Source organism: Ziziphus jujuba, chromosome 3, assembly GCF_031755915.1.
Source record: "Ziziphus jujuba cultivar Dongzao chromosome 3, ASM3175591v1".
In the NCBI taxonomy this organism is placed as follows: domain Eukaryota; kingdom Viridiplantae; phylum Streptophyta; class Magnoliopsida; order Rosales; family Rhamnaceae; genus Ziziphus; species Ziziphus jujuba.
The window spans coordinates 31,315,783-31,458,627 of NC_083381.1; the positions used below are offsets into that span (position 1 = coordinate 31,315,783).

General features: G+C 32.9%; 14 protein-coding genes and 2 non-coding genes across 23 annotated transcripts; 8 read left to right on the forward strand and 8 right to left on the reverse strand.

Moving 5' to 3' along the window:
* Nucleotides 1–350: 350 nt before the first annotated feature.
* LOC107423602 (homeobox-leucine zipper protein ANTHOCYANINLESS 2) lies at nt 351–7,490 on the reverse strand. 2 transcript variants are annotated; one of them, XM_048477596.2, is made up of 9 exons: nt 6,275–7,490; nt 5,888–6,129; nt 5,655–5,772; nt 4,845–5,555; nt 4,620–4,721; nt 4,223–4,438; nt 2,475–2,649; nt 1,952–2,328; nt 351–1,254 (listed from the first exon to the last, which is right to left on the reverse strand). In XM_048477596.2, the coding sequence occupies exons 1-9, from the start codon at nt 6,500–6,502 to the stop codon at nt 847–849; spliced, it is 2,577 nt and encodes an 858-aa protein (XP_048333553.1). In that variant the 5' UTR covers nt 6,503–7,490; the 3' UTR covers nt 351–846. The 2 variants fall into 2 exon arrangements, with proteins under 2 accessions (XP_048333553.1, XP_048333552.1); XM_048477595.2 differs by having other exon boundaries at nt 1,952–2,331; nt 6,275–7,485.
* Nucleotides 7,491–18,066: 10,576 nt separating this feature from the next.
* On the reverse strand, nt 18,067–20,579 carry LOC107423593 (bidirectional sugar transporter SWEET6b). Its single transcript, XM_048478134.2, has 6 exons — nt 20,357–20,579; nt 20,112–20,148; nt 19,095–19,311; nt 18,821–18,982; nt 18,593–18,712; nt 18,067–18,442 (listed from the first exon to the last, which is right to left on the reverse strand). Exons 1-6 carry the CDS (start codon nt 20,397–20,399, stop codon nt 18,302–18,304), a joined length of 720 nt encoding a protein of 239 aa, XP_048334091.2. The 5' UTR covers nt 20,400–20,579; the 3' UTR covers nt 18,067–18,301.
* A 2,490-nt stretch (nt 20,580–23,069) lies between these two features.
* Nucleotides 23,070–23,498, forward strand: LOC112492268 (disease resistance protein At4g27190-like). The gene has a single exon (XM_025075421.1). The coding sequence runs from the start codon at nt 23,070–23,072 to the stop codon at nt 23,496–23,498; it is 429 nt and encodes a 142-aa protein (XP_024931189.1).
* Nucleotides 23,499–30,292: 6,794 nt separating this feature from the next.
* Nucleotides 30,293–35,807, forward strand: LOC107423538 (shaggy-related protein kinase theta). The gene is made up of 13 exons (XM_016033117.3): nt 30,293–30,835; nt 31,404–31,682; nt 31,832–31,924; nt 32,277–32,336; nt 32,451–32,723; nt 32,813–32,887; nt 33,403–33,459; nt 33,548–33,688; nt 34,170–34,220; nt 34,358–34,453; nt 34,569–34,652; nt 35,088–35,190; nt 35,272–35,807. The coding sequence occupies exons 1-13, from the start codon at nt 30,773–30,775 to the stop codon at nt 35,331–35,333; spliced, it is 1,437 nt and encodes a 478-aa protein (XP_015888603.1). The 5' UTR covers nt 30,293–30,772; the 3' UTR covers nt 35,334–35,807.
* Nucleotides 35,808–36,045: 238 nt separating this feature from the next.
* LOC107423537 (pentatricopeptide repeat-containing protein At2g03880, mitochondrial) lies at nt 36,046–39,913 on the reverse strand. The gene has a single exon (XM_016033116.4). The coding sequence runs from the start codon at nt 39,356–39,358 to the stop codon at nt 36,923–36,925; it is 2,436 nt and encodes an 811-aa protein (XP_015888602.1). The 5' UTR covers nt 39,359–39,913; the 3' UTR covers nt 36,046–36,922.
* A 583-nt stretch (nt 39,914–40,496) lies between these two features.
* LOC107423540 (E3 ubiquitin-protein ligase At1g63170) lies at nt 40,497–44,388 on the forward strand. Of its 2 annotated transcripts, none has more exons than XM_048477904.2 (5): nt 40,497–41,432; nt 41,885–42,004; nt 42,102–42,234; nt 43,558–43,722; nt 43,909–44,388. In XM_048477904.2, the coding sequence occupies exons 1-5, from the start codon at nt 40,912–40,914 to the stop codon at nt 44,080–44,082; spliced, it is 1,113 nt and encodes a 370-aa protein (XP_048333861.1). In that variant the 5' UTR covers nt 40,497–40,911; the 3' UTR covers nt 44,083–44,388. The 2 variants fall into 2 exon arrangements, with proteins under 2 accessions (XP_048333861.1, XP_015888604.1); XM_016033118.4 differs by having other exon boundaries at nt 40,499–41,411.
* A 49-nt stretch (nt 44,389–44,437) lies between these two features.
* On the reverse strand, nt 44,438–44,524 carry LOC112492443 (small nucleolar RNA snoR114). Its single transcript, XR_003056827.1, has one exon. It is a non-coding gene; the product is annotated as a small nucleolar RNA snoR114 (small nucleolar RNA).
* Nucleotides 44,525–44,526: 2 nt separating this feature from the next.
* TRNAG-GCC (transfer RNA glycine (anticodon GCC)) lies at nt 44,527–44,597 on the reverse strand. The gene has a single exon. It is a non-coding gene; the product is annotated as a tRNA-Gly (tRNA).
* A 9,060-nt stretch (nt 44,598–53,657) lies between these two features.
* LOC132803183 (probable LRR receptor-like serine/threonine-protein kinase At3g47570) lies at nt 53,658–64,199 on the forward strand. Its single transcript, XM_060815456.1, has 7 exons — nt 53,658–54,111; nt 54,824–55,164; nt 61,867–61,937; nt 62,917–62,998; nt 63,400–63,481; nt 63,585–63,639; nt 64,127–64,199. The coding sequence occupies exons 1-7, from the start codon at nt 53,658–53,660 to the stop codon at nt 64,197–64,199; spliced, it is 1,158 nt and encodes a 385-aa protein (XP_060671439.1).
* Nucleotides 64,200–66,663: 2,464 nt separating this feature from the next.
* Nucleotides 66,664–67,601, forward strand: LOC112492302 (uncharacterized). The gene is made up of 3 exons (XM_025075536.3): nt 66,664–66,882; nt 67,019–67,141; nt 67,282–67,601. The coding sequence occupies exons 1-3, from the start codon at nt 66,838–66,840 to the stop codon at nt 67,522–67,524; spliced, it is 411 nt and encodes a 136-aa protein (XP_024931304.3). The 5' UTR covers nt 66,664–66,837; the 3' UTR covers nt 67,525–67,601.
* A 24,862-nt stretch (nt 67,602–92,463) lies between these two features.
* LOC107423534 (shikimate O-hydroxycinnamoyltransferase) lies at nt 92,464–94,678 on the forward strand. Of its 3 annotated transcripts, none has more exons than XM_048477044.2 (3): nt 92,464–92,643; nt 93,029–93,459; nt 93,640–94,678. In XM_048477044.2, the coding sequence occupies exons 2-3, from the start codon at nt 93,040–93,042 to the stop codon at nt 94,531–94,533; spliced, it is 1,314 nt and encodes a 437-aa protein (XP_048333001.2). In that variant the 5' UTR covers nt 92,464–92,643; nt 93,029–93,039; the 3' UTR covers nt 94,534–94,678. The 3 variants fall into 3 exon arrangements, with proteins under 3 accessions (XP_048333001.2, XP_048333002.2, XP_048333003.2); XM_048477045.2 differs by having other exon boundaries at nt 93,040–93,459; XM_048477046.2 differs by having other exon boundaries at nt 93,061–93,459.
* Nucleotides 94,679–95,510: 832 nt separating this feature from the next.
* LOC107423521 (large ribosomal subunit protein P1) lies at nt 95,511–96,981 on the forward strand. Its single transcript, XM_048477740.2, has 4 exons — nt 95,511–95,631; nt 95,721–95,841; nt 96,386–96,598; nt 96,718–96,981. The coding sequence occupies exons 2-4, from the start codon at nt 95,767–95,769 to the stop codon at nt 96,769–96,771; spliced, it is 342 nt and encodes a 113-aa protein (XP_048333697.1). The 5' UTR covers nt 95,511–95,631; nt 95,721–95,766; the 3' UTR covers nt 96,772–96,981.
* A 2,860-nt stretch (nt 96,982–99,841) lies between these two features.
* LOC125423480 (BON1-associated protein 2) lies at nt 99,842–100,738 on the reverse strand. Its single transcript, XM_048477825.2, has one exon. It carries the CDS (start codon nt 100,597–100,599, stop codon nt 100,051–100,053), a length of 549 nt encoding a protein of 182 aa, XP_048333782.2. The 5' UTR covers nt 100,600–100,738; the 3' UTR covers nt 99,842–100,050.
* Nucleotides 100,739–109,864: 9,126 nt separating this feature from the next.
* LOC107423533 (cell division protein FtsY homolog, chloroplastic) lies at nt 109,865–115,185 on the forward strand. Of its 4 annotated transcripts, XM_016033107.4 has the most exons (12): nt 109,872–110,224; nt 110,481–110,585; nt 110,817–110,890; nt 111,015–111,073; nt 111,267–111,304; nt 112,198–112,318; nt 112,438–112,506; nt 112,603–112,685; nt 113,383–113,451; nt 113,830–113,892; nt 114,011–114,133; nt 114,848–115,185. In XM_016033107.4, the coding sequence occupies exons 1-11, from the start codon at nt 109,928–109,930 to the stop codon at nt 114,122–114,124; spliced, it is 1,092 nt and encodes a 363-aa protein (XP_015888593.3). In that variant the 5' UTR covers nt 109,872–109,927; the 3' UTR covers nt 114,125–114,133; nt 114,848–115,185. The 4 variants fall into 4 exon arrangements, 3 of the variants coding, with proteins under 3 accessions (XP_015888597.3, XP_060671919.1, XP_015888593.3); XR_003056741.3 differs by lacking the exon at nt 114,848–115,185 and having other exon boundaries at nt 109,865–110,224; nt 113,358–113,451; nt 114,011–114,135; XM_016033111.4 differs by lacking the exon at nt 114,848–115,185 and having other exon boundaries at nt 109,869–110,224; nt 112,214–112,318; nt 112,449–112,506; nt 114,011–114,135.
* Nucleotides 115,186–116,841: 1,656 nt separating this feature from the next.
* On the reverse strand, nt 116,842–119,230 carry LOC107423523 (uncharacterized). The gene is made up of 3 exons (XM_048478098.2): nt 118,897–119,230; nt 118,097–118,243; nt 116,842–117,261 (listed from the first exon to the last, which is right to left on the reverse strand). Exons 1-3 carry the CDS (start codon nt 119,167–119,169, stop codon nt 117,118–117,120), a joined length of 564 nt encoding a protein of 187 aa, XP_048334055.1. The 5' UTR covers nt 119,170–119,230; the 3' UTR covers nt 116,842–117,117.
* Nucleotides 119,231–120,003: 773 nt separating this feature from the next.
* Nucleotides 120,004–124,377, reverse strand: LOC107423541 (digalactosyldiacylglycerol synthase 2, chloroplastic). Its single transcript, XM_016033119.4, has 5 exons — nt 124,120–124,377; nt 122,140–122,511; nt 121,680–121,946; nt 121,025–121,374; nt 120,004–120,786 (listed from the first exon to the last, which is right to left on the reverse strand). The coding sequence occupies exons 2-5, from the start codon at nt 122,419–122,421 to the stop codon at nt 120,261–120,263; spliced, it is 1,425 nt and encodes a 474-aa protein (XP_015888605.3). The 5' UTR covers nt 122,422–122,511; nt 124,120–124,377; the 3' UTR covers nt 120,004–120,260.
* Between the last annotated feature and the right edge of the window lie 18,468 nt (nt 124,378–142,845).

Consider the following 142,845-nt stretch of genomic DNA (forward strand, 5'->3'; position numbering starts at 1 on the left):
ATGTCTACCTCCAACAAAGCATCATCATCATCATCATTGCATCATCTTCAAATCTTCATAACTCAAACATACACACACATACATATACATGGACATGCATGCACAGCTAGCAAAACGCCGTTACTGTCAGAGCCTCTGACGTCTCCTCCCTCGTTGGTGATAATGCACCCCTAAACGTGTCAGAACATGAATGGCTCTGTTCACGAAACCGGAGGCGAAGCCAAAAACTCACTCCCTTGCATTTATTGAATTCTAACGCTATCACCCAACAACTTCTGCATCCCCTCATTTAATGCTCTCTCTCTCTCTCTCCCCATCTATATACCACTCACTCTTCTTCCCTCCCAAAGGGTTTAAACAGTCATTTAATATTTAATCACGAAATTAATAATTCATACAGAAAAATAAATTAATTAACAATTCTAAATTTGAAATTCCACATTTTTTTTCCTTTTTTTCAGTTGAGCCAACTCGGGGGTTGACCAGAGTCAATACCCGAACCACCACCCTTGCATTGTGCTAAGAACCACTTACGAACTCGCCGAGTCAGAGTCAACTCGGGCGAGATAAACTACTCTTATCACCATGCAAGGAGTCTCTTCGCGCGGTTCGTTCTTGACTCAACACCCCCAAACTCCAAACTCAGTCCCATTCATCTCAACTCAACGCAACTCGCCAAACCAAAGTCCTTTTCTTTCCCTTTTACTTTCACACAACCCCACCCAAACTAGTCAATGTTAAAAATTAAAAATTAAATTAAAAAAAAGGGGAACATAAAAAAAAAAAGCTAAAAAAAGAACTGGTCGAGCTTTGTCCACGTGACGCCGCCCACGTGACCCAACATCATCAACTTTCACAGTGAAGAGCGGCTTTGATCTTCTGAACCGTACACGAAATTAGATTGTTGACGGTCTCCACCGACTCCACCGTAAGCTTGGCTGTAGGCAAGCTGTTCACAAGGATCTGGAAAGCAACCGTGAGAAGGGACCCACTCACTCTGTGCGGACCATCACCGCCGTTGCTGCTGGCATTGTTGCCATTCGATGTTGTCGTCGCCATGGGCCCACGCGATCCCGGCCCATCAGGGACGATTGCGAACCCGGAGGGGAGGAGTGCCACGTAAGCAGAGTCCCCACCGTTCATCACGATGTGCATAGCCGGGATGTCCACCGGCGCGTAAACCACAAGCGATCCCGCCGCGTCTATGCAAGTCTCCTGAAGTATCAGCATGCTACTTTGGTTCGCGTTCATTGCCTGCACACACAACCATGAAATGACCAAAATTTATAAATAAATAAAAAAACCCGATAACTTAACCATATTTACAGAAAATGCCACTCCAAAAAGTTTCCATAACGTGTTACACCATAATTCAGGGATTGAGAGTCAAAAGGCTGATAAGACATTTTATATTAATTATTATTTTATTTTTCTGAAATGATGAAGAAAAAGTTGAGTACAGTAAGAAAGCAGGCAAGGAAAGTTGACAAGCGTCCCTATAGTTTGACTTTTTTTATAGTTACCGAAACAAACACTGTCCTATTTACATACACACATGCATGTGGCTTCGATCCAAACATGTCCTTACAGATACGTCCAAATTCCAAACTCGTCCTTTCCAATCCCCACCCTCTTCCTCCCATTATCAGTAATCCGGACCCCCACCACCCCCAAAAAGCCAATGATGCATGGACAAAACCTTCTTCAATCCGATTGACCTCACAACCAGGTGAGTAAGGCAGTGGACTCATCCGTCATTTAGATAAAATCCCATAGCCCCAATTTTTGTCCGTACAAAAATTTCATTCTTTACCCGTGGAAAATAACCCCCCCCCCCCCCCCAAAAAAAAAAAAAAAACCAATGAAAAAAGGTAGTGCCCCATAAATCAAAATTCGGATTTTCACGAAACAGGAGGAAAGAGAAAGAGAGAGAGAGAGAGAGAGAGGGTACGCTAGCCCGCAAGAGGGAGACGCAGTTGCCAGGATCTTGACCCTTCGCGATGTGGGCCATCTCCTGCATGGGCCCACCGTTGGATAGAATGTCCCACTCGCTGCGCAGCCGTTCATCTCGTAAGAAATCGAAGAGCCTCTGAGGGGACACGGGAAGCCAAACCGATGTCGCTGCGCTCAAGACGATACCCGGTGGCTCGCCGGGATCGTCGACGCTCTTCCTCGTCATGACTCGCACGTCCTCGTCAACGTTCCCGGCGTTGAGCTTGGTCCATTTGTGAACCGTGGAGGCGCAGACCCCTGCGCAGAAGTTGTCCGTCATTCTCTGCGCCAGCTTCAGCATGCTTCGCCTCCCACTCGCCGTTATAGCTGCTGCTGCTGCTGTGTTTGCCACCATACACAACAAATTTATTAAAAGATAATTATAATAATAAAGAAAAAAGAAAAAGAAAAAATAATCGGAACCCAGTTTGCGAATTCATATAAAATAATAATATGAAGAAGATTTAAGATGATTTATTTACCGGTATGGTCTCGGGCTGGGACGGTGGAGGACATGAGAATGGCAAGGCACTCGCACTGACGCTGAAGGGTGGCCACCCAACGCTGAGCTCCGAAGCCCATACCGGAGCTCAACAATGGCCGGTAGAGTTGGTGAACCAGGCTCTCGTCGTACTCTGCATGCTCAACCCACGTCACCTGCATTTCCATTGTTATTATTATTATTATTATTATATGTAATCATTTCAGCTCTAAAAAATAAAACAAAAAACAAAAAAATAGACCCCATTTTTACCATCACACTGTGACATTGTCATCGTTATCTCTCTCTCTCTCTCCCTCTGTCTCTCTAAATACATATATATATATATATATATATATATATATATATATATATATTTTTCCCTTCGCTGTACGTTGAAAGAGAAATTTCCTTATATTGCGTGTAACAGCGAAGTACTAAAGATATGTTGGGTCATTTTCCGGTGACGAGAACGAAAAGCAAAAATATAAACACGAAATATAATCACGTAGGTGCTAGAACGACAGGAAAAAATAAATGACAAAGAAAAAAGCATATATTAAAATATATGTATATAAATATATATATATATATATATATTTTTGGTAGAAACATATATATATATATATATATTTATAGTGTGTGGGGTATGGAATGGATCAAAGGTTTTTCCGCAGGATTTAGAGGAAAACAAAGTAATAGGTGGCAGCAGCGAGGGAAGGGTGACATCGAGATGTGAAATAATGGTGGATTAAGTTGAGAATAACAACAAAATAGCCAGTAAGAAGTTTGACTACAAAGTCACCCACCATTTCTTTTCTTTTCGATTGATTAGGGTAAGGAACACATCGTGAGGATGGAACCAGGTCATGCACATTTATATATATATATATATATACACACACATATAACTCAATTTTTTATAATTGATATATTATATTATAATACTATAGGGGGATAACCGAGACAGCATCAAAGATTGGAATAGAAACATCAAAATTATAGTTTATTCAAAACCAAGCGGAAATAGATACATACATATCAACATGGCCATTATGGATACAAAAGTATATATGAAATTAATGCGTTTCCAAGGTACAGAAGTTTGGGTAATAGAGGCTTCTAAACAATTAAATAATTATTAGGTCACATCGATTGCCTCAACATAAATTAAGCTATTGAAACTTGAAATGATTATTATCATAATAAGATATGGGATTTTTTTATTACCAGAACAAGCTCGGAAGGTCAAATGTGATTAGGATTTTGAGAAGCTTCAGATTCTTTGGAAGGAGGATACATAAAATATTAAAAATATATTAATTAATAATTTGGTTCAAAGAAAGAGCGAGTAATCACTGGGCAAAAAACCCAAGGGGTTTTGTTTTGTTTGGGAAAATGCAAAAATACATAACACTATGATTTTGACTCCACTGTGTTGTTGTGGTTTACTTATTACTTTGCTTCCACTTAATAAATGTTTTTCACCACAACTAAGCTTCCCAATGTTGCAGTTACTTGAACAGAAGACTCATTAAAGACCCAAAATAAAGCAAGAAAAACACACCCACTTAGGAAACCACAATAAATGTAAAAGACAATAAGTTACAACTACATTTTTTTTTTTTTTTTAACACTTAAAAGCTGTTTTTGGTTTGCCGTTTTTGAAGAAATAATCAATTCCCAGATAAGCACATATAAATAAAAAATAAAAAATATAATTTATTTTATGTTTTAATTTTTGTTTACCTTGGAGTAGCCATTAGGCATATCTTGAACAACACATCCAGAAGGAAGCCTCCTGCAATGGAGAAAAGAGGGAGGTGCACCAGAAGTTTCCCTGATGGTGTCAATGGACACGTCCACGACAGCCCAAACACCTTCTGCATGCTGTTTGCAGAAGCGCAGGAAATTCACTTCCCGAACCGGCACCAATGGCGATAGCACTTGCAGCTCAGCATGCATCTGACACGCACATTAATTATAAATACCACAAACTAAACTCAAAATAAATATAAAACTCATAAAGTAGTAGCTATATAGTGTGTTTCTTTTTCTATTTCACTATTATTATTATTATATGAATATAATATAAAATATATGAATGCTTTTTTTGGACTGGGGCTTAGATTATGGGTTACTTTACCAGTTGAAGTGCACCATTTCTTGTTCCACCCATTCCACTGGATATCACATCAGTCGTTGAGGTTCTAGCTATCACACAAGGAAACATCTCAGCCCAACGATGCTGTTTGCGCAAAATGAAAAATAACGGAAAAAAAAAATCAAACACAAAATAATAATAATTAAAAAAAAAGGTGAGTTTCCCCAAAAAAGGGCAAAAAAAAAAGTGGGTTTTCTTTTAAGTTACCGAGTCCATCAAGGTTTCAACGAGAGCCAAGCTGTTGATGATGACCACACCAGTTTCCCGAGAAGTCTCGGAGACAAAACCATTGGGTTTCAATCCAATGCAAGGACTGAAAGTCCTTAGGTATTCTTCACGGTTCAAAATTTCTCTTCCTCCTTCTAAGCTTCTCATCCAAAGCGGCTCATCTGTCTGTGCCATCTTCACCAACTCATCCATGGCTGCCAAAGCCAGCTCTAGGAACATAGATCTCTCCATCGACCTATCCAAAACCGAAGCCGCCTGTCTCGTCGTCGTAGGAGGCTGTTGCAGCGGTGGCACCACCGTTAAAGAACCGGAAATCCCTCCCCCACTTCCGTAATCGGGACCCAAAGGCATTGTGGTAGCTACCGTGCTTAAATTGCCGAACCCGTTAGTTCCGACCCCGAGTTCTAAAGTTGAGCTTGGCAAGGGAGGTGCAATTGAGGTCGCTAAGGACGAAATGGGCCGGCCCAGAAACTTCCCGGCGAGCGCGCAGACTCGTTCCAACTCGTCTTTTAAACGCGCATTCTCGATTCTGAGATGCTGCTCTTCCAGTGAAATCTCGCCGATGATGGCGGGTCCTCCGCAGTTGGAGCAAATTGGGTTTCTCATGGCGTCTCTGATCGACATGTTTTCCGCTCGTAGCTTATCGTTTTCTTGCCTCAGCAGCGAGTTCTCGTGCCTTTCCAGTTGGGTCTGGTCCCCCGATATAAAATAAAATAAAAACCATATTATTATTATTATTTTTTTTTAAAAAAGAAAAAAGAAAAAAAAAGAGTGAAGAGAAGTGAATACCTTCATCTGGGTTCGGCGATTTTGGAACCAGAATTTGACTTGCCGAGTCTCTAAGCAAAGCCGTCTGCTAAGCTCCAATCTCTGTTTCTCATCGGGATGAGGGCATTCCTTGAAGAGACTAATTGGAGGGGGAAAAAAAATCAAAGAAAATCAAAGATGAGAGGAAAATGAAAAACATATTTTTTTGTGTAAGTTGAGCGGGGAAAAAGTAATAGAGAATCATTAGAGCATACGCTTCGAGTTCTTGGATTTGCTGAGGGGTGTGTCGGTGGTAGCGTTTTTTACGGGGAGGGTTGTCGGCGGCGTCCTGATCGTCGCCCGAACCACCATCCATGTTGTCGCTTCCAGATCTGCTCTCGTGCTCTTCCTCTCTGCTTCTCCTCCCTACGTTCGTCTCGAAATTCTCACCCATTCTTGTCACTTGATGATGGTGGTGGTGATGATCCCCTTGTCCATCTATATTTGTATTTGTTTGCTGCCCAAAATAAAAAATAAAAAAATAAAAAACCCACATCACAAATACATCAATATATATATATATAGATATATATATAGATATGAATGAAAATGATTAAAAAGAGAAAAAGAAAATACTAGAGGTGGGGAAGAGGGAAGCGTACAAGGGCGAGAGAGAGTCCGGGAGAGTTGAACATGGATTTGGTGAGAGATTGAGTGACAAGACGAGGCTGAGCGAGTGCGGTGGTAGAGGGCATATTGTGGTTGTTGTTGTTGTTGATGGTGTTGGAGTTGGGACTATTAGTACTGGTAGTAGTATAGGATATATCAGCCACTATTCTGGCACCGCCACCACCGCCGGTACTATTCTCTAGAAAACCCCCAAAACTCATCAAATGAAACCAACCCCTTCCCCTTTCTTTTTTTTTTTTCCTTTTCCTTTGAGATTTTTCCGTCTACCTAGCAGTAATCTTTTCTTTGCCTTGTCTAGCACACTTTTTTCTTTTTTATTTTTGGCTTGCTTGCTCTCTCTCTCTCTCTCTCTCTCTCTCTGCGACTTCAAAACTCTTTACAAAAATTTACAGCCACCACTTTTTCCAAAATGAGAAACAAAAAATATGCTTGATTTCACTGATTTTTCGCTTCACTCACTCACTCCCCGAGAAGCCATAGGTTTGGGATTTCTATATCCCACCGCATAATTTGCTCACAACCCAAAAACATGAAACTTCAAATAGATGTCCCCAAAAACAAAAAAACCGAAGTGGGTCTCTCGGAAACTACCTTGAAAAATCAGTATTTGAAGAGGGAAAGAAAATAAAAAAGTCAAAAAAAATAAAAATAAAAATAAAAACCCAAAAGAGGAAAAAATGAGTAGGAGAGTATAAGATGGGAGACAAATGGTTTAAAACCAAAATGTCTCTCCAACTCTCTCTCTCTCTGTGTGAAAGATGAAAAACTTGAGGGATTCTGTTTGTTTGGAGAGAAAGAAAGAGAGAGAAGGCAAGCAAACCCGAACCCTTTTTCTTTTTTTAATATCCAGCTTATCTCTTCGTTCTCTATCCTTCTCCTTCTATCTCTTCTTCCTAATCAATTTTCTCTCTCTAAGGTCTATAAAACCAGCTCAAGTTAGGTGCTTAAATCAATGATTGAGGGAAGTTTGGAAAAAAAAAAACAAATGGGAAAAAAGAAGAAGGCAAAACCCTAGTTTTGGGAGAGTGTTTATCTCGTTCTCTGCATGCTTGACTACACACTAACAAGCTTGAAAGAGGTTTTTGTAAGTCCCTTAAAAGCCAAAAAAGATAAAGAAAGAAAAAAGAAAAAAGCTTTTCCAAGATTTGCACAGAGAGGGAAAAGAAAAAAAAAAAAAAAAAAAAAAAAAAAAAGAAGATAGAGAAAATAAAAAAGAAAAACAAGTGAAGATAAATTAAACGCTGTTATGTGGACTCTTCAAAGCCTTACAAATGCATAGCTCCAAAAAAGGGCCATGGTTGACTCTCTCGCTCTTTCTCTCTCTCTTTTTTTTTCTTTTTTTTTTTCCTCTGAAAGTCTGTGAAGAAAGAGGATGAGGACAGTGAAAAAAATGTAATAAGCTTTTAACTTCTTCTTCAGGAAGACACTGTAAAAGTAAAAAAGAAGACAGAAGTTTACTTTCACAGAGAAAAAGCTCAGATCTATGGCTCTCTCTCTCTCTCTCTCTTAGTACGGGTACGGCCTTTTGGGATTGGAAATAACAATTTTTTAGAAAGTGTTCCTTTTTCTTTTCGTTTTCTATGGAATATAAATTTCAAAAACTCTTATCCTTCTTTTTTCTTTTTTCTTTTTTTTTTTTCTTTTTTTTACTTATTACCATTACGAGGTTGTAAAAAAACCACTTTTTTTTTATTTTTAATGAAATGAATTGCGTTTTTATAATTTTGTACTTTTATATTTTTATTTCTGGTTCTAGAAAAGTTTACAATGAGTTCAAGTTAATTTCTCAGTTTAAAATTAATTGATTGAATAATTGTGTTAATCTTTTATTGTAAACAATTTGTTTTTTCTAATCAAATTTATAGGAACCTTTTTTTTTTTTTTGGTGCATATTTGGTGCTGATTTTGACCATGTTTTATGATTTTCATTTGCTATCTTTGAGGTTCTTTTTTTTCTTTTTTAAAAAGCTATTAGCTCCATAAATTCAATATCTTAAATACATTTAAGAATTAATTTCATATCCATATGTACGTTTAATTGTTCATAAGATATTTAAAAATATATTTAAATTTTAAATTTTCACTAATTAATTATCGAGACTGTATCTCTTTTTTTTGAAACTGAGTAATTCCATTGTATGTGGTTAAATAAATTCTACATCGTACTTTTATAAGCCTAGATAGATACATTATATTAATGTAAAATAATAAACTTGTTGGATTGCTAAGAAATAAATAAATAAACTTATATATATATGGCTCTTTTTTTCACATTTTTGGTGATTAATGGCATTATTACATTATTGCATATAAATTTGATGTGTTCGATGATCCAATTATTTACTTTTGGGAGGAAACTATATATTCCCTCGATTGAATTAAAGTATATTTAATAATGTGGTTTATAATAGGAAGCATTTAGTAGGAGAATTAAGAGGCTTCATGTAGATTAATTGTTGAAACACAATTAATTAATAGCATGAGAATATTTTGACATCTTATATTAATATTTTATTTCAGTAAACAAAATTTGTGTAAGGCTGATGAAGATAATCCAATTTGGTTCAGCCATATAAATGGTATCATAACTTTACGAAAAAGGATTTTATTAATATTATAAGGAATAATTTATTTTTATTATCTACCAATTAAGAATGAAATTTATTTATGGAAATTAAGAATATGATGTTCTTGGTTGCTTTAATAATTTGATGAGATACATTTTCATTTAAAATATTGACTAATATACTTAATTTTACCAAGAATGTTCACCATTCAAGTCTCTTCATGTTTTATAAATTAAAAAGAAAAAAAAAAGTCTCTTCATGTTAAATCATTATAAAAAAAAAAAAAAAAAGGGTCACTTTAGGCAATTGAGTGTTAATTCTTTTTCGTTAGTCGTTACTTGTAATGTTGCATATTTATATGGTAAGTGGAAACGGACCTATAATAGATAATTGTAAAATAGTAACAATATGAATATCAAAATATTTATTAAATAATATATATTAAAATTTGATTAATTGATATATTTATATAATTTAAATATAAAAATAATTTATAATAAAATAAATAAATTATTTAAATATTACCATATTATTTATCAATATAAATATTTAAAAAATAATCTAAAGTGGATAAAAAAAACCTTTTTAACTATTGCTTCGTAAACACGGAACAAAGGATAGAGGAAATTATTGCCAATATATTATTATAAATAATCAAAAAAATTATTACTTCATTAACTTCCTTAAAAAAACAAAAGAGAAAACTTCAAAAAAATTTGTAAATTATTTAATATACACATATGTATGTATGCGCGCGTGTGTGTTCGTTCAGCATGTTAATCAATGTAAAGACAAAAAAAAAAAAAAAAAAAAAAAAAAAAAGAAGAAGAAGAAGAAGAAGAAGAAGAAGAAGAAGAAGAAGAAAGTGTGTGTGTGTTTATTCATTCAGCATGTTGATCGCTGCGAAGATAACAACCAAAAAAACAAAAAAAGATCAGTGTCAATTTTTTTTAGCAAAAAACTACAATTTCAGTGTCAAAACTTACCCAATATTGTAAAATACACTTCGTTCAAAAAATGAAATTGTAAAACACACTATGTACTTTCATTTATTTATTTTTTATACCAAAAGATTTTTGTTTTTTGAATGACATAAGTCTCACTCATAAACTTATTTTTACTAAACTACTGCTATGTTATCATATGAATCTTATCTTGCTATAATTTTCTTTTCACTAACTGCTATCCCATTCATACTCTAATAAATGTTTCAATTCAATTATGTGAATTTTTATTTAAATTAAATAAACTAAAGCAATAAAAAAAAAATGTAACTCTGAGACAAAATGATAATAGCAGATAAATATTGTGCATTAGACAAACAATCACTCAGCCTCTAACAGATAAATAATCTGCCATATAAACAATAACATATGTTAATAGATTTTTCACTGGAACTTTTATTATTAATTTTTAAATCATTTAAAAATTGAAATTTATAAATGTATTTAAAATTTTTACGAATTTAGTTTAATAATAAATTTTAAAAAAGCAAAGTAAATATTATTAGAATTTATATAAACTTTAAATGTATTTTAAATATTAATATTTAGAAAGATTTAAAAACTAATAAAGGAAATGTTAATGGTTTTCGACCTTCATGTAAGGATTTATGTATGAACACTTACCCTATTTTTAAAAACACACGTGTATATATATATATATATATATATGAATCAAGTTGAACCATACAAATTTTATGACTATTGGTTAAAATTAAGCAACTACAACTCAAAAAACAAACAAAAAAAAATTATTTCTTAGTGTCGGCATATGGAAAATTTTGCCAACTCTCATGCATGTCTTTACCTCTTAATTGGGGGATTAAATGCCACCAAACCTTAATTGTTCATTGTAGGGTGGAAATACCTACCTTTCTACCACTTTTATTTGTGCATTTAACACAAGGCAGCTGCTACCTTTTTTTAGTTTTTTTCATTTTCTACTTGCAACATTTCGCTGCCACGTTTCACAAGTCTTATTTATTTTTCCTTTGTTGTGCTGTATTAATTAATATTCTTCATTTACAATTTACAAAGCATTGATAATCTTGCAAGAACAACTTAAACAGTTATAGTAATCCATATAGATTATATATGTACATAATTAATTTTAACACACACTTATTCATTTATATGTGGTTTAATTCATTTATTAGGAATGGTATTAAAACCTCATAATTTATGCAATTTTAATTAACTCCCAAAATTATTGGAGATTAAGGCTATGTTATAAGAAACATAAGTTTTGAGGAGAAGACTCGTTTAATTTTTACTTTATATGATTTTTTAATGCAGTAAATTATGATGGTGGATGTATATACATCTAAGGTAATTAATTATAATGTGTGGTATATATTAGCTGTACAATAAATTAATGAAATGTCTTTAGTAAAAATTAAAAAAAACAAAAATTGTGAGCTTTGATCCTCCTTAAATATCCAGTTGTAAAGGGTGTAAAACTCATTAAAAAAGAAGAAGTTAATGTTATTATTTAAGAGATACATGCAGCCGGTTGTTGCCTTTTATCTCTCACAAAGTATCTATTTAATTTTTCTGGTACACATCATTGGATTCATCATCATCACCATCATCATCATCATCATCATCATCATCATCATTATTATTATTATTATTATTTGGATGAAGTTGAAAACTTTCACCGGGAACATCGATTAAAAGATATCTATAAGTATATGTATCTCTTATCTGTGCATACAAATTACCCAGACATGGAGATTCTTGCCCCAGTAGTAAATGACTCTATTCCTTACATGAGTTAAGACTTTATTGGCTTAGGGAGTTTTTTTGTTTCTTTTTTTGGTAAATATTAGCTTAGAGAGTATTAAAGTGAGAATTAAATATGTATAGGCTTCTTGCTTTATGCAAGTTTTTGATTCTCTTTGGGCTAATTAGAAAAATATGCATTCTCGGGAATGACTTAGTCTAGACCCAAAATGACCATAGATCAAAGCTGAATTAATATTGAAACGTCACATTTTTTTTTTTACTGTTTTTATTAAAATCAGCTCGTAATTATGTATGAAATTAACCATATGTAGTTTTTTTTTTTTTTTTTAAAATGGCCACTTATTGGTTCTTCAATCTTCATTTTCAATCAATCTGAGATAATATTTGTTTTGATATGGTAAAGATATGGCAACAATATCTTCAATGTTTATATAGATTATTACCATGTGATAAAGAAATTAATATTTTTTAAATTTAATTGATATAAATGTAAGTTTATTTTAAAATTATTCTTAAATAGTAATATAGAGAATACTGTTTATAATTATTAATTAATTATATATATTTTATCAAATTTTTTTTTTTGGAATTTACAATATCTAAAGAGTTCCAAATGTAGATATTCACTTTGACAATATTCAGGCCACATTAGCTTGTCATCGGAGAGTAATTTTATTAAAATACTGTCCACATTACTTGTATAACATGTTGATTTTTGTAATTCTTATCTCCAAATAATGAATGTGGATTTTTCATATGTGACATAGAAATTTGACACCATTTAAATTTAAATTGCATAAATGCCTATTCAATTATAAAATTATTTTTTAATGATAATGTGTACAAAAGTTATTCATGACTATTAATTAATTAAGTATTTTTTTTAAATAATTAACTTTTTAAGGAAAATTTTATTTTTTAAGAAATTTTAAAATGTTTCACAAACCTTTTAGAATAAAATGTTATCTCCATAGTATCTATTTTTTTCTTGTCATATGAGCTTAATAGAATGTTTAAATAAATTTACTATACATTTTTTTTTAAGTGACCATCCATTTTTCTGATGTGGTAAAGAAAATCTAGAAATAAAAAAAGTCATTAGAAATGCTTGATGAGTATCTTTAATGGTTAGTAAGGATTACTCTATATATAACATAAAAATTGATAAAAACATATTCAATGATTCTGTCTATTATTAGATTTTTTTGCCACAACGGAAAAATAGATAGTCACTTAATAAAACTTATCCAATTGATTTGTTTAAATATTTTGTTAAGTTGATATGATAAGAAAGAAATATATACTATCATGGTAACTCTATACTTCTAAAATATTTGTTAGACATTCTAATCTAAAAAATAATTTTTTTAAAAAAAAATCAATTATTTAAGAAAATAAATTAATGAAACATGTAATTAATTAATAATCATAAATAGTTTTTATATACGTTAGTATTGAGAAACAATTTTAAAATTGATTATGCATTTATATATTCTAAATTTAAATAGTATCAAATTATATGCCACATATAAAGCATTCCACATTCGCCATTAAATATGTTCTAAGAGTATCTTCAATAGCTATGTAATTTGTTATATTTTTGTTGTCACATCAAAAATATAAAAAGAGATTAAAAAAGAGAAACATTCTAATGGCCCTATCTACAACCTCTATCAAGTTGATATATCAAAAAATAAAATAAGTACTGTTAAAGAAATTATTTATTTTAGACAATTTGTTAGATAGTGTGAGTTATCAAGACATTACTCATTAAAATATTTTTAAAAAGAAAAAATTAGATAAATAAATCATCATTATTTATTATTATTTTTTAAGAAAAAATATATAGAGGTGTCATTAATTAATTAAGATTTAGACTAAACTATTGAAGAATGATTTATGGGTTGAATGTCTATCAAATATATATTTATGCCACCTAAATTAAAAGCTTTTTCAACCTGTATGTTATATAGGAGGCAATCTACAAAACCATTATAGATACTTTAAAAATATTACGCAAAATATAGCCTATATGGCAAATTACGTCATTTAAATAATACCATATTATTTAAATGTTTTTTTTTTTAATAAAACCTAAAAAATAAAGCAACCCCCTGTCATATGTGCATGAAATCCACTGAAAATTACTATTAAATTTTAATTGAAGTTTATATATATATAAAAGATATTCATATTTTATAAAATTAGAATATTAATATCAGGCAACATAATGCTTCAAAAATATCTTAGATAATATATTTCTTGATATATATCTTGGTTTTATTAAAATCATTATATTTTGATGTAAAAATTACTATATATTGGTAATAAATTATAATGTTTCTTGAAAATTCCTTATACTTTATTTTAATTTTCATCAATTTTTCTGATATTACTTGTACATGCTCCTAATTTTTTCCAGTAGAATGACTAGATTTAAAATTATTATTTTAATACATTTTACCTGCGTGGTAGCATTTGAATAAAGAATTGAACAAATTTGGCAAACCAGCAGCCTAATAACAATAAACCTTTAATCAATTAGTGCTCGCTTTAAAACTACTTGCTCATGATAAAAGTACGAACCATTTTTAAATGCCTGTATTGTTATTATTATTTTTTTAAATGCTTGTAAAATTTAGGAGCCTTAGGGATGTAAATGATTGCGTTGAGTTACTTGAGCATGGGTATTAATAAAGTTATCGAATTCGATTCTAATTATTATGGGTAATAATTGGATTGACTTTTGAAGTCCACGAAAAAAAATTTCAAAAATCGAAGATTCAAGTGACAAATTTATATGTTAAAAATTTGAACTTAATTCATATAAATTGTATTGCGACGATCATCAAATGGTAAAGTTATGTTTCTTGCTTGATCATTTTGAGTTGGAATATTCTATTTATATATAAACTCAATTGGACTTTGAAAAAAAAAAATATTGAACATTTATACATTCACCATCAAATTAACACTCAACTAATTTTTAAACTTAAATTTAATATATCCAAAATTTCAATCAACTCCAATGTTATATAAAATCTGAGAAACACTCTATGAGTCTTTATACGGATGTGTTGGTAAGAGGGAAAACAAATGAAGACAGCCAGGTGGGGAGGGTGGTGAGAGAAATCTCTGCTGGAAAATTTATATATATATATATATATATATATATATGTATATATTATATCTATTACATATATATTTTATTGGGTAATAATATCTATTGCGTATAGAATATAGATGTTTCGTATCTATATAGATACATTGCCTAGCTGTTGTACCGAACGCATAATATTTTTGTTTTCAAAAAGCCCACATGATGTGTTTGGTGACGGGCAAAACAAAGCATATATACAGCAATTTGTGTCCTTTCTTTGTTTACCGCTATGACTGTGCTTATTCCTTATTTTCTTTTTTCTTTTTTTCCTTTTTTTTTTAAATTTAATACATTTTAGTACTTCTAGTTTGATTTAATTTTGGATTACGCTTTCAAAAATTTATTCTTTCAAACAAGGCTCTCAAATTTTGAATTTGCATTAATTGAAGATAACTGACATGACAACAAAATTATGTTTTTCACATGAGGGTTTCAATTAAAATTGAAGACTTTTTTTTTGGGTGAGAGGTTTAAACTATCATATTTATGGAAGGAACAAGATTTAAGAAATTGAGAATACTAATTGAAAAATTGAAGATATTAAAATGAAATGTATTTAAATTAGTCACCTATAATTGATTGTAAATATCAGTTTGGTTATGAGTAATAATTGGAGGAAATTCAATCTTAAAACCTTTTTATTTGAGAAAATAACAATTTTGCCCACATAGGAATCATTTTTATTTTTATTTTTTATTTTTTGTGCTATTCTTATAATTCATCCATCATACCTCAAAAAGTGACCTTCTTTTTTGGGTAGGGTAGGGTTGAAAATACCTTAAAAATACTTTGGAATTTGCAATAACATTTTATTTCAAAATTCTAGCTTAAAAGCCAAATTTGTGAGTTGTGACCACCCTACTTTCCATCACTGTAACTTGAAAAGTACTGCTAGTGTGTGATTAGGGCATTAAACTAGGGAACAAAAGGACCAGAATATACCACATGGGGGCAGATTTTTAGTTAAAGAAATTAACTACACCGTGGACAATTAATGTCCATGATTTATATCAAAGAACTACATGCGCCATAGACTTTATTGCCCACTGATAACTTTCTAAAAAATTCTTCCTTTCCTTGACAATAATTTTATTTTCTCTATTTTGTTGTCTGTGTAAAAATAATAAAACTAACTAGATTAAGCATAGTATATTTGTTATGTACCATAAAAGCACTACAATGTTCTATGAAAACTTTAATGTGTATGTAATGGTAAATAATTAAATTCATCTTTCAAATAAACCTAGAAGTTGCGAGAATATGTTAGAAAAATTAACTCAAACTCATTTAAAAAAGAAAAAAAAGAAAAAAGAAAAGATGGTTGAATTTGAGGAAAAAGAAAGAGTCCAAAGAGAGACTGAATTAAAGTGAGTGGGTGAAAGTAATGTTACCATCCATAGACCCACACCCCCACATGCCCTTTCACACTCTATCATTCACTTCTAGTCTCAACATCACCCCATTTCTTTTCTTTTTTTTTTTTTTTTTTTTTTTACCCAACAATATGATTTTCAAAATGACCCAATTTTGTTTTTATTTTTTTTATTTTTTTTTATTTTCGTATTTTTATTTTTATTTTTGATACATAGTCATAAGCTCGAACATAAAAACTCATAATCAGAGGCCTAGACATCTTTGCACCAGATATAAGAAGTCGAAGAATTCGACACCAAAACCTTTTATTGGAGAGAACATTGACTTAGCCACTTTCACGTTCCCTGAAAAAAACTCCCGTGAAATGCCTTGGCTTTGAAGACTTTGGTCAATGAAGAAAGAAAGAGAGATTTATTATTACTTGCAGATCAAACTTCATGGTTAGAGTTTTGGGGTAACTGAGGAGGGCCCACAAAGCAGGTTTTGGTGTTGTTTTTGCATTAATGAACCAATTCCCACCCCATTGGCGTTTACATTTTAAAGCCTTTCGTTGTTAGCTGCGTCTCTATCAGACCATTCAGCTTTGAGAAAAAAGAAATAAGCCTTTACAATACTTCCAATATTCCCATGCACTACATTTTTTCTTTTAATAACAAACACCTGCAAAACTCGTTCGTTTTCCACTTCTAACACCCGCAAATTTCAAACTTTTTGACTCAAAAACCATGACGAGTGGTTTGCCTGAGTTTGTACAACAATGTCGACAATGAGAACGTACTGGTTTTTTCCTTAATGTCAAACTATACATTGTATAGGTTCGTTGATTTAGTCATCTCGTTATTTGTCTCTTTATATGGTTCATTGCTATTTTCACAACATGCCTATTGATTAGGCAATTATAAGTCTTCCAGGTACATAACCATTCCATTATACATATGAAAATAAAATAGTAACGAGATAGATAAAGAAACATGAAATTATACTTTTTTATATGAGATTTATGTGAAAAATTCACATGAAGATAAAATTGTTTTCTTAGCGCATTTGGCCAACACGCCTAATTAGCCAGCAAATATGTGTCAACTTTTCTTTTCTTCTTTTTTTTTTTTTTTGTTGGTGGTGTGGATTTTTGGAGGTTCGGCAAATTTAGAAATTTTTGTCAGAAATTAGGTGTTGAAGAAGGTTGGGTCCAATTCCAATTTCAGAAATCCAGCAAATTCTGAAAAAAGGTAAACCATAAAATTGGTATTGTTGGTCACGAACACACCGATTCCCATAACGTCCATCTTATGGAAATTAGAAATTGGCCCAGCTCAGTCTGAGTTACCACCACTTTGACTTCTCCAAACGAATTCAGCTATGGAGCTGTGGACCATGCATGTCTCGTTTTCACATCAATTTCGTATTCAACTTCATCATCAATTTCATATTCAACCAATCAACCCCATCTGATTGGTAGACCAGAAAGCAGCCCAGGACCCCAATTGACACTTGCTTGTACGCCCTCCCATGTTAAACTTGCGAATTGTATGGCTCATCGTGTGTCTATATATTTTTTATTATATTAATATGGTTAATAATTAGCACTAAATTAAAAATTAATTATAATAAAGGTGTATTTCATTAAAAAGAAATGTAAATACAAAGTTCATTACACAATTAAAAGGGATACTTCGTTCATGGATCAATACTCTCTTAGATAAAATTGGACAATCAATATCCCACTTCTTTTCTTGGGTGAACATCAATATCCCATTATTTCCTTATATTATAAAAAAATAAAATAAAATAAGGCCAACTTTCCAAAGAAAAAATCATCTCAAATGCTTTTTAATTTGTGGACCGCAATATCCTCATACAAAAAGGCATAAAATTGGCAATCTAAAGATAATCATCAAGACCAAAGGACAGCATGAAAAGAAATAAAAAGAAAATTCTTGAAAGAAACGAATTTGAAGTGATCAACATTGAATTTGCCAGAATCTTCACAACTAACTATACAAGGAAGTTCCATCACTTGAAAATCTAAACAAATCCCAACTTAAAACACATTGCAAAATCTAGTAGTTTAACCCTAGAAACTGAATAAAATTTGTAGAAAATGGAAGCCTGATAGTACCACAGAAAAGTGTAATATAAGTGTAATATTCAGGCTCTATTTGAGCTAGAGAGCTGTACTTCATTTGGCTTTGAGAAACTGTCATCATCATCTTTAGGAGTTGTTCTATAGAACCATGCGTACAGTATCAGTTGAACTAAACCAGAAATTGCACCCAGACCATTACTTATCTGCAAGGAATATATAAAAAAGGAATACAAATTATATGTACACATCTCAAGAATTAATCATGTATGTGGTATAATTATAAAGAAAGCAGGCAAAATTAAAGACCCAAGAAAGGGAAAAATTGACGTTGATTGCAATATGTGTATACGTACCAGGATGTAGGCATCAAACTCGATAAGGGCATAGATCACCCAGATGCAACCATTAAGGAAGTTAGCCAATGAAAGGTAAAATGGCATGTATTTGACACTCTTGGTTCTGATAACTTTTGCCTGTTAAAAAACCAAAAAAAACCCATGAAAGAAAAAGAGACAAAATTAATTTAATTTCATTTGATTTGGAAAATATTTGTTTGGAAGAAAATAGTTGGAAAGACTTACCATGACAGTAAGTGGGGAAGCATACATCATGATGTTGAAGATATCACATAAAATGCCAACCATCATGGACCTTTTTTTAGTGCCATGGAGTGTCAAGAGAGTTATCAGAATAATGCCAGCATAGAAAACAATTTCAATGCCGAGCCAAAGGACCACCTTTTTCTGAAAAACACAATAAAAAATGGTATAAATAGGAAGAAAATATATAAAATGTTGGAAATATGAACAACAGGGTTAATTGAAAAAGAGCAAATTAATTTAAGTTTGCACATACCCTGCCTTTGTTGGTTGCATAGATGAAGAAAATGGTTAAGTAAGTGAGCTCCAGTACTAGCCCAATGCTATTAATGGTGATTACAAGAATACTATTAGGATGAACAAAAGGCGTGCCATAGAATATCCAGAACAAACAGTTGAGTACTGTTGCAATATAAGGATCTGGTTTGAACTCCTCCACTGCCTTGTTCTTAATGATTCTGTAAAATGTTGGACTGGAAAAACCCAATTTCCAAAATTATCAAATAAAGTGTCCCAATTTAAAATAACAATACAGAATAATAAAATCAACCAAGTATATATAAACTGTAGCAGCAGAGAGAAACAGATGTTTTCTATTTTGAGAAGTCAGTCAAGAATCTCCATCCATGTTTTTAATGGAAATATGGAAAATTACAAACACTGGATATTACATAGCAAAACTTTCCAATTGCATGCAGATTATTATTATTATTATTATTATTTTTTTTTTATGAAAAAAATTGTACAAGCTGTTGAATGAACAAGCACATCCAGCACCAACAATTTAATGAACATCAATTTATGAAAAATAATAAATTGATATATTTTCCTATTTTGACAAGTCAATTAAGAATCTCCAATTCTCCATGTATGTTTTTAATGGAAACATGGAAAATTACAAACACTAGACATTATATATATATATATATATATATATATATAGCAAAAATTTCCATTTGCATGTACACATGATGTTCTTGGTCGAAGATTTATACAAGATGATGAATGAACAAGCGCACATCAGCACCTAGAATTTAATGAACATCAATTTATCAAAAATAATAGAATATATCATGATTTTTTGATGAGTGTCCAAATTTAGGGATAGTCTCCGTTTCGATGCAAATAAGAACAGATCGAATATCCAGTCATTGAATTTTCGCGAATAACAGGTAAAATTAAACCTCAAATAAATGGTCCAAATGCAGAGTATTATAGTAATGAATAACAAAGAGATCAGAAAGATCAGAGAGAGAGAGAGAGAGAGAGTTACACTGGGGAGATAAAGAGTCCAAAGGATATTACGTTCCCTGCACACATAAATTAACCAAAAAAAAAACACAATCAAACAAAAAAATAAAAAGAATATATTACGTCGAAGTACGTATTTCCATGATCGATGATCGAAATCTCTATTAAATCAACAGCAATTATATATATATATATATATATATATATGCATGATGGAGGAGAGTGTGAGAAGCAATTAATTATATGGATTTGGAATTGAAATTGTACCGATGATTCCAACTATATTGCGAGCAGCTTGAGCGGTCAACATCTTTATAAATTTCTTCAAGAAATCAGAGAAGTAGAAGAGAAAATAAAACTAATAATAAAAAAAAGAATGTTGCAGAGAATTAATGAAGGAAAGGAATTTGGGAGATTGACTGGTGATGATTTTTGGATTATATGTAAGAGAGTGAGATTGAGAGTACGTAGTAGTTAGTGGTAGTAGCAGTACTGATAAGAGTTTGAGTAGGAGAAGGAGTCCATTTGATATTTTAATTTATCCTAATAAAATATGAAAATTAAAAATTTAAACAAATTGGATAAATTTTTTTTTTTTTTTTGGGGGATATTATAAATCTGTGTGATCTATTCCAACGGATTTGCATCATGGACTTGACGTTGAATTGTCATATTGCATGCACGCTTTTCGCCCCTCCGACCGTTCAGTTGGTTACCATTTTTATTTATTTATTTATTATTATTATTATTAATAACAAACAAATCTTCTCTCTCTCGCATGCAAACTAACATTCATTTCTTATCCACATTATATATTTTCATTTTTTTTTATATTCATTATCCATTTTTTAAAATCATAATCACAATAATGGATTGTATAGCTACATATTACCATTATGATATATATATATATATATATATATATATATATATTGAGTGATCTAGCTAATTAAAAAAGACATGTATATATAATGTACAATAATACATACACAACAAATAATATTATTGTAATGGGGTTTGTGTTTCCATGGAATGATGCATTCACATAACTGATTATCAGCCAAATAATACGTAATACCCAGAATTATTAATTATTTTTATTTCGATATACATATGTATGTATATATGTGTATGATCATAAGCGAGTTTCATCAGATCTTCATGTGAAATGTATAAAATATATATATTTGTATACAATAATTTTCTAAGTTTGAAATACAACAAATCAAATATTAATATTTGTTTTAATAAATAAAATTTGCAAAAAATATCAGCCTGCATGTAAACGGCGCCGTTTTCTATTTCCAAAAGGGAAGTTATTTATTTATTTATTTTTTTCCTTACAATTTTTTCATGGTTAGTTTTAAAATTCAATCAATCAAATATTAACTCATGGTTTAATAAATGAAAAAATTGCAACAAAATCAGCGGGTAGATAAACGTTGCGTTTCCAATTTTCAAAAAGGAAGTTTTTATTTATTTATTTATTTATTTTTTTAATGGGCTTGGTTCACAAAAACGCGCGCCTGCATATTTTTTCAGTCACGGGCAGAGATGGAAATAACGAAGACAAAACTTGCATTTGTTATTTTCAATCAGAGTTAATGTCTTAAAAAATTATAGCTCAATCATGCTTCATCTTCACGATGATTTGGAGAACAGAGAATTAATTAAGTTTGTTTGCATTATCAACAGCAAAATTCAAAGACCAAGTAGAGAAGTTGGATTGGAATTATGAAATATATTTTGTGTTATAATATGATCTTGCTGAGCTCTAAAAATTGTTGCTTCTGAAATTATTATGTATACATTAATGGCATTTTGCAATCAAATTTCCATTTTGTCTTTTCTTTAATATTCTTCGACTTTACCGTCGTTTTTCTTATACTATTTCATCATTTTGTCTGCATTACTCTTTTCTTTTCGTTATCAACGAAAGAGAAGCAGTTTTTTCTCTGCATTTTGGCTTAGAACACCTTGAAGTTTTGCTTTGTTGCTATAGTAACAGTTTCTTTGCTGTTTTCTCAGACCAAACAAAGCAAAAAAGTTCAGAAAGAAAGGTAGCCTTTGCGTGACTTTGCTGGAATCCTAGTAGATTTCCTGGTTTTTCTATAATCCCTTTGCTTTTTTTATTTTTATTTTATTATTATTATTATTATTTTGCAGTAATTTTTCTTTTGTTTTTGTGTCATAACTGTGATTTGACTTCATATTACTTCCATTTATATATCTGTTTTGATAGATTTTTATTAACTTCTATTTGATGTTTTATGATTCTCATATAGATAAACAAGCAAGAAAGAAAGTAATAAAAGTAGCAGAAATGTTGGGTAAGCATGGAGTTTGTAGTTACAATTGGTGCTTCGGTTGTCACAAAAATTGGAGATTGAACGGTTTCAAACCTCAACCATCGGTTGGCTTACCTGTTTTGTTACAAAACAAGTATAGCAAATCTGAGAGATCAAACTCAGCATTTGAGGAATGCAAAAGAGAGGCCGATCCATTCCATTGATCATGCTAAAAGAAGAGGTGAAAAAATCGAAGGCGATGTTCAAAACTGGTTGAAATGAGTAGATGTCATCTGAATGATCAAGTTCAAGCTAATATGGGGAGCTGCAATATATCGTTTAGGCAGGAAAGCAGAGAAGATGGTGAAAGATGTTGTTCAAATCAAAGATGCAGCCAGGTTTGATAACATTTCTTACCTCCCTATTCTACAGACTATTTTTTATGCCAAGGGTTTATGACTTTGAGACAAGAAATTCAATTTTTGAGGGAATTATGGAGGCTCTAGCTGATGATGATAATTTTAGCATGATTGGATTGTATGGAATAGCTGGTGTGTGAAAGACCACACTGGTTAAAGATATTGCTAGATTAGCCTTGGAAAAGAAGTTATTCAATGATGCAATTGTGATTTGTTGTATCCCAAACTCCAAACTATGAAAAAATCCAACAAGAAATTGCAGACAAACTAACTATGCTATTCCATGAGACTCGTGTGAAGGCAAGAGCAGACCGGCTGAAATATCGATTGAGGAAGGAAGAGAAATTTCTCGTAGTACTAGACGACGTTTGGAAGAAGCTAGACCTTGTAGATGTTGGAATAGCTTTTGAAGATGATCAAAAGGGATGCATGATACTCAGCACGTCTAGATTTCAAGATGTGTTAGGTAATCATATGAGTTTGCAGAAGAATTTCCCAGTTGAACTTCTATCAAAAGACGAAGCATGGGACTGGTTTAGTAAGATAGTGGAAGATGATTCAACCATGAACTCTGAAACCCAATTGTTGGCAAATCAAATTGCTGAAGAATGTGGTTGCCTACCAACTGCCATTCTAACAGTTGAACGTGCATTGAAAAATAAAAGCTTGTCATCTTGGAAGGATGCCTTGAGACAACTCTAGAGGTCTTACCCAATAAATATAGAAGGAATGAGTGAGAAAGTATACACCAGTATAAAGCTGAGTTATGATTTCTTAGAAAGTGAAGAAGCAAAGTCACTTCCTTTTGATTTGTGGTCGACATGAAGAAGAGCCAAACATTGGAATCGAGAACTTGTTGCGTTATGCTTGTTTCAAGATCGATACAAAATGGATGAGGCTAGAGATAGGCGGCAAACTGTGGTTGATAAGCTATAGGCTCATTGTTTGCTGATGGATGGCGATTATCTTCACACAGTTAAAATGCATGACACAATCCTAGATGTTGCCATATCAATTGCATCCAACAATAATCATATGTATAATATCAGAAATAGTGATGACTTGAAAGAGCTCATGAACTAGAACAAACTCAAAGATTCAACTGCAATTCATTGGTCTGTGATGATGTGATCATCCGCCTTAAAGGTTAGAGTCCACCCAGCTTCAATTTGTTCGAATGAGGAAAGTTCGATACACACAAATCCCAGCTTTTTGAGGAAGCCAAAGTGGTCAAGGTTGTAGATTTGTCATCTTCTTATATAGTGGTATTACCTTCATTTCTGTGCTTCCTTCAAAACCTTCAAGCACAATGTTTACGTGATTGTTGGTTTAGGGATATAGCTTTGATAGCAGAGTTAAAAAGCTTAGAAATTCTTGACATTTCAGGATCCAATATTGAGGAGCTGCCAGAACAAATAGGACAACTAACTCACCTAAAATTGTTAGATTTGACCAGTTGTTCTCGTCTTAAAGCGATTCCACATAATGTCATTTCAAGCTTGGCTCACTTAGAAGAATTGTACCTGAAAAAGAGCTTTTCAAATTGGGAGATTGAAGATAACTACGGTGAAAGAAAACATGTTACCCAGAGGTTTATTCCATGAAAAAAATATAAAGATTTGAAATACTGGGGGAACTTGAGTGGCTGGAATGATCGTGAAACTTCAAGAATGCTAAAACTGATTGATTTCACCAAAAGCAGTCTATTAGAAGATTATGGCCTCGAAAGGTTGCTGACAAGATCCAAAGAGTTATATCTATTTAAATTTGAAGGTGTGGAAACTTTGTTCATGAACTAGATTTACATGGTTTTCCTCAGTTGAATCATCTCATATTGAAAGATTGTACTGAAATTCGACTCATAGTAAACTCAGCTGGGAAAGTTCAACCCTGTTGTGCCTTTCCAAGTTTGGAGTCACCAAGTCTTCAATATTTGATGAAACTATAAACAATATGCCTTGGAAAACTCAGTGTGGAGTCCTTTAGAAATCTAAGAGTCTTAGAAGTCAGCTACTGTTATCATCTGGGTTATCTTTTCTCTGTCTCCATTGCCAGAAGCCTTTTGTAACTTAAAGATATTCAATTAAGTGTCTGCCCGTCGATGGAAGAGATAGTTGGCTGTGGATTGGAAGATGTTGATGCTCTGAATGTTAGTCTCAACTTGGAGTTCCCTCAATTATTTATGTTCCTTGAAGCTAACATTTCTACGAAATATGAAACAATTTTGCCCGTCTTTGAAGTATGAGGACCTACTGGTTCCACATTCTTGCCTGTTCAATGAAAAGGTACGATCTATCTAAAGTTGCTTCCATTGTCTTTAGTTGAAGAAAATGAGTTTTAATCTCACATGAATAAACTAGCAACTGTGATTTTATGAATGTTATATGGCTTTTTCCAATTGATCGAAAAGGTAAAACTTTGACTAACAAGAATTATTTGTGTGTGCAGATTATTTCTCTTCCCAAATTGGAGACTTTGGAACTCTCTCTATATAATACAGAAAATATATGTGATAAACAGCTTTACAGAATCTAGTTGTTTTCAAAATTTGGTGACATTACTTGTAGATGACTGTGCAATATTAAAAAATATATTTTCATCTTATATGGCTGTGACTCCTGTGAAACTCAAAAGGCTTGATATAGTAAACTGCAGGATGATGGAAAAGGTAATAAGAATGGATGAAATGGTGGATAAGATGTCGTTTCCTCAACTAAATTATATGAAGTTACAGAATCTTCAAAACCTCACAAAATTTTGTAATGCAGTTGCACTTGAGTTTCCATTATTAATTGAACTTTTCATTTCGCTTTGTCCGAAACTTGATACTTTTATTTCCAAGACAGAAGATCAAAACCATTGCACCACGCTATCTTGTATTTCATTTCTACATTTGTGTTTCCTCGATTAACTGATCTGCACCTCCTAAACGTGCCCAATCTTGTAAGTTTCTACCCAGAATCACATACCTCAGAATGGCCTTTGCTAAAATTGTTAGTGGTGTGTGATTGTACAGAAGTTAAAGTTTTTGCTTTGGAATGCCTGGCCTGCCATGACAATTGATTCCAACAGTACCTGCCTTTTATAGAGAAGGTAATGCTAGTTGGAATTTTTTTCTGCACTACTAGCTATCATCAATTTCTTTCTCTTTTTAATATTTTTCTTTTAATAAATTTTTCTTTAGCTTATATGCTACAGATGAAATAGCTGTTTCCATTCTCTTACAACTTTTGTCTTTGAGTTTCATTTTCACATACAAATCTTTTGCCTCGAAGCGATGTTGATAAGTTTGTTTGTTTCTACCCCATCCCCACTCCAAAAATAGGTTATTGATCAGTTAATTAAAGTTATGCATAGTTGATCCACTCTCTAATAGTTTAAGCTTTTAAGCATAGTGGTAATTCAGCATGTTCATCATTAGCTTGTCTAACCTTTTAAATACTTGTACAACTCTTTGTTATCCAGGCTACATTTCCTACATTGCAGAAGTTGTCTTTGGCAAGGATTGTTTCATTAGATAAGATATGGGATGGTCAATATGAAGGTTTGGTGGGAGAGGAAGAACATAGAGGAATACTACTTTCACATATAAGAGAATTGAAACTATCTGACCTGCCTAATCTCATGAATTTGTGGGAGGAGAGCACTCATCCATGTACAGCCTATAAGAATTTGGACATTCTAGAAGTACTGAGATGTGTTAGTCTACCAAACTTAGTGCCATCCTTAGTGTCGTTTCGGAATTTGGTTAATCTGAGAGTGTCGATGGAATGGTATATTTATCAACTTCCTCAACAACTAGAAATATGACAAACCTGAAAAGAATGAGCATAACTGAATGTGAGAGGACGGCTAAAATAATACCAAATGATGAGGAAGGTGAAATTGTTTTCGAACAATTGAAATTTTTGGAACTTGATCAATTACCTAGTCTCACAAGTTTCTATTCTGGGAACTACATGATGAAGTTTCCAAATTTGGAAGAGGTAGTTCTAAGACAGTGTCCTGAGATGAGAACTTTCTCTTCTGGTTCCATAAACACCAAAATGCTACATAAGCTGCTGATAGATATGGAAGATGAAAATTTAATGAATCAGTTCAGAATCAGAATATGAATATGCAGAATGGTCTTCTCATCATGTGGACAATATTACTGCAATTGAAGACATTAATTCCGTCATGTTACAGCATTGGGATTGTAATCAGAATGATGTGGCTTTGCAACAACCGTTTGCAGAAAAGGTATAAACACAATCTGCATTAATTCTTCACCAACTTTCTATCTTCTCACTTTTCTTAATTCTCTATTATGTTTGTAATAAAATATGAATTTGAAGGAATTGTGTAATATAATTATGTAACTTTTGACAAAACACAGAGGTGGCACAATTTTGACTGTATCTTTCACATGGTTTGTGAAGTCCCAACCTAATTATTATATAACTTGTGACAGGATGATGAACAGATATACGAAGAACATTCTGAAGGAAATTTTGAAGAAGTTGAGGATTTTATGAGCGCAGGGTAAGAGTTCCTTTCATATTCAAGTTTGAATCTAATCTGTCTTATTTGTTAATTTTACTCATAGTTATGCTATTGCTTCGTTAAAGCATGTTGCTTATCATTGTTGAAACTACTACTATAATTACACTCCCACCAGACTGTAACTGTCCACATTCATGCTTTACAATCATTGTTGAAACTACCTCTACCATATATTATTTTTTTACCAAACTTTTACTATAAAATTTAATAGTCATAGTTTGGCGATTTTCTAACAACTTAAGCTTTCAGAATTGGTAAGCAATGATTTAACATAGTATCACAGTCTATTCTAACATTAAGATCTTGTGTTGAATCTTGGATACGTGTGTTAAGTAATTGTTTTGTACGTGTTAAAACTCAAATTTTGTTGAGTACTATTGTATAAATTGATATTCATAGTTGGTTGTGATAATTTAAGTTTTGGGTGCAATAATATTTTAACAATTATGTACAAAGATTAATAACGCAGATATTTTTGGTGTATTTTAGAACTTAACTGTAAAGTAAAGCTAGAGTTAGGTTCATCTTCCATTTTTAATGTATGAATCATTTATTTGATTAGTGGTCCTAACCCACATAAACAGCCATATATTTGCTGCTAGATTTTAGTTTGGTATCATTTGGGTAAAAGGGTTTTTGTAATACTTTAAGATTGTATTTTTAAAGATGTATAGATTTTTTTTTTTTTTTTTGGGGATAAAATAAAGATGTATAACTGTAACTAAAATCAAACCTAAATAATTTCAGATCCATGTAAAATTATTAATCTGCCATAATATATACTAGAAAAAAAAAAAAAACTCAGGTAATTTGAACTGATTTTCTCTCTTTCTTTTACATAACTAGTATTGAAAGCCTTCTACACATAGACGATTAGATAACAAAAAAAAAGAAAAAAAGAAAAAAGGATAGAATAGAATTCTAAATAAAGTAAGGCTTTTTACATCTCAGGAGGTTAAACAAGGATGTTTACCAAAGAGGGTGAAAAACAACCAACAAATGGAAGCTTAAAATGTTTTTAATACCTTATTTGAAAAAGTTGTATTAATTGAGTCTTCTACGTATAAAATTCATGTATTTAAAATGTTATTATATATATATATATTTTATTTATTTATTTAATTTTTATGAAATTAAAATGTAATATGTTATGGCTTGGTAATGGGTCATCCGAAATTTTAAGAGATTGTGAAGTAAGTTCTGAAGCAGTTGATGGTACTGATTCTACTGAACATTATTTTAGTATTACTAAATCTGAAGAATAATCCAAGTATTTGAAGATCACGAAGTAAAACTATCTCTTTAAATGCATTTATTTTTGCTATATAATGTGTTCTTCTAAAGTAGGTTTTTTTTTTTTTTGTTTTTTTTTTCCAAAACTGAATCAACAATGAGAACGATTTAAACTATATATACTGAACAAATATACTGAACATTGAATATAATGACTTTCGTAAAAAAGTACTATTACAATCACAGAATTATTTATCAAATTTTCCTTCTTTTGCTGTTAAAAGAAGGTTGTAGGCCTTTTGTAATCTTTCTATTATAAGTCAGTGTTAGCCCCAAAAAAAAAAAAAAAAAAGGAAAAAAGAAGAAGACAATATAGCAAGGTGTTATTGGCTGATACTGAATCCTATAAATCTATGCATTTTTTTTTTAAAAATATTTTGCCACGTCATTTGTGGTGTTAAAAAAATTTAATAAATGAATGATTTTATTATATTCGAGTAAGCAAATGTATTATATAATTGAAAGATGGATATGGATCTGCAGATATTTTAATTACTTTTCACCAAAAAAAAAATAAAATATATATATATATATATAGTTTAATTATTTTATGAAATTGTTGATTGCAATCTCTTTTGCTATCATGTAGCACCGATAAAAAGAAAAAAAAAGAAAAGAAAAAAGAAAAAAAGAAAAGAGTGAATGATGAATGATCATGAATTGCTGTTTTTTATGTTTTCATTACAATTTCATTTGATTTTTGTTGAATTGTTAGTAGCTACTTAAAATAGGAAGGAATATAAAAAAAAAATGCAAATTTCCTTTAGGAAAAAAAAATAAAATCAAAATGAATCAAATTAGCAAATATTCTGATATTCACTTTCAAACTCTAAATTGGATAGTTTTCTTCTCTCTTAATTTAATATATGAGATAACAGAAAAGATTTTCTAACAAAAAGTGACCCTTACTAAATTCAATATTCATCTTTATGTTTTTTTTATTATTTTTGTTATTTTTTAAATATCAATTTTTGTTTTTTTATTATTTATTTTTGTTATTTTTTAAATTCAGTATTATTTGTTTTTAAATATCGATTTATTTCATTAATGGGATTTTACTAGCATTTATTATTATTATTATTATTTTTCGATATTTAAGAGATATAATAAAGAAAGAAAGACCGATTCATACGGTCCTTCAAGAAAAAATAAAATTCCAAAACCCCAAATAACGTAACCGTGAAACCAAACCGTCCACAAACGTTGACCAGTCAAACGGTTTTCGATTCTTCTCCGAATATACCGTCCGCATCATCCATTTGCCCATTCCTTGTCCGAAATATGCAAATTCCTTCCCCAGTAAAAACCTACACCGACCAGGCTATTTTCGTAACTCCAACCCTCTCCCCATCATTATCCCAGACACGTTAATCACCCACCGTTAGATCAGTCCCCCCATCATGACCCATCAACGGCTACAGTTCTCCGTTTGACCAGCAGTACAAAAAGAGGAAGCTGGTAATGGAATGATTGGGACTTTTTTTTGTTGTTTCTTTTTTTATTTTATTTTTTTAAATCTCATGTTTGACCGTAGAAACTTCAAAAAAGCGAAACAAATTAAAAAAATAAAATAAAATAAATTTTTCAAAAAATTAACCCCCAAAAAAAAAAAAAGAAGAGCCACCTGGAATGCTTTTTTTGGCTAATAGCGCAAGAGAGAGAGAGAGAGAGAATTCTAGAGAGAGAAAGTTGGTAAGAGAGAGAAAGTGGAAAATCTAAAAGAGACGGAGAGCTGAGAGAGAGAGAGTGGGAGAGCCAATTTTTTTTAGTTCGTTTATTGTTTTTTTTTTTAATTTTTTTTTTCTTTAGGAGCCCTTCTTTTCTTTCTTCTTCTTCTTCTTCATTTTCAATTTTTCTGTTCATTTTTTCTTTGGGTTTTTTGGGGGGGCTCAGAGGGAGAGAGGGAGAGAGAGAGAGAGAGAGAGAGAGGGAGAGAAGACAGATAACAATAGAGGAGAGAGAAAGCTTGGATTTCTCTCTCTTCTTCTACATTTTTTTTTTTTTTGATTCGTTGAAGGAGGTTTTTTAATTTTTTTAGGGGTTTGCGGATTTATAAATATTTTTGTTTTGAAAGATTTGAAGATAATTAGGGTTTGGGGTGGGTGTGGAACGGAAACTTAAAAAAAAAAAAAAGGAAAATGAATATGATGCGTCGTCTTAAGAGCATTGCCTCGGGTCGGACATCAATTTCATCAGACCCTGTAAGTTCAATTATTTTGTTTAAAATTATTCATTTGTTTACTTCTTTTTTTAGTTGTGGTGTTTTAATTTTAAGCTTAATTTTTTGTTGGTTTTATGGGGAAAAACTTGAATGCTGTGAGTTTATGAAATTGTTTTGGTTTCTGGAATATTTGAGATTTGATAAGCTGACTTCATGGAAGACATAAGAAGGCATGGTTGAAAATATTGTGTGTAAAAATTTAAACTTTTTTTTTTTTCCTAAGTTATTTCCAATCTATTTCTAGTTAATTTTTTTCTTTTCTCTATCTAGCTGTGTTTTTTTGTTCATTTGACGGATTTGAAGGACCATTTGATTATTTATTAAATTTAGTATGCATTACTTGTGGATTCATTCTGGGGTTCTGGGGGAATTGTTTCTTCTTTGTATACGATTTGCAAATCAGATTATTACACTATTGATCGGCCTTTAAAGTGCATTTGGGATTTAAGTTGGCTTTTCTTAATGCATTGATTAAATGGTTTTTGTGGGCTAAGATGAACTCCTCAGTGTCTTAATCTTATTGCCAAATTCAATTCATTTTGTTTAAGGGAATGGATTCTAGCACAAAGAGAGCAAAGGTTGACCTCGAAACCGAGCAGGTTGTCAATGCAGAGTCAAATAGCATTGAGAGAAATGCCATCCATGTAGATCAGAATGTGGCTTCTACATCATCCGAAACTGTTGCAAGCACGTCTGCTGTAACTTCAATGGCTATTGCAGAGACAAAAGGGGAGTCTAAAGCAGATAAATCTGGCTATGATCAGCTTCCCAAAGAAATGCATGAAATGAAAATTAGAGATGAGAAAACCAACAACAATGATGAAAAGGTAAATGGTTATTGGTGTTCATTTTTCTCATGTAAGCTATTTTTTCACATTATCTCATACTATATGGATGTAAAAACTTCTACTAGAAAAAGAGTGAGAGTGAATATGAAAGCCAACCTTATAAGTAGTGGTCATTTTGTCTTGTGCAGGATGTTGAAGCCACTGTTATAACTGGTAGCGGAACGGAAACAGGTCAGATAATTGCAACAACAGTAGGTGGTCGAAATGGACAACCAAAACAGGTTACTTGATTTCTTTGATCTGATATTATTGCATCTTATGAAGTGCACTTATTGAATGTTTTGTCTGCACGGTTTTTTGTTCTCTGAAAACTTCCTTATTGCAATTTATTTGTCAGTCTGCAATCAATATGAGCAATTAATTTCTTTTGTGTTTTACTGGTATGATTCTTCATGGCATAATTTTTTCTCCACCCTATTTATATTTTTGGTAGACAATGCTATGAAGGTGTTGCCTTGAATGGTTTTATGATACTCAGCTTTTCTTTGGATGTGTAGATAGTCTAGATTACATGAAAAACTTGATTTGGGTGGTTCCACAATGTTTTAATAATATTTCCTTCTTGAGTTACAGACAGTCTCATACATGGCAGAGCGTGTGGTTGGCACTGGCTCTTTTGGTGTTGTCTTTCAGGTACTTGGAATCAATTTTTGCGCTTTTACTATCAACGTTTTAATTTGTTCTCCTCATTAATTTATGGATTTTGATATTGATTTTGTTTCATTCTTATGATAATATATGCTATAGGCAAAGTGTCTGGAAACAGGTGAATCAGTTGCAATTAAGAAGGTGCTGCAGGATAAGAGATACAAGAATAGGGAACTCCAGATTATGCGCTTGCTTGACCATCCTAATGTTGTTCAACTTAAGCATTGTTTCTTTTCAACTACTGACAAGGATGAGCTTTACCTTAACCTTGTCCTTGAATATGTATCTGAAACTGTCTACCGAGTTTCGAAGCATTATATTAGGCTGAACCAACATGTGCCTATTATATATGTGCGACTTTATGCATACCAGGTAGTCTATTTGTCTCATTGTTTGTTGCTTGTGAGATAATAAATGGTGTATATTTTTGGTTATAACTTGTACTGTTCTTTCTTTTGTAGATCTGTCGTGCATTAAATTACTTGCATCATGTTGTTGGTGTGTGTCACCGTGACATTAAGCCCCAGAATTTGCTGGTAAGTATTCCTTTACTTCTCATCCGCTCTATAGGAGCATGAGGAGTTATATCTTAACTAGAACTCAGTGTGCACATGACACTTGTTTTGATAGTTATAATCATTAAATAAACTATAGATTGTTTTTTCTTTTAATATCTTTTACTTTTGGATTCATGTTATTTTATAATAATTACATGATAATTTCCACAGGAAGAAAGTAAGTGTTTGAAAATAACTATCACCACCTCTTGAGTTTAAAGAAACGATATCGCTGCACCTTGACAATTTTAAATGATTATAAATATGCAAATGTGTATTATATCAATGCCGTATTTATGCATTGCTCTATCTATTGCTTGTACACAAATTACTGAAAACCAAGTAATTATAAGATTCCATTAATTTAAATTTGGTGATAAAAATAATACATTTCGTGGCATTGAATTAATTTGTTACTTGCTTCAATGTAAAATCATATGTTTTGGTGTATTGTCTGGATACGTAAAACATTGATGCCGTGATGCATGCTGCAGGTTAATCCTCACACTCATCAGCTAAAGATATGTGATTTTGGGAGTGCAAAGATGTTGGTATGTCCTTTTCCATACAAATTGGAAGCTTTTTATTTATTTATTTATTGTTTTTTGTGTGGAAACTTATGATATATGACCTTTTCAGGTACCAGGTGAACCCAATATATCTTATATTTGCTCACGGTATTATAGGGCTCCAGAACTTATATTTGGGGCTACGGAGTACACTTCTGCAATTGATATGTGGTCTGTTGGTTGTGTCTTGGCTGAGCTTCTTCTTGGGCAGGTGAGTGTATATGTGCTTCAGACTTCTAGCGAATTTTGGTTAGAGTTTTGTGGAAAGGTTGTGAAAAGAACTGCTTTTCCCTCAACAAGAATTGACAGTTTGGTTTATGCGATAGTTGTACAATAACATATTTCCTATTCTGTGAAGCATTGAAAGCGGATTGACAATGCCCTAATGTCATATTTTTCTGCATATAGATGTTTGGTATTGCATTCCTCAAATCAGGGAGTGTACCATGCCTCCCTGTAGCTTTACAACTTTTAGATTTATGGAATTTGTTTTGCATCATTGAGAGTATGTCATAAGCGTTTATGCTGAGTGTATGTGTGATATGTTAATTTAACATCTGCTTCTTTCGGAGCTCCCTCTCTTTAAGAATTATTAATAAAGAATGTCAGTTCATTCTCAATAAAGTATTCCATTTGATTGTTCTCTTTAAATATAGAATGGCTAGTTCTGATACCTGCTCTGTTCATTGCAGCCGTTGTTTCCGGGGGAGAGTGGTGTTGATCAGCTTGTAGAAATCATCAAGGTATAGTATCGAATTATCATTTATTTCCTTATTAGTATCGAATTATCATTTATTTCCTTATTTATTGCTGGTTTGTCCTTTTGCATTATCTCAGTGGTTTTTCTGTCTTTTTCTGCCCTCTACTTTCTGTATATTAGATTCTTGGTACGCCAACCAGAGAAGAAATTAAGTGCATGAATCCAAACTACACTGAATTTAAGTTTCCTCAGATCAAAGCTCACCCATGGCACAAGGTCTGTTAAGTGCTTCAACCTGTCATTATTTATCAGGTTTTTATTTTTTGGTGATGCTTTGTATATACTTTTTTTTTTTTTGGGTAAAATTTTTTATGTATCTTGTGATCTTCAGATATTTCACAAGCGAATGCCCCCTGAAGCAGTGGATCTTGTATCAAGGCTTCTTCAGTATTCACCAAACCTTCGCTGCACTGCTGTAAGAAATCTTAATTTGCTCTAGATAATATCTCGTGAACCTTGTTGAATGGGTATTCTTATTTATCATACTTCAATCAAATACTGGTTGCTTTAACTTGCAATTTCTGTGACTCCATCTAATGATGATGCTCGGAATTGTCAACCTTTTTATGATCCTTGAAGGAACATTTGTAAATTTTTGCCAAATTGTTGCTGCTTTCGCAGTCATTTGCTGTATAAGTGTCCTACATAAACAACATGGGTTGTCTGCATGATGCTTCTTGAATGGATAATGTGTATCATTGTAATATTTCTGCTTATATGGATGGTTTCTAATATCAAAAATAAATTTTATCCCTGCTTGTCAATGTTATATTATATTTTTGGTTCTGAGATTTCACATGGAGCAATGACTTTGAAAGTCTAGTATCCTAATTAAAGTCCTGGTTTTCAGTTGGAAGCATGTGCACACCCTTTCTTCAATGATCTAAGAGACCCAAATGCATCCTTGCCGAATGGACGGGCATTACCTCCTTTGTTTAATTTCACAGCTCAAGGTGATTACTATATCTTAAAATTCTTAGTGTTCTTTTCCTTGATTATTTCTTTCACTGTTGCTAATGTGAATTACTCTTCAGAACTGGCTGGTGCCTCTACTGAGTTGCGTCATCGTCTTATTCCCGAGCATGCTAGGAATTAAACGGTGAACATGATAAGTTGGTCATCTCGAAGCAGTGTAAATGTGCTTTTTTGGTTGCTTAGTCCCTCACGCAAACCATGCTGCCCTGCTCAAATAGCCCAGCATCCACCATCTTTGGACCTCCACAGATTGGTCGTGACTGACTAGGGCTTTGGAAAGTCTACTTTCTGGCAGGATATATGTTAACAACAACTTGTATGATGGATCTGCAGGTGGGTAGAAGAGATCTGCTTGGCGGTAAGGTCAACATTTTTATGTATTTACAATGTGGCAGTGTTGTTTTGGCCCGACTGTAAAAGATGAGTTGCTATAGATGTCTTGTCATAGAGTCTTACGGGCATCTTTTCTGTTGTGGAGACAAACGTCATGTGATCATTTTAGATTCCATTAGGTCGTTCTCAGTGTTAATACGGTTCTTTCTCACTTGTGCTTTTACAAAGAAATTCAAATTTCAAGAAAATTTCATTTTCACAATTTTTATTGTCAACTGCAAACATTATAAGTGGTATATGTTATATGAGCACTGAGACGATGGAGAAGAGAACAGCAGATTTAATCTGCACAAGGAAAAAATGAAAGAAAGAAAGACGGCACATATTTTGGCTGCTAAGCATTGTTTGTTAAGTGGCATAACTAAGCAGCTCTAAATTTCTGAATTACAATATGAACGAGGAAGTAAACAAAGGGAAAAGAAGAATGAGGAGAAAAACAATAAACAAAAGAATTTACTTTCTCTGCAAAGGAAAAAAAAAAAAAATGTTGTAAACATCATAACTTTTAATCCTCCATCAGGACTACCGCAGAGAAATTCAGTAGTTCTTGATAGCTGTTCTTTGCTCACAGTAGCTATATACTACAACCTATTTACCAGAAAAATTGCCATATGCTATAACCTGCAATACTCCATGCACTGAAGAAGGGACAATGGAGAATTTTGTCATCCAAATCAGAAGTTCAAAACCCCAAAAACTATGCCAAAAACAAGTCGGAAAATCTAGAAGCTATGCCAGATGCAACATGGAACATGGTAAGTTTGGATCACATCTTTGGGACTTTTGTGCATAGAAGAGGTTTGCCTTGTCAGTGCCTCCGTTCAACCGAGTACCAGCAGTGAAGGAAAAAAAAAAAAAAAAAAAACACTCCTGGTTAGCACCTTTGGCAGCCTAGACCACATGATTTTCACATAATAGTTTGGTAAATGCTGAAAGCAAGATCTCCAAACCATATGCACAAGAACCTCTTTAGCATAAACCATAATGATGGGAGCAGCGTTTGATTTTCAGTTTTCCTGTTACCAATCCGATTCACCTTCTTGACACACCTCACTTTCGGGCTAGAGGAATAATTCATCAAACATGCTAAGGTGCTCATACCATGGTAACAAAATGGAGGTCTGATCGTGGGCTGGTCCCTGGTTGATAAATGATATGGTTGGTAGGCTCCCAAGGCTAGCACACTTACTAATCATTGTCTCAGTGTGAATATATATTGTGAAGTGCGGAGTTCCCAGGGCTGTAATATAATCCGAATCTGGCTAGCCATTTGACACTTGATAGGAGATAAGGTAAAACGGATGACCTCTCAAACTTCTACCAATAGTCCCCACAAGAACAGTTTCCTTTCTCAAAATGATGAAAACAATTAGAATCCCTCAATATGATGTGCAGAAGAAAAACCCGTGATATGTATTTCATAGCACTATGGCAATCCCCACAGACTCTGAGATTCTTATAAATCCTGATTGGAACCCCAGGTGACACAGTGAGAAGCCCAAATGCAATTGCCAACTTCTCACTGTGATAAGCTAGACCAAGCTCCTTACCCTCTTGATCCATGTCATGAAGTGCAAAATTCATGTCTGGCACATACCCAGCTTCCTTGATTGATATCATGATCTCATCAAGCTTCGAATATATCTCAGATGCTCTTGGATGACCTCTTTCTTCAGACATAAACATATGCACTTGACCATTCATCTCAATCCAACTGCATCCAGGCTCCTTGCTGATCCCCATTGATTTCATCAATCTTCGAATTCTTGCAGCATCTTCCCATCTACCAGCTTTAGAATATATGTTAGATAACATAACATAAGGTACAGAGTTTGAAGGTTCCAATTCAAGAAGGTTCTTTGCTGCTTTCTCTCCGAGCTCTATATTCCCATGTTTTCTACATGCAGCCAGCAGTGCCTTCCAAACAGTAGTATCTGGTTCCATGACCATTTGATTTAATAGTTCCTCAGCCTCATTAAGTTTTCCTGAGCGCCCCAAGAGGTCAATCATACAAGCATAGTGCTCAGCACTTGGTGTTATTCCATAAACCTTATTCATTGATTCAAAAAAGTATTGGCCCTTTTCCACAAGACCAGCATGGCTGCAAGCAAATAACAGACCAATGAACGTAATAAAGTCTGGGTTCGTACCAGTAGCAATCATTTGATTATAAAATTGTAATGAGTCCTTTCCTTTACCATTCTGTGCATAACCAACTATTAGAGCTGTCCAGGTAATTACATCCCGAACATGCATTGAATTAAAAACTCTGTTAGCATCTTCTATACATCCACATTTTGCATACATTGTTACAAAAGAGTTATCTACTGATAAGTGCGATTGAAGCCCTGATTTAATGAAGTTTGCATGAATCTGTTTCCCAAATTCTAAAATTGTCAATTCTGCACAGGCACTCACAATACTGGAAATTACAAATTGGTCTAGGTAGATCCCTGCTAATCTCATGTCACGAAATAATTTAATCGCATTTTCATGGGAGCCATTGTGTGCATATCCTGTGACTAGGGAGGTCCATGAGATCACATCCTTGTCTGGAATACGATTAAATACTTGGAAAGCACAATCTAAATTTCCATGTTTAGCATACATGTCAACAAGAGCATTACCCACGAGTTTATAAGCCTCAAATCCAGTCTTAATGATCATACCGTGAACAGAATTCGCTGCCTTTATTTCCTTCATGGCAGCAAAGGAGTTTAGAACAGATGGGTATGTAAAATGATCAATCTTCATGTCTCTTGCATGCATTTTTTCAAACAAGGATAAAGCATCTTCTAAAAATCCCTGCCTCACACACCCAACGATCATGGAGTTCCAAGAAACTACATCATCAACGTCCATATTATTTAATGCCTTCTTTGCGCTATCCAAATCTCCACATTTTATATACATATCAACCAATGCACTTTGAACAAAAACATTAGCCCCAAATCCACTCTTAACAATGCAGCCATGCACCTGAGCCCCAAAATCAAGTGATAAGACTGCCGCACAAGCTGTCAATATGCTAGGGAATGTAAATTGATTAGACTCGATGCCTTCAGCTTGCATGTCTCGAAAGCAACTGATTGCTGCATATCCATCACCATTTTGAGAGTAGCCAGTAATCATGGCAGTCCACATCACATGACTTTTTTTACCCGGTAACATATTGAAGAGATATTCAGCTTCCAAGATGCGCCTGCACTTTGCATACATGTCAACAAGACCAGTGACAACAAAAACATCAGAGTCAAATTTCGTCTTCAAGGTATATCCATGAATCTGTTCACCTCTTTGAAGCAAACCCATTGTTGAGCACAACCTTAGGACACTCCCTAAAGTGTACTGGCTGGGCATTTTTCCCTCAAGCTGCATTCTCCAAAACAATTCAAAAGCTTCAACTTCACATCCATTTCGACAATATCCGGATATCAAGGATGACCAAGTAATCGAACTTCTAATTGGGCTCTCATCAAAAAGTTTTCTAGCTTCATCTAACCTTCCCGAATTGGCAAAAGCAGCTATCATAGTATTCCACGTAAACTCATCCCTATCAAGCATTTTGTTGAACACCTTGCGCGCTTCATCAATTCGACCAGATTTATTCAACTCATTAAGTAGTCGGTTGGATTCAAACTTTGAACAAGTGGAACCTGCAATGCTGTGGGAGAAATCGGTCAATTCCAGGGGCTTGAATTCATGACTAGAATTATGAACAAAATTCAAAATTCTTGAATTTAGTTTGAACATTTTTAGGCGGATAATAGCTTATCTGATCAGGTGCAAGGGTCCTGAAATCAAGCTGTGAAGCAATCCCTGTAGATAACTCCTATCTTCTAGGCGCAATTAGACATCTATATTCCTTATATCTGTAATAATACAAAGCCGCTTAGCTATTGCGCCTCTCTTTCTCTCTCTCTCTCTCTCTCTCTCTCTCTCTTTCTCTCTATACACACACACACACACACACACAATATACTGTAGTGGTGCAAATATTATGATTGAATATATAATAGTTGATAAAAACATGTTTTTTTATTCTTTATTAATCTAAACTAACATAACCCACTTCTCTTCTCTACGATATTCTCAGACTCCCTTTGATGGAGTTCTTCGGCTCCTATACCTAGGAAGAGACGAGGAACATTTTCTTCTACTCCAGGAGCACCGAGCATTGAGTACTTCATCCTCTAATGCAATGCCATGTGGACAACCTGACCATGCACAAATTTATAGAAACAGATTTCTCGAATCTCTCATCCACCTCTTTTGTATCTCAAAATTGAATATGTTGATATTTACGAAGGAAAATGAAAAAAAAAATTTTGAATATACACAAGTTATCTATTTTTTATTTAAGAAAAATATATTTTTTTCTTTTTTCTGTCTCTCTCTCTCTTTGATTGGTGAATTAATTTATCCTGACTTTTTGGCCATAAATAAAATAAAATCTATCTCAAAATCATATAGAGGATCCAAGTTTTCTAGACATACATTTTAAGAGATGAAAATAATTAATACTCTAATTTTTTTATGGACATGAATTAATTCTATGCTGTAATAAGTTGATTTTGTTGTTGTTGTTGTTATTATTATTATTTGTTTTTTTGGGCAAATAGCTAACTTTCTAATTAAACCATTAATTTTAAAATATATACAAAAAGCATATAATATATGAATATATATTTTAAAAAAAACAATATTCATATAATTAAAAATTATAATTTAATACTCTGCTAATACAGTCTATTGATGTGAAAATTTTTTTACTAAAAAAAAAAAAAAAGGTCTATTGAGTGATAACTTTGTCATAATTTTTATAAAAAATAAGTAATTTTTTTTTATGTTTATTTTGATATTGCAAAAATAAATAAATAAGAAAGAATCAGCAGTTTCCATGCATGATCGTCAGCGCGTAATCCCAACAAACCGAATGCTTTGTTGAGAGTGAAAACTTCTCCGATTAAACTACCAAACTTTTTCCCAATTTCGTCTGCATAATCTCTCTCAAAGCCCCCTTTTCATCCTTCGTTTTCCTCTTTGCAGAAAAAAAAAAAAAAAGAAGAAGAAGAAAAACTCAAAACTTTTACCGTTTGAAGCAAAAGAAGGAGAAGAAGGGAAAACATTTCAGCTTTGATTTCGACTTTTCTTATTGATTTGCTTCACTTTGAGCCTGAAAACAAAAAACCCAGATTATCTTTTAGCTAAATTTTTTATTTTACTCATCCAATTCTGGGTCTTTCTTTTTCCAATCGAAAATTCTCAAAAATCCCAAATTTTTTCCCTTCCGAGTTTAGAAAGCCATGGACTCCTCGCCGCTTCTCGGCGATTCACCCAGCCGCCGGATTATCCGGCGTACGTCGCCTCCTCTTCGCCGGGCGGCTCGGCTCCTCCGCCGAGCAAGTGGCCGCCAAATGATGCTGCGACAGCCGTCGGTTCAGGTGAGAGAGAACGCGGCTGAAGAGCTCGAGGAGCGGCAGAGGGACTGGGCGTACTCGAAGCCGATAGTGGTACTGGACGTCGTGTGGAACTTGGCCTTGGTGGTCGTTGGGTTTGTGGTTCTGGGTCTGAGCATGGAGGAAAAACCTTCGGTCCCATTGAGGCTTTGGGTATGTGGTTATGCTGTGCAATGCGTTGTTCATATTGGCTGCGTGGTTGCCGAGTATTTACGGAGATGTGATGTGGATACGGAGGTGGTGGAGAGTAATGGGGATTGGGAATGTGGGATGGATTCCAATTCCGGTTCCGAGAGTGATGGAGATGATTATGCAACTGATTGTAATGAGATCGATACTGATTCCAGGTCGAACTTTTTTGCTATGAGGTTTCACGTTTTTGTTTTAATTCTCAAAAATTTCATACTTTATTTCATGTTTTGATCATTCAAGTGGTAGTATCAGAGTATACATGAATTTATATGATATATATATATACACATAGGGCAATGCTATGGTGCGGTCCGTCCACATGCGGACCGCTTCGTCTTTGTCTTTGATGCGGGTCTGCATGCGGACGGACCGCACCATAGACACGCCCTATATACATATATATCTATATATATATTTGGACAAATTAGTATTCAGCCAATTATCCATTTAGTATGAACTGGATACATAGGAAATCCAAGTTTTCCTTTTTAGTGAGATTTGAAGTTCCTTAGATTGTTTAACTTCCATGGTTGAATCACAAGACTTATCGTTATATATGGCTGAAGAATTTGTAGCGAGTTTGATTATGCTTCAACTTGGTTTTTAATTGATGGTTTTTGTTTTTCAGTGTTGCAAAGCATCTGGAGTCAGCAAATAGCATGTTCTCCTTTATTTGGTGGGTTGTTGGATTCTATTGGGTGACTGCTGATGGCCAAAATTTGACCAGTGATTCACCTCAGTTATACTGGTTTGTTGGAATAAGTTTGCCTTTTAAAGTGGTCTCTTCTAAGTATGTTTTTTTGTAGACTTTTATTATTACTTACAATAAATATCTTTTTTTGCAGGCTTTCTATTACATTTCTAGCTATTGATGTGGTTGTTGTCTTGTTATGCATTATTGCTGCTTGTGTTGTGGGTATTGCCGTTTGCTGCTGTCTGCCATGCATAATTGCAATCTTATATGTGATAACAGATCAGGTAGATAACCATGGATATCTTTTCAACTTTTGCTGATTGCATGAGAAAAAACTTAGATGTTTTTGCTGTAATAGCTAAAGTTGATATTTTTGCCGTTCTTATGTTTAAATGATTGTGCAATATTGTATTTTAACGAGGATGTGAGCTTCTAGTGTGTCATGTGTGTTAAGCTTGTGTTATGCAAACTGTGAATGATCATCAAGCTACTTACTGCAATGTTACATGTGCAACTTACATGTTCTTTTGTATCTTGAATCTTTGCACATTTTATCATGCCTTGTTTTATGACTACTATGTTCTATTTGAATCTCTTCCTAACTTGCTTTTTTCCTTTGGTGATACTCATGAAGGATTCTTGAAACTTTTTCTTTGGAAAACTTGACCAAACATACCTTCGCATTTTTTGAATGACTTTTGGTGAACATCAGTTTGGGACCCTTCATTGAGCTATTGTCACATAAGTGGACTATTTGATTTCTTCCCTTTTGCAAGATGGATATGTAGGACGAGCTTTAACTTTGTCTAAATTTGAGCATTTAAGCATTAGGTAAACATATCTTGCTTTGTATTCTCATTATTTAAAAGCTGGTAATAGAGTCAATTCTAGGTTAATTTCCCAAATGGAATCCTCTTAAGACACTTTTTGGATAAATAAGTTATTCTTAGAACCTTTTCTTTGGAAGACATGACCAACTATACCTTTGAATTTTTTTGAAATGACTTATGGTGAAGTTTGGAAGCCTTCATTGAGCTATTTTTTCACATTATTGGACTATTTTTATTTTTTCCTTGATGCAAGATGAATTTGAAGGAAGGGCTTTAACTTTTTAATTGTTAAGTAAACATATCTTGCTTTAGTATTCTCATTATTTAAAAGCTGGTAATAAAGTCAATTGTAGCTTAATTTCCTAAATGGAATCCTCTAAGACACTTTTTGGATAAACCGGTTATTCTTTAATAAATGGTTGCCACAGTGTAAGTTCTAATGTGCATTAAGATTAAAACCAATAATGAAATAAATATTTACAGGGACAGTTATAGAGGACACTGCTGTTAACATCTTGAAGCATTTGATCTCGTTCCATCTATCCTTTTTTGAAGTTTACACTTGAGTTCTATGTCTTACAGTTAGTTCAAATACCTTTTTTTTGCATGATACAGTTGCTTTATGGATTTAGGTTCCTTGTTTAGAGAGAGAAAAAATAAATAAATAAATAAATAACAAATTTTGTTGAATAAAATTTTCTTATATTGCACTAGTAAGCTAAAAGTTCCTTCTGTTCTTACTATTCTATGCTATTGTATGGCTTACTTGACTTTCAGGTGGGTGCAACAGAGGAAGAGATCGATAGATTGCCGAAGTTCAAATTCCAGACCACAGGTGATATTCAGAAAGTTAATGGTGATATTCAAGAATCTTGTGGTGGAATAATGACTGAATGTGACACTGATTCGCCCATTGAACATGCTCTTTCCAAGGAGCATGCTGTAAGTTTTTCGCATTGACAGATGTTTTCATATGATCATATCTACACTTTTGGTAGAACCGTATCATATTGGACTCTAATTTTTTGATTAGAAGCTAGTGTTGATTTAATTTTGATTTGGCAAATCCAATTTCAATCTGACAAAGAATATTGGACTTAGACCTGAATATTTTGTAATTAATTATAGGAATGTTGCATCTGCCTCTCTGCCTATGAAAACGGAATGGAATTGAGAGAACTTCCTTGCCTGCACCATTTCCATCGTGCCTGCATTGACAAATGGTTACGCATCAATGCTATCTGCCCACTGTGCAAGTTCAACATATTGAAGCCTAACAATCAAAATGTTAGTGAAGTATAGAAGAAAAGGATCCAAAGTTTTCTCATTTCTACTTGTGTTCATGGAAATCATTGGCCCTGTCTCGGTGTATTATAAATTTGCATGATCCTTCTTGCTGTGAGAAATCAAGCAATTTCTCTGGAGGGAGGCTGTCCAAAAGAAAAAAAAGAAATAGTTAGATAGTTTATTATATATGTGCGTGATATAATTCAAACATTGTTTTTCTTTTTCGTATTTTGATGCTAAAAGTTGTAGTTGGTATAGTCACTTGTCATGTTTTTCAAACTGATTGTCTTGCTGGAATAGAAAATGGCGGCTCTCATTTCATTGCTTGTTTAAAAAAAATAAAAAATAAATAAAGAAAAATAAAAATGGAAGGCTCAGATGCACCGTTTTTCATTCTTTGTATCAGACATGAGCAATGGACCCCTCCATCGCAAAGGTGCAGTAATCCTCACAGCCATTTGCACCAGCCGGGAATCGAACCCGGGTCTGTACCGTGGCAGGGTACTATTCTACCACTAGACCACTGGTGCGTGTTGAGTTTTGTGTTCTTGTAATAACTATAAGACAATTTTTAATATCTCTTTTATTTCATTTTTTTAATTATTTTTTTTTTTTATAAAGTAGAATTGTCGAGGAATTGACATGGTTTGGGAATATATACATCCCTCTAAAGGGAGGATTTAGCGTGGGAAAAATCTAGGTTTTACCTTAATTAACCTTATTATTTTACCTGACATTTAATATTTATCATGTTTGTATGGTTATATAGACTCAAGCTTTTAAAAATTTGAATTACTGTATTCATGAATTTACTCATTTCTTGTTTTTATCAAAACTTATATTTACTATAAATGATATATAATTAATATAACATTAAATGATACACATTTAAGGCTAAAAAACTGTTTTGTTATTTTCTTAATGTTTAATGTTAAAAGAAAAAAAAAAGTCTTTTTTTTTTTTTGTAATAAACTATTTTTTTATTTGGAAAATCTCATAATAAGATATATAATATATACATATATATTTTTTTTAACAAAACTAAAATATATAGTTTTCTTTTTTAATATATATATATATATATATGTAGCTTTTTATTTTTGATAAATATATAGTTATTATGTAGTTACTTATGCATTATCAGTAGCAGATTTTAGGTGTTATAATTTTTGAGAATTTTATATTAACTTTTAAATTGATCCCACTACTTCAAACCCCTAGCTTCGCCTGTGAATCCAGCTATATTGTTTGTCAATACCCAAACCAAACTACATGTAAGATATAGAATATAATCTTTGTATATCCAAGCTAGCAAAATTATATATATATATATATAAACTGTTTATATGATGAGGCTTTTACGAGGAACTTATGAAAAGGGATATGTCATATTAGCTGTCCAATAAAAGAAAAAACTAATCAACTTTTAAAAAATTGAATCAATTGTTAATAAAAATCTGGAAATTTGAGTGTTCAAGAAATGGTTAAAAGTTGTTTTGATATCCAAAATTTGGAAGGTTCTAGGGAAATATTTAGGTTTGCCAACTTTTATTGGCATGAATATAATATTAAACATTTCAGAATTTTGAAATATCATATTTGATATAAATTAATAGGTTGGAAGGAAAAGCTTTTATCTAAGTTGGGTAAAGAAATTTTAATTAAAGTTGTTGCTCAGACTATCCCAAATATTTAGATTACTGAATAGATTAATAAATTAGTGGAATGGTCTAATGGCTGCTGATTCCGTGTCCTCACAAGTATTAAATTTTTAAATGTATAGTAATGTGACAATGGTAGGTATGATTTGAATTTAAATTTTTAAGATTTTGAGCGTTGATATTATATTAAATTATTATTAATTCTAAAAGTTAAAGCTATTATGAAATGGATCCAATAATATATATCAAACTTATTTTTAATACATCCTCTCATATGTAAACCAATTAAAATGGAGAATAAATTAGATTTTACATGTGCCAAACAATATAAACAACAATTTAACCAACTCAAAAAATAACAGCCACTATACACGTTACAAATTAGATTCCGAAAATGACTTATAAATGAAAGGAATGCTACATATAGCTTGATATAATGGAAAGAGGATTTGTTGGAAGAGTTGGAAAGTCTTTGTCAACCAAAAACTCTAAGTGGAATGGGGTTTAGGTCTTTGGAGGAATTTAATCGTGCATTACTTTCTAAACAATATTGGTGATTACTTTAAAATCCAACTAGCCTTCCTGCTCCTGTGCTAAAATCAAAATATTCCAAATTATTCTTTGATGGAGGCAGGTTTTGGTCCTAAACCTTCCAATTTATGTTATAGTTTGAGATACGGTTGTGATATTTTGGAGAATGGTTGTATTTGGAGAGTGGATGATGGTTCAAAGATTAAATCTATGATGATAATTGGTTACCTGGGTATAATTCTATGAGAGTATTATCTCCTAGAGGTTTGGATGTTGGTTAAGGGTGTCTAATTTGATTACTATTCTCTGGAGGCTGGAATATGGACGAATTCCAAGCAAAAAAAAAAATAAAATAAAAAACACCAAAAAATTTTCCAACCGAAAATTGAGGGGTTAATTAAGGTAGATATATAGGAGTAAGTAGTAAGATTATTTCCAAGCAAGAAGAACGATTAGAAAACGGATTATTATCATTAGGGATCTTTAAACTATATTACGTTTTACAAACTGATCCTATTTATGTATTTTTTTGTGTGCAAATTTAATCAATCTTCAAACTCGTTAAAATATAGCACCTTTAGACTTCAGCTTTATTTTTTGTTTGAAAAGCACTGTGAAGCTCATATGCAGGGCATGTGATTAACAATTCCTAGGGTAAACAACTCTTTTCATGATGCCCTCTTGCTGTTCTTTTTGTTTTTTCCTGGAAGAATTTGCTTCAAAGGGCACGTCGTTTGACCTCTATTCTCCACCCAACCGGGTCAATCGGGCGTTTTTGTGGCTTTCGTTTCGTCTTGAAATGAGAAACAAATCCCACATGGCGATTTTGCCATATCTCAACCAAAAAGCAACGTCCAATTCAGCTTTTTTTTCGTGCTTTTGAGCAAAAATAAAGGTTTTCTGACAAAATCAAAAGCTCAAAATTGTTCCATTCTATCAAAAAATCATTTTACAACAAAGCACAGTTCATAATTTTGTCCAAAATCAAGTTTTAAAAAATTTCAGTCGTAATATTGCATCCCCACAAAGTTACCGAGCATATTTGTTCATTTCTAAACCAATCCATCTGCATAAAATAATCGGATTTTGGTAAAAATAAAAAAATTAAAGGAGAAAGTTTTGCCAGGTCCACAATACAAAGCATGACTGGCAACTAATTTTATTTTAAAAAATTAATATTTCACCAATCTATTAAAGGTTTGCTGTAGTGTGGTTATCATGTGAATTACACCCATGTTTGGTGTGGGATGAAATTAAACATTGATGTAAGTGAAGTGTATGATGCTTCTAGTTCTAATCCTTCCCGTTGTAATCCTTCAACCTATGTTTGCAAGGATGGCATATACTATTCACAAGCTGCATGCTAGTCAATGGCGGAGGCTTTGGCTGCAACGAAGAGGCTGCCATCAGTTTGGAGGAAGCTGCGATGCCTTCCCAGGAGTGTGATGGCGATTCCAACAACACTGGAGGTTAGGATTGAAAAAATTCTTATGAATTGGAGGGATCTGAAGAAGAAGAAATTTTTTTTTTTTTTTTTTTGGCTAATTAAGAAGATGCTCTGGTTAGGACCAAAGAAGAAGAAAATTTATTTAGATTTATTTACTTCTTTTTTTTTTGGTGAAAAAGAAAAAGATTTATATTACCTTAAAAAAAAAAAAAATTCTTTGCACGTTATGTAATTGGTGAAGAGAGGCAATGTGAAAAGACCACAAATATCCTTTAGAGTGTCCTCGGGTGCAATAAGCATGCATTTAACCGACCAAATCTGATGGAAATGAAGTGAAGGCTGAACGGTGATGACTAAAGTTAGGAATGTCAATGGCACGAGACGGGATCGATTTTTAAAATTCCGTTCCCGTCTCTATGGGAAATTTTCTATCTCATCCCCGTGGTTTTTTCCGTTTCTTTATAGGCGGGTTGGGGATGGGTATTCCCCAATCGGAGATGGGACGGGATGGTTTTCCCTTTTTTTTTTTATCAATTTTATATTTTTTTTGAAAAATTTATATAATTTTTTATTATGAATAAAATGTAAATAAAGTGAGTAAAATACAACAAAAAATATAATAAAATACATTAATGTCGTTGGCCAAAGTTGAGGGCTTAGTGTTGAAGCTTGTAAAAAAAAAAAAAAATGATGTTTTACATAAATGAAACTAGAAAAAAAATTAAAATAAATAAATAAATAAATATATATATACCGGGCCGGGTTAAGGGTGGGGTGTTTATTCCTCGTCTCCGGCCCATTTTCGGTTCGGATTTTAAATCTTTGCCTCTAGCTCGTCCCGTAACCATTATTTTTCAGGACAAAACCTTTTCATTAGGAGCGATGCACCGCGGGGATCTAGTCGTGCGGGACAAATTGCCATTCTTGACTAAAGTGGAATTTGGGGATTAATTTGTGGAGAAAAAAAAAAAATTAAAGTGCAATATAATTTAGGGATCTGCAGTGATAATAATAATTTTTTTTCCCTCTAAAGTTGGAAAGTGTAGAATTTGATAATTGTATGTAATTTACTTACTTCAAATGTTTATTTATATAAGTTAAAATTTGTTAGATATTTATAAATTTAAAAAATAAATAATATTTGAATTAAACAAACTATATAAACTTTAAGTAGGAAAAAAAGAAGAAAAAATCATCTATCAGAGGTCACTTAAAACACATAAAGGTGTTACTATTTAAAGTTGCCCTCAAAGTCTTCGATTTGCAAGCACAAACTCTCATAAATTGCTCCGAGAAAAGGTTTCCGCGAATGCAATAATTTCGTCAGGTATGCTACGGTACAATAGCATATCTTAGAAAAGTTTATTAACAATGTTTTTTAAATATGATCAAGTCTATGAAATTACTATGTTAATATTTCTAATTATATAGCTTTAGCCCAACAGTCTAAATGTAATGAATTTTTTATACATGAAAGCCAGCTATCTCCAACTTTCCAACACAGGAAATGTAAAATTCAAAAAGCATTTTCCGAGTTTCTTCCACCACTACTTGCTAATTGGTTCGAAGTCTAAGAGACAGAAAAAAAAGAGAAAAAAAAAAATGGTATCTTTGCTCTCTTCTAATCATCTTCCACAAACAGGTACTTTTAATATTCCAATATGCATCATCATCTGTACAAAATATGTTTATTACCAAATTCAGTTGCCTTTCTGTTAGAGTTTATGACCCGAATTCTTGTTGACCCGATCCGAAAAGCTCGCGGTGCGACTCATTTGGTGAAACAAAATTTTGGAGAAAAATTTGAGGCTCTGTGGTGGAAGCGAAGGTCTCGGGCCGATAGGCCCGAGATCGTAGCCCACCATTGAGCCCGACGGGGGTGCGGGGGCAGCGCCCTCGCGGTATGGACCTGTTCAATTTTAGGGTTTCTTCTGTACTATATATATATCTGTATTTTTGTTCGGCCGTTATTGGGGTTTTTTAGGGTATCTCGAAATTTGGCTCACCTTGTACAAATCTTTCGATATTGGATTTGCTTCTCCCTGCCCGTGGTTTTTCCCTTCAAGGGTTTCCACGTTAATTGTGTGTTTGTTCTTCGATTTCTTTGTTTCTGTTGCCATTTGTTTTTCTCCCAATTCCGTAACACTTTCAAATCTTCCCAATTATCTGCAGCAACTCTGAAAAACCCCAAATTCAAAAACTTGAAAAGGTTCTCTCAAAAATACATATCAAAGAAAACTAAATCTTTGTTAAATAGATTATAATACCAAGTAGAATAAAATTATATATATACATATTTATATTGTATATATTTGCATGGAGCTATGGGATTTGAATTCCAAACCTCTATTGGAAAAGTTTTAACTTCATCATGAACGCTGTATTTGCTTTTTTCACTTATATTTAAAAAGACATAAATACATAAATACTTATTAAAAGTAATAAATGTTGATATAAAACTATAAGATGAAATGTTTGTTTTTTTGAAAATATATCCGAACAAAAAAAAAATCTTAACAATAAATTTGAAATTGAAAGACATAATTATCCTCAACAAATAATCCTCAATCAGGTATGCTTGAATAAACATACTTACCTTATTAAGGGCTAGAAATCATTGCATTTAAAAAGGTTTAAATAGTAAATTAACCTAAATCCCTTTCTCCTCCCCAATCTCAGGGAAATGTATGAAATTTTCCTGGAACACCTAAGAAGACATTATCCCTCATATCATTTTTATCTTGGATCTGTTGGTATTGTATTGAACAATGTTATGATTAACATTTTTTATTCTTTATTTTCTCTAATTTACTATAGGTTTTTTTTTTGTTTTTGTTTTTTGGGATAAATATTTACTATAGTTGTGATGAAATTTGTTTAATATTTGTAATATATGTTACATATAAAAATAAAAATATGATACTACAAGTTTAGAGATTTAATAAATCATGTATATTTTAGTTATTAAATACGGTAACATCAATTAAACATTGTTATTTACCAAAACTTAAATTCTAATTTTAAACTATTATTTACGAATTTACCAAACACTAAACCCATTATTTTTACGGCTAGTTGTTTCTGCAATACAGTTAAAGTTGATTTTCTTAAAAGCTACAACAATACCGAACTAAGCCTTAGATATTTAAATCTAGCTACCGAATATGAAAAAAAATAAAAATAAAATAAAGATGAATGATTTACGATATAATGAACTAATTTTTCAAAACAATTATATCACTTTATCATAAAATAATTCCGAATCCGAAGATCAAGAGTCAATTCAAGTCATCTCTGGATCTTTGCTTAATAATTGGGCTACGATCTATAACTAGTAATATTAAATCCAGCAAAAAGAATTAAAAAAATCACCGAAAGCTTTTTGCTTTTTCTAAAATTGGGTGACTTAGACTCTGCTTGCCTGGTAAATGATCCCAAAGAAAAAGTGAAATGATTTTTATTTTTTATTTTTTAATGCATAGTTGTTTAGAAAGTGTGTTATGTTATTGGGGTTTACCTTCAAGTTATAGTCATGATTGTGATTATAGTAATAATAATAGTAATGACTATGAGTCCACGAAACCGGTTATAAATTTCTGATAGCCTAGTCCTGGTTTCTTCAAAACTACTTCCAGCTGAGTTAACTGATATAAATCCTCAGAGAGTAGAAACAAATCAAGAATGGAGATCTCTGTTCTTATTCTACTTCTTAAACTCCTAATGATGCATATTTTCATATTCCAATATGCATTATCATCATCATCATTTTCTTCTTCTTCTTCTAAAGCAAACAACAACACAGATATGTTCGCACTATTGGCCATAAAATCCAAAATTCAGTTGCCTTCAAATAGACCAATACTTAGTAGCTGGAATCCCAGCAACACCAGTTTCTGCAATTGGGTTGGCGTCTCTTGCAGTCTGCGCCACCAACGTGTGAGTGCCTTGAATATGTCATATATGAATATCCATGGTACCATCTCACCTCTATTGGAAACTTGTCCTTCCTGCGCACTTTAAACCTTGGTAGCAACAGCTTTCAAGGTCCGATACCTGAAACGATCGGAAAGCTGCGTCGTTTGAGAACGTTGAACTTGAGAGATAATCAACTTGAAGGGAGCATCCCATCAACCATTAATGGACAAAGCTTAACCGGTTTGGAGCAACTTATTCTGCAGTACAACAACTTGGTAGGTACCATTCCTTCCTCTGTCTTCAATATCTCAACTTTAAAAGCTATTTATCTCTCATACAATGGCATTTCTCGAGGTATTCCAAATGATATCTGCCGTATGCTTCCAAAACTAGAAATACTTGTTCTTTCGTTCAATCCACTTGGTGGTCATATTCCAACAAGCTTGTGCCTTTGTAGAAATCTGAAGGCGCTGGGGCTCATTGAAAATGGATTGACAGGAAGCATACCCACACACCTCGGTTGCTTTTCTGAAATTAACTTGAAACAAACCAGTTGACTAGCACAATTCCTATTTCTTTGGGTAATCTTTCCAAATTGGAATTTCTCAGTCTCTTAGAAAACAATCTATCTGGAAATATTCCACCGCTCACCGACTCTCGCTTTCCTAAGCTTAGAGAAATCTATTTTTCTTCCAATCGATTCAACGGTAGAATTCCAGATTTTATCTTTAATGCTTCACTGCTCACAATCTTGGAATTATCTAATAATTCCTTAAGTGGACCTATGCCCATGACGTTAGGCAACCTTCGGTATCTAAATGTTCTCAATCTGGATGACAATCAACTGACCAACAATCCAATCCAAAGAGAGCTTTACTTCCTCACTTCTTTGACACAGTGCCGCCAGCCGAGACTTTTGTATCTAATGAGTAATCCTTTGAATGGATCACTCCCAGAATCTATTGGAAATCTCTCCAATTCTCTTGAGAAAATCAGTCTAGACGAAACTCAACTTCAAGGTAGACTTCCATATCAAATTGGTAACTTGAGTGGCTTATTAGAGCTTCATTTAGAATTCAACGACCTGAGTGGAGCAATTCCTTCTAATATAGGAAATTTACGAAAGTTACAGCAGTTGTATCTCCATGACAACAAAATAAAGGGAAATCTTCCACATGAGGTGTGTCGACTAACATCTCTAGGTAATTTGGACTTAGGTCGAAATAAGCTATTTGGTACCATTTCCTTCATGTATTGGGAATCTTACCGGAATTACCCAAATCTCTTTATCTTCTAAAGCATTTACCTCGATACCACACACCATGTGGAGCCTTAATAATGTTTGGTCTATAAATTTCTCGGTTAACTCGCTCACTGGCTATCTTCCTCCTGAGATTGGAAAGTTGGTGAACCTGCAAATGTTGGATGTATCCTATAATCAATTATCGGGAAGTATTCCACAATTGTTGTCCAATCTGAAGATGTTACAGCAATTGAACCTTTCAAACAATGCATTCAAAGGCAACATTTCTGCGAGTATTGGTGACTTAGCAAGCCTTGAATCATTAGATCTCTCATCCAACAGATTATCTGGCATCATACCTAAGTCTTTGGAGAAGCTTCATTATCTCACCTACTTAAATCTATCTTTTAATATGTTAAATGGCCCAGTTCCTGTCAATGGAGCTTTTGCAAACTTCACTCTCCAATCTTTCATTGGAAACCATGATTTGTGTGGCAACTCAAAACTCAATCTCCTACCTTGCCCAAACAGAACTCCTTCAAAATCAAGAAAGGCAATGTTTTGGCTCAAATTTATTATTTCTCCAATTGCTGTTGTGATACTTGTGGCATTATTGCTAATTCTGTATATCAAAAGGGAAAACAGCAAGAATCAGCCATCTTCTGAGAATGATTTATCAATAAATTTGGGCCACAGATACATTTCATACTATGAGCTTCTTAAAGCAATTGATAATCTAAGCGAAGCAAACTTGCTAGGAAGTTGAAGCTTTGGTTCTGTGTACAAATGAACCATGTCAGATGGAGAGATTGTTGCTGTCAAAGTCTTCGATTTGGAAGTTGAGGGAGCAATAACATCTTTTGACAGAGAATGTCAAGTGCTGAGGAATGTGAGGCACAACAACCTTGTGAAGATCATAAGTTCATGTTCCAACCTTGATTTCAGAGCTTTGATTCTCCAATACATGCCGAATGGTAGCCTTGAAAAGTGGTTGTACAATCAAGGGCAAAACTCTTTGGATATTCTTAAACTCATGGATATAATGATTGATGTGGCATCAGGAATGGAGTATCTTCACCATGGATATTCAGAACCCATTGTTCATTGTGACTTGAGGCCGAGCAATGTCCTTTTGGATGAAGACATGGTTGCACGTGTTGGTGACTTTGGCATCGCAAAATTTTTGGCAAAATACAAATGTATGACTCGAACGACAACTCTTGGCACGACGGGTTACATTGCACCTGGTAAGTTCTATTTATTCTATTTTGATTTCCTCTAAAACTTTATTTGACATATATTTTCTTTTTCTTAATGGATATTAATATTTCAAAAATATAGATGTAAAAAAGATATTAGGCTTTATTTATTTATTTATTAGTTCTCAAACATATGATTTCCTATTGGAAATGTCTAGGCTACTCTATAATTCACCATATAATGTTCATTTATAGAGCATTTTCAATGGGAATGTTGATTGTGAAATTAAAAATGCAACATCAGAAATATAAATAGTACTTTAAAGAAACTATTCTCCATTGGTAATATCAATAATAAATATCAAGTTGATGTGGTTTAGATATTGTTAAGGTGAATGTTTATTTCAAAAAGCTCAATTATACATTATAAATTTCTTAAAAGGCAAAATTTTATACAAAAAATTAATTTTAAATAATAATATAATAAAATATATAATTAATTAATAATAATAAATAACTTTTATATACATTATCATTGGAGAGCAATTTTAAAATTGACTATGCACTTATGTCACTTAAATTTAAACAATATTAATTTTTATATAACATATAGAGTAATAACATTCACCATTTGAGATGGTTTTATTGCTATTAGTGATCCATGTGAATTCAACTCCGTTTACAATTGATGTGGTGTAAAATTTGTACATTATCAAAATTCTCTTTCGTTTAAAATTCTAATGCTTGCCCAAACTAAAAGAGTTAGGACTGCAAGGACGGATATCAACAAAGGTTGATGTTTACAGCTATGGTATTATGTTGATGGAAACATTTACAAAAAGGAATCCAAGAAATGAAATGTTTGTTGGAGGACTGAGCTTGAGGCAATGGGTCATTTCCTCTTATCCCCATCGAGTAATGGAGATTATGGATACTGGTATTTGGACTGGACATGAAGAAGCTACTAGGGCAACAATGGATTCTCTAACTCGTTGGTCATCTATCATGGAATTAGCATTGCAGTGTTCAAATGATATCCCAGAAGAGAGGCTTAATATGACTGTTATTGTGGTTAAACTTAAAAAGATGAAACATAATATGGTGCAACATCTAAGTAGGTTTAATAGACATTAGCAATATGATGACGGAAAATATTATTGAGTTTTTTTAAACTCAAAAATATATTCTAATAAAACAAATTTATCAAGAAAATAAAAGGAAAAGAGAGAGAGAGAGAGAGAGAGAGAGAGAGAGAGAGAGAGTTGATTGTATCTTATGAAGTTTGCTTGTAAGCTATGTAGCATTTTAAAGATTGGCATTGGGTGCCCCTATATTCATGTAATTTTAGGAATTAGCTTTGACGAAGTACTTCCTATTTAATCAGTGATGCACTCTACAATTTGACAAAATAGGCTAATGTTTGAAGCTGGCAGTATCATATCTATATTGCAAAGGATTAATTGCACAATTTTATGGTGTTGATTCTCATAATCTACCTACAAAATATTAAAAATGAAAAACAAAAAAATGATTGAAAATGTAATCATTTAACTGGTTTTTGTAGAGAATTACTTCTTAATAATCAATTAATTCCATATAAATTAAAAAGATCTAGTAAATAATTTATGTTATAATATTGAAAGAATTATTTTACCTTATCATAAAATAATTCCAGCTTCCTTGATAAAGTCAAGTCAAGTCGTCTCTCATTACCTAACAATTGGATTAATGTATATATGTAAGATAGGAAGTAGTAGGACTAATTCCAAGCAAAATGATTAAAAAAAAAAAGCACTGAAAGTTTTTCCTTTTTTAAAGTTGAGTGGTGTACTGTCTGGTAATTCAACGATCCCAAAAAACGTGTAAATGGTATTTTTGAATGGTACTTAATTTTTTTGCTAATAGTACTAGAAATTCTATCCCAAAAAACGTGTAAATGGTATTTTTGACTGGTACTTAATTTTTTTTGCTAATAGTACTAGAAATTCTATACATATCGGATTGTCCTTGAACGTTTGTTGGGGTTTATGCTCAAGTCATGACAATATGCATAATATTATAATCATGATTGTGATTGCAGCAGCAATAGTAGTAGTACTAACAATGATGATAATAATAATAATAATAATCAAAAAAGATTTTTTACATGGAGAAGAGAATAAGACATCACAATTAGGTTGACACCCCTCTAAACCCATCAATTGGAAAGCAAGAAATAAAATAAATAAAACGAAACAAAGGTACATAAAATATTTAGGTCGAAGGACCAGACCACAAGGTGCAACAGAAAATAAAAAACAAATAAAATGTCCAACATGGATAACCACCGGCCTCATTAAAAACTTATTGAGCAAAAACAACACAGTGGGGAATATCTCAATAAGGAAAAAGAGTACCCGGTAAATACAATGAAACCATTAAAAAAAGAAAAAGAAAAAAAGAAAAATGTATTAATGAAATCTATAATGTTCAAAACCATGTACATTGCTTGTGTATAAAGCCTTGCAAAAGCTTGGTAAGTCAAACCACCAATGAATATCAAAAACCGCAACAACATACTTTGAAGAGAATCCACTACATCCTTAGCTTCCCGAAAAATGTGAGTAACTTTAAACTGAATGGTAGCAATGTAGGAAAGACAATTCCTCCATCTAGCCTTCAAATGCCAAGGAATATCTGAAGAACGAGAAGACAACAACCAAACAACATAACTAGAATCGCATTCCAACCATAAACGATCCCAACGAAATTGCAAAGCATACTCAATTGCAAAAATGACGCCATAAATCTCACTTTGATAGGCATAACAAGAACCAAGAGGAGCAAAGCTGCCTTTAATAAAACCTCTGCTTGTAGGAAGGAAAAAAAAAAAAAAAAAAAAAAAAAAAAAAAAGCCCTTCACAACCCCCCTGAACCCGAACAACCCTGCGCTGCACCATCTGTATTGACCTTCAGCCGCCCTGACTGAGGAAGGGACCAAATCAGAAGCAAAATTTTAGGAGCCTTGGGACCTAAACCCTTAACCCCTAAATTATTTAAAATCAACAAATCACCAATAAAATTGAGCACGGTACCCTGTCGCACAAAACTAGATTCCCGGATAGCAGCCCAAATAAAAGCCAAAGGTATAGAGACATTACCAAGCTGCTTTTAATTAACCCTGTATGGTTTTAATTATTGAGATTTAAAAATTAGCTAATAATATAATCTGAATTTAGTGATATACTAACATTTCTATTTAGGAAAAATAAACCTAATAGGGACTTCACCATAAAATATATTTTTAAATCTCAATTCTTGACTATTTAATACTAATACAATCAAGTTAATTTAAAATTAATCAGCTTATATATATAATATATAGTTTAGATATGTTGAGAATATAGTTCTCACATCATATTGGACACTTAGTGACATGGTATGTACTAAAAATTGCTTCTTATTGAATTAGAATTTTAATAATAAATCATTAATTAACATATCACCGTGATTAGCACTTGAATATCAATATAATTTCACCTTATATTGGAAACATATTTCCAACAAATCATTACTCTATTTAAACAACTATTTCACTTGATTATAAAGTAATTTCAAATTTCATTTTACCTTGTTACATAGTAGTTGGACTAAGGCATATAAAAGTAACTAGTGAGAATTTTTGAGCAACAAATTAACCTAAAAAATTAGTAAGTTGACGCATTACCAAAAGACGTCTGAGATATAAAAATATGTTTATTGTATAAAGTTGCTCTCAAAGTCTTCGATTTGCAAGCATAAAAATCTAAAAATGAGCTGTCCAAAAGTGTATTGACATTATTTATTATTATTATTATTATTATACTACCAAATCTACCAAATTAAACATGTCTGAATATGTTAATAATATTTTATATATAGTTTAGCGTTATAGTCCAAACCCAATGACTTCTAGCTTTCTAGCTTTCTCGGCATTGGACATATAAAATACGTAGTAGCATTGTCCGTGTTTCTTCCAACATTGCTTGCTAATTGATTATAATGTCGGAAAAAAGAACAAAAGAAAAACAAATGAGAATATTTGGCTATGTTTTTTATTTTCAGTTTTTAAAATATTATTTTTAAAATAAAAAAATAAAAAATTATTTTTATTTGTTTCAATAAAAAAAAAAAAAAGTGTGTTTGATCAATTAATTTTAAAATAGTTTTTTATTTTACAAAATAAAAAACTGTTTTCAAAACAAAAATAAATCTATTTTACCATCAATTTTGTTTTTTTCCACAACCATCATTTTTTTGGGCCAGGTTAATTTACATATTCAAGTCATGACTATATGATAATTAAATCATAATGGTAATCATGTGATGATAACGAACACGATTCCAGTACTTTGGTAATTATAAGTTTCCTAATTCCTATAGCATCGTCCTAGTTTCATCAACACTGCTAGCAGTTGATTGATAAAAAATTCTCATAAAATAGAAACTATTTCACCTTAATTTATCATAAAATAATCCAAAAAATATTCCATGGTCAGAAGTCATCGACCCGTTTCTTAACTTAACATACAAGAGTAGGTAGCAAATAGATTAAATTCCAAGCAACAACAAAAAAATTAAAAAAAAAAAAAAAACACACACACAAAGATTTTCAAGCAAAAAGGGGTCTAATTAAGGTACATATGTAGGAGTAAGCTGTAAGATTAATTCCAAACAAAAAGAATGATTAAAAAATGCCGAAAGTATATTCTTTTTCCAAAGTTGAGCGGTGTAGAGTTTGATAATTGTAAGTAATTTATTTATATCAGATGTTTATTAATAATAGTTAGAATTTATTAGACATCTATAAATTTGAAAAAAATTAAATTATAGTAACATCAAATTGAAAACCATTCTAAACTTTGTCAATAATTTTTTTTTTTTTTTATGTAGCCAAATTTATAGTTAATTAAGATGTCTAACAAATTCTAGTTAATATTACCATTTGAATTAATTAGCAAACTAAGTAAAATTGAAGTAAAAAAAAAAAAAAAGGTTATCAGAGGTCAGTTAAAACACCAAATGATGTTATTATTTAAAGCTTTCTGTCAAAGTTTTCGATTTGCAAGCACAAAGTCTCATAAATTGCGCTGAAAAATGGTTTCTGCGAATGCAATAATTTCGTAAGGCATGATACAGTACAGTAGCATATGTTGGAAAGTCTATTAACAATGTTTTTTAAATAAGATAAAGTCTATCAAATTACACGTGTACGAATATATTAATATTCCAGGAGTTCCCTGCATTTGGCATCTGAAGGCTTGTTCAATGATATTTTGTAGTTGTCCAAAACTGTAGTAGCTGTATTTTGAATTGGGCCCCTAGATTAACTAATAAGATGGCCCATAGAATCTGCAAATGGGCGGCTTCCCAGTTTCTGTTTGGTGCGGTGATCCAAGTTGGTTGCTGTCCTCTTGCATTAATTGTATGATTCAGTAGTGTGTATCTAAGAAACCTTCCGAATCTAGACTCTTTTGGTATGATAATTTTTTTGGTTTCAATGAATCCAATTTCAAACAAAAAAAAAAATATTAACATATTTCTAAATACGATCAAATCTTTTTTTTTTTTCCTTTTCTCCCTATATTCATAGTTAATTAAAATATCTAGCAAATCCTCATTAACATTAACATTTAAATTAAGCAAACTAAAAAAGTTTAAGTAGAAAAATGGAAGAAAAAAAAAAGTCACTTAGAATGACTAAAGGTGTTATTATTTAAAGCTTCTGTCAAAGTCTTCGATTTGCAAGCACAAAGTTTCATAAAATATTACAATATGCATCATCACATATACAAAATATTTTTATCACAAATGAACATATATATATATATATATATTAGCACTGCTGGCCTTCAAATCCCAAATTATTTGCAGCATCTCTGAAAGACCCCAAATTCAGAAAGTTGACAAAGTTCTTTCAAAAAAACAAATAAAAGCAAGCTCAATCTTTGTTAAATAGATTATAACACCTCGTAGAATAAAATTTTATATACGTATATAAATATACTTAAAATTGTATAAATTTGCATTGGATCTATGGCATTTGAATTTCAAACCTCTGTTTAGGGGTGGCAATTTGGATCATGACACGGTTACACGATTAGAAAATAATACATAATAAATGGGTATAGATTTATCATAAATGGGTTCGGGTCATAATTGGATTAACTTGTTTAGTATGGTTATTAATTGCGTCATTTTCGGGTTGACTCGTTTAATTCGAAATTGATCCGTTATGATCCATTTATTAAACGTGTTAGTTTTAACCCGACACGATTATATACCTATTATAACCCATTTAAATTTAAGTTTAAATTATAATTTTACCCATAATATATTATTTAATAAATAAAAAATATTATAAATTAAAAAACTTTATAAAAGTAATTTTTTTTATAAAAGCACATGTATTGAGATTTATGTGTTGTGGATTAGAATTTGCAAATATAATTTGAGGGTATATTACTATGAAATTTAAATATTGTATCTTAAACTTTTAATGCTAAAATTATTTTTATATTGTTTTTTTAATTATTATTTTTAAATCATTTTCAAATAGGGAGCTTTATTTTCAAGTTAGTAAAATAGATATATTAATAAACAAGTTAATTTTTAATACATATGTTAATGTTTAATAAATAGGTTGATTTTTAGTTTAATAGGTCAATATTCAAGTTAATAGATTAATAGGTCAATACGACTTGTTAAAGTAATCATGTTAAACAGATCGTGTTGAATTGATTTATTTATAAACATATTAGATTAGTATTTTAGACACCTGACATGATTAATAAATAGATCGGATTAAGATTGAGCATTTTTTATACGATTATTAAACGGATCGACAAGAACATAACACGTAGATACGAATTGCCACCTCTACCTCTATCAAAGAAAATAATGACTTTGTCATCAAATTGTGCCCATTGAAACTAGTTTTATTTTATGATTTCTATATACACATGCCTACTTTCAATTGAAATCAAAGAAAGAACCTTATTAAAACCTTAATATAAATTTAATGCCTAATGAAAAACCCATATAAATCTAGTGAGCACCGAATACCAGTTAAACATTTTTACTTGACAACTTGTGATTAAGGATTAACATTACTTAAAATTGATAAATTTATGATTAATCTTACCAACTAAACCTTTGGTCTTTTTTTTTTTTTTTTCTGAAAACAAAAATACGTCTCATGAAGAAAAAAGTAAAAAAATGATAGAGGTCACTCTTCCATTTATATATATATATATATATATTTTTTGGGGATAAACTAGGAAGGAGGGATTTTATTACCAATGGTCAATGCCAACCAAACAATCCCAAGAGGACATATAATGAAGGTTTGTATCATATTTTAAGTGCCTATTTTTTTTGTTTGGTTCTCATCATGTACCTACCGAATGTTCAAAAAAAAAAAAAAAAAAAAATTAAATAAATAAATAAAACAAAATAAAATAATAAAAATAAAAAGAAGAATAATAATGATTTACGATTTTTTTTTTTTTAATCTAGTAAACTGATTTTTGTAGAAAATCGGTTCTTGATAATCTATTAATTCGGTTTATAAACTTACAGGGACCTATCAATAATTTATACCAATTAAAGTACTTGGTATAATATGGACACGATTATTTCAATTTATCATAAGTTAACTCAAAATTATATGTTACAAGTCAAGTCGTTTCTTTACTTAACAATTGGGGTAAGGTTCGCAAGACTTAAAAATGTAACTTTCTTAATCAGTTCTGGTGAATTTCTTGCAGAAACGTTTGCGTGTAGAAGGTGAAGAGATGTGTTTATGGTACTCGGGGCATGGCTATTTCGTCCCTTGACGTGGGTAAGATAGTCAGGTAATTTCAGGACCATTTTGAAATTCAGGATTCCATAGTCTTGTACTATCTTTGTACACCGTGCATGGGTCATTTATGGGCTTGAGACTACATTAATCTTGTCCTGTTTTAGTCCTGCCTACCAAAGAGGGTTTAGGATTTTAGCCTCGTGTGCACCTGGGCCATCACTGCTGTGTCATGAGGCCTAGAACAATGGAGACACAGCAAGGCAAGGACTACAGTGAGACAACCCAATTTTTAAAAAAAATTATTAGGTATTATATAAATAAATAAATAAAACTAAAACAATAATTTACCAATTACAGTAAGCTATGCATGACAAGTTGAAAAATAAATAAATAAATAATGAGTGAATGAAAAAGAAAGCTGAAGACGCAACGCCATTGATAATTTTGGAACTTAATGAGTGTGCGTTTTTTTTTGTTTGAGAAATAATTTAATAAGCATAAATAAGGTTTAAAACTTATTCATAATCTTTTAAATTTTCTATTTAAAATAAAATAAGTTTTCCTTCAAAAATAATGGAGTTTGGTTTTTCATGGTTAGAGTGCTAGGTGCATGATAACAAGCTTGATATTGAGGAGTGGTTTAGTATGCAGTGTCTATAAATTTGGGGAGATTGGAATCGATAATCAACCATGTGTTTTGATTGTTGTTGTTGTTGTTGTTTTTTTTTTTTTTTTTTTTTTTTTTTTTTTTTTTTTTAAGTCTTGATCTCCTACTGACTGGTAAATACAGAAATTTTCTAGCGGCTAAAAAACACTTTCATTCTAAAATGAATGTCAGCCATTTGATATTTGATCAAATAGTTGGTGTGAGTTAGTTATACTTACTGGTGATCAGGAGATTAAGACTTCTACTACCCAAAAACGAAAACAAGAAAAAGAAAGACTCTATCATGCTGATTCTGTTGCATTATTATCATTACAATATGTAAATACTCAGTCTTACTTGCATTGTTATCCTTTACACCTTATAGGGCTGCGTTGATGAAAAAGTCAAATGGGGCATATTTTCCAGAGGAGTTAATCTCATTTTTGTTTCTGTTTACGTTCAATTATGTAAGTACTGTGAATAAAAAATAATCAGCTTAAGAATTAGTGATAAGCTTTAATGATGTCGGACTATATATTCTTTTCATGTGTTATCTTGATAAATATTACTTCTATGAATTAGGATTTTTTTTTTTTTTTTTTTGATGAATCATTAGGAAAAGTTATTTAACTTATTTTTTGGTCTATGACATTGGTATTACATGTCAAAGCCATTTATATGTGGGTTGTCATACAGAACAGCAAGTAACAAAATGTCCAGATGTTGCAATTACTGAATCATTCTGTTTGGTGGTGGTCAGACCATTTAAGCTTAATATAGAAGAATCATTCTGGGTGCTTATTATATATTGGTTGTCCATCCCTATCTGTTTTTCTATAAAATTAATTTCTTTATACACCGTGTGCAGGTGGTTGGAATTCCCAATTACACATGTCCTGAATTGCTTGCAGGTATTCCGTATGGATTTAAATCTGATTTTTGGTCTCTAGGTATGTCCTTTTGAGGATGTCTGTGATATATGTGTTACTTTTTCTTTCGGACAAGATGTATGTGTTACTTTGTCTAGAGCTGAAGTGGTTCCTTGCTGATCAGGATGCTGCATGTATGAGCTGGCTGCTCATCGTCCTGCTTTTAAAGATCTCTTACGGTTCTTTTATTTAGCAACTAGTTCGTTTTTAAGAAACTTACTAAGAATGGTTTACTGGTCCAGAAATATTGTTAGCTACATGATATGCCCAAACAGGTCAACAACTTATAATAATTGTTTCTTGTCAAGCTATTGTAGTTAACAGGAAGACTAATTTTCTGAAACAATCACTAAAACAATCCTTTGACTAATAAATGAATGAATTCTGGAGATTTTCGCAACTTTCTGGCACATATGATCCTTTTGCCATCTGGATTGAGGGTATTTCTAGGAACAATTATGATTAGCCTTCTACACTTGCAGTTCATGTTATGTATACACCAGTAATGATTCAACAATACTATATCGATCACTATTTGGATTTTGTTTTATATTTGGGTAACTATTTGTGTTTTGTCCTGAATAAATAAAAACACATGGAATTAACATGTATGGAAAGCTGCTAAATTTTGATTCCAACAATATAAGCATATGTCCCTGGTTCTAGAAATTTGTCTTTGGCAATAGAGGCCACCAAGTTTTTCATTGACATAGAGCATGCATGTTCTGCTAACGTTTGAAAAGTTGCGAATAGAGTTTATAATGGATATGTAGTTAATATCTGAAATGACACGGCATTTACTGATTCTAGTGTGATAATGGAAATATATTTGTTTGCAAGGAAGTATAAGATTGGGACAATGGGAAAATACACCTTTATGTAAAGATAGTTATTCAAACAGTAGCAGGTGCGACTGCCATCATTCCCCTCTGCCAAGTCCACTGCCGATCAATACCTTTACCACTGTCAAGGAGTTGTGGAGGTTAGTTTCGATCTCCCTTTCTCTCTGTATTTCTTTGTTTATTTGGTTGCTGAGAAAATTAAGGAAAGAAAGGGAAAGATCTAGTTATCTTTTTTCCCTTTTTATTTGAAATTACTGTTTAATTTGATTATTATTTGATTTTCTTTTCCATTCCTCTTGCATTGAGAAAGATTGAGAAAAGGGATAGAAAAATAACATCAAATATATGGAAGTTGAACTCGGAGTATTGTTCAAGAAAACAATAACTTGTACTACTAAAGTATTAATTAATTATATAGTTGATTAATTTGAAAGTGCTATAATACTGTGATGCAATAATAATGCCTAACATTTTAACCTCATCATTTCTAAATCACTGTATTATATAAAGGATAAATTATGACTATCTCTTATTTGTTTGTACTCTGGTTATTTTCTAATTACCCAGTGCTGCATTCAGAATTCAATTATTGGATACTGAGACTGCTAAAAAAAAAAAAAAGAAAAAGAAAAATGGATGTTGAGATGGCAAAAACTGGAGGGTCGGAAAAAGAAAAGAAGTGGGGAAGATAAAGACGAATAAGGTAACAACAAATATAAAAACTCAAGAAACCATATACATAAAAATAAATGAATAATAAAAACTATGTAGAGGGTCGGTTAATGCATAATATGTTAAACTAAATTAATATTTAGTAATATTCACCCAATAGTTTAGTATTAATTAAACAAAGTTAATATTTGTTGGATCAGTTAAGAAGAAGAGAAATTGGACTTCCCATTTCATAATAATATACTAATGCTGCAGATATACAATAATGTATATTTTATTACCAAAAAATAATAATAATGTATATCTGAGCGGTACACTTAGTTATGTCCTTATTCTATAGTAAAGAATATTAACAACAATGAGGAATCCCACTTGGATAATACTAGGTTAGAAGAGTATTTATTTAAATATATGTTTATAAATCAAGGCAAACCTAGTCTATGAAAAGGCTGAAAAGAAGAAATTTACTGTAAAAAAACATTTAGTCGTAAGTATTTTTAATCTATCCAATAGAATTTATTTATAAATTTTATTAAATTGTTTAAAATACAATTATATTTTATGGAGAGTGTTTAATCGCAAAATATTCAAACATTAACAATATTTATTAAATTAAAAATTTAAAGAAAAATATGATTAAGGTTGGCATCTTAAAAGGATATTTAAATCTCTTTGTCAAATAAAATTATATTTAAAATAATTAAATAATGCGTATGTATAAATTATATTACATATGAATGACTTAAAGTTATATGTTTATATTTAAAAAAAAAAAAAATCTTTAAAGATCATATCTATATTGTTAGGTTGATATGTACTCAGCAACTTAATATTGTTTAGCCACAAGGCCCACAACTTAATATTATTTACCCAAAGTCTAATGAACTACTTAATATATATTGTTTAATACAAATTGTTTGAGGCTGAGTATAACCAACAACTTAATATTGTTTAACTGGAATCTAACAAATATTTGATGAAAAGGATATAAAAATTAGCGTAAAAGGGGTGGGAGTAAAAAAAGAAAAAAAGAAAAAGAAAAAGTCATGTGGCAAAGAATAAATACCAAAAAAAAAAAAAAGAAAAAAAAAAGTCCAGATAAACTCAAGCAATAAGTAGAGCATATAGCAAGGAAATTGCATCAACATATCACTTAAATTTATTTTAAAAAAATATCGTCATTCAAAAAAAAAAAAAAAAAAAGGCATATCAGTTAAATAAAAATATAAGAATCGCCATTAAATTTTTAGAAAAAATGAACAAGGAAAAAGAAACCACTTCTAGTTGGTTGGTAGCAATGGATACTAAACTAAAAACAAACTTGATTAAAAAACAATAAAATAATATATTGAGTAAAATAATCAGAATATGATAAAAATATTTACTTAATATATCTATAATATATATATATATATATATATATATATATATATATTTAATCCAAGTACACTTGAAAATATATCTGTAAAAAAAAATATATATATATATATATATTAGTACTTAAATATATCTATAAAGAAAGGACTTTTTATTTCTTTTTGTATATATCAGGTTCAACTTTCCTTTTTTCATATATTAGGTTTGACTCTGTTTGACTCTCATTTCCTAAACTGGAGTTTCCAAAAAACGATATATATATTACTTAGCCCAGAAGCATAATGTGTCTATATATATATATATATATATATATATATGTATGTTTACCAAATTTTATTTACTACTGTTTCCTTCTAAAAAATTTTTTATTTCCTTCTTACAACTATTACCTTCTAAAACACTTTTTATTTCCTTTTAAACTGCGGCACAAGAGAGAGTCGTGAAGCAAGGGAGTGTTTCTGTTGTGTTGGTATTGGAATCCAAGTGATGATGTTGAGCCAGAGTCCATACGACCTTGTCTATGGATCAGAGGTATTTATTTTGTGATTGTTTTCCAATGTTTGTTTTCTATCATTAATTGATCTTTTTCTTCAGGAATATCGAACTTACCCAAATTATTGTTTTTTTTTTTTTTTTTTTTTTTTTTTTTTTTGAAATTATTGATTAGGGCTTTACTGCATATTCTGATCCAACTTGTACCATACATGGTACCATTCGACCATCAACCCCCGCTGATGAAGAACAGGTTAAAAAAGCTGTGGATTTCGCACTTGAACAGTATAGCAAAAGGGTGCGTATGTAATCCCTCTGCAATTTGTCTTTCTTTTAACATTGAATATTGGGTTTTTTTTTTTTTTTTTTTTCAGCAAGTAACGACAAGTTGCTTTTTTTTATTTTTATTTTTATTTTTTGTTTTTTATGATCATGTAGGAGGGTGCGGACATTGTATCGCTTAAGAGAATTGTGAAGGTTAATTTGGAATTCCATGGAAGAACTATCGTAGTGTACTATATCACACTGGATTTGGAAACCAATTTCAGTGGAGGAGATGATGAACAAGAATCAGAACCTGCAGCTTTTTATTATGAAGCTAAGGTCTATAGATACATTCCTGATGATCTGTTTGCTCTGGATATTTTCAGACCTGCATTCTACTACCATCCACCCTATTAATTACTCTTTTTGTATTAACCATTTTTAACTACTCTTTATTATGAACTAATAAGAAGTTTTTTACCCTCTATTTCCCACACTACATTTTTTTTTTTTTTTTTTTTTTAGATATGAGTTTCTAGTTTTAGAAATTTTATATTTCTATCCTTAATGACATAATATTATTTGACAAATTTACCGTTAATTAAATGGTTTCTTGAGTAAAATTTCAAATAAGATTAAATTTGACAAAAACCTCCCTCTTTATTTTACTCTGTAAAAATACTCTTATAAACATTTTTCATCACCGAATTAGATAAGGGTTTAACTTTGGCATCTTCTCAGTATTTTAGATGTTTGTGATCATATTTATTCTCTGTTCGAAAACCAACAGTGATCATTTTTATTAATAATTGAAAATTGTAAATTTTGAGAAAGGTAAACCATACACTTGTAAATGGGAAGAATATACTCTGAAAAAAACCTTTTTTTTCCCAGTTACATTACGCACTTAATTATAATCTAATGCCTAAATTTTGAACAATGAGCTGTTTTTTTAGAATGCTTGAAGTGGACTCGATCATAACTAGATTGAATTAGCATTCTATAAAATTTCAAAAAAAAAGGGGATTTAGCCCATTGCAAGTTCTTTTTATTATTATTATTATTTTTTATTTTGATTTTGATTTTTTTTTTTTGGAGTTTTCCTTTTTCTTTTTGGTTTATCTATTATAAGTTGTTTAAATTATAAAGAAGTGAAGTTCACTATCCTATCTTTCTTTCAGAAAAAATTTCTTGTTTTACGTCCATATATAAAAAATAATAATAATAATAATAATAAAAGAGAATTTTTTAAGCCTGTGTTTTGCAATGAAAATGAGCAACAATTATGTTGACAGATTCCATGACCAATTACATATAGTTTTTTTTTTTTTTTTTTTTTTGGGTCATAGACGAATTAAGTAGTTGATCCATATTAACGTGATATCATATTGATGCAATAATTTATAACTTTTTAACCTTGAATTTTTTTAATCGCTATAAAATATTAAGAATAAATTAATGATCTATATATCTCGCAATATCCAAAATAAAAAAAAAAAATTTTTTGGCATATCTCTGATTGTCTGTACCTATTTTCTAATCACCCAGAGCGGCATTTCTTATTCAATTGGATATTAGGATGGCTAATACAAAACAAATCCAAAAAATAATAGACACTCAGATGACACAAATTGGAGGATTGAGGATTGGCACAGGAAGGGAACAAGATAAAAACTGCGAGCATCATCAATAATAAATATAGATTGCCGTTTATATAATATAAAAATTGATATTATTTAAAATTATCTATCACTAATATACAATTAATTTTAAAATTGTTCTCGTATTGTAATGTGTATAAAAATTATATATGCTATTAATTAATTAAATTGTTTAATTTTTTTTTCAACGATTTAACTTTCTAAGAAAAATTTTATTTTTTAGAAAAATTTTAAAATATGTAATACAACCTTCAAAACTAAAAGACCATCTAGGCATTGTTATTATTATTATTATTTTTACTATGTCAACTTGACATGAAGGTATTTAGACATATTCATTGAAGAGAATTTTTTTTTTTTAATAGTTATTTATTTTTTTGACGTAGTAAAAAAAATCTAATAATAAATAAAGTCATTTGATATGTTTTACGGAAGCAACAAATTGAAAAATGATAACACTATATTTGGTAAATGTAACTATCATATATATATATATATATATATATATATAGAGTAAAAATAAATATATGTTTTTGAAAATGATATTTGAATAATATTTGAATTCTGAATGCAGCATTGAGTTATTAGAAAATAGCCATGGTACAAACAAATTAGAGATATGTCATAATTTATCCATAATTTATTCTTAATGTAATATAGTGATTTAGAAATGGCGAGGTTAAATGTTTTGCATTATTGCATCGCAGTATTATAGCACTTCAAATTGATCAACTCTATAATTAGTTGACATTTCAGTGATAAAACAAGTAAGTTATTGTTTTCTCACCGACTTCAACTTCAATATATTTTATTCTATTTTATTTTGATCCTTTTTTCTCAATCTCTCTCAACGCAAGAGAAATGGAAAAGAAAATCAAATAATAATCAAATTAAGCAGGAATTTCAAATAAAAAGGGAAAAGATAACTAGATCTTTCCTTTTCTTTCCTCCATTTTCTCAGCAATCAAATAAACAAAGAATTACAGAAAGAAAAAAAAATCGAAGAAAAGGAGATCGAAACTAACCTCCAGAACTGTTGTGGTTCTCTGACCACTTGAGAGAAGAAATATGAGAAGAAAAATAAAAAGAATTATATTACTCTTTTAGAAATAGAATACAAAAATAAAAACTTCTCTCATGGAGGATTCTCACGTGGAATCTCTCTCTACACTCTCAAATTCTCTCTGGAATTGCTCACTCTTCTCTCAAGCTCTCTCTGGAACTTAAACACTCTCTCTCTCGGAGTTTTCTCTCAATATTCCTCACTTGGGATAATATTGAGCTTGCTCACTTGGCTTAGCTTGCATACAACGGGATGGAGCCTATTTATAGGCTTACAAGGTCGGTTGCATGGCCACAATCTTCAACAGCCTCTACAGAGCCCACAATTGTTGAACAATCCATTTTCGGTGCAGCAATGGCCATTGTCAAAAATGGTGGCTGTCGGTGCAGTGGTGTCAAAAATGATGGCTGTGCAGTCTTCACACTGTCGGTGCAGTGGTGGTGCGGCTGGACTTCACAATTCTCCCCCTCCAGCCGCATTTAAACTGATGGTCATCTGCCATCTATTCCAGCTATGTCTCTGCATAGCTTCAGCTTCTCTTGAGCAACAACTTTTGTTAGCATATCTGCTGGATTCTCTTTTGTGTGGATCTTCATCAGTTTCAGCAACTGTTGATCTATTACTTCGCGTATCCAATGATAGCGGATGTCAATGTGCTTTGTACTGGAATGATACATTGAGTTTTTGCTCAAATCCATGGCACTTTGGTTATCACAATGTATCTTGTAGTCTTCTTGCTTGATGCCCAATTCTGTGAGAAAACGCTTTAACCACAACATTTCCTTACCCGCTTCCGCTGCGGCAATGTACTCTGCTTCAGTAGTGGATAAAGCAACACACTTCTGCAATCTTGACTGCCATGACACAGCTCCCCCTGCAAAAGTGTAGAGATAACCTGATGTAGACTTTCTATTATCAGGGTTTCTGGCCATATCTGCATCTGTATAGCCTTCTAAGATTGGATCACCTCCCCCGTAGCACAAGCACAGCTTCGATGTACCTTTAAGATACCTGAGAATCCATTTGACTGCTTCCCAGTGTTTCTTTCCAGGATTTGAAAGAAATCTGCTCACAACACCTACTGCATGAGCAATGTCTGGTCTGGTACACACCATTGCATACATCAGACTTCCTACCGCTGAAGAATATGGTACTGAAGCCATCTCCTCTATCTCTTCTTTGGATGAGGGGCACAATCTCTTACTCAACTTGAAATGATTTGCAAGTGGAATGCTGACCGGTTTGGCTTTATCCATGTTGAATCTCTTTATCACCCGTTCAACATACTTCTCTTGAGATAGCCATAACCTTCTATTTTTCCTGTCTCGGATTATTTGCATTCCCAAAATTTGTTGAGCTGGTTCTAAGTCTTTCATATCAAAGGACTTGGATAATTCTTTCTTCAGCTGACTAATCTTCATTGCATCTTGTCCAACGATCAACATGTCATCCACATATAGCAAAAGTGCAATGAAGTTTCCACCTGAAAATTTTTGAATATAAACACACTGGTCTGCTGCAGTCCTTTTATAGCCTTGACTCACCATAAGCGAGTCAAACTTCTTGTACCATTGTTTTGGTGCTTGCTTGAGGCCATACAAGCTCTTCTTTAGCTTGCATACGAGGTTTTTTTTCCCTGAAACCTCAAATCCTTCTGGCTGCTCCATGTAGATTTCTTCATGTAAATCACCGTGAAGAAATGCTGTCTTCACATCCATCTGTTCAAGCTCTAGGTTTAGACTTGCTACTAAACCAAAAATGACTCGAATTGAAGTCATTTTTACCACTGGTGAAAAAATCTCATCAAAGTCAATTCTTTTCTTCTGAAGAAATCCTTTGACCACCAATCGGGCTTTGTGTTTCACCACCTTTCCGCTGCCATCTTTCTTGAGCTTGAACACCCATTTATTCTTTAGTGCCTTCTTTCCTGTTGGAAGCTCAACCAACTCATAAGTATGATTTTTCTACAAGGATTCCATCTCATCTTGCATTGCTTGCAGCCACTTTTCCTTCTCTTGATGAGAAACAGCTTCCTGGAAACTCTCTGGCTCCCCCTCTTCAGTAAGCAGAATATACTCAGATTCTAGAAATCTCTTTGATGGAATTCGGCCTCGCTCAGATCTCCGAACTTGTAAACCACTGGTTTCAGGAGGTGTACCATCATCTGACCGCTGTGATGGCCCTGCAGCTGCTTGAGAGGATTGAGTCTCCCCCTGCTCAATATCCAATTCTTCCTCTTGGTCTGCTTCTGGTATATCTTCATGCACCTCATTATCTTCTGTGGCTATTTGTGCTGGTGCTGGATTAGGACAAAAATTCTCGGCACTAGAACTACAATTAGAAGACATTCTGGGCTTTTCAATGTTTTCCATTTTCTGGTTTTCATGGAATACTACATCCCTGCTTCTAATAACCTTCTTTGTTTTCGGGTCCCATAACCTGTATCCGAATTCTTCATCTCCATATCCTATAAAGATGCATGGAGTAGATCTTGCATCGAGCTTCTGTCTAAGTTCCTTGGATACATGTACATAAGCTAAACAACCAAACACTCTTAATGAGAGTAGGAGGGAATCTTACCCGACCACATTTTCTCCAGAATTTCAAAATTCAACGGTACTGACGGTGATCTGTTGATTAAATAGCAGGCGGCACGAACAGCTTTTCCCGAGGATGGCTTTGGCAGCTTAGCCATACTGATCATACTTCTGACCTTTTTCATAATGGTTCGGTTCATTCTTTCGGCTATTCCATTATGTTATGGGGTGCGAAGGACCATCTTCTCATGTCGAATGCCGTGTCTTCTGCAATAGGCATCGAACTCCTTGGAAGTATACTCCCCTCCATTATCTGAGCGGAGACATTTCAGCTTCTTTCCTGTTTCACGCTCTACCATGGTATGAAACAGTTTGAAGTAATCCAATACCTGATCCTTTGTTTTCAAGAAATATACCCACACCTTCCGAGAAGCATCATCAATGAAGGTCAGGAAATACTTGTTGCCACATAATGATTCCACCTCCATGGGACCACAAACATCAGAGTGCACCAGACTAAGCAACTTTGATCTTCTCAATGCACAAGAACTGAAGGAGTCTCTGCTCTCTCAACAACTTTCTGCAGTTCTTCTTCATGTGACCCTCCAGGGTACAATGATAGCACTTATATGATGATTTTATACCGTCTGTAGATCTGCCTCTGCTCTTGCTCCTGCCTCTCCCCCTATCTCGACTACCTCTTTGCTGTCTTCCTCTCTCTGTGACGAGGGCATGTGACTGATCCATGCCAATGTCCTTTCTCCTGGCCTCTTCATTAAATAGGGCACCCTTAACCATAGACATAGTAAGTTTGCCATTCGGGGCCGAATTGCTGAGAGAGACTACCAATGTCTCCCAACTGTCTGGAAGAGAGCTTAGAAGTAGGAGGGCTTGTTCCCCTAGTTGATAATCCACAGCAGATAGTTGATTTACCAAACTCTGAAACTCACTGGTATGCTCGGCTACAGAAGTTCCATTCTGTAATTTTAAATTTACCAATCGCTTAAGCAACAGGGCTTTATTCCGAGCAGTCTTGGCCTGGTACATGTCCTCCAATTTTGTCCAGAGGGCATATGCATCCGTTTCCTTCGCTACATGATGGAAGACACTGTGATCGATCCATTGCCTGATTTGACCGATCGTTTTCTTGTTTAATTTCTTCCATTCTGCTACTTTGCTGGGATCGGGGTTTTCTCCTTTAGCTTCTATAGGATCAAACAGATCCTTACAATTGAGGAGATCTTCCATCCAAGGTCTCCAAAGTGTATAATTTGTGGCAGTGAGCTTAACCATAGCTCCCGAAGATGATTCTTCCATTGACATTATGGCTTGACCAAAAATGGAGCTGAATTTGGCAAAACGGAGTTAACCGTTGCGTCCGGAACGGCCGAAAATGGTGAACTTGACTCTTCCGGGGTCAAAATATAATTACCAGAAATTTTAGGGCAAAACTGTAATTTCATAACATTTCTGGGTCAACCTGCAAATATAGAAACTTCATGGGTCAATCTGTAATTTCCAATAGTTCAGGGGCTGTTCCGTAATTTCAGAAAATATTGATGCCGTGGCAGATTGTGCTGACGTGTCAACACGTGGCATATGACGTGGCTGACGACGTGTCGGCTGGCGTGGCAGATGACGTGGCAGGGTGCGCTGACGTGTCTGCCGACGTGGTCGTCTTCAACCTCCAGACTGCGCGTGCGGCGCGTGAGGCGCGTGACTTGTTGCAGAAAACTTCAGGCGGCGCGTGCGGGCGCGTGAGACGGTGTCTTTCTCTCCGGAAAACTTGTGTGTTCTCGTCTCGTCGACTACTTTCACCTGGTATTGTCAAATTAATTATTTGAGCAACTTTTTGAAACACCAACCTGAAGAACAGTGGCTCTGTTTCTTCAAATTTTGAACCCAAGCTCTCGACCTGGATCTCTGATACCACTTGTTGTGGTTCTCTGACCACTTGAGAGAAGAAATATGAGAAGAAAAATAAAAAGAATTCTATTACTCTTTTAGAAATAGAATACAAAAATAAAAACTTTTCTCATGGAGGATTCTCACGTGGAACCTTTCTCTACACTCTCAAATTCTCTCCAGCCGTACCACCACTGCACCGACAGTGTGAAGACTGCACAGCCATCATTTTTGACACCACTGCACCGACAACCACCATTTTTGACAATGACCATTGCTGCACCGAAAATGGATTGTTCAACAATTGTGGGCTCTGCAGAGGCTGTTGAAGATTGTGGCCATGCAACCGACCTTGTAAGCCTATAAATAGGCTCCATCCCGTTGTATGCAAGTTAAGCCAAGTGAGCAAGCTCAATATTATCCCAAGTGAGGAATATTGAGAGAAAACTCCGAGAGAGAGAGTGTTTAAGTTCCAGAGAGAGCTTGAGAGAAGAGTGAGCAATTCCAGAGAGAATTTGAGAGTGCAGGGAGAGATTCCACGTGAGAATCCAAGAGAGAAGTTTTTGTATTTTTGTATTCTATTTCCAAGAGAGTAATAGAATTCTTTTATTTTTCTTCTCATATTTCTTCTCTAAAGTGGTCAGAGAACCACAACAAGTGGTATCAGAGCTCCAGGTCGAGAGCTTGGGTTCAAAATTTGAAGAAACAGAGCCACTGTTCTTCAGGTTGGTGTTTCGAAAAGTTGTTCAAATAATTAATTTGACAATACCAGGTGAAAGTAGTCGACGAGACGAGAACACACAAGTTTTTGGAGAGAAAGACACTGTCTCACGCGCCCGCACGCGCCGCCTGAAGTTTTCTGCAACAAGTCACGCGCCGTCCGGAGGTTGAAGACGACCACGTCAGCAGACACGTCAGCGCACCCTGCCACGTCATCTGCCACGCCAGCCGACACGTCATCTGCCACGTGTTGACACATCAGCACAATCTGCCACGTCATCAGAAGTTTCTGAAATTACGGAACAGCCTTTAAACTATTTAAAATTACAGATTGACCCCTGTAGTTTCTGTATTTGCAGGTTGACCCAGAAATTTTGTGAAATTACAATTTTGCCCTAAAATTTCTGATAATTATATTTTGACCCCAGAAGAGTCAAGTCCACCATTTTCGGCCGCTCCGGACGCAACGGTTAACTCCGTTTTGCCAAATTCAGCTTCATTTTTGGTTAAGCCATAATGTTAATGGAAGAATCATCTTCGAGAGCTATGGTTAAGCTCACTGCCACAAATTATACACTTTGAAGACCTCGGATGGAAGATCTCCTCAATTGTAAAGATCTGTTTGATCCTATAGAAGCTAAAGGAGAAAACCCCGATCCCAGCAAAGTAGCAGAATGGAAGAAATTAAACAAGAAAACGATCAGTCAAATCAGGCAATGGATCGATCACAGTATCTTCCATCATGTAGCGAAGGAAACGGATGCATATGACCTCTGGAAAAAATTGGAGGACATGTACCAGGCCAAGACTGCTCGGAACAAAGCCCTGTTGCTTAAGCGATTGGTAAATTTAAAATTACAGAGTGGAACTTCTGTAGCCGAGCATACCAGTGAGTTCCAGAGCTTGGTAAATCAACTATCTGCTGTGGATTATCAACTAGGAGATGAGGATCAGCCCTCCTACTTCTAAGCTCTCTTCCAGACAGTTGGGAGACATTGGTAGTCTCTCTCAGCAATTCGGCCCTGAATGGCAAACTTACTATGTCTATGGTTAAGGATGCCCTATTTAATGAAGAGGCAGGAGAAAGGACATTGGCATGGATCATTCACATGCCCTAGTCACAGAGAGAGGAAGACAGCAAAGAGGTGGTTAAGATAGGGGGAGAGGCAGGAGCAAGAGCAGAGGCAGATCTATAGACGGCAGAAAATCATCATATAAGTGCTATCATTGTGCCCTGGAGGGTCACATGAAGAAGAACTGCAGAAAGTTGTTGAGAGAGCAGAGACTCCAAGGTAATCAGCCGAAGAAGGATGGAGAGACACTAGCCACTGTTACAGGAGAAGTGACGCTCTGCTCCACCGAAGAAGAGACATGCCTTCATATATCAACCCAAGATGTTGAGTGGGTAGTCGATACTGCAACATCCTACCATGTCACTCCACACAGAGATTTCTTTAAAACGTACAAAGCAGGAGACTTTGGTACGGTAAAGATGGGAAATTCCAGTTTTGCAAAGATTATGGGAACTGGTGATATTCAGGTAAAAACGAATGTTGGTTGTACAATCACTTTGAAGGATGTCCGTCATGTTCCAGATCTTCGGCTTAATCTACTTTCGGGAGCAGCCTTAGACAAGCAAGGCTATAACAACTACTTCAGCAAAGGCACATGGAAAATGACGAAAGGTGCCATAGTTGTCGCCCGAGGACATATTTGTGGAACGTTGTACAAGACTCATGTGAAGATATATGCAGATAGCCTCAATATTGCAGAAGGAGAGGCATCTCAAAATCTATGGCACCAGAGACTCGGTCACATGAGTGAAAAAGGATTGTCCACTTTGGTAAGGAAGAAGCTTATCACTGTTTGCAAGGATGCTGCGCTAGATCTTTATAGTCACTGCTTATTTGGTAAGCAACATAGAGTCTCCTTCAGTTCCTCTGCATCGAGAAGATCAGAGTTGCTTAGTCTGGTGCACTCTGATGTTTGTGGTCCCATGGAGGTGGAATCATTAGGTGGCAACAAGTATTTTCTGACCTTCATTGATGATGCTTCTCGGAAGGTGGGGGTATATTTCTTGAAAACAAAGGACCAGGTATTGGATTACTTCAAACTGTTTCATACCATGGTAGAGCGTGAAACAGGAAAGAAGCTGAAATGTCTCCGCTCAGATAATGGAGGCGAATATACTTCCAAGGAGTTCGATGCCTACTGCAGAAGACACGGCATTCGACATGAGAAGACGGTCCCTCGCACCCCACAACATAATGGAATAGCCGAAACAATGAACCGAACCATTATGGAAAAGGTCAGAAGTATGATCAGTATGGCTAAGCTGCCAAAGCCATTCTGGGGAGAAGCTGTTCATGCCGCCTGCTATTTAATCAGCAGATCACCGTCAGTACCGTTGAATTTTGAAATTCCGAAAAAAATGTGGTCAAATAAGATTCCCTCCTACTCTCATTTAAGAGTGTTTGGTTGTTTAGCTTATGTACATGTATCCAAGGAGCTCAGACAGAAGCTCGATGTAAGATCTACTCCATGCATCTTTATAGGATATGGAGATGAAGAATTCGGATACAGGTTATGGGACCCGAAAACAAAGAAGGTTATTAGAAGCAGGGATGTAGTATTCCATGAAAACCAGAAAATGGAATACATTGAAAAGCCCAGAATGTCTCCTAATTGTAGTTCTAGTGCCGAGAATTTTTGTCCTAATCCAGCACCAGCACAAATAGCCACAGAGGATAATGAGGTGCATGAAGATATACCAGAAGCAGACCAGGAGGAAGAAGGGGATATTAAGTAGGGGGAGACTCAATCCTCTCAAGCAGCTGCAGGGCCATCACAGCGGTCAGATGATGGTACATCTCCTGAAACCAGTGGTTTACAAGTTCGGAGATCTGAGCGAGACCAAATTCCATCAAAAAGATTTTCAGAATCTGAGTATATTCTGCTTACTGAAGAAGGAGAGCCAGAGAGTTTCTAGGAAGCTGTTTCTAATCAAGAGAAGGAAAAGTGGCTACAAGTAATGCAAGATGAGATGGAATCCTTGCAGAAAAATCATACTTATGAGTTGGTTGAGCTTCCAACAGGAAAGAAGGAACTAAAGAATAAATGGGTGTTCAAGCTCAAGAAAGATGGCAACGGAAAGGTGGTGAAACACAAAGCCCGATTGGTGGTCAAAAGATTTCTTCAGAAGAAAGGAATTGACTTTGATGAGATTTTTTCACCAGTGGTAAAAATGACTTCAATTCGAGTCATTTTTGGTTTAGTAGCAAGTCTAAACCTAGAGCTTAAACAGATGGATGTGAAGACAGCATTTCTTCACGGTGATTTACATGAAGAAATCTACATGGAACAGCCAGAAGGATTTGAGGTTTCAGGGAAAGAAAACCTCGTATGCAAGCTAAAGAAGAGCTTGTATGGCCTCAAGTAAGAACCAAGACAATGGTACAAGAAGTTTGACTCGCTTATGGTGAGTCAAGGCTATAAAAGGACTGCAGCAGACCAGTGTGTTTATATTCAAAAATTTTCAGGTGGAAACTTCATTGCACTTTTATTATATGTGGACGACATGTTGATCGTTGGACAAGATGCAATGAAGATTAGTCAGCTGAAGAAAGAATTATCTAAATCCTTTGATATGAAAGACTTAGGACCAGCTCAACAAATTTTGGGAATGCAAATAATCCGAGACAGGAAGAATAGAAGGTTATGGCTATCTCAAGAGAAGTATGTTGAACGGATGATAAAGAGATTCAACATGGATAAAGTCAAACCGATCAGCATTCCACTTGCAAATCATTTCAAGTTGAGTAAGAGATTGTGCCCCTCATCCAAAGAAGAGATAGAGGAGATGGCTTCAGTACCATATTCTTCAGCGGTAGGAAGTCTGATGTATGCAATGGGGTGTACCAGACCAGACATTGCTCATGCAGTAGGTGTTGTGAGCAGATTTCTTTCAAATCCTGGAAAGAAACACTAGAAAGCAGTCAAATGGATTCTCAGGTATCTTAAAGGTACATCGAAGCTGTGCTTGTGCTACGGGGGAGGTGATCCAATCTTAGAAGGCTATACAGATGCAGATATGGCCGGAGACCATGATAATAGAAAGTCTATATCAGGTTATCTCTACACTTTTGCGGGGGGAACTGTGTCATGGCAGTCAAGATTGCAGAAGTGTGTTGCTTTATCCACTACTGAAGCAGAGTACATTGCCGCAGCGGAAGCGGGTAAGAAAATGTTGTGGTTAAAGCGTTTTCTCACAGAATTGGGCATCAAGTAAGAAGACTACAAGATACATTGTGATAACCAAAGTGTCATGGATTTGAGCAAAAACTCAATGTATCATTCCCGTACAAAGCACATTGACATCCGCTATCATTGGATACGCGAAGTAATAGATCAACAGTTGCTGAAACTGATGAAGATCCACACAAAAGAGAATCCAGCAGATATGCTAACAAAAGTTGTTGCTCAAGAGAAGCTGAAGCTATGCAGAGACATAGCTGGAATAGCTGGCAGATGACCATCAGTTTAAATGCGGCTGGAGGGGGAGAATTGTGAAGTCCAGCCGCACCACCACTACACCGACAGTGTGAAGACTGCACAGCCATAAGTTTTGACACCACTGCACCGACAGCCACCATTTTTGACAATGACCATTGCTGCACCGAAAATGGATTGTTCAACAATTGTGGGCTCTGCAAAGGCTGTTGAAGATTGTGGTCATGCAACCGACCTTGTAAGCCTATAAATAGGCTCCATCCCGTTGTATGCAAGCTAAGCCAAGTGAGCAAGCTCAATATTATCCCAAGTGAGGAATATTAAGAGAAAACTCCGAGAGAGAGAGTGTTTAAGTTCCAGAGAGAGCTTGAGAGAAGAGTGAGCAATTCCAGAGAGAATTTGAGAGTGTAGGGGGAGATTCCACGTGAGAATCCAAGAGAGAAGTTTTTGTATTTTTGTATTCTATTTCCAAGAGAGTAATAGAATTCTTTTATTTTTCTTCTTATATTTCTTCTCTAAAGTGGTCAGAGAACCTTCAACTTGACATGAAGGTATTTAGACATATTCATTGAAGAGAAATTTTTTTTTTTAAATAGTTATTTATTTTTTTGACGTAGTAAAAAAAATCTAATAATAAATAAAGTCATTTGATATGTTTTACGGAAGCAACAAATTGAAAAATGATAACACTATATTTGGTAAATGTAACTATCATATATATATATATATATATATATAGAGTAAAAATAAATATATGTTTTTGAAAATGATATTTGAATAATATTTGAATTCTGAATGCAGCATTGAGTTATTAGAAAATAGCCATGGTACAAACAAATTAGAGATATGTCATAATTTATCCATAATTTATTCTTAATGTAATATAGTGATTTAGAAATGGCGAGGTTAAATGTTTTGCATTATTGCATCGCAGTATTATAGCACTTCAAATTGATCAACTCTATAATTAGTTGACATTTCAGTGATAAAACAAGTAAGTTATTGTTTTCTCACCGACTTCAACTTCAATATATTTTATTCTATTTTATTTTGATCCTTTTTTCTCAATCTCTCTCAACGCAAAAGAAATGGAAAAGAAAATCAAATAATAACTAAATTAAGCAGGAATTTCAAATAAAAAGGGAAAAGATAACTAGATCTTTCCTTTTCTTTCCTCCATTTTCTCAGCAATCAAATAAACAAAGAATTACAGAAAGAAAAATAAATCGAAGAAAAGGAGATCGAAACTAACCTCCAGAACTTGACGGTGGTAAACGAATTGATCAGCGCATGGAGGTATCCAAGCAGCTTGCCAGGACTAGGCAGAGGGGAATGATGGCATTGGCACTTGCTAGTGTTTGAATAACTATCTTTACATAAAGGTGTATCTTCCCATCGTCCCAATCATATACTTCCCTGCAAACAAATATATTTCCATTATAACACTAGAATCAGTAAAAGCCGTGTAATTTCAAATATTTACTACATATCCATTATAAACTCCATTTGCAACTTTTCAAACTTGAGCAGAACATGCACGCATGCTCTATGTCAATGAACAACTTGGTGGCCTACATTGCCAAAGACAAATTTCTAGAACCAGGGACATATTCTTATATATTGGAAACAAAATTTTAGCAGCTTTCCATACATGTTAATTCCATGTGTTTTTATTTATTCAGGACAAAACACAAATAGTTACCCAAAGTATAAAACAAAATCCAAATAGTGATCGATTTAGTATTGTTGTATCATTACTGGTGTATATATAACATGAACTGCAAGTGTAGAAGGCTAATCATAATTGTTCCTAGAAATACCCTCAATCCAGATGGCAAAAGGATCATATGTGCCAGAAAGTTGCAAAAATCTCCAGAATTCATTCATTATTAGTCAAAGGATTGTTTTAGTGATTGTTTCAGAAAATTAATTTTCCTGTTGACTACAATAACGTAACAAAAAACAATTATAATAAGTTGTTGACCTGTTTGGGCATACCATGTAGCGAACAATATTTCTGGACCCAGTAAACCATTCTTAGTAAGTTTCTTAAAAACGAATTAGTTGCTAAATAAAAGAACCGTAAGAGATCTTTAAAAGCAGGACGATGAGCAGCATCTCATACATACAGCATCCTGATCAGCAAGGAACCACTTTAGCTCTAGACAAAGTAACACATACATCTTGTCCGAAAGAAAAAGTAACACATATATCACAGACATCCTCAAAAGGACATACCTAGAGACCAAAAATCAGATTTAAATCCATACAGAATACCTGCAAGCAATTCAGGATACGTGTAATTGGGAATTCCAACCACCTGCACACGGTGTATAAATAAATTAATTTTATAGAAAAACAGATAGGGATGGACAACCATATATAATAAGCACCTAGAATGATTCTTCTATATTAAGCTTAAATGGTCTGACCACCACCAAACAGAATGATTCAGTAATGGCAACATCTAGACATTTTGCTACTTGCTGTTCTGTATGACAACCCACATATAAATGGCTTTGACATGTAATACCAATGTCATAGACCAAAAAATAAGTTAAATAACTTTTCCTAATGATTCATCAAAAAAAAGAAAATCCTAATTCATAGAAGTAATGTTTATCAAGATAATACATGAAAAGAACATACAGTCCGACATGATTAAAGCTTCTCACTAATTCTTAAGCTGATTATTGTTTATTCACAGTACATACATAATTGAATGTAAACAGAAACAAAAATGAGATTACCTCCTCTGGAAAATATGCCCCATTTGACTTTTTCATCAACGCAGCCCTATAAAGTGTAAAGGATAACAATGCAAGTAAGACTGAGTATTCACATATTGTAATGATAATAATGCAACAGAATCAGCATGATGAAGTCTTTCTTTTTCTTGTTTTCATTTTTGGGTAGTAGAAGTCTTAATATCCTGATCACCAGTAAGTATAACTAAGTAACTAACTCACACCAACCATTTGATCAAATATCAAATGGCTGGCATTCATTTTAGAATGAAAGTTTTTAGCTGTGGGTAAATTCTGCATTTATCAGTCAGTAGGAGATAGAGATTCAAAAAATAAATAAATAAATAAATAAATAAACAACAACGACAATCAAAACACATGGTTGATTATTGATTCCAATCTCCCCAAATTTATACACACTGCATACTAAACCACTCCTCAATATTAAGGTTGTCACAACGTCACCTAGCACTCTGACCATGAAAAACCAAACTCCATTAAACATACAGGGACAAACAGAATATTTCATCAAAGCACAAATAAACGCATAAATGAAATTCATAACCAGGAAAAAAAAAAAAAATTCCAACTAACAATGACATGAGGAATACATATGGGAAAAGAAAGAAATAGTAGAATATATTGAGATGGTAAGTAATTACTTCCAGTTTGGACCTCAGCAACCATTTCATTTCCATTTACAGTTAAAATCCCCCATTTCTGAGGAACCAAACAGAGGGTAATTTTTCTTTTACAGTAAAGAATCCCCATTTTCTCAAGACGTTGAGACTTGGGGTTTGTTTTATTTTTTCTTCGCCGAGGTCTCTCCCTTCGACTCCGACGACCCCGATTCCCCTCTCCACAACCCAAGTCCGATATATCCTCCTTTACCTCCGTCGTTCCAAGTACTTCGCCGCCCTATTATCCGACCGGTGGCTCTCGATTTCTTCCCCCATGGCCCAAGAGTTGCTGTTCGAGGATTGCGAGAGGGAATTATGAATCTCATACACCTTTTGCCGTGGGAAGCGTGAACCTAAACAAGATTTGGATGACGACTATGGAAACAATGTCGTCCAATCCAATATCTATGTCGTCCATTTTACTTTGATAATTTATTTAGTGTCGTATAATACTGTCCTAATAATTATAATTAACCTGTAAGGGACATTCAATCAAGCAAATTTTTAGCATGGATTAATTTATTATTATTATTTTTTTAATGGATTATCTAATTTTAATCAAGTATACTCCAATCGAGCGTTTTAAACAAACTCAATTGTTTTAAAATTTAAGTATTGAATTCTAAATTAGTTTATGCACTTTGGGTAAAATTAAAAATAAAAAAAAAATAAAAATTGGAGTGTATGGTACTCCACCAATGAGTATGTGGTATTTCTATATATTTGTGAAAGGAAAATATGGGGGTATTCAGACAATACCATAGATCTCCTTCTATACTTTACATTAATTTTGGAGTTGGCCAAACTAATTATTGGAACAGATATCTTCCTTTCTTGAAATTTACGATTGATTTTCAGTAATTGGAAGCAATGATGACGGTTTTGGCATGGGGATTAAACAGTTGAAAACATAAGAAAATAAAAAGAACTCTTAAGTAGCGGCCGAGATCGTAGTCAAGATGGCAACAGCCTTTCTAGCTAACCCATCCCTGTCTATATTCGAGCATGACTGTGGACAGAAGCAACCAAAAACAAAGTCCAACCAAAATATCCCTTTTTTTTTTTTTTTTTTTTTTGGGTGAATAAGTAAGATATCCCTTTGTTCCTGAAAAAAAAAAAAAAAAAAAAAAAAAAAAAAAAAAGGAGGAGGAAAATATCGCTTGTATTCTGCGAAAAAAAATGTTTTAGGGAGAGTACTTTTATCAAGTAAAAAGGAGTAGTAGCTCATGAACCTAGTGCTATACGTTAAAATTCTTTAATTACTACATATACATAGGAGCTAAAAACCTACATTTTTAACGATCAAATTAATAATTAATTAACAAAAGAAATTTAAAAAAAAAAAAAAAGGAAAATCAACTTTGCTACTCAAAAGTCAAATACAAATTAATCTGGCACAAAAAGTGTGATTATATATATATATAATATTCTTATAAGTTGATAAGACAAACCAAAATTTTGTAAACAAACGCAACATCAATGGGTGACTACCATGCAAATGACAAAGCCCAAATATCTATTTCTTCATTAATTTCTTTTTTTTTTTTTGGGGGGGAGTAAATTAAATTTGCTATTCTCGTTTCATCCCTACGGACACATCTTTGACTCCAATAATGCCTTCAATAATTTCAACGCCTACAATATTTATACATACAAATAACAACATATATACTAATTTCAACATATACTTTTAGACCTTTAATAAACAAATCAAAATATAAAAGAATTATTCTAACCTCATCCATGCCAATTGAAACCGTCTTCTCCTCAAGATCACCAATCACCATAACATTGAAGGAATAAAGCATAGTAATGCTAGAACTTGTAGACATTCACTTCACTTTCAAATCGGACCCATATAAGTCACCACACTTTTCACATACCCTCCTTGATTACCAGAAGATGAACCCCCTTGTAGTGCGCCAGGGGCAGCAACATAGGTCATCTCATCAACCGTATAATTACCTGGCAACTTGGAGGATGGAGTTTGTCTTACTTCAAAAACTGTTCATTCTAAAGCTAATGAATTAAGGAATGAGTTCAAATTAGAGAACCTACCATGGCATTGCTTGAGAGGATGTTGACTACGGTGGCAGTGGGCAACTAGAAAATTGTGAAGAGAAAATCAACAAGCCCAGATGACATATGCAAATTTAGTTTTTATCATGGAATTTACTTCTTTAATCATACTAATGAAATCATCTACTCTATCAAATTATTTATTAAGTGCACAAATATCATTATTTGGTTGATTTATATTTAATTATATTAATATATTTAAAAATTGATTTATCCATATCTAAGTTATATTAAAATGTTGAACAATTACATAATGGTATATATATATTTGATAAACGAATTTAGTTCCTCTAAGATTGCTCTCCTTAATTCTAATATTAGATTCTTAGCTTAAAAAAATGTTAAATTCTTAGTTTTAAAATAAATATTAATTTGATCAATGCTAATCTTCATTGATGAAACACTACTACATTTACATACTTTATAAATAAATAAATAAAAACAGAAGAAGGAAAGAGAAGTCTTTACACGGTATTTAAACACACATAAGTCTAAATATGCCAAAAGCTGTCTGAAAAAGATACTACAGCTTAATTTGCAGCTTCTTTTTTTTCTCTTCCTTTTTATTTTCGATTTGAAGTCACTAAATTTGTTGCCCTTTTAATTTTATTAACTAACTTACCCTTAGCTATATATCCTGCGCATAAATCTGCAGTCAAATTCCAAAATTATGGAGCCATCCCAAATTAACAATTACGGAGATATGTTTAGCAGCAATCAAATAGCATGTTTTGTTGACGACACCAATGTGTATCGTGGAAACTTGAAGAAAATCTCACTACAACACCGTTAAATGGTGCCATCTTTATACTTAATCCGACTACAGGGAAGCTCTTCCTTAAGGTCATCCACAAAAAAACGAGTGGGAAGGACAGAAACGTCTTGGTCAGTTGGCAAAGCTGAAAAAAGCTCAAAAAGTTGCTGCTCTTGTGTGGTCTCTGTCTGTCGAGCAACAGCCTAAGCAAATCGTTGCCACTCGTAAAGTAATGCTTAATCATTTGGAGGTTCTCTTGCTTGATTTCCCCAACACTGTTATAAAAGCCGCAAGTGATGATCAGCTGCATCTTCCATTCCAGGCTTTCTTGAGAATTGAGAAATTTGGTGATCTTATTTTAAACGCTACAGCGTCAAAGGCTGATACGGAGGACCCACATGATGATGATGAGATGTTTCTCAATTTCAACATTTATGATGAGTGGTTGAAGAATATTTCATCATATGCTGCATTCTCTAGACTCATTCTCATATTGCAAGCACTTCACGTGAACCGTGAGAAGGCTATGATGTTACTGAGGCCAGCTGACATTTCAACTGTTACCGAACCACACAACTTTTGGCCCTCTCTAACCAGTCATCAATGGGTCGAGCTTGAGCTTGCTCCAAGGAAAAATCTCATATTCTCTGACTCTGGCTCTGGCTCTGTCAACAACAACAACAAGATGCTTTTTAAGCTCCAGTTACACAACAAACCCAACAAGTAGCAGAGACTTCTTAGAATTTCTTCTTTAAATGGGTCATCTGTGGCACTGGCGATGAGCCACAGCGCGGATTATGTTGGAGATCTTAGAAATTGTGTGGTTTTCTTCTTTTTTTTCTATTTTATTTTAATTTATTTTTTGTTTTTATTTTGTTCGGAGGAAATGTTTGTAGTTCCACTTTTTTCGGGGGAATTTTTTTTTTCATATTTCTTAATAAATTCAATATATAGACTACATTATAATTTAATTAGCTGTCCAAAAAAAAATTTACTTTATCATATTACATTTTAAATTAAAATATTAAAATAATTAGCATTAATTGGTATGTCAATACCATCATGGCGACAAACAAATAGCAAAACTGATGAGGATTGGAATAGAGATTTTCAAAGTGTAGTGAAAAGAGATTGAAATGCGAATCATTCCGAAGCATTTTCAAATTAACAGGCCTAAATGCCGCTTCTTTCAGAAAGTGAACGATTACTGAACATACTTATTAAAAAGTCAGTCTTAAATTACTCCTATTTCATATGAAAAGCTTCAATTGAATAATAGTCTTGAAAACAACAAATTTAAAAAAGTTTAAATGGTTATTCATACTCTTTTTTAATCATATTTGCATTGCATATGTTTTGCTTTTATATATTGTTAAATTAATAATGTAGTGTAGTGATTATATATTTGCATATATTTATAGGTAAGGTACATTATGTCCTATCTATGTCTACTTTTTTATTGAGAGGCAAGGCAATATCAAGTTTTGAATCTTATTCAGGGAAAGATAGTTTTATTGTGGTGATATTAAAAATCTTTCGGGCATGTATACATTGTTTCCTTGTGAATGATATTAAAAATCTGTCAGGCATGTATAGTGATTTAATTGTGTTTTTGCTTTTAGGGAGTCACATAATATGGCTCATATTTTGGCTCAACATGCTGTAAAGTTGGACTCTTTTGGCTCCTGGCTAAAAGTTGGTCCCCCATGTGCACTTTTTCTTGGAACAAGCAATTGAGGATGATTTTTGTTTTTCTGTTGGTTTTTAATAAAATTAGTTTCTTTTGCCAAAAAAAAAAAAATATATATATATATATATGTGTGTGTGTGATGTGTGTACTTTTTTTCCCTTAAAAAAAAAAAAGGGGTATGCGTTTTCTTTTTTTTAAAAAAAAAAATTGTGTTATTACGTTTTCGATTAATATTTACTTATTTATTTGGTATCATCGGTGATTCGCTAGAAAAAAATATATATAATAATAATAATAATAATAATAATAGAAGTCTTCTATAATTTTGAATCCTGGCCAGGTAAACCAATTTCGGTATACACAACATCTCTACAGGGTCTCGTTCATTACTATTATTAATGTGTCATCTCACGGAGCTTATTTGGACACTCAGATGGAAGTATGTCAAAAAAAAAAAAAAAAAAAAAAAAAAAAGGAGGCAATAAATCATTCGTAATCATTAATCAACCATTATACATACACGCACTCTTTGTAGTCATTTGGAAAAATGTAGTGCATGAATGAAATTAAGCCACCTTTAATTTTAATTTCCTAAGAGTTTTTAATAAATTTTTATTGGTTTAACTGGTTTTGTTTTGAGGGTGCCAAAGTAAATGAACTACCTTTCTCATTTTGTTCCAAATGCAGCTAGCTAATTTGTACTTTATTTTAAAATAAAGCTAGTTTTTCATTTTTTTTATTTTTTAAAAAACTGCTCTATATCTTATGAACTTTTCAATGACCATCTCAAGGCCCTATTTAGGTAATAATTTTTATTTATTTATTTAGTCTGGCTATGTATCATATTTAAATAGTGTTGGAAAATATTGGCATTAGAAACCAAATTAATGATTGTAATGATTATTTTAATAGTTTGTTAATTGGTTTTTAATTTGAAAATTATAAGATTTGAATGAATTTATAATGACCAATTAAATGTTGACATTTGTAATGATCTATGAAATTGCGAAAATTTAATGGCAACAAAAATCATATAAAATAACATATTAAATCCCCAGCTATAATTGAGACCTATAAATAGCCGAGCCCCTTTATTGTAAAAGTGAGAAAAAAAGCATAGTAAAAAAAGAGCAGCAGAAGAAATTCTGTAGTTTTCTTCTTATATCACTTAAATATTTTTACAGATGTCTAAGAGTTTTCATTGTGGTGGAGTTCAAATAATTTTAAGTTTTTCGAAAAGAGCTCAGAGATGTAATAATTGAAATTCCTGTTAGTCCATTATATTCCGATGAGGGACGAATATGTATTAAAGATAATGTGTGGAACAAATGTTTCTGATCCAAAGTTTAAATCCTATATCCTAATCTCATTATACCGGGTTTTTTTTTATTTATATTTATGTTTATTTTTGTTTTGTTCAGATTATTGTTGTAAAAGGTATTAGATTTTTGTATTTTATTTTTTACAAGCATATTGTAAATATAGCTTGATATTTGAAATTTATTTATGCTCCTGTCTTTGCTTTTTGTTTATGCCGTTGTCTTTGTTTTAAAGGAATTTAAATTACCTTTATGCCTTTATTTAAGTCAAATTAATTTTAGAATTCTTTTTATTCATATATACTTTTACAACTTAATTTGAAAACTTAAAAGGTTTTTCTAATACTTTCAATTAATTTTTATTTAAATTATGTGATAAGTTTTCCAGTTTGTATTAAAAATATGATACTTTTAATTGCATAAGCTTTCTAAGTGAATTATATATTTGACAAATATATCTAATTGCATATATTTGAAAAATTATAATATATTTACTTGAAAATATTTGATAAATTATAATACATTTTAATGCATTGAGTAAAATATATTTGATAAATTATAATTTGGTTAAAAAAACTTATCTTATTAAAATCACCATATAGTTTTTTTTTCAAACTATATAATTATCACTTAGTTTAAATAAAATTAATTAAAATTTAGATTAAAAAAACTTTGAAATTTTCAAATTAATTATTGTAAAAAAATTGAAAATAATTTAACTTAAATAAAAGTATAATGATAATTTAAACTTTTTCAAAAAATATAGATGATATTATTAGAAATCCGATGAATTTTTTTGTATTTATTTAAAATGTCATGGAGTGCAAATGAAATATTTCCATACTTTTAATATAAAAATATTATATAAATATTTTTAAAAAATACTTTATATTGAATTTTGTTTGGCAAAACCCATCGATGCCAATGTGATAGTGTAATAACTAGTTATTTTTGCTATTACTATTTTCCTGGGGGATAAGTGAGGTAATTATTTCTTTTTTTCTTTTTTTCTTTTTTTTCCTATTTACAGGCAATAATATACATACATATATATTTTTGACAGGCAATAAGATAAAAAAAGATATATATAGCGACATGGGTCATTGAGCTTTTTTATGATCGAAAATATCATGAATAATTGTAAATAAACATAATGATAAAAGACATCAAACAAACACCAATAAAATTAAGTTCTAAAATTAAAAAAATAAAACGATAGTTCTAACATAAATCCGATCAAATAAAAATCCAAGACATATATAAATATATATATACACAGAATCCAAATAAATTATAATAAATTATAATCACAAAGCAATAAGAAAACCAGGGCATTCCCCAAGATTAACAGAAATGAGATAATGAACGTACTGAAGAAGTTGGAGTTGTATGTCTGCGGGTATTTGAGAAGATGAAGGTGAAAAAATAAGAAATAAAAACAAAACTAGGTACAGAGCGAAAGAATTGTGATCAAAAGCTTTAAGAATTTGGATCTATTTGAAGGAGGAAAGGCTGTAAAATACGAGATGAGATGGAGAAGGAACGGTGAAAAATAAGACGTTTATGTACGAAAGATGAAAATCTCTTTGTCATTACGAATGTATATAAAATCTTTCTAAATGATATCAATCCAAATCTATAGAGAAAGAAAGACATATGCCTCCCCCATGTTCTGCCAATTTGAAAGAGTACAAATTTTTAAAAACTGAAACATCCCTCAAAAATATCTAGCTGAACTTTATCTTCCAAGACGACCCTCATAAGTCATCCACTCTTTCATTATTATGGGTATTTTTCTTACATATCTTCGTCTTCCTCCATCTTCTCTTTCTTTATCCTCAACCTACTTTGAAAATAATTTAACTTAAGAGTATAATGGTAATTTAAACTTTTTAAAAGAGTATGGATGATATTATTAAAAATCTATAGATGTGTTTGTCTTTGTCTAAAATCTAATGAGGTGTAAATGAAATATTCCCATACTTTTAATACTTTAACCTAAGCTAATTGGATTCTTATGCAATAATTCTTATACCCTTAAACTGTCAATTCAAACGGGATCAAGTTTATGGCAAGAGCTACTGTTGAATTATTAAAAAAATTAGGGTTAAGTTTGATAGTGGCCAAATCGCTCCAGTTAATATTAACCCTTAATATTAATTCCACATTGATTGAAGATGGCCAAGTTATAAATTGAAATTATTAATCTTACGTTAGAAGTACGTGGAATTACTTAGCCATATTTTCTTATATAAATTGAACCTCTATTGGCTTTGAGGATCTACACACACCTATCTATATAACTATAACATAATAAACTATTTAGTTTATTTTTATTTTAAAATCTATTATAGCTAGTCAAATGTTCTTAAATTATTTAATTTATTTTTATTTTAGAATTTACTGTAGTTAGTCAAGTGTTTTTAATTGAAAATTTATTTTTAAAGTCATTTGATATTAAAGACAAACGTGATTTGTTAATTATTATGTTCTCCATGATTAACAATTGCTTGGGCAATTTTGATTTATTTGGCACACTTTTTTTTTTTTCTTTAAATCATTATAGATTCAAAATGACTCATCAACATATTAAAAAGATAACAAAAACAATTTGTGTATGAGTACGTGCTTTTTTTTTTTTTTTTTTTTTAATTCACCCAGATTAAAGGTCACCATTTCATGTTTATGTCAGATAAGTATCTTTAATTTTCTTATCCATCTCTTTATGAAATGTTTGAAAAGGGTTAATTCTTAACAGGTTCTACATGTTGATCTTCTGCGCCTCGCCATATGTTTTTGTAATATGTTCTTAGGTGCATTTTTTACTCTTTGATAGTTGAAAGCAAGTATTTCTTGATACTCTGATATGTTAGTACTATGTGTTTGAAGTTATATTTGAACAAAAGGACAAATCCCATCGAATTTCACTTAAAACTCTCATCATTCTCAGCACCAAACCCATGTGATATCCTTAACAATTTTATTAATTAGCATCATGAAATTCATAAAAAAAAAAAAAAAATCTTGAAATTCTTTTATTATCAATCTTACATCACACACGGATTCTTTTCCCAAAAAAAAAAAAAAAAGGTTTAATGTTAAGCAACGTAAATTCTAATATTAATCATATGGTAACAAAATTCATTCATAACACAATTCCCCCTTTTTTTTTTTTTTTTTGGTACATAAAAATAACCAACAAAGCCAATGAAATAGTATAAAAAAAGTCAACAACATAAAATGCAATAAAAGGAGAAGAAAGAAAGCCATATTTTTCTCAAAGGTGCAATGGATGAATGTAAAGCCACATTTTCTTAAAGGCGCAATGATGAATGTGACCGAAAGTGAAAGGCAAGGTGGAATGATAAAAAAATAATAATAATAAATGAAAAATGATTTAGGAGAGTGGAAGATGAAAGGACAAAGTAGAGAGACCAATAAAAACTAATAACAACAAATCTCATGATTACAAAATTTGGAATATATCATGATAAAATCTAAGCAAATCTTTCATGTAACTTTTTAAATACATAAATAGCCTTCAAAATTAAAAAGGTATTTTTTAAAAAAAACATAAATACTCTTGAAAAACGCTTGTACTGAGTTGTTTTTCCCGAAATTGTCCTTAGAGCTATTTGGTATTTTATTCTAGATAATAGTAGATATGGACCCAAAAATAAAAAACACATGATTTCACTTTATCCATTCGACTGACACCCACAAACCACATAAATCAAACTAGAAAAGTAAGAAGCCCTGTGTCCCTTCCAAACCCATTCGTCTGTTCACACGCAGACCACAGGGCATCATAAACAGTTAACAGCGGCTTCACCCACAGATCACGGTAACCTATTCTTCTTCCTGATTCTCAGGTAATTAATGCTAAATTTCTTCTACTATTCTTCTTTCACAAATCTCTTGGATTTTAGAAAGTAACTCTTTGCATGAAATCAATTTTCATGCATTAATTAATGCATGGTGTAATTTTAATAGTACAGTTTGTTTGTATTGAAACAAATGGAGGCTAGAGAGAGAGAGAGAGAGAGAGAGAGAGAGAGAGAGAGAGAGAGAAATTAAGTAGCTATCAAGCAAGAAATCATAATCTACTAGATTGACAATTGAGATTAAAAATTAAGAGAAATAAAAGCAAATTTCTGCGCTATATATATTTCAAATTAAGTTTATGACTTATGAAATTAATGTCATGTATCATTGTTGTTGTTTTTTTAGTAATAGTATCATTATTGTTGTTGTTAGATATTTTATAGATGATGATCAATGTGAAGCAGACAACCATGGTGAAGCCGGCGGGGGAGACGCCTCGGCGAGCACTATGGCTTTCTAACATCGATGTGGTAGTTCCTAGCACGCACACCGTTAGTGTCTACTTCTACAGACCTACCTTAACAACCGGGTCATCAAAAAACTTCTTCGACCCGAACATACTCAAGCAAGCACTTAGCAAGGTCCTCGTGCCCTTCTATCCCATCGCTGGCAGACTGTCACGTGACCACAACGGTCGAATTGAGATCGATTGTAATGCTGAGGGTGTCCTTTTCGTCGAGGCCGAAACCATCTCCGTCATCGATGATCTTGGCGACTTCGAACCAACGCCTGAGCTTCGGAAGCTCATCCCCTCAGTTGATTACTCTAGTGGGATTCATTCATATCCTCTTTTACTTTTACAGGTATACATATAATCTTATAAGCAGTTTTGAGGTGGGCGAGTTCGCCCATTGAATGGTGGGTTACACATGCTCCTCAGTACTTGGTGAAATGTCTGTTGTCCATTTTATATACAAAACAATAATGTATATTTGGGTTTTACACTTTTTTTTTTTTTTTTTTTTTTATGTATGTACAAGCAGGTTACGTACTTTAAATGTGGAGGTGTTTCACTTGGTGTAGGAATGCAACATCACGTAGCAGATGGATTCTCTGGACTGCGCTTTATAAACATTTGGTCCGATATAGCTCGCACAGGTCTTGATGTTGCATTAATTCCAGTACCTTTTATAGAAAGGACACCATTTCGTGCCCGAGAAAAACCCAAACCTTCTTTCCAACATATCAAATTCCAACAACCTCCTCTAAAAATTGATGATCAAAACACTTGTACAACGGCCTCCATTTTCAAACTGAGTCCAAATTACATTAATAGACTCAAAGCCAAGTTTAAGGAAGAATACGACAGCCATAATAAAATCCGCTACACAATGTTTGAGATGTTAACTGGTCATGTTTGGAAATGTGCCTGCAAGGCTCGTGCACTTGCTGATGACCAAAAGACCATATTATATATTCCAGTGGATGTGAGATCTAGAATGCAACCAAATCTCCCACCTTCTTACTTTGGCAATGGGATTTTTGGTACCTCACCAATTGCTTATGCTGGCCATATTCTATCCAATCCGACGTGGTACGCTGCCACATTGGTTCACTATGCTATAGAACGGATTGACGATGATTATGTAAGATCAGCCATTGATTTTCTTGAGCTTCAGCCTGATATTCCTGCCATTGCTCCTGGACGAAATGCTTTCAGGTCTCCTAATCTTGTTGTTGTGAGTTGGGTTCGATTGCCTATCTATGATGCTGATTTTGGATGGGGCCGACCCATTTACATGGGCCCTGGAGGGATTGGGAATGATGGTCATGCGTACATTTTGCCAAGTCCAACTAATGATGGAAGCTTAATGTTGGCGATTGCCTTGCGATCTCAAGTCATGGAAGCGTTTGAGAAGTTGTTTTACGAAATATGAGGGTGATGATGAAACTAAACTTGGATTTGTTTAGTGGGGTCAGTAAAGAAGCTTTTGCTCTAGTTAGTGTGTGAAGTTTGTAAATTATATGTTTCTACTTTTGTTATCAAAATTATAATAATAGTAAATAATAATATTAAAAGTATCCAGTCAGACCGGAAGTGTCAATTTCCAGTCGCCATATGTTTTTTTCTTAGCAATTTCTATTAGTGTAATGAATGCCTATGCAAGATCGAGGAGCTAATAAATAAATAAACTAATGTGGTGCAAATTTATTTTTTCCCTTGCATTTTATTCCCCTTCTATATTTTATTATTCTCACTTTTTTTTTTTTTTCCTTAAGCAATTATAGCAGTAATTGAAGACAATAAGATGTCGAATATTGTAAGATTTATATTACCAGGGTCATTAATGAAGATGATTGAATCCCCCTTGGCTAAAAGGTGTGACTTTATAATAATAATTGGGGATTTTGGTATCAATGTCTCCTTCAATATTGAATTAGCACAAAAACGTAAAGGTTGTAAATGATGCAACTTTAGTCCAAAATCTTAACATTATGATTTTTTTCACTATAAGGTGAAATCATATAACAGTAGACCATAAATTTTTATTTTTGTTATTAAAATTATAAATAAATATCTATAACAAAGAGAAAATGGCAATGAAACACCAATAATTATGAATAATTTTGTACATACTCTAATTCTTTTTCCTTTTTTTTTTTTTATAGAGTACATAAAAAAAAAAAATTGAGATATTTTACATACAAAAGTGTAAATTTACAAATCTAACAGATTTGTCCCTTTGTGTTAACATAGTTGGGATGATTACACCTGGTGCTAAATACCCCTCCCCAAATTATAAAAAATTTAATATAATTATTTATTAATTTAATATCGAAGAATTAATTTTATTCTAATTTATATTTTGAGCAAAGTCTTACAGGGCTAACTAGCCCATCTTTTAAGAAAGTGGGCCTCCAACAAGCAGACCCATTTTCTGTCAGCCCGAGTTTAAAAACCCTAAAGTCAGAAAACCCTAAAGGCAAGTTTGATTTGGCAATTTTGGCATCGGTGCGGCACGGAGATCTCTCTGGTACTTTTCTCTCTCTGTTGCTCTCCATTATAATGTAATATTTATTAATCTGTTTTTTCTTATAAAGCTTTTTGGTTTCTATGAATTAGGGTTTTTGGTGGTTTGTGGATTTGTGATCTGGTAGAAGTGAGAACAATGTCAGTGTCTGTTGGAGAGTTTGCCTGCAGCTATGCTGTTATGATCCTCCAAGACGATGGCATTCCCATTACCGTATCCTTTCGTTAATATTTATACCTTCTATTTTGCGTTGCATTGTTTGTTTCTACCTTCTGGATTTGAAGAACTGGAATTAGTTTCAGTCCAATAGATGTGTATATTGCTGTTCTTATTTTGTAAAAAATAAAAATAAAAAAATAAAAAAGAAATCATTGTTTAATTTTGTAATTATGATTGTTTCGAAGTTACATTGAGGTTCAAGCATTCGCATTAACATTGAATTTGCCTTTTTTTTCTTCTTTTTTTTTTTTTTTTTTGGGGTGGTTAGCTGTAGTTAATCTTTCGTTTGGAAGATGGGTTGCGTTTTTTTTTTTTTTTTTTTTTTTTTTTCCCAATAAACTTTTTTTTATCATGGGAAGTTAATTAGATTTTGAGTCTTTTGCTTTCAGATTACTTGCTCTGTTTCTATCTTTCACTCTCATTGATTTTTTTCCTTAGAGGTGGGTCTGTAATTGTTAGTTTTGATCCCTAAAATGGGATTCAACATTGTTTTTTATGCATTTAGAAAGATGGTTCCCCCCTTAATTCTTTTCAATAGGCGGAGAAAATTGCAGCCCTTGTGAAAGCCGCCAATATACAAGTGGAATCGTACTGGCCGAGCTTGTTTGCTAAGCTTGCAGAGAAGCGTAACATTGAGGATCTTATATTGAATGCCGGAGCCGGTGGCGGTGGTGCTCCTGTTGCTGCTGCTGCACCAGCAGCTGGTGGTGGTGGCGGCGGTGCTGCTGCTCCTCCACCTGAGGAGAAGAAGGTAATTAAGGAATTTTACAATCTAGAGCAAACATGTTTCTGCAGGCTGCAATACTTTTTAAGGATTTGAAAATCTAATTGACATGTTCTTTTTTTTTTTTGGTTTTGGGTATTTTACAGGAAGAGCCAAAGGAGGAAAGTGACGATGATATGGGATTCTCTTTGTTTGATTAGGAGCTCCTTTCAGTATGATGTTATCCTTTGTGTTTCTAATATTTCTCGAGAGTTGTTACCTTTATTGATGTATTAGGCTTTTATCTTTTATTGATTAGAATTGTATGCACTCGTTTCTGACAAATTCTTCGCAGATCATCTGCTTTTGAAGATTTTGTAATTGAGCATTTTGATACATACAAAGTTTCGAGACCAGTTTTGCTTCCTTCACTCTTGAATTTTGAAACGTGGTTTGATTTCGTTGTTCTTGTTGATATGAGTAATGGTTATTTGAATGCTGCACCACCCTGCATACATTTTGATTTTGTCATACTTGTTTAGGACCAATAGCATATTGTTTTAGGTATGCGATGTCTGAAGCTTTTGTTTTTTTTTATTTTTATTTTTTTGTTTTTGTTTTTGTTATTATTATTCTTTTTAATCTTTTTATATGTTTTTTTTTTCCTTGTTTTAATAAAATATGAAGAAATAAATAGTTTCTTAGTTGAATTTTTACCTGATTGTTATTTTTGAATGATGGTTAGTGGCCCCCAATTTTTTGAGATACCAAGTTCTAAAACAGAAGTGCTTGAATTGAAATGCCTGTTAAACACCAGTCTCCACTTAGCCAGTTTGTAGTAGCTTAGCTGCTTCATTGCAATTGCTAATGAAATTGAGTGTATAGCTGATCAGACAAGTTTCTTTCCATCAATCTGCACAAAGATGTTACAATTTTTTCTTCTCTTTGTTATGCGATTCCTTTCAAAGCAATGCATTGCACTCAAAAATTCATTTGAATTTTTGTTCCAACATTGATCCGTAAACCAAGGAGGAAGAGTAACGTAAAAACTACCTTTCAACATACCTTCCAAGTTACGTTCTACCTCATTTTCCTTTTCTTTAGTTCTTAAATTTTGATTTCAAAAACATCCGAGAAAGAAACAATTATGTTTTTAAGATCAAATCCAAACTGTCTAATGGATTAAGAAAAGGATTGTAACTTCCATTTATTCTAAACATGGAGGGAAAAAAAAATTTCCAAAAGAATATATAAGGGGAGGAGAAATCATGTTCATGAAGTCCTGCTTATGATTCAAAAGATATTTCGTCTGCCTCGGTTAAAGTCTTTCAATCTTTTCTTCACCATGTCCATCGACTTTTTACGAGCAGTTTCGTTTATTCCTGTTGTAGAAGGCTTCGAAAGAGGCCATAAAGGGGAGTCCTTGAATTTGTCGCAGCCACCAACCACCTTCTTGCAATCTACAGTGCGAGCTATGTTATTTCTGCCTTATCATAGCCAGGGTTCATGAATTTTTCTCAGGCTGACTAATCTATGGAAGGTTCCTCTAAAACTTCATTCCCTATACGCTTCGCTCAACCTGGTAGTGTGAAACCTCTCGTCTGCAAAAGACTCTTTTAACATATTTGAACTTTGAACCTCTTGACATTGTCGCTAAGAACAGCCACCACTATAGAGTTCGACCCTGCTTCCAACCTTGTACAATGCATCCAAAGGCAGAGTTCGCTGTGATTCTATATAAATTTGTGTTCTTGTTTTGATTGGTTTATCCAAATAACACAATAAGTTGCCATAAATACATGAAGAATATGCTCTTGTAGGTCATCTCTTGTGGGAATAAATTTTCATTTTAATTAATTAATTTATTTTTCTAAATTTGATGAGTCTATTGCCCTTTTGCAATAGTCCAAATGATAATCATCATTTGTGATAACCAGATTGGAATTAATTAGGGAGGGCTTAGTCATATTTGTTGTATGTATGTGAGTTCTCTCTCCTATATTAGAGTTTTTTTTAATATCTTGTTTAGGAAGTGTTGAAAAGAAAAAAATTTCAAAATTTAATTTGTCTGGAAATTAGTTTTGAGAATTAATTTTTTTTTTTTTTGGTTACATTTGATTAAAAAAAAAATAAGAAGGTTAGGACTTGTAAATAATTAAATTTAATATGTATAATAAATTCAAAGTAAGTCTAAATTTTTAAAATGATATTTATATGAGTGATAACAATTTTCTCATATATTTTCCTACATAGATGGAAATTTAATTTCATGACACACACTTTTCTACTACAAAACAAACTTTCCAAACAGAAAAAAATCATCTTTTTTTTTTTTTTTTCCATGTAAATTAAATTCACACAAAAATTAGGATAATGTAGCCTAAGAGAATTTCTCATCTATCTTGCGATAGCAAGATAGCAAAATAAATGACAATGACCATTTGTGATGATGACTACTGGAAGTAATTAGGAAGGTGCTTCATCAAATTTATCATATGTATACATGAGTTATCTCTCCTATATCAAAGATTCCTTGGGAACTTATTATTACATGAAAAATATGCTTTCGTAAGTCATCTCTTATAGGAATAACTTTTCGTTTTAATTAATTAATTTATTTTTCTAAATGTGGCGAGTCTATAACCCTTGTGATAGTCCAAATCACAATAGCCCAAATGATAATGACCATTTGTGATGGCCCAATTGGAATTAATCAGAGAGGGGTTTAGTCAAATTTATTGTCTGTTTGCATGAGTCATCTCTCATATGTATATGTGCGTCATCTCTCTTATATCAGACAGAGAATTTTCATTTATCTTCGCTCTACTCATTTTCTTATCATTTTTAAGATATATTATATTATATATTTTTAAGATATATTACAGTATCCGATTGTAATAAAGAAAATTTTAAAAGTATGCAGTATAATATATCTTCATTTTTATCATCTTTCTTTCATATTATATTTATTAAAATTATAAAAGAAAATACAGTTGCCAAATAAATTTTTGTATTTAAATATATTATTACTAAGAAGTGTCTCATACTAAATTTCTGAATCCGGTTGTGATAAAGAAGTATTACCCAATGCAAAGAATTGTAATTAAAGGAATAATAATCTTTTATAATGCGAAATATAACTAAAGATAAATTCATGTTGATCATATATGCCCATTAATTCCTTCACTAATTCTCTATAAATTCATGTTGATTATATATGCCCATTAATTCCTTCACCAATTCTCTATGTTAGTGCACAAAAATAAAAATAAAGACAAATACGAAAAAACATTTCAAAGAAATCTTATCATCACTCTTTAAATTAATCAATCTTTTTTGTTTTATATTTACAAAGTTTTCCAATATCATCAATCACGTATAAATTGTATGATAACAACAAATAAAAAAGAAAAAAAAATCATTTTTGATCTCTTTCTTTGTTTGTATTTTTGGGTTTTTGTGGTTTTCCATTCTCTTTACATATCCATTTATAGACCCTTTCAAAAATGTCGAGAAGGATAAGCACACCAAACTGGAACCCCAGTCACAAACCCACCACCAAAACCAGTCTCTCCAACCGGAACTCCGATCGTCTCTGATGCAGCCGCAGCCACCGAACAAGACGAAGAACAACCATATTCTCCACCACCATGCACCTTCATTCTCACGGAAATGTTGATTATCCCATTCTTCTCACCTCTGCGATCCCTCAACCTATAGCTCAGGAAATGCAAGTAACTCTCCGGCACGTAACCACCGACGAAATCCGATACGGGAACCATCGCAGTCCCGACAACTTTGCTCCCGGACGAAGTCTTGCAGTGAACCTCCAATGTCAAAGCTCTTGCATGAGCCGGCAAGTCAAGTACGAGCTTCTCCTTCCATATCGGGAAGCTACTGCCTTCTTTATCGGTTTCGGTGCTCCGGAAGTCTCCGTTTTCTGTTCGGACAACAACGAAGGAGTTTTTCTTGATGGGTTTTCTGTCCATGCGTAGGTCTTCGCCGGACAACACCGTGACTTCGATTGTTCGAGATGTGGAAGCCGCCATAGGTTTGAAGAAAACAAATTAAGCTTTGTATATTGATCGAGAATATACTTGTTGAGAAAAGAAAATGATGCGTGTTGTTTGGTATCAGGGAAAATGTTCAAGGTTTGGAGAGAAAATTGGGTGGCCGGAGCGTTTATAACAAGGTTGTTTTGAGGAAGTTTGAAAGAAGGAAGAAAGAAAGAGAGACGTCATTTCTGCTTGTGTAATAACTTTGATTCAAATTGTTGACCAAACACGGTATAAAATTAATAATAATAATAATAAAAATAAAAATAAAATAAAAGAGGAAAAGTAGAGAAATCACGTGGAACTTGACCTTTAGTATTGAGATTTTAATTGGAGTACTCGGCCTCGGTGACAGTTGTTGAGAGCGACAGGAATTAAGTGTATTCTGTGGCAAGAACGTGGAAACTCAATCGTGGGTTTTGAATTTTTCAATTTTTACATCTGGAATTGGAAATTGCCAACTTTTAAGTCTTTTAGAATTGCGGTCTTCTTAAATTAATTCCAGTTTTGTGATTAGAAATTTCTTATCGGAAACGTTCGAAATTTAGTTTCTAATTTCCCTGAAAACTTCCACCACTAATTTAATGTGTTTTATTTGTTTATATACTATAAAATATTACTACTTGAAATTAATTTTATGTCTGAACAGTTGATCTATTTCTCTAATTTATGTTAGGAGACATATACCTATATTAATACAGGTACAGGTTGTTGGATATTTAGAAATAAAAAAATTAACAGGATAAGTTACAGCCTTACTACTTGTTCTTCTTTTTTTTTTTTTTTTTGGGGGTTTAAAACTTGGAATATTGAACCAAAAAGCATGGCCACAAAAGGCTTTAAAAGGTACACTCTCCTACATCACATCTTCAATATAGTCTTAATACTTGTTATGTCAAGTCTTCCAATGATCAAGAATTTTCTAGGATATTGAATCTGTATTTTTGCAGCAAATATGACAATATATCTCTCTCAAAGAAGACCTACATTTCGATAGAAAAAAAAAAAAAAATATATATATATATATATATATATGAACTGTATCTATTGACTTGACTTAATATTCAGGTGAATACTTTAGTTAACTGTAATTAAAAACTATTTTTTTCTTCATTTTAACCAAAATAAAATTTTAATTTTTGATCGTCTATATATATATATATATCATATTATATATATATATATAGTCATTCTATTATCAGGACCGTTTGCATATGAACTAGAAAAAAACCGATGCTATTTTAAAAAAAAAATCTTAAAAAATGTCGATTTTTCTCTTACACATACAAGAAAAACCAACACTTTTCAAGATTTTTTTTTAAAAAAAAATAGCATAAGGTTTGTCCTTAGTCAGCATGCATCCTGATTATAAAATCGTCCTATATATATACATCATACTTTAAAATTCTATGAAGAGGCTAAGGCTAAAAGCCCGAAATTCTATATTAGGTTGTAATAAAAAACTCTTTTTTTTTTTTTTTGGTTCTTAAAACAAAATAGAGCAAAGTTGTGATAAATAAATAATTTTACTAAATAAATTTTTTTAAAAATTATTGGATTTGCTAATGTATAAAATAATAATAATATTATTATTATATTTTAAAATTTGCTAATGTATAAAATAATAATATTTTAAAAAAATATATTTTAAAATTTATTAAATATATAAATTAATAATTAATTAAACTTGTAAAAATAAATTATATATATAAACATTTATCATACATAATAAGAAAATTTTACTTCATAATTTTTATTTATTTTCAAAACATGCATTTAAAATTTTTTTACTTTTTCCAATATGCACAAGAAAAGGAAATAAGATTTAAATAAGAATTGTTCATTTAATTTTTTATTTATTAATTAAATGGTAATCAATTCTGTGATTGTAGATTTGATCAAACATTTTCTTTATTAATCTATATTATATAGTTAGTAAAACTATTTCTATAAATTTTTTAAAATAAATAAATATTCACTTACTAATAAATTAATAAATTATTTTGATAAATCAATAACTCTTATAAATGAATAATTTTGGGTAATTCCATATATATTTATTTATAAAGATTTTACTCTCTTTTTTTCACCATATATATATATATATATATGAAACTCTAAAATTCTATGAAGAGGCTAGAAATCCCAAAATTTTGGCTCTAAGATTTTTTTCCAAACCAATCATAAATTGACGCCTTGATATGTGATTAGAATCTGAAAATTTGTAATTTATCAAAACTCTAGAGCAAAATCAGTCTTCCATTACATGATGTTTGGGTAATAATAAAGTTAGTAGTAATTTAAAATTTTCTGAAAAAGTAAAATTTCTTTTGTTTGGATGATTTTTGAAAGGATAAAATTAAAAAGGCCAATAGAAAATAAATCTTATAATATGGAAAACTAACATGAAAAATTGATCCTCTCAAATAGATGTTATTATGAAATTCTCTAGAAAAATTAGTGATATTTATTTTTTTAAATACAATTTTACTTTTAATTTAAATGAACAAATTTATTTAATTGTTTGTAACTTTTATATTATATTATTATTAATCAAATATTTATTAAAAAAAATTACAAAAAAAATTTTTCTTGAAAAATTAAATTATAAAAAATTGATTCTCGAAAATCAATTTCCTTCTACTAAATAGTACGCTATCGAGAAGAAAAACTCTAAAATAAAACTTAAGTTGATCTGAAATTGTGAAATACATTTGTTGGTTTTTTTTTTTTTTTTTTGGTTATTGTTTTCTTTATGAAAATTATAAATTTCCCAACGATATGCACATGGTGGGTACTTTGTCATCTTCCACTAAATTAACCATTATAGATATCCGGTCTACTTTACACATTGAAAATTGAATATTACATGTCCAATAGTTTTCCACTTTGTTTCGTCTCTACCTTTTTCACATTCCTTTTTGGGATTTCATTTTTCCAAACCAAACAGGTTTTGTTCATCCCCTGTGAGCAAACTGCAAATAGAGCATAGTTTTCCAGTTTGGCGGCTGCGAATCCATGCGGGCATTCTACTAATTTATTGCTTATCCTTTCTGGTGGTTAATCAAATCCGGACTAATTTTATTTCTACCACGACCAGTCCACCGTTTATAAAATAATTATTTTAAATTTTATATAATTAATTTACATCTAACAGTTACACAGCCTTAGAAAAAAGTAATAAATAAATAATGAAGACGGTAATTTTTTAATTTTTTCGAAGTCTACATAATTGTTAAATGTAAATATTATTTAATAAACTTATTAAAAAAATTATTTAATAAAATTAACAAATTTTTATTGTTGAGAAAACGTAATTCACATGAGGATAAGCTTTTGTTTTTTTTTTTTCTTTAAATATATAAAATAGTAAATAATAATAGTGAGATTGACATTTTAGAGTATTATTAAAAAGGTGGAATTGTGTGAGACATGTTTGTAGCCGTGAGATGAGGTTGACTTCTCTCTAGGCCCAAGCGTGGACCAAACGTGGTTCGGAAAAAGTTTTGACCAAGATTCCCTCATGCTTAGGTATAAAAATGATAGTTTATCACTATTGCGGAATATCATTAATTATTAACTAGTTTTTTAAGTTGGATTTTAATTTTTTAAAAGTTAAAAACTAATTCAAATATAATTAATTATTAATTGACATATAAATAAGGGTTTTATTGATGGAATTTATAGTGGTGACAAATAATGACACTGTTTGTCACGGTCTTTTTCCATTTTGTCAATTTTTTATTTTTTGTGTTTTGAACAAATGTCAATGCTTTTATTACCAGAAATTACAAAGAAATTATGAAACATACTTGAGCTTTTTCGCATACAAAATGTTTTTGATAAATGATTTTGGTCTTTAAATTTATCAAATTTAATCATATAAATTTGATCTTTCTAGAATCCTTCAAATTCTTATATTTATATACAAATATTATTTATTTTAAGTAAAAAAAATCATAAATAACATTTATTTTTCTCAAAATTAAAAAAAAATAAAAATTTCAAAATTTCAAAATACTGAAATATCTATCAAAGTATCGAAAATTATCAAATATAGATAAAATCTCATAAAATAATTATATTTTATAAGAAATGACACAAATGTATAAAAAAATAAAAAAAATAATTTATTGAAATTTTAGGATTAATTTATTTAATTATCAATTAAACTATAAAATTAAAAAAAATATTGAATATATACTATATTTTTTGATTTAATAATAAATATTAATGGTTATAAATATACTATTATTAATAAAATAGAAATATAAAAATATATATTTGATAAAAGTATTTATTAATTAAAATATTCAATTCAACAACTACAATTACATGAATATCAATTGATATGTGATGTGAGTATTACTCAATTTCAATCTTTCACCTTTGAATCAAATTTAACTATTTGCAAAACTATTAAGGATATCATCATATCATTGAAATTAAAAACAACAAGATACATGTATACATTTTAATAATTAAATTTATGTTTAAATACTATATTTTACCTCTTAAACTTTTACTAAGCATTATTATTTTTCTAAAATCTTTTGATAAAAAAATAAAAATTAAATCTAATATATATTTGAATAGAAATTTCAATGACTATTATAAAAATATTGATTAAATTGAAAACAAAATTGATATGAATATAGATGAATAGAAAGTTTTATTGAAAATTTTAATAGAAATTATAAAAATTTTATCCATTTTCTTTTAGAACTTTAGTTTCCATGCTTTAAAAAACCCTTCATCAAAATTTCCGTGAACATCTCAATTTTTAAGACCTTGTTTTTATATATACAAAACAAATCCCCAATTAAGTTTCTCTGTAACACCCCATCCTAAATCGCACCGGAATCCGTGCACGTTGACCGAGGTTGACCGTTGATCTAGCGGGTCAAAAGTTGACTTTTTGTTCCAGTTGGAATTTCCAGTTGACCAGGGTACTGTGGCGAAGTGCATGATGCCCCGAGTTCGTAGACTAGTAGCACGTCGAAAACGGAGCTACGGTTTGAAAGTTATGGGCAAAACAAGTTGAGGTACAAACAGTCTAAAAGGTGCCGGTAGTTGACTTTTTCTTGTGGTGTAATTTTATTTTGACTCTTGTATGGTTGTAACGTACTCGTCGATACGAGTTCATAGACTAGCGGCACGCTTAAATCGGACATTTGGTTAAAAAGTTATGGACGTTTGAAATTCGTCGGATACCGTAAGATTTTATTATATTTGGCTTAAGTGCATAGTGATGCCACGTGTCATCACCTGATTGGTCCACTTGGAATGAACAGTGTCACACGGTGGCTTTTATTTGACAAAAATCTCGGGGAAGAGAGAGAAAGAGAGAGAGGAGAGAGAGAGAGAGAGAGAAACCGACCGGCCGCCGAAATTTTCAAATTTTCCGGCCGATTCACCTTACACGTGCCGGCCAGATGGAACCCTCTCCCCATTTCCGGCAAAACCCCAAAGTTTCACGGCCATTGGCCGCCGGACGCGCCCGGATCGAGGCGGCAAAGATCGGCGGCGATTTTTCCCTCCACCGCCGGCCACCTCCGATTGACCCCTTTCCGGCCATTTTCCGGCCACACGCGCCAGCCACCCCTCACCACCTCCTCAAGTCCGGCCTACCCACCAAATTTCATGGCCACCGGACCTCCGACTCGCCGGGATCGGAGCTTTTTCCGGCGAGGGGTCGAAATTCTTCAAACCCCGATTTCTCCGCCGTCCGGCCTCCGTTTGCCTCACTGCCGGTCTCGTTGGATTCCTCTCCCCTCGATCTACAAATTTGCAAAAAATCTCAGCCAACGGCCACCGCACGCGCCGCCGTCAGCGATGGTTGCCGGTGACCGCGGCGGCTCGCCGGAAGTTACTGTTCCGGCGAGTACCCAGTCACACCGCTGATCCCTCCCGACTGTGTTCGACCTCCTGAACCCGAATCCGGCATCCGTTTCCGCCAATTCACGATGGTTTGGGAGAATTGCGGAGTCGAAACCCGAAAGCTTTCCGGCGAGATTCCGGCCACCTCGGGTCCGATCACCGGAAATTAAGACCGAATCCGTGATCCTCATCACTCGAGCTTCGATTCGGTATATAACTCATAAAGTTTAGATATCGTTTGGTGTTCGCTCCCCCGGGTACCCATTTGGGAATTACCCGAATAAAATATTAATATATTTGGTTGGTATACTGTGGATGTTTTAGGTGCGCGTACGAGTAGTGGAGTTGATCCCGCGGAGGATTTTAGCTGATTTACGCGCTTAAGGTGAGTGACCCACCTTCAAAAATATTTTGGGCAATTAATTATATTTAATTGGTATTTAAATTATGCTCATGTGGTACAATTTAATTATGGTTTGATTGTGATTTAATTTATTTATTATGCATGAGCAAAGTATATTTCGGTAATAATCGTACGAGGTTTTAAGTATTATTTTCAGGCATAATTGGGTTAATTATTTTATGAAAATATTTGTTTAAATTGTATAAATTATACCCGCGGTATTTTAATTGTTGAACCTCGTGTTACGAGAAAATTATGGTTTATTTGTTATCGATATTTCCGTACCGTTTGTTAAATAAAAATATGTGGTATTGTAATTGAGAAATTTTGGTATATTTTCCGCGGTGATTTTGGAAAACGGTACAGTTGGTTTAATAATTATTTTAGACGCATTCATACAGTATTGGTGTTCTAGTATATGTATATGTGGTTCAACGCGCAAGTATTATTATTTCACCCGTGAGTTGCCATTGGACCGTGGGCAGGCAAGTTTGTTATTGGCCACAGCCGCCCCCCTCCTTGGCCGGGATGATGGTTTCAGCAGCGGTACTGTCGGAACGCCGAAGTGCCGTTTACAAGTTTCTCTCTTTAATCTCCCCGCCAATCGGTGCTCAGGACGCTGGGTATCGGAGGGCATCACCGGTATATGGTGTGATGCGTCAAGTGTAATTTTCAAATAAAGTTCAAACCCCAAAGGTGTTCAAAAATTATTTATTATAATTTATTGCATTTTAATTATATATTGGGGTATTTATTTATTTACTGTTTCTCAAATGGTTTGATCCCTTGGTTTTCAGGAAGTACGAATATCGGGTTTTGTGAAATTGTTTTAAAAAGGGAACATTTCCAACGGAGTGATTAGTGAGAGTTTTGAGGGAAAAATTATCATTTCCAACTGTTATTATTTATTTATTAATTGTTGGTATTAATTCAATCCTTATTGTATTATTATTATTATTATTATTATCATTAAAAGTGTTCAGTAGTTAGGGTCACTCATTAAGATGATTAGCATATCACGTTTTTAAGTTCCATTTCCTTAGGTGCAAGGGGTGGTAGACGTTCTTCTGGAGCGAACCAATTGTCCACTGCTATCGTGTTTCGAGAAGTACCTTTGTACTCATTCATTTCAGTTGTATTATTTCTTTCATCTTTGTTGTATTTCTGTTGACTAGCACTTCATAAAGCTCCGTATACTATTTGGACATTTATGTTTTATTCATGCACTGGGCTGCTGTTATTGTTGTGAAGTGCTGTAAATTGTGGAACAATTTGTAGTTTTGCGGGAGGAATAAGAGGGTGATTATAGAAGTGTGTTTTCAGTGCAGGTAATTTTTAGTAAGTCCTACCCTTAGGGGAGGTGCTGCCGGATTTTCCGTTGGAAGGTTCGGTAGTATTTCCCTGGAATCAGGGCTTGTCTAGGGTTCCGGGGAGGAATTTTGGACGGGTCCTGACATTCTCTTTCCTATCTTTATTATATTAATTCCTCTTAAGCAAACATTATTTTACCTAATAATCTTGACAATTTCAATTTTGTATTAGTTTTACTAGCTTTGGAACATGATGAACAAATCTATAACAATTGTTACTTAATTTTTATTTACTTTGGTGAATGAGAAAAAAGAAGAATGATATTACTGATTTTCAGAATTTGCTCTTTTATATTTTCTTTTTAGGAATCAGTTTCTTATAAAAAAAAAAAAAAATGGAATCAGTTTTTTATTTTATTTTATTTTTATTGAAGAAACCTCGATTTCACTGTTGAAATATTTTACAAGTTTCTATAAAGATTATAAAGTTATGAACTCAAGTTATAACTCTACTTAAGTGTTTCATAACCAAAAAAAAAAAAAAAAAAGGGTTGAGTAGAAATGAAATGTGCATTCAAAAAAGGAAAAAAGAAAAAAGAAAAAAAAGAAATGGAAGGGGAAATAAATATGATTAGAGATTTGTTATATGTATTCTCTAAAAAAAAAAAAAAAAAAAATCTGTTTTATGTATAGGAAAATAAATATCATTTTTTATTTTTTATACTTTAAATAAAGGATGTTTGAATGTGAGCATAGAAACTTTAAGGATATCGCGGAGACAAATGTACATTTTCATTAAGTATATATTTAATGGTCAAAATCGTTTGTGAAACCGCCCATTTATGTATATTTGGTGGTATACTTTTAAGAGAACCGTTTATTTGGTGGTATACTTTTAAGAGCACCGTTTTATCTGTCAACTTTTTAGATTTGGAATTATGTGATGCTTTTTGTTTTTTTTTTTTTTTCATTAATTCTATTGAAATTCATTTATTCGTTTAAGAATTTATTTTTTGATAATCAATCTTTAATATAATAACATCAATCGGTAAGAAAAGTTGGTACCAATAACATTACTCATCTTTTTAAATTTTGCATTAGTTAGATTTCAATTAACATTCATATATTTTTGTATCTTTAATTTACATATAATAATTCAAAAAATTGTGTAGGTAAAGATAACATTACTCACACTACGATAAAACTAAAATATGAGTGGATGTTTCATGGTTTCTTGAAAATATAAGGGATTTATGCAAAACTAATAAAGCATATGGAGTCTTGCTGTAAGTTTTTATTTTTTATTTTTATTATTTTTTGTTATTATTTTTTTTATATAAATTTCCTTTCAATTTTTATATAATTTGAAAATTTTCTAATTTTAAAATAGATTATGAAAAAGGAAATCAAATTTTATGTATGAAAAAAAAAGGAAAAAAACTTTTTTATTTTTTTTATTTTTTTTATTTCAATCTCACGGATAGGAATAAAATGATATATGATTAAAATGTATGAGGAATAGTTATAATTATAATTCTTAAAATTGAAAAATATGGATTTGCATAAAGCATGAAATGATAAGAAGTTTATTTTGTAATAATTTTCCCTATTTCATGTTATAGCGAATTTTCAAATAATTTATCAAACGCCACCGTTTCGACCATCTCTCACATTATCTGGTTTTTTTTCTTTTTCCTCATTCACTCTCACAGCTCAGAGCTGAAGAAAAATGGCTACGCCGTGTCCATCTTTTCTCTCAACTCTCTCGCTCCGGTCCAAGCCTTCGCTTGCTCAACCGCACCGTCTCGTCTCGACCGGATTATCTAAGCCCCGGTTCACTTGCCGGGCCGGTCAGACCGGGTTCTTTACCCGGTTGGGCCGGCTGATAAAGGAAAAAGCCAAGAGTGACGTGGACAAGCTCTTCTCGGGCTTCTCCAAGACACGTGACAATCTCGCGGTCATCGACGAGCTTCTACTCTACTGGAACCTCGCCGACACCGACCGCGTTCTCGACGAGCTCGAAGAGGTTTTTTAATCTTGCTTGTTTCCCGAGAAAGTCTTGCGTTGCTTTTTCCTGGGAAAATGATTTAAACTTTTTGCATTTTTTTTTTAATTAAGTTTATTTATTTATTTATTTATTTTTTTTTGTATTTTAATTGTTATTATTCAAATTAGAGAACATAATGTGGATTATAAAATGAAATTCCGAATTTATTAAGGCTTTATATGCCTTTCAATGCTGGAGTTGTAGTTTGAATGTCTTTTGTGTAATTAATTTTCAGGCTCTGCTGGTATCCGATTTTGGGCCAAAAATTACAATTAAAATTGTGGAAACCTTGCGGGAGGATATACTTTCTGGGAAGCTCAAATCTGGAAGCGAAATAAAGGTATTGATAATTGGAATATTAGTGACAATGCTAAATATTTTTAGCTTGGATTTTTAATGTTTCTTAATTCTGTTTTTTGAGAAATTTTGACAAAAAATACTGTGTATAAAACTTGAGAGATTGGGAAAGTGTGACTTTATTTCTTTTCATTTGCTCAAAAAACATATTAGTGTTTGTAAATTAAAGTGAGGCTGTGGTGGTATCTGAATTGCAATGGGTTCATGGTTGTAGGATGCGTTAAAGAAGAGCGTGCTGGATTTATTGAATACGAAGGGCAATAAAACTGAACTTCAACTTGGATTCAGGTTCTGGGTTTTTGAGTTTAGCATCTTATTTTCTAGCCAATTTTTGTTCCCATGCTTTTTTCTGAGTTAATTGTTGTCAGTCTTTCTGAGTTAATTGTTTTTTTCTGAGTTGTTTTTCAATCAGGAAACCAGCTGTTATTATGGTTGTTGGAGTAAATGGAGGTGGCAAGACAACATCTCTTGGTAAGATGAAGAACTAAAAACAATAACAATTCTCTGCTGGGTTAACGGAAAGTTATATGTCCAACCTTCTTATGAAATTTGACAAAGATATATATTACTGGAAGATATAGTTGAGTACAAGCTAAAGCTAAGAATATTTTTAATACATGGGTAAGTTCAATTGGAATCGTGCTGATCAGTTGACCTCTTCCAGGGAAGCTGGCTCACAGATTGAAGAGTGAAGGGGTGAAGGTGAGAAATTTTAACATAGAGATCTTCGCTTCCTGTATGCACTATACTTGGGTCTGATGCCTGACAAAGAGACATAAAAAAAGACTGGAAATTGATGTCTGCTCAGGGGCATAATTTGCACTAGACATGTTTCAATTTGGTTGAATATTCATTTAAGTAGAAGGTAATTAAGATTGGACGGTAAAAATTTATAGGTTGTCTAATACATTGCACTAGGATGTAATTGTTGTGAAACTCATGGAAATTATTTGTTAACCTTTGTGGGTCTATCATCTCTTTTTGACCTTTGATTCTGTTCACACTATTCAAAAGTTAAAATGAGTTGAATTTCCTCAATTTCTCAATTCTGTTTTCAGCTCATAATAAAATAACTTTTCCAAACTTTTTACCTTTTTATAACATTGGATTAACCAGAAAAATATTGCTGTGAGAAGGATGGATTAGCAGAAGAACAATATTGTGTTTGTAGGATGGCTTTTGAATTGCAAATTAGTTTCCAATAAAATGATGCTAATCACACTGATAATGAACAGTTTGGGTATGGGTCGTGGGATTTTGTACTAGTATAATTATAAAATTAGTTCAATTTAAAAGTTTGATTCCATTAGTCTTAAAAAAAGGTATATATGAAATTTAATCTTGTCAATATCAAACTCTTTTTTGAGGAGGCAATTGTTGTCAATATCAAATGACAGAAGGATAGTGGTAACTAGTATTTCAAGTATCCATGAAAGCCCATTAAAGATTTTAGAAAGCTAATTCAGACTGGGAATGGGATGTGTTAAATGATATGAATCAGTCCTCTTGAATTCTGTTTATTCAGTTGTGTACTTTTCCTACTGCATGCAAATTTTTTTTTGGCTCAATTACACGTTGGTTTGAACTTGTCCCAGGTATTGATGGCTGCAGGTGATACATTTCGAGCAGCTGCCAGTGACCAGCTGGAGATATGGGCTGAGAGGACTGGGTGTGAGATTGTTGTTAGTGAAGGAGAGAAGGCTAAAGCATCATCAGGTGAACTAAAAGTCCTATGAATTTATATTTTCAGCTATTTTAGAAGTTCATGTTGTCTTAAGAATTTCAGTTACGTTGTATAGTTGCTGAAATATGATGTTAAAGTGCTTTCTGAATAGTTCTTTCACAGGCGGTGAAGAGAGGAAAAGAACAAGGTTATGATGTTGTCTTATGTGACACTTCTGGACGTAAGTGTAGAAGATTTTCTGGGTAGCCGTTGGTATTTTTTCCTTTGGTGCTTCTTAGCTGGTTACTTCAGGGCATCTTTTTCTTTATTATTTCAGGGCTTCACACTAATTATAGCTTGATGGAAGAGTTGATTGCTTGTAAGAAAGCTGTGGCCAAAGTTTTGCCAGGTGCTCCTAATGTAAGTATTCTGTCCTTATTAAGAGTATAAAATCTGGGCTATGTAATAGAAGAGAACTTGTTCTATATAATATGCATGTAGAACATTATTAGATAATTTGCATTTCTTCACCACTTGAGTGTGTTAGGTTACAATATCCAGTAATTTATCCTCTGAAACTTAAATGATTTTATGAATTCAGACATTATCAAAATGTGGTTCTATTTGTATATATTTTGAGTAAACACAATTTAAGAATGCAGAAATCCTCTATGTTTATACTTTAGCTGTCATTTAAAAAGATACAGTTATTATTGTGATATGATGCTTTCGGCATTTGGCACCAATATAATGCATGAGTGGAATTTTTGTAATGGAATTTTAAGATAAGCTTGGGATAATGACGGAGAGAAAAGCAGTGCGTTTATTGCTATTAATTAAATCAAGACAGGTTTTGCAAGTTTATCAAGTTTGGCATGCTATGAAACTTGTGAGTAAATGGTTATTTCTTATTGGTGATACATGCGTTATATTTTATAATACATTGGAGCAGATTACTTGTACAAGTTCTTGTTAATATTCTAATGATATTCTAGGTATACTGAATTTGTACCTTGGATCAGGTTCCCCTTACGTGTTCTTGGAGCTTCTGAGCATGTGATTTTGTTATACTTTGTTTGTGTTTTTGTTTAGTGCTCAAGACCTTTTGTAAATTCAGGAGATTCTGCAAGTTCTGGATGGTACAACTGGTTTAAACATGCTTCCACAAGCAAGAGAGTTCAATGATGTAATTTTTCCTTCTATACCCTTCTATATTGAGATGGTTAACGTGCTAAAATTCTCTCTTTAAAGTGCATTTTAGTCTATCAGGTTCTTCTAAGTGCAATATATTAGTATACCTTCATGAACTAGTTGCTTCGTTAATCATATTACCAGTTTTAGAAGCAAGGAATTTGAGCCCCAAATGGCATGTTAGTTACTTGTCCAGTATTCTTTGACAACTGCCATTTGTGCTCTTCCTCCACTCTTGGAGTTTGTAGGCGAGAGCATAACAGCATCAGTACTCAACTAAATATTAACACATCTTACATAATTTTTGGGGCACTGTTGTCTATGAGAAGCCAAATTGCTGATACGTGATTGTTACACTTGACCTCTTTGACAGGTTGTTGGAATAACCGGTTTGATATTGACAAAACTTGATGGTTCTGCTAGAGGTGGCTGTGTGGTATGTTATAATTTTTAACCTTAAAGCTCTAGTAGATTCATTCATTCTGGGATTTCGAGACTTTGAGATTTTGAAATGATTTTCAGGGCCTTGCTATAAGACTGATATCTCATTGCAGGTGAGTGTAGTTGATGAGCTTGGTATCCCTGTGAAGTTTGTGGGTGTTGGTGAAGGTGTCGAAGACCTCCAACCCTTTGATGCAGAGGCCTTTGTCGATGCCATATTCTCATAGAGCCAAAAGGTGGTCAGTACTAACCTTCAGTGGTAATAACTATCATCTTCCGATCTCAGATCATGATTTTATCAGATGCTCATGTTTTTGTATCATCCTTGCATTCCAGTGATAAGAAAACAGAATCAAAACCTACAACCAAGCAGTCTCTAATCTGGTTCGAAGACAGAATCCAACAATCAGAAGTGCAAAACAAACTGCCAAATTAGACTCAGAATACAGTCACAAAATACACAAAATACAGTAGCAGAAATACAAACCCGCAATCAAACAGACCGATATGTGAATTTGAAGACAAATTCAAGCAATAAAAATCCAAAACAACAAAACACTAACAGATCAAATATGCACAAGTGACAATATCCAGCAACCAAGTGTCTAAAAACCAGCCAAACACGCCTAACCGGTATCATTCTTTAGTTTCACGAAAAAAAAGATATATTACACCGCGACATGGTCCATCCACGACCTCTTTAAGCCTAGACGCAATGTTTAGATGGTTGTCCTAAATGGGCTTTATTTCTTTTTATTTTCTATTCCTTTTTCAATACCACAACAATATAGACTTGGGGTGATCCAATTTCATAACTTCAGAAATCTTCTACCATTTGATCATTGATAAAAAAATTGAAGTATTTTAGAGAAGTTTCTTCCTTTCATTTAGTAACAATAAATTTTTCTTTGGTCGGTGCTTCTCATGGTTTTCACATCTTGACATGACAGGTAAAAAAGATAGCCAAGGCTGGTAAGTAAAACAGTTCATACAGCATAGAAGTAATGCCCTGCAAGTGTGCGCTTTATGCTGTGAACAAATTTGTGAGTGCCTGCTTAAGTTGTATTTGCTGCTATTGATGCATGACTGGGTGCTTGGACTGCTTCATCTTGCTGACTGAGATCCTGATGCCGGCGGAGTGAACAGTGAACAATGATCTCCTCTAAAATACAGAAATTTGTTCATTAGTCTTTAGAATGTAATATCAATTCGTTATTGTTTGTTTGAGACACATAAAATATTATATCATTTAGCATCAGAAAGTGCAACTTCCCTAGCCGTTCTAATACTTTTTTTTTTCAAATTTCTAGACAATTGATTGTATAATTTTTTGTTTCCAAGGCTTGCAATTTTTGGTCGTAAAAATCGCTGTCATTCTTTTTCAGAGAGTAGAGATTAGTTCGTCCTTATTCAGTGATCCAATCTCATACTTTGTATTGGGATAGTGACCGATGACCATAAAAGTAAATAAAACAATCTATTGAACATTGATATTTACTCTTGAAGCAAGGATTTCAAATATAGGATTTCTTGTGTACAATGCGGGTCAAAGTGAACTTTTCCAATCTCAAAGGATCGTTTTTTTTTTTTTTTTTTAAATGATAAAAATAAAATAGAATTGCTAACAAAGATTGGTATCTTATGGTCTAGAGGAAAACATCATTTCGGCAAGCTTTATCAATCTTGTTGTAAGCTAGTTGTCTTTACTAAAATATTCAATACCATCATTGACGAGAACATGATTAGGAGTATTCAAAGCAACAAAAATTTGTTAAAGGTTATTCAAGAATCTATCATGAGATTCCAAGCCAACAGGTTTAAGGGGGTACGCAACAGGTTGGTATAAGAATTGTTTTAATGGTAGAAAATTCTAATATTATTATTGAAGATGGTCAAATTATTAAAGGTTATTCAGAATCTATCATAAGATTCCAAACCAAGTGGTTTAAGAAGGCACATAATTGGTTGGTATAAGAATTGTTTTAATGGTAGAAAATTCTAACATCACTATTGAAGATGGTTAAATCATAATCAATTTATTTTAAGTATCTGATACGTGAAAGATACTATAAAAAGCATATGCATACAATATTATGATTGACATAAGAGATAGAAAGACAACTATGATCTTAAGATGACATAAGAGAGAGAGAAAATGACACCTATCATTTTGGTGAAAAAAGTAGGTGAAATGTATTTAACGTCAAATATGACTAGATTGATTACCGAAAAAGGCACCTATTATTTTGTAAAAAAAATTGGTAGAATATATTTAACGTCAAATAAGATTAAATTCATTGCTTTGGATCAAGTTTAGCTATATAAAGTTTTTTCCCTATTTTATTGTCTTTTTGTATTTTTCTAAGCAATTTTTTCCCTATTTTATTGCCTTCTTTTGTATTTTTCTAAACCTATATATACAGCTTTATACATGAATAAGATTTATACATTGATTTTGAAAAATATTATTCTTGTGAGAAAATTATTTTTTTTTTTTGTTATTTGTGAACTTTTGAGAACTTTTCAAGCTTTATTTGTAGTGCTCTCACACTTATCAATTAGTTATTCTATAACCAATTGTGGCGCCTTTATACACCAAAATTTTATCTTTTTATAGATAGTGAGTCGAAATTTTCCGCTTATAACCTGATTTTTAGATGATCTGTGTTATACTCTTATTAAGTTAAGTGTGTACCAACCAAAGGAAAAAAAAAAAAAAAACCTTCTCTCGCCTGATTATGGCAGCAATTTAGCATTCATCATTACAATTTGGAGCAAGAAAGAAAATTCCCAATTCCTGTATTCTCATCCATTTTTCATTCATCTTCTTTGTTTCCCCCCAGTCATCAAGTGCCACAGTGTTTGTTTTTACTTTTTCATTTTTGAAGCAAGTGTTAATCTTAATTAGTATGTATAATTGAATATTTTAAAACTTGGCACCACATGGCAAAGAAGTAAGGTTGCAGCACAGAATAGCAATGAGTATAGATGTTTTTTTTTACACAATACTCTGAGCCATTGAAATCTTCTTAAGAGGAATTTTTCCATGAAGCTCTTGGCCTATGTAAACTTATAAGGAATTACAGACAATTTTCTTGTTCAAGCTTCAATGACATGTAATTGAAATAACCGGAATGAACTGGCTTGAATCACCAAGAACATAACTGAGGTATCAACTGACGTACCCGACTGAAATGCCTTTGAATCGTCAATAAAAGCTTCATAACTTGGCAACTGGCATGTTATAGAAAGTAGCACGAGCAGTAAAAACCAACTTGCTGGTTTTTTTGAGTTTGAAATCAACTGAAATTACGGTTATATTTCTTCCACTTCTAACTACATTTCCATCAACTATTACCTCCGACTGCCAAGAAATTGAAATCCAACATGAACATAAAGGTTTTCTTTTTCTTTTTCTAGTGACAATATTAGGAAAAAAGCAACATAAATAAAAATAAATAAATAAATAAATAAAAACAAGATATTGGTATTGGTAGCAAAGTAATAAAATCATCAACAACGTATAATATGCAGCAATAGAAATCATTCAGAAAGCAAATTAACCAGTAGAAACAATCAAACAAGTTCTAGCTTAGAATTCTCTATGCATGGCATAATCAATTCCAGTTACCTTGGAGCACATTTACAAATGCAATTCAAGGACGCTGATGCCAAAATACCTCCACTGATTTAGGTTTATAACTCTACTATTTCGTTTATTTGCAAGTAGACTTTTATATAAGACGTGTAAATTGTAATTTTGTAATTTGATTGTAAGAAGAGATTGAGATTTCAAAACCATCTTCACTCTCAAAATCTTTATTTACTTAAAATACTAAGTCCTCCGTTCCTAGTTTGCGAATGACACTCCTTTTAACAGGGAAGCCTCAGTTTGTCATTTTAGGACAGGAATATGGTCTCAAATTCTAGAACCAATACAATCATAACGGTGCTTTTATCACATAAAACTCCAGAAATTTATACCTGAGAAATCATCATTTCATAAACTCTGAAACGTGTATTTTTTTGTCATCAATTTTGGTTGAAACTTCATACAATGCAACAGAAACTATCCTATAACAGTTCGTTTTTTTTAAGTACACTACAGCTTAGTTAAGTGTTTATAGTGATTTTTGTTTCATGCCTTCCATTAAAATGTACAAACAACTTAAAGAACCAAGTGCAAAAGTTAGACTCACGTTCAATGGAGCACCAGACAGATAAGACATGCTCAGTTCACCAAGAAAAATTTCTGTATCCTCAGCCACGACTGTCCTAGCACAAGCTATTGATATGGCCTCAGCAACAGCCGCAACTGCTCCTCCATGAAGTCCTAAAAAGTAGTTCTGCAGAACAATGAACAGCAAGAACATTACTTTTGCTTGTTATCAGAACACGTAGGATAATCTGAAAATATTTAACTCCAAATTTCAGAGTTTATAGGTTCTGCTTCTGGTTCAAAACTTAGGAAAAGCATTATGTGAATCAAACTTCCACTAAACAGCTAAAACAAATTACACTCAATCTTTGTGCAATTTCTCAGCAACCAAGCAGCCACACAACCCCTTTCTCTCTCATATCTGGATAGCAGGGTAAGACAAAATTCAACTGAACACATAGAAGAAAAGAGAAGGCATCAGATTCTTATCCACAAATTTTTGTGGGTATGGACATATTCCTATAACTTGTCACTTTCTCAGCACCCAAACAACATATCAGAACCAAGCCAAAAAAAAATGCAAAAAGCATCCGATCTATTCTTCAATTTCAAAATAACCAAGCAGCCACACTGCCCCCCTCTAATACTCTCAGATAGCAAAAATAATAAAAACTCTCAATAGAATCCACCGCAAAAACAAGATTATATTTTTACCCAAAATTCTCATCTGGGTAATAAACGTATTCCCATAATTTTCTAAGCACCCAAAACAACATCTTAACTAAGAACAAACAACCAAAAAAAAAAAAAAAAAAAAAAAAAAAGAAGAAGAAAATTTACAGTAACAGCAGGTTTGACGGTGAGGAGGCAGGAAACTCTGCCACGAGAAATGGTGAGGGGCTTGAGGACGCCTCCAATCAAGTTGGAATAGAAGTCGTTAGATTTACAATGATCAGGGACAACAGCAGAGAAAGAAATGTCTTTAAGGAAACCAAGGGCTTGGGAAGCGTATTGTAAAGGGATATCGTCGGAAATAGTTGCTGTCGGCGACAGCATCTTCTGCAACGGTTCTGGGACAGAGCTGGAGGAGGAAGAGGGTAGTGGTTTCGCCATTTCTGTTTGCGTTTTTTTTCTCAGTCTCTCACCCAGGGAAGAAGAAGAAGGCAAAGCAAAACACAAAATAAAAAATAAAAAATTTATGTGGAGCCCACAGTTCACATTTCCAATTTTTATTGGTCTAGTTTTACTGACGCTGCCCAATGGCTACTTTCAAATGGAAAATATTCTAGAAATTTTGCTGATAAATTATTTATTTTTAAAGAAAATTAATTGAAAAAATAAAATTGTAGAATTTTATTTATGGTAGTTATACTAAATTTTCCTTTATTTTAAAATTTTTAACAGACTTAACATTGTTCACTTTCACATAAATTTTGTGTGAAAATATTTTATTGTTCCCTTTTGCATAAATTTTGTTTTTGAATTTTATTTTCTCGCTAATTTCTTTTTTAACATGAAATATAAAACTCACTCAGTTACTCATGTCACATTGATGTGTAGAGAAAATAATGGGAGAGAAGACACCTAGTTCTTTAAATATTATAATTGAATATTCAAATTATTTTATTCTAATCTATCGACAAAAATTATTGATGAGGTGGGTCTTTTTTTTTTTTTTTTTTCACTACTAAATTTTTTACTCAACCATTAAAGGTAGCACCAGTAAAGAACATAAAAGTTTGAAGGGAAAAAACATGAAAAATAAAACAGTAAGTTTGCATAAAGTTTAAATTACACGAAAAAATAGTTTAATTATCCCATTTTGCGGATCAATCCACATATCAAGTTCCCGGTTCCAGGCCTTTCTGAAAGTTTTAACAATTAGCAACATCAACAAACATATGTTTCACGTGCCTTCACAGCTTTATATACTGCTATCCCATCATAAGTAAGAAAATGCAAAGTTTAGAACTAGTGGTAATATACAAACATTACATGGTGGTGAACAACAATATATACATGTACACGGCATTTACAGTGACTCAAAATACAACCTCCCTGCTTCCCAATGTTTATCCAGATAAACTTAAACTGACTCAAATCTACTGAATACAAAATGAAACGATTTGAATATGTGGTTCACAATTTGGATAAGATATCTTTAACACATTCCATCAAATTTTAGAATAATGCAGAGTTGATTATTAAGGAACTATGGGAATTTCTCGAGTTATCTTATTTTCTGCAGGAGTAACCAAGCCAAGTTCCTTACGTTGCTCTTCATCTGGTTGCAAGCTTCCTGGGATTGCACCAAACATCCTACGTGATGTTTCAAACCCAGAAGCAAGAAAATGCACATATGCTGATGCATTGTCCAATTTCTTTAGTGGATCCAAGGATGTAGACATAAAGTTCTTTGAAGGAGATTTTGACGAAGTTTTTTTCAATGCCTGGTCCAACTCAGCAATCCTTAGAAACCGATTTGTGGCTGCTTCCCAGGACAGTTCATGCCTCTGTGCATTGGTCAGCTGGGCAGGCTCATCTGCTAGTGCTTTCAGTGTGACCTTAACAAACTCTTTGCTGTCATCATATGTTCGGCAATTTGGAAACTGCTTGAAGAAATCATTTGAGGGATGATTAGCACACACGACAATTTTTCCCATTGCTAACGCTTCAGCTGTGGTTGTGCAAACCACATCAGTAGTGCTTGGATTCAGGAACACCTTATAACTGAAAGAGAAATGAGAAAGGAGATTTTGATATGTACATACCTCAATCAAGCAGAAATTCCATTAAAAAAAAAAAAAAAGAAAGAAAAAACTTGTTCAACCTTGCTGCAATTTAAAGAAAGAAGGGTACTCGTGGTGTACTAAAACTAGGGTTCTTCTTTAGAAAACCTAAACTACAAATGCAGATAAAGAAGCACTGAAGGGACAAAGGGAAAATGGAATTGTGGTAGCAAGCTTACTCATAAAATAGAGGATCAGCATGATCACACCCTGGGTGAACTCTAACAACCAATTCTAGCTTTTCAGCAGCTTGCTGGATTTGTTGAGAATCCTCACCACTTCCATATAAGTCAACCTCAAGCTCAACTAATTCCTTCTGGTGATCACGAAGAAGTTCGAGTAGTTCCTTGTAGCCTTTGTTCCATACCATCTTCCCAATATAGTATGCCCCTTTGGTGAATGCCTGGTTTCCACTTTGTTGTCGTTGTATTGTTTTCTTGCCTATCTCAAGAAACTTGGGATTCACACCATGAACATTGCAGATGGTGGAATTTGGATAGTCTTGTGTTGCAGCAGATAATCTGATTACCTATAAGCATGTGGAACCTGGTTAGCAACTATATATGAAAACAATAATTTGAAAATTAACAAAAATTCAACTTTCCCCTAGTTTCCAATTTTATATAAACATTTTTATATAGAGCATCAAGTACAAGAGATAAAGAGGCATCTAAGGATACTAAATGTCTTCACCCTCAAGGAGAAGATGATGTCATCTTCCCCTATATGCACTTATGAAATAGAGAGAGACATCATACAAGTTGGGAGAAAATGGCAGCATTCATCCCTGACCAGCATGAAATAGAAGTCATTTTGTAAGAACTCAAGGCATACCTTATGGCAGTATATACCAACAACCCAAGAATTCAAGTATTTAAGAAGAAATGCTCGGACTTTTCCATTCTTCTCTCTCTTCACATATTCCAGGTAATTTGTGTGAATAATTCCTATAACCAAGCGGAATTTGGTTTTCCATCTCTTCCCATGATGAAACCATGTAAGGTGCTCAGGCTCCTCAAGAATGGCAACATCTGCATCGTCATCAGGGATTATTTCAGAAATATCTCCAACAGCAAGAATGCTCCTTTTATCCACGGCAAACTGCACAAGTCATAAATTGTTATAACTACTACATAAAAATGTAAATAAAGATGTCAATGTTGGGTTCTCAAAGTGTCAAAGCATCTCTGTTCTCCGGGGGGAAAAAAAAAAAAAAAAAATTTACAAACCTCATCCATAAAAATAAAACAATTTTATGGATGGGGAGATTGTCAAAAGGCATGGTTATATTCACCTTCCCTGGATAAAAGTGTATACTAAAGTTCGACTTAAATCCAGTCCTCTCCTCAAGCCAATGACGGAGATACGCCTCCTGCTCTGTTGGTGAGCTGAATGTAAAATTATTGGGATATACTAGTTTCTGATCTTTCAAAGATAACCAAGGAACTACCAATGTGACCTTTCTCTCCCCATCTCTTGAAAGATAGCATGCACGTAATAGAGGATTGACTGCAGTTCCAGTCATCCATGGAAGGCTGGCAGTAGTAAAAATTGCAATATGCCGTTTTTCATCCATCCAGTCATGAAGTTAAGACAATGAAGACCAAACTTCACTGTATGACCTCTTAGGCTTTGATCATACAGCTTATAATCTTATATAACCATACTGCCAAATGGAAAAAAAATATTAACTAATATTCACACTACATAATGACTGCATACCACAATCCGTAACCAAACTGAGGCAACAACAAAAAAGAATTGCATGAGTTACTAAAAGAATACCCTTCTCAATCCTTGAAATCCATACGCACAAACAAACAAGGCAAGCATGTAATATAAAAAAAATAAAAATAATTTTTAGGACACCTTATCCCTCTGAAACTGCAGCCATTTCAAATACTCACTGTAACATGAATAGAACAAATCCCTTGGAATTCACCAAAATATATGCTGCATATAAAAAATGTTTATATTTCAACAAGAAATCCTATACGCCATAATAAATGTCATAAAATATTTGCTGTCTATGATTATTTTGCAAATAAATACTCGACATGTATATGCAGCCATTTCAAATATTCATTGTAACATGAATAGAACATATCCCTTGGAATTCACCAAAATATATGCAGAATATAAAAATGTTTATATTTCAACAAGAAATTCTATATGCCATGATAAATGTCATAAAATATTTGCTGTCTGTGACAATTTTACAAATAAATACTCAGACATGTATAATTATATATTACTATCCATAGTCACGTCCACATGAGCTCTCTGTGAGGAGCATTGACACCGGATGTAAGAATCTCTCTGTCCAATTACTAATATAATCTCACCAAAAGTACTTGAGCAGCAGAATTTGACGAGGGGTCAAACTAGGTCTATGTTTTACAACATGATACGTTAAAGAATTATTTAAGAACTAAAAGGCAAGAATTCACTCAATGCTACCCAATATGTTGTCCACACAATATAGAAAATCTCAACTCCTGCAAATCTAAAAGGCTTTTCTATTGATTCAAACAAGAGCTAAAATGTTTTAATTGTTTCGATAGAAAATGTTGAAAAATAACAGAAATCAAAAGTATTCTTGCAAGTTACCACTCTGTAAAGGTTATGATCATAAAAATCAATTTTTCTAGATATTAAATAAAAAAAAGAAAAGCGAAGCATTTAAGCATCCTTGGGATTGCGAAGCATTTAAGTATCCTTGGGGTTAATCATTCAGCTGAAGCTTAAGTTTTTCCTCTAATTTTGAATAATTATCAAATTTAAAAATCAAAATAAACACGTAAACATGTATAATTAAGCAACCATGAAGCTAACGAACTCCAAACTTAGTTTAAAATTTATATCCATATTCCAATCTACATCTTAACTATATCTCAGAACAATGTTTGGACAACAAACCATAGAATAATCCAAACGCAAGGTAAAACACAAACTCATAAAATATTTCACAATTCACAAAATGAAAAGTGGAAAAAAAAAAAAAAAATCAGTCATTCAAAAGTTTCCTCCAGCATAATCATACTTCCGCAGAATTATTCAAATTCACATCATAAAAATCAAAAGGACACACAACTCAAAAAAAGAATTCGCAAACACAAATTCAGCATATTCATATTCCAGAAATTCCGATATACGATTATAAAATTATAATTATCAAAATAACAAAAAAAATCCCAAATTTTATGCATAGAGAAAAACAAAGCCAGAGAATGGAATTTCAAGCTGAAACCCTGAAAATGGAGAGAAAACTCACCCTAAGCTGCGTTGCTTGTCTGCTGCTTCGTTGAGGAAATCAAAACAATTGCCGGAAAGATCAGGCGTCGTTTCTGGTGAAGAGATGCCGTATTTGTGTTCGATCGGACCATAAACGACAAGTTGTAAATTTACCCAAAAACAAAAATAAAAGGAAAAAAAAAAACGAAAAACGACAAGTTGTACAACAATAAAATACCAAAACTTTAATAACTTATGCTTTGAATATTCTATCGTAAGCTTCATTTCGTGGCTTCGGCGTAAATTCATTTTTTGATCAACTTTTTGGCGTAAAAATTATCAGTATGTCAACCAAAAAAAAAGAAAAAAAGAAAAAAAAAGAAAAGAAAAAAAGGGGAAATATTTTATTCCATATAGTCAATATATAAGTCAATTCGTTTATGGAAAATATATTATGAAACTGTATAAAAATCTTTTTATTTTTTATTTTTTTAATAAAGTGTATAAAAGTCCTTACTTAGGAAGTTTCATTGACTTTAGAATAATAAGAATAGCAACAAACAATGATAATATTAAATTTTAAAAATAGAATAAAATAAATGTAACACATTGCATTAAAGCAGCCAATCTAACTTGGACTCTCCTGTATCACCAAAACAAACTTGGGACTGTCCTGTTCACTTGCTCTTAAAATACAGTTAGCTTACAGCTAACTGCCTAAATTCTTTTTATTGTTATTATTTATTTATTTATTTATTTTTTCTTTTTTGGGTGAAAACTGCCTAAATTCTTATTATTATTATTATTATTTTTGGGTAAGAACTGCTTAAATTCTTCGTCACTGAGGCTAAGGGGACAATTTATTTCGGTTCCCTCCTATAATAATTTTGAATTTAAATTTTCATAATCAATTTTGTTTGAAAATACTTATACTAATACTTTTTAGCCAAAAAAAAAAAAAAAAAAGGAAGAAAGACATTAACTTTATTTATTTTTTTAATTTTTTTTTGAATATATGGTATTGCTAGCTTCAAACATTAGCCTCTATTTTAGTTAATTCTAGAGTGCATCACTAATTAAATGAGAAATACGTACTTCATCAAAGCTAATTCCTAAAATTAGGATAAGTATGGGGCACCATATAACAATCTTTAGAACATAAAGAAATATTATATTAGTTTTACAAGCAAACTTTATACGATACAACTAATTCTCTCTCTCTCTCTCTTCTTGATAAGTGTATTTTATAAGAATATATTATTGAGTATATCAAATTCATAGTTTCTATCACCGTATTGCTAGTGTCCATTAAACCTACTTAGATTTGCACCAAATATATCATGTTTCATTTTTTAAAAGTTTAACCACAATATCGGTCATATTGAGCCTATCTTATGGTAAATCACTTAAACATTGCAATGCTAATTCCATAATAGATGACACATAATGAGCTATAGAATCCATAGGTGCCCTTCTCCTAGCAAATTCTTCGTGTCCAGTCCAAGTACCTGTATCACTAAAGAATCCATGGTACACATTAAAATTTTAAATTAAAGAAAGTCTTGAGAATGTATAAATTTTATGTCATATCAATTGTAAATGAAGTTGAATTCTCATGGATCATTAACAACAATAAAGATGAACAAAATATAGTGAATCCTCCTACCATTCTAATAGGAAAAAAGATTCAAAAACAAATAATAATAAAAAATGATTACTTGAGAGAAATGAAGCAGAGACATTCCAACTAGGTTGGTACCTCCTTTTTCACATAAACTCGATAAGCAATAAATTAAATACAATAAAATTAAAAGTTATACAAGAAAGTTCCAATCCAAAAGGACAATCCTTCGACCTCATTAAAACTTTATTGAGAAAAAACTTCAATGGGGAAAACCTCCATAAGGAAAAAGAGTATTAGACAAAATTAAAAATAAAATTACATACGAAATCTAAAGTTTTCACAACCTAAACATTACAAAACTGCAAAGAAATACAAGAATTGGGCAAATTAAACCACTTATGCGCATCAGGTAAAGAGATAGCCATCTTTGAATGAACATCAACTTCATTTTCACCCTCTCGATAACTGTGAGATACCTGAAAATGAATGCTACTGAAAAAAAACAATACAAACAAGTACTCATCTAGCTATCAGATGCCAAGGCACTTCCTTAGACCGATGCTCAAGCATTAGAAACATATTTAGAATTATACTCCAACCAAATATAATCCCAATTATAAAGCTGAGCATACTTAATAGACAAAATGGCACCGAAAGACTCGCTTTCATAAGCATAACAAAACAACCCTTATTAAATCCTCGGCTAGTTGTAAAGAAACCCCACAACCTTCTGGACTAGGACAACTAGCAACAGCACCATCCGTATTAACCTTTAACCAACCAAGTTGTAAAAGAGACCAAATAACAAAAATGATTTGCGGAGCTTTAGAATGCAAACCTGTAACTTGTAAAAATTTCAAAATCTACAAGTCTCCCATAGAATTAAACATAGATCCATGCTGTAAAAGATTTGCCTCCTCAATAGAAGCCCAAACAAAAGATAAAGAACGAGCTAAAGGGATAAAGATCCCACTAAACTGTTGAATTAAATTAATATTTGTGGACTTGACATAATCAATTACTCACTTACAGGGCCTATTTATGCCATTAATGAGACTGGCTTATTTTATTATTTTGTAGTAGGGCCCTTGGTCACACACTCTCTATAAGACTCTAGTTGGCCCATTGGACTGGAGGACCAACTCTCTTAATAAGCCCAATGACTTATCCATATTTTTCCTAGTATAATTATATTATCAAATTATTATTATTTTATGTGTGTCAAAATTAATGGATAAGTCTGACTTGCAGAGACTATTTAAAGGTCTAGGGCAAGCAAACAAATAGATGCCATACGGTATTTTGATATTAGGGTTTTCAGAGATCTGAGAGTGGTTTGAGAGTAGTGTGTCCATAGGCACTACTTTACATTGTTTTCTATTTTGCAGGATTAAAGATCTAATTTATCAATGGCTGCGTTTGGAGGTTAGTAGTTTATGATTTATGAAATTTATTATGTATATTTAGATCCATAAAATCTAACAATTGGTATCAGAGCATGGTTAATATACATAATACATTATTTTGAAATTTGTTGTTATATTGATATGCGGCTTGTTTGGAAATCCAAATTTTAAGGATGGAATTTCATTGAATAATTTCTCTTCTTTTGTGCAATACGGGTTTATATTAAGTTTGTGCAAATTATGTGATTTTTTGTTTTTGTTCGAATTAAGACCTGAGTATGGTGAAAAATTCTTCTTTATTGTGTTTTATATTGTTTATTATTTATTGGATCTGAAAATCTAAAAAATAAAAAAAAAAAATTAAAAAAAAAAATTTAAAAAAAAAAATTATTTGGATCGAATGGTATTGGGTTTTGAATCAAATTTGTGCAAAGTATATAAACCTTGTTTTTTAGTTCGAATCTTGACCTGGGTTCTTTGTGGAATTTCTTTTTGGATCGAATGGAATATTTTGAGTTAATTTGGGTTATTAAAAAAAAAAAAAAAAAAAAAAAGAGGAGTTCGACGGCCGAATTTCATGATGATTGGGTGTTAAAACTTCTGGGTATTTAGGCCAAATTGATCCATGAATAATATTCTCCACACTGAAAGGAATCTATAGACACCGGAATTGAAGAAAACGGTGGGCATTTTGTGGTTTTCCGGCCGGGTTGGGGAAGCGGGTCGTGCGACCCGTGAACCAGGAAACCGGGTCATCCTTGACCCGGCTGAAGGAGGAAGAAGGCTGACGTCAGCAGCCATCTTGCTGACGTCAGCAACCCGAAATTTAAAAAAAAAAAAAAATAAAAAAAAAAATTATTTGTTTTGTTTTGTTTATTTATTTGTTGATGATTTATTTATCTATCTATTGTTTATTGTTAATAATTAAAAAAAAAAACACCTTTATTTTATTTTATTTGATATATCTTTATATCATTTTATCACTTATTTATTGTTGATTATTTATTCATCTATTGTTTTATTATTATTTAAAAAAAAATTGTTATTTCTTTATTTATTTATTTGTTTATTGGTAATTAGTTCATTTGTTTATTTGTTTAATTATTTTATTTCAAATTTTATTAAATTAAATTAAATATTTGTGATTGGAAAATTGGATTGTGTGAGCTTACCCAAAGAGGCTTTGTGCCTAGTTGGTATAGTAGTGTGGAATTTTAGGTACTCACCTGTCGTGAGACTTATTTTATCTGCATTATATGTACCAATGTAATATGTGTTGGCATAGTGGATGGGTTATCTTTTATTTACCTATATCATGAAATTGCCAATTTGTTAATTATCTCCCACTTATTAACCAGGGTCTATACGGGTAACTAGGCTACCCTGTCGGTAATTTTAGTTGCTTTGTATGACGCTTGGAATGGCAGTGGAAGTTAATTAAATGCCATGTATTGCAAGTTCTGAGTTGCCCTGTCGGTGATTCAGTTCAATGCATTTGATTGTGGTTATTTGGTTGACTGTCCCTGGCCCGCGTAAGGGTATCTTTAGTGCTACAAAGACCCTAGCGATATTGATATTTTATGGTTTGTGTTAAGGGGCTGGAAAATAGTTGTTGTTTTATATATATATTAAATGCTTTGTTGTGTTTACTATTTTCACGGTTAGTAGCACCCCGAATGTTCTGCCTATGACTGCCATGATGAAATTGGATGTGATAAATTATCAGAAGTGAAAAAAAAAAAAAAAAAAAAGGGCCTTGGTTATGAATTTGACATTTATGAAGTTGGATTTGCCTTTGGAGATAGATTCACCCAAGATACCAACTAATGATAGTAATGCAGTAATTAGGAAACTTTATGAGGATTGGAAACATTCTAATAAGTGCTGCATGATGATGATGGAGAATTATATGAATGAAGCTATATATACTAATATTCCTAAGGTTGATGTAGCAAAGGAACTTTTTGAAAAGATAGGAAAGAAATTTATAAAGTTTGATATGAATAAGAAGTATTATTATTTGGACCTTTTAAATAATACTTAGTATGATGATGCTTATTAGATAGGAGAAATAAAAGAGTACTTCAATGGAAGGTGTGGCTACTGCAATGAAGTTGGACACAAGATGATAGAGTGTTGGAATTTAAAGGGAAAGCAAGAGAAGAAAGATAATATTTTAATGATTGTTGCTTCTAAACGTTCAAGAGTTAATGATAATTCCTCAATGTTGTGGCATAACCGTTTGGGACATATTTCTAGGCACAGAATGGAAAGGTTAGTAAAGGATGGAATACTTCCTAATCTTGATTTCTCTGATCTGTTGACTTGTGTTGAATGTGTGAAAGGGAAGTTAACTGCCAAGGTAAGAAAGGATAAGTTAGCTAGGTGTGGAGATGTTTTGGAGTTAATCCACACTGACATATGTGGACCTTTTACACCAACTGCTTTGAGTGGTTATAGATATTTTATTACCTTCATTGACGATTACTCTCGTTATGGACATGTTGAGCTTATTCGTGAGAAGTCAGATTCTTTAGTTGCCTTTAAAGAGTTTAAGGTAAAGATGGAGCTTCAAAAGAATAAGAAAATAAAAGCTGTAAGGTCTGATAAAGGTGGTGAGTTTTATGGTAGATATGATGAGACTGGAAGAAACCCAGGGCCTTTTGCTATTTATTTGCGTGAGTGTGGCATTGATGCGCAATATACGATGCCAGGTACACCTCAGCAAAATGGCATAGCTGAGAGAAGGAATAGAACTTTGTTGGATATGGTGCGGTCTATGTTGGCAAATTCTAGGTTGCTAGATTATTTGTGGGGAGAGGCTTTAAGGACGGTGGCTTATATTTTGAATCAAGTTCCAAGTAAGTCCGTTCCTAAGACACCTTTTGAGTTGTGGTCAGGAAGAAAACCTAATTTGCATCATTTTCGAATATGGGGTTGCAAAGCTGAAGTAAGGATTTATAATCCCCAAATTAAGAAGTTGGATCCTAAAACCATTAGTGGATATTTTGTTGGCTATTGTATAGGATCTAGGGGTTCAAGATTCTTTTGTCCTTCTCACACCACCAGGATTGTGGAATCAGACAGGGCCATTTATTTTGAAGATGATTTTGGGTTTGGTGATAGTAATGGTCCAAGGGAATCTTCTCAATTTAGAGAAGAAAGTGTTTTCATTCCCAGTCTAGTTGTTCCTGATAGAGATATTGTTGATTCAGTAGTTGATGAACCAGTAGTTGGTCAGAATGAACTCATTGTTGAAGAGCAGGATATTCCAACTATTGCAGATGCTGATGTACCCTTGAGGAGGTCACAAAGGACTAGGAGATCAGCTATTCCTGATGACTATGAGGTTTACTTGCAGGAGCATGAGTTTGACATAAGTGATGATTCAGATCCAGTCACTTATGAGGAAGCCATAAGCAGTTCAAATTCAAATTTTTGGTTGGATGCAATGGAAGATGAAATGAAATCCATGGAGTCAAATGGAGTATGGGATTTGGTTGAGTTACCAGAGGGTAGCAAGCCTATTGGGTGCAAATGGGTCTTTAAGACTAAAAAGGACTCCAATGGTCAAGTGGAGAGATATAAGGCTAGACTTGTAGCTAAAGGGTTTAGCCAGAAGGAAGGAATTGATTATACAGAGACTTTCTCTCCTGTATCCACAAAGGATTCTTTTAGAATTATTATGGCGATTGTGGCGCATTATGACCTGGAGTTGCATCAGATGGATGTCAGAACTGCTTTTCTGAATGGTGATTTATATGAGGATGTATATATGGTTCAACCAGTTGGTTTCCAACAAACGGGGAATGGTAATTTGGTTTGTAAGCTTAAGAAATCTATTTATGGTCTTAAGCAAGCTTCAAGACAATGATATCTTAAGTTTGATGAGGTTGTCATCCAAAATGGCTTTAAGGAGAATGTTGTTGATAGATGCATATATATGAAGGTCAGTGGGAGCAGTTTTATATTTCTGGTGTTGTATGTTGATGACATACTTTTGGCTACTAATGACACTGACCTATTAGCTGAGACAAAGCAGATATTGTGCAACCATTTTGATATGAAAGATCTTGGTGAGGCTTCTTTTGTTTTGGGCATCAAGATTGTTCGAGATAGGACTAATTATGTAGTGCAATTGTCTTAGAGAGCTTATATTGATAGAATTCTTAAGAGATTTGATATGCATAATTGTTCTCCTGGAAGTGTACCGGTTACGAAAGGTGAAAAGTTTTCTAAGGATCAGTGTCCCAAGAATGATAGAGAAAGGATGGCAATGAAGAATGTTCGCTATTCTTCAGCAGTAGGTAGTTTGATGTATGCTCAAGTTTGTACACGGCCTGATATAGCCTTTGCTGTGGGTGTGCTTGGTAGATTTATGAGCAATCCTGGTCCTATTCATTACCAAGCAGTTAAGAAGGTCTTTAGGTATCTTCAGGGTACTAAAGATCATATGTTGACATATCGTCGCACCAACTCTCTTGAAGTAGTGGGTTATAGTGATGCAGACTATAAAGGTTGTGTGGATGATAAGAAATCTACCACTGGTTATATATTTATCATGGCAGGAGGTGCTGTGTCTTGGCGGAGTGCCAAGCAGTCAGTGACAGCATCCTCGACTATGGAGGCAGAATATGTGGCGTGTTATGAGGCTACCCGTCATGCAGTTTGGCTACGGAATTTTATCCGTGATTTAGGAGTGGTTGACTCCATTGAAAGGCCTATTATGATGTATTGTGATAATACTGCAGCGGTGTCTTTCTCCAATAATTTAAAAGGTACTCCTGGTGCGAAGTACATTGATGTGAAATATTTTGTGGTAAAGGAGAAAGTTGAAGAGGGCCTCATTACTGTTGTTCACACGCCGACTTATAGCATGGTGGCAGATCCACTGACCAAGGCTTTACCGGTAGGCATATTTGAGGAGCATGTGTCCCGTATGGGATTGTTAAGCAGTTGAGACTGCTGTGGGTCAGTGGGAGTTTGTTATGTTTTCTGTAGTAATATCCATGTTGAGAATTATTTATTTCTTTGAATATTTTAATACATTGATGTATGTGGATCATTATTTATTTATGAGATGATTTATTACACATATTATTGCTCCTTATATTTACAGGCCTGTTGAGACTATTAGTCTATGTATATGTGTATGTTGATCCACAGGTGCCATGGTGAATCCCTACTACCTAGTTTGGGTATATTGTTGTATCCTGTCGATACGCAATGTGCTTGAATGAAATGGTTTTGTGTGTTGGGGGATTGCACATGGTTAGGTAAATCTCTACTACCTAGACTGAGGTTATGGCATGCAAAGTACTCGGTTGAAATGGTATAATGTTTTGGGAGATTTACTAAGAGAATCTCTACTGCCTAGTCTAGTATATTGTTGTGCCCTGTCGGTATACTATATATTTGGATGAAATGGCATTATGGTTCGGGAGATTCTATAGTAAGTGAGTTTGGATTATATGATGATGATTATGCAGTCCAAGTGGGAGAATGTTGAATTAAATTAATATTTGCGGACTTGACATAATCAATTACTCACTTACAGGGCCTATTTATGCCATTAATGGGACTGGCTTATTTTATTATTTTGTAGTAGGGCCCTTGGTCACACACTCTCTATAAGACTCCAGTTGGCCCATTGGACTGGAGGACCAACTCTCTTAATAAGCCCAATGACTTATCCATATTTTTCCTAGTATAATTATATTATCAAATTATTATTATTTTATGTGTGTCAAAATTAATGGATAAGTCTGACTTGCAGAGACTATTTAAAGGTCTAGGGCAAGCAAACAAATAGATGCCATACGGTATTTTGATATTAGGGTTTTCAGAGATCTGAGAGTGGTTTGAGAGTAGTGTGTCCATAGGCACTACTTTACATTGTTTTCTATTTTGCAGGATTAAAGATCTAATTTATCAATGGCTGCGTTTGGAGGTTAGTAGTTTATGATTTATGAAATTTATTATGTATATTTAGATCCATAAAATCTAACTGCCTTTGGTTTTGGGCATACCATATAGTTGAAAAGTTAGATATCACAGTCACACTCCCAAGATTAAAAAGCTGAGAGCTAAAGGAAGTAGATATAGTCATCATAAAAAAATCCTCTGTTGAATTGGATGCACAGTGACTAACTTTGAATCCATATAACAATAATAATAATAATAATAAATAATTTGCCTGGTAAACATTCTAAATCATTGCAGCATTTTTTTATTACTTGTCCTTACGCTTTGGCTATTTGGGATAGCATTGCTCTTTCATTTGGTTTGTAGCTAGACTTTCAGTTTTTGTTGTTGATTTCTTTTAAAAGGCGATGTCTGTTTCTATTAGTTCTCAAATGTTTAATTTATGGACAGCTGCTTTGATTTCTAGATTTTATGCTATTTGGTTTGCAAGAAATTAAAAGCAGTTTGGTAATGTCTCTATCCTTTGGCTTGTTCTTTGGATTTTATTTGGGGTGCTATCTGGGAGTCTAGTTTTTTCCAACAGGGTACCATGACGAATTGACTTGACTTGACTTGACTTTATCAAGGAGGCTGGAATTATTTTATGATAAGATAAAATAATTCTTCCAATATTATAACATAAATTATTTACTAGATCTTTTTTAATTTATATGGAATTAATTGATTATTAAGAAGTAATTCTCTACGAAAACCAGTTAAATGATTATATTTTAAATCATTTTTCTGTTTTTCATTTTTAATATTTGGTAGGTAGATTATGAGAATTAACGCCATACAATTGTGCAATTAATCCTTTGCAACTCCAAATGATATAGATATGATACTGGCAGCTACAAGCATTAACCTATTTGTCAAATTGTAGAGTGCATCACTGATTAAATAGGAAGTACTCATTTCCAAAGAATTAAAAAAAAAAAAGATTAAATAGGAAGTACTTCATTAAAGTTAATTCCTAAAGTTACATGAATATAGGGGCACCCAATACCAATCTTTAAAACAAAAAGAAATGCTACATAGTTTTACGAGAAAACTTCATAAGATACAATCAACTCACTCTGTCTCTCTCTTCCTATTGTTTTTTTTTTGATATATTTATTTTATTAGAATATATTTTTGAGTTTATAAAAACTCATTAATATTTGGGGAATTTGGCCCAATACCCTCATAGGACCGAGGTTAATGATTTTTGCCCCCTCACTTGATATCTTTTTTGTTCTACCCCTTCAATCTTTTATAATCCCAAAATACCCTTATGTTTTTTTTTTATATGTTTTTTTCTTTCCTTTCTTCATCAGACTTTTCTCCTCCATCTCTTTATCCATAACCAGACCATTAGGAGCCCTCTGTTTCCTTTCGCATCGGCCGGATTGTAAGCGTGGAGACTGTGCGTTTTGAAGGAGATGGTGAAGAGGCGACTAAGAGAGAAAACTGCAGGGTTTTAGAGAGCCCTAGGAGTAGAAGCAGAAGCAACAGGTAGGCAACAGCGAAGTAGGAAAGCATGAGGCTCATTCGATCAATCACTGGTAATCTTCTCCTCTCCATTTTCAAATTCTTAAGCTTTTCCCCAGACATTTTCTTACTTGTTTCACTAGTAATGAAATAGTTTTTTTTTAAATAAATAATATATTTTAGATTGTTATTGGGACGGAGGAACTAGGCAAGCAGTGTCTCTAATTTTGATTTTATTTTAGTGGTTTTGGGATTTTTTTTTTTGGGAGAAATTGTGAAAGTTGTGTTCTGTTTTTTTTTTTTTTTTTTAATAACGGTGGTGGTAGGCATTTCTTGCTGAGAGATATGTATGATGATATGATGCTGGATGGAGTACAGCCAACTAGGGATACATTCCATTCTGTCATCGTTGGAACCATGAAAAGCTCTTGCTTGCAGGGCGCTTTCTACTTTTCTGACCAAATGAAATCCATGGGTTTGGTCCCTGATGTATGTATTTGTATATATATGCTTCTTCTTTTTTTTTTTTTTCATTTTTGTTTTTTTTCACATGGATCTGCATTAATTTTTATCTGCTGAATATTAGATTCTTTCAAGATTGGAAATTTTGTATAAAGTTACTTTGTGTTTTTTTTTCTTTTTTTTTTTCCCTAGCTATTACAATGTATTGCTTTGTGTTATAGGTTACTTTATACAACAGTTTAGTTTCTTGATGTAGTGCAGATGAACTCTGTCACTGTTGACTTGAGGCCAAAGTGCTTGGTTGGCATTATTTTTTATGGTTACCCTTCTTATTCTAGAATGTATGTAGAAGAAACAAGTTACTACTTTTTCTCTAGGTGATTGATGAAATAGATGGAGCTCTTGGTGATGGCAAAGGTGCTATGGAGGTTATTCTAAAGATGGTAATTGTGTGTTTTCCATTATTGAATGCTGCTTATTTATTAAATTTAATTGTCTGTACGCTTATTTGTGTTTTAATATAATTGTAGTTATAGTTATTTTATTGCTATAATTGCTGTTGGTGATTAAATATAACTGCTTTCGTTGTTATCAGTTATTGTTGTCAGGTATAATTCTTGTTTTCCTTAATGTTTAATGCAAACTGTCAGTTATTGCATTTACTTCATTATCAACATGAGAATCATAAGGGAAATTTACTGTTTAAACTCCATGGTTGCACATTATATACGTTAACAGAAACCTCCATTTCTACCGAGGGTAATATATTCAGCTATGGTGGTTTTTATTTCCCAGTGCTCATTATATTTTTCACTTTTATTTTATGTTGTTCATATATGTTTGTGCAGATAAGAAGTCTGATACAGGGAAGGAGAATTTTCCAAATGAAGAAAATCATGAAAGTACATAGAAAGTTTATCATTCATATGGAGTTTCCTTTTTCATGATTCCCTGGAAAATGGTACACCCGAAAGTTTATCATTCATATGGAGTTTCCTTTTCATGATTCTTTTCATGCAAACTAGATAGTATTTTTTGCTTATTGACAGCTACTTGCTTTCTACAGGGTTCATATATTTGTTCAACCAACAGTTAATCGTGTTGTCAGCAGGTGATCCTTGACTACCATGGCTGATGTTTAATTGCTGTGACAATTTCAAGCCTTTCCATTTCTGATGGGGAACATTGGGTCAAGTCGGGATTGATACCAACAGAGGCTTTTGTAGGAGCTGTAATATTCTCTAGGAGGTGTAATATTCTCTTGTTTTTATTCATAAAACACTTGTAAAATTTCCTCTTCCTAATTCAGATTTTGTTTTTAGTTTTTGTACTTGATTCTCGTGTCAATATGATGTGTAAGGATCCAATTTCATTATTAAATTCTCCATATTATTTGATATGTGGAGAAGCAATAAATAAGAAGATGATAATTTAAATGGATGGTATCAATCACTTTTACATGAACGGCTCCATGGTAGTATGTCCAAATGAGACTTGTTAGGAGGGAATTAATTGTCTGGCTTTTGTAAACTAAAAGTTCTCAAATTTTGCAAAAAAATGGATGACTGTATTCCCTCGGTAATTCCCGAGGAAATCGTTAGTAACCAACACATATCCTCTGGAAAAAGTACCGACGGTTTCGTCGGTAATTACCGAGGGTGTACAGTCCATCACATTTTACTAGTTTTTTGGGCCCCACAAGTCCCATAACGTGTGTTGAATGCAAAAACATGCAAAATAGGGATTATAAAATTATGCTAAGGAGAAAATCCCAAAATGGCTTAAAAAGTTCTCAAATTTTGCAAAAAAATTGGATGACTGTATTCCCTCGGTAATTCCCGAGGAAACCGTTGGTAACCAACCACATACCTCTGGAAAAATTCCCGACGGTTTCGTCTGTAATTACCGAGGGTGTACAGTCCATCACATTTTACAAGTTTTTTGGGCCCCACAAGTCTCATAACGTGTGTTGAATGCAAAAACATGCAAAATAGGGATTCTAAAATTATGCTAAGGAGAGAAAATCCCAAAATGGCTTAAAAAGTTCTCAAATTTTGCAAAAAAATTGGATGACTGTATTCCCTCGGTAATTCCCGAGGAAACCGTCGGTAACCAACCACATACCTATGGAAAAATTCCCGACGGTTTCGTCGGTAATTACCGAGGGTGTACAGTCATCCTATTTTTTTGCAAAATTTGATACACTTTTATTAAATTTTGGGATTTTCTCTCCTTAGGATAATTTTAGAATCCCTATTTGCCATGTTTTTGCATTCAACACACGTTATGGGACTTGTGGGGCCCAAAAAATTGGTAAAATGTTATGAACTGTACACCCTCGGGAATTACCGATGAAACCGTCGGTAATTTTTCCAGAGGGTATTTGTTGGTTACCGACGATTTCCTCGGGAATTACCAAGGGTGAACAGTCATCCTATTTTTTTGCAAAATTTGATACACTTTTATGAAATTTTTCAATTTTCTCTCCTTAGTATAATTTTAGAATCCATATTTTGCATGTTTTTGCATGCAACACACGTTATGGGACTTGTAGGGTCCAAAAAATTGGTAAAATGTGATTACCATAGGATTTCGATAATTATCGATGAAACCTTCGGAACATTTGGGGGCATTGATGAATGTATAATTTGCATGTTATTGCTGAAAACACTCCATTAGCTGAGTATTTGGAGAAAAAAAAAATGTTAATTCATATTACCAAAAGCGTTACTGTAATTAGCGATTGTGAATCGGGAATTATCAATGCACCATCGGTAATCATCTTTGCTTTAATTTTTACCACAACCGAGGGTTTTTTTTTTCTTTTTTCAACGGTTGTCATTAGTAAATATAGGTTCAGCATATTAAGATAACATTAGTATAACATTAGTATAGAGTGTCATAACATTAAACATACGATCTACGTTGAAAGTTTATTAAAGTACAAATCAACAGCATATTTTTTTCTAAAAAACATAATGTCTTGGGGACCAAATGAAGGATTCTCCTCACTACTCATGTATTCAATAAATTTCAGAGCGTAGAGGCCACAATCACCCATGCAGAATAACATTAATGATTAGCATTAATGAACACCAACCACGTGTATTTTCACATGTAACCACAATAAAACAGTAGCAATACAAGTTGTTTGAAATGACAACACATTCATACCCATTATCTTGGCGGGGTGCATCTTTGATCATGGTCATCGTGAATGGATCTAAAGTGGGAGGCACGTCCGGATTCTTCTCGTAATATCCCCCATCCTTCAATAGGTAAGGCAGCATATACGTAAGGCATTCAGCATTCTTCAACTCTCTATTCTGGACATATTTATTTCCCATATTTGGATCGTATAAATCAATATGTCGGGCCTTCAAGTCCACACATGCTGCTAACCAATGAGCGCCTCCATTGTTGACAGGGATGTACACCTGCAAATTAGAACATAACCTCATTATCCACAAAATGGGAAACTTAGTGAGAATTATTTTCAATATATGTATGGACTTACATAATCACATATCCGCCACGACACGCTAGGTTTGGGTGACTTCCCACGCACATAGATACAAAGGGTCGCATCACATGAATATGTGCTACGAGATGCCCTCCATATGGGATAACGCCCTTTGATGGATGACTGCCAAATAATGAAATATATACAATATAAAATATCATCAATATAACATTAAGCAACGCAGTAACATCCCATCATCTTACCCAAAATAACACGTCTAATATGGCACGGGTGTTGGTGAACATCTTCTCATTATCAAACCGCCTTTTTCATATGAAATACAAAATAGTATCAATATGCTGCAAAACTACATTAAAGGAAATAAGTAACAAGTGCGAGGTGATAAATAAAACATCATTCCAAACGTAGGAGCACAATGATTTTACATGAACATAAAGCATATAACTTACATCGGAATTCAACCATCCTTCATCGGTAAGTAGCTCAGCAAAAAATTTCTTTCCCACCGTCATATAAGATGTACACACGGTTGCTTCCTTCGGTGCCACCCTATACCACTCATCGAACGCCCTCTCCTTTGATGCATCAATAGGTCGAGTAAGATTAAATTTGACCTTCTTTTTACACGGGTCGGTGTAAGGAGAGATGACGTGATGTGACTGATGGTAAACTCGACTGAATCGGCTTGTATCACCAACGTTATGCGTCCGATCTTCCACCTCAATCTCAGCTGATTGGTCATGATGTGGACTGTCAGCTGAAGCACCGATATCCCACACGAAATGCAAAGGCCGATATGGCACCAAAGCCCAGGAATCCTCCACATAGGGTCCTCCAGGTACGATAGGCTCAAACGGTGTAGTACAATCATCATCCTCCTTCCTACCATTGGAACCGTCTATGGGTGCATCAAATTCTTCGGCTTGCTCTCCAACAGATGGTGCCACAGGGGATGATGGTCTAACCGAAGATGACGGTGAATGGCTATGCATATGATGCTCGGCCTACAAAACACAATGGTTATTTTTGCAGTTCCCAAACTCTAACAACAAATAATTGCTGAATTACAATATGTAATTTAATAATGCTGAAGCACTAAAGTAAAGTATACTAAGTTGTCTAAATGATACCTGATGCTTTTGTTGGTCAATAACAGAACTAAGCATCTTCCTTAACGCTGCCATCTCTTTATTTAATTCATCAAATTTTGCCTCCAAGCAAGCAAGCTAATCAATATCAATATCCAAAACATAAGTCAACATATATTAGTACAACATATGAAATACAAATTTGCGTGCAAGTAACAATTGCATACCCTGAAATTGGCATCTGGAGGGCCACTAGAATGCTCCTCAGCTTTGGACGCATCTTTAGCGCTAACATCTTTAGCGCCAACATCTTTAGCGCCAACTATTGGTGCTACAATTGGAGGTGACGTGTAGCGAACTTCATGTATGTCAACTGCTATTGTTCGCCAGTAATCCATAGTCTTCTCCTCATCGGTAGCGTCTAACCTCCAGTGCACAACATACTACATGAAATGAAGAAAGGAAAAAAAAGTAAATTTGGAAATTGACTATGGTAATGTAACTTGAATGTAGTCGTACCATGTAGTTTAAAAAGAATTTGCCTTACATTGCTATTTGAGGAGAACCAATTATGGACAGCAAAATGGTTCGTTTGCCTTGGAGTATGCCATCTAAGGATCCTCGGACAACGGGTTTCCAACCGGTCGGCAAATTGGTTACCAAAATCAGGGATTGCTTCAAACCCCCATAGCTACAAAATACAAATTATAGGTTATTAAATATAATTTTTAAGTAAACGCTACATGTATTAAATATATTACCGTACCTGAAACACCAATGGAAAACCTTTTAGGTCATAATACTGTGATTTATTCTTTACTACACGTCCTAGTCCTCGTTGCTGGAATACATTGTGGAATGAGTTGATCGTCTCCTTGTAGCTCAGAATGCCCCAAGGGTAGGAATTAAATATGTCGAGATCAGCAACCAAATCAATGAATTTTTTATTTATTTGAACTTTCGGATCCATTCCGAGTACACCATGAACTAAGAAATATAGTAACACAATTCTAACAGCATCCCAATCATCCACAAAAAGTGTATCCTTGAATAGTCGTTCCAGTTTGGGCGGTTTCAAGTCACTCCTGTCATCTAGCAACCTCGTGCGCAGCTCATTTCCTTTGGAAATTTGCATATCATACATCGAAGGGTACCTACAAAACTTTAAGCCACTAATGAGTGCGAATTCCCACTTCGTAAACCGCACTGCAGATTCGCCGAAGTTAAACTCCAGTACTTCTGGATTGTTGGACATAACTTGTCTGCAAAGCAGGTGATGCACTACCTGACCAGAGAACTGGAGGTTCTTCATGTCAAGTAAGTGTCCAAAACATGTTTGTCTATACTTTTCCAGCTGCTCACTTGTGAGGACACTTGTAATTACTTTGTTCGCCTCTATTGGATTCTCGAATGAATGTGCCTTAACTTTATTTATATTGGCATCCTGCAACATCCGTTCCTTTGGAGCATCGATGGGCTGCAAAATGAATTACATAAATGGAACTGACATCAACGATTTAATCATACCCTATTTTTCCACCCTAACTTGATAATAATAATTTCCAACTAAATCTTAAGACATATGGGTTCACATTTTTGCACAAGTGGTAATTATCGATGAAACCATCGGTAATCAACCTACAATGAACTAAAAAAAAGCCCGATGGCCTATCGGCAATTACCGATGGCCATCGGGTGAAGTTTTTCTTTAGTTTTCACATTCATGAATAAATACTGTCAGATGTCTTATCATTTACCGCACAAAACAACATAAATGAATATAAAACTTACCATATCAGATGGGGGAGAGGAAAGTGGAACGTGCCCTCGAAGTTTGGTGCTTTCCGTCTCAGCTTTGGATTTCTGCCTAGTAGTTCGTCGACGCTTAGAGTCGGGTGCTGCTGTGCTACCACCGCGTCTCTTACTTTCCACCTTCTTAACTCCCTTCTTTGGTTGACGTCGCAAGTTCCTCTTTGGTGCCATTATAAAGTACAACCTATAAATGTACATTGACAACATTAATAAGCTTTTATCTACCTTTAACAACATTGTCAACTATGTATACATACATGTATAAATATCCGCAATCCTCAATTTCATATGCTCTCTTCCTAAGGATATTGTGCATGCCATCTACATAACATTTACTGAACATTTACTGTATAGCAGTGTGTTTACTTCTAAATCTTTCTATCTTCTTCTTCTTTAATTTTTTATTTTTTTCTTTTTTAGGGATAAAGTGTTTGTGTGTTTGCTTCTAGCTAACCATGTACCTAAAATTTTATGCACCAATCTTCTCTCTCTCTCTCTCTCTATATATATATATATATATATCTATACCTTTAGAAAGTACTAACTCTGGAATTCTCAACTTCAATTCTAATTAATCATAAAGTATTTTTCTCTTATCTCCATGTACTGATTTTTAGTAATAAATTACCCTAGCAAAAAGGAAGAAGAAAAAACTTAAAAGAAAAAAGAAGGTCTGAAAAGCAACTAAGATTTCTAATGTAGCTATAGTCTAAAGTGAGGTTTTAATAGAGCAACCCACAATTGTGGCCAATTATGATGCTACATGCAGAAGCAGATAAAGTGAAATATTGAAATGACTGGAGAGGAAGTAGTCAATTCACCCAAAATAGAAAAACAAGAAAGTGAAGTATAGAGGTGGAAGACTAGATAGAAGCGACGCAACAGACAGATTGTTATAAGCCAATCAAAAGCAGTCCTTAGACTGTATATATACATATCATATTCATGTTATATTTAATTATTTCTTACCATACAATATATGTCTAAAAAATGTGCACAGAAAGTTGCAGACTATAATATGAACATATAGGTTAAGCTGGACTGCAACATGTCCACCACTTCTATATGAGTATGTCAACTAATGTAGCTACATCTCTTCCCCATACTGCTTGTGTTTAACCTGATTTGGTTATAAAAGCTCAGACCTACCGACACCTATATATGCTATACAAATCATTCACTTCATATTTATTTTATCTGTATACAAATCCAAAAAGAAATATAATTAGTTTCCTAAGGGTCAAGTACGTTTTTAAAAAAATTCTTCTTTTCAACCCACAAAAGCAGTTTTCTAGACAGAGTTTGAGTATCATGCACTAGTGAGATAACACCTTTAGCTTAAGGATTTAAACTTCGATCAGCGTAAAAATCCTTATATCCCTAAGTTGTAACAAATACATATATATACATATATTATGTTTTTTTATTACAAACTAACATTATTACAAACTAACAT

Coding starts and splice junctions, on each gene's coding strand:
- LOC107423602 (XM_048477595.2), bottom strand. CDS start 6,502: ATGAGTTTTGGGGGTTTTCTAGAGAATAGTACCGGCGGTGGTGGCGGT. Junction 6,130..6,274: donor CCGGACTCTCTCTCGCCCTT/GTACGCTTCCCT, acceptor TATTTTGGGCAG/CAAACAAATACAAATATAGA. Junction 5,556..5,654: donor ATCGCCGAACCCAGATGAAG/GTATTCACTTCT, acceptor TCGGGGGACCAG/ACCCAACTGGAAAGGCACGA.
- LOC107423593 (XM_048478134.2), bottom strand. CDS start 20,399: ATGTTGACCGCTCAAGCTGCTCGCAATATAGTTGGAATCATCG. Junction 19,312..20,111: donor GGACTCTTTATCTCCCCAGT/GTAACTCTCTCT, acceptor GGGTTTTTCCAG/TCCAACATTTTACAGAATCA. Junction 18,443..18,592: donor AGTTTGATGCCTACATCCTG/GTACGTATACAC, acceptor TATTCCTTGCAG/ATAAGTAATGGTCTGGGTGC.
- LOC112492268 (XM_025075421.1), top strand. CDS start 23,070: ATGCTATTCCATGAGACTCGTGTGAAGGCAAGAGCAGACCGGCTGAAA.
- LOC107423538 (XM_016033117.3), top strand. CDS start 30,773: ATGAATATGATGCGTCGTCTTAAGAGCATTGCCTCGGGTCGGACATCA. Junction 31,683..31,831: donor CCAACAACAATGATGAAAAG/GTAAATGGTTAT, acceptor TGTCTTGTGCAG/GATGTTGAAGCCACTGTTAT. Junction 34,221..34,357: donor AGCTTGTAGAAATCATCAAG/GTATAGTATCGA, acceptor TCTGTATATTAG/ATTCTTGGTACGCCAACCAG.
- LOC107423537 (XM_016033116.4), bottom strand. CDS start 39,358: ATGTTCAAACTAAATTCAAGAATTTTGAATTTTGTTCATAATTCTAGT.
- LOC107423540 (XM_048477904.2), top strand. CDS start 40,912: ATGGACTCCTCGCCGCTTCTCGGCGATTCACCCAGCCGCCGGATTATC. Junction 41,433..41,884: donor TCGAACTTTTTTGCTATGAG/GTTTCACGTTTT, acceptor TTTGTTTTTCAG/TGTTGCAAAGCATCTGGAGT. Junction 43,723..43,908: donor CTCTTTCCAAGGAGCATGCT/GTAAGTTTTTCG, acceptor AATTAATTATAG/GAATGTTGCATCTGCCTCTC.
- LOC132803183 (XM_060815456.1), top strand. CDS start 53,658: ATGTCAGATGGAGAGATTGTTGCTGTCAAAGTCTTCGATTTGGAAGTT. Junction 62,999..63,399: donor TTCTGTTTACGTTCAATTAT/GTAAGTACTGTG, acceptor CACCGTGTGCAG/GTGGTTGGAATTCCCAATTA. Junction 63,482..63,584: donor ATCTGATTTTTGGTCTCTAG/GTATGTCCTTTT, acceptor CTTGCTGATCAG/GATGCTGCATGTATGAGCTG.
- LOC112492302 (XM_025075536.3), top strand. CDS start 66,838: ATGATGTTGAGCCAGAGTCCATACGACCTTGTCTATGGATCAGAG. Junction 66,883..67,018: donor ACCTTGTCTATGGATCAGAG/GTATTTATTTTG, acceptor ATTATTGATTAG/GGCTTTACTGCATATTCTGA. Junction 67,142..67,281: donor TTGAACAGTATAGCAAAAGG/GTGCGTATGTAA, acceptor ATGATCATGTAG/GAGGGTGCGGACATTGTATC.
- LOC107423534 (XM_048477044.2), top strand. CDS start 93,040: ATGATGATCAATGTGAAGCAGACAACCATGGTGAAGCCGGCGGGGGAG. Junction 93,460..93,639: donor ATCCTCTTTTACTTTTACAG/GTATACATATAA, acceptor ATGTACAAGCAG/GTTACGTACTTTAAATGTGG.
- LOC107423521 (XM_048477740.2), top strand. CDS start 95,767: ATGTCAGTGTCTGTTGGAGAGTTTGCCTGCAGCTATGCTGTTATGATC. Junction 95,842..96,385: donor ACGATGGCATTCCCATTACC/GTATCCTTTCGT, acceptor TCTTTTCAATAG/GCGGAGAAAATTGCAGCCCT. Junction 96,599..96,717: donor CTCCACCTGAGGAGAAGAAG/GTAATTAAGGAA, acceptor GGTATTTTACAG/GAAGAGCCAAAGGAGGAAAG.
- LOC125423480 (XM_048477825.2), bottom strand. CDS start 100,599: ATGGCGGCTTCCACATCTCGAACAATCGAAGTCACGGTGTTGTCCGGC.
- LOC107423533 (XM_060815936.1), top strand. CDS start 109,928: ATGGCTACGCCGTGTCCATCTTTTCTCTCAACTCTCTCGCTCCGGTCC. Junction 111,305..112,197: donor TGAAGAGTGAAGGGGTGAAG/GTGAGAAATTTT, acceptor AACTTGTCCCAG/GTATTGATGGCTGCAGGTGA. Junction 113,452..113,829: donor AAGCAAGAGAGTTCAATGAT/GTAATTTTTCCT, acceptor CCTCTTTGACAG/GTTGTTGGAATAACCGGTTT.
- LOC107423523 (XM_048478098.2), bottom strand. CDS start 119,169: ATGGCGAAACCACTACCCTCTTCCTCCTCCAGCTCTGTCCCAGAACCG. Junction 118,244..118,896: donor CCGTCAAACCTGCTGTTACT/GTAAATTTTCTT, acceptor ATTGTTCTGCAG/AACTACTTTTTAGGACTTCA. Junction 117,262..118,096: donor TGTCTGGTGCTCCATTGAAC/GTGAGTCTAACT, acceptor ATTTCTTGGCAG/TCGGAGGTAATAGTTGATGG.
- LOC107423541 (XM_016033119.4), bottom strand. CDS start 122,421: ATGGATGAAAAACGGCATATTGCAATTTTTACTACTGCCAGCCTTCCA. Junction 121,947..122,139: donor TACACTTTTATCCAGGGAAG/GTGAATATAACC, acceptor TGACTTGTGCAG/TTTGCCGTGGATAAAAGGAG. Junction 121,375..121,679: donor TTGGTATATACTGCCATAAG/GTATGCCTTGAG, acceptor ACATGCTTATAG/GTAATCAGATTATCTGCTGC.